Consider the following 144179-nt stretch of genomic DNA (forward strand, 5'->3'; position numbering starts at 1 on the left):
TGCGTGGTTGACCCAACCCCAGAGAATGGCAGCATCATGCATTATGTCTTGCTTGTGAAGCCCTTGTGAGTAACCCCTCCTGGAATTGGCTTCCAGAAATAAACCTAAAAGAGCACTCACTGTCACAGATGAGTGGAGCTGTCAGGGGCACCATGCACCTTCACCCCTGCCCCCACCTTGTCCTGAGAGCCCCAGCTCTGGAGGCCCTGATGGAGCATTCTGTCCTCGGCCTTCTGGTGTGAGTGTGTGAGTGTGTGCGTGTGTGTGTGTGAGAGTGTGTTAGTGTGTATGAACGCACACTTTCTGAGGCTGTTTGCACCCAACTTCTGTACAGGCCTATTTTGCTCCCATCTCTGGAATTTTGGGAGGAGGGAGAAGCAGGGTTCAAGCCTGAGAATGTCCTCTGGATCTGTCTCTTTTTGGAAGATATTCTGAAGAGAAGAGCAGAGGAAAGAGTGAGCATTACATGGAAAATGAAACAATCATATTTGTTATTTACAATAAAGATCCTCTGCCAAAAAACATATCCCGATTTAAGCAGAGAGAGGGAGAGAAGGGGAAAGAGAAGGGTAGAAAGATGAAGAGGAAAGAGTTTTGTTTACTTTTGAAAGCTCCTTAAATCATTATTATAGTCATTTTCCATCATTGACTATGTTCACTATGTAAGTACTACTTTAAGTGACTCTAATACCTCGGTCCGTACATTGTAACTACATTGGCAGATAAAGTTTAATTACAATGTGCATACAAATGATTTCATTTACTGAATTTTCATATTTTAATATTGAATTAATTAATACATTTTTTTAAGCTTTGCTGACCTACCAATCATAGCACTCTCATGCATAGCAACTGCTGCTACATCTTTTGCATTGTTTCCAATGGAAAATCCTGTTAGAGATGAAAGCTTAATGGACTTAGCAACAGTAACTGAGGGCAGCATGTCTTGACAAACATTTTTATAGTGGCCTCCATGCACTGCAGCTTGAAACAGCTGCTATACTTTAAAAGCAGCCAATAAAAGCAAAGACGGTAGGTGCCTGAACTAAATGAAACAATTACTAATTCATTCCGCAGCCGTTGCAAGATTTCTGAATATGAATAGTAAAACAAACTTAAATATAGAATAAAAAACAACAAAACCTTACTAAAATAAGTGTTTATACTCAAGAGCAAAATGAGGTGAGATGATCCTGCAGTATGGCAATTAAAAATGTAAAAAAAAGAAGAAGAATTAGGCAAACTAATATGTAATCTTATGAAAAACTAATAATTAAAGAAAATTTGTTAAAAATTTGTTTTTGAAAAGGTTTAAAGGAAGACGCAAACTCAATAGATTGACTCTATTTGTCTCCAGAATTGAGTTTGATTTTTAAGTACCGTCACCTGACTAACGATATTGATGTTTTTTAAAAAGACATTGATTGTTAAGGATGCCTTAGGTACATGCTGTTACTATATGCAGGATTTTACATTTTATATTTTAGTACCTGAATATGGTAGCATACATGAAATTGTGATGGTCCCCCCCCCCCCCCCTTCCTTTTTGGGTATGACTACATGGAGTTTCTGTTTGCAATGGCAAATATGAGATTCCTGCCTTTCAGTTGTTGTTAAGTATATAGTAATGACGGTTCAGTAAAGTTATCTCACCCAATGCCTGTTTCCTTATGGCTATATTATAATTGCCATTTCCTTCACATTTATTACCAGGGCCAGGTCTGACAGTATTGCGCTAACCAGGCTCTCCATCAGTCAATGTCCTGTATGCAACGGAATAACCAGGTAATCTGTACAGTGACCAGTGACCAGGGACTGAAAATTCTAAACTCTGCATTCTATCATGGTCAGCCCACATAGATGAACAGTGTTGAATTTAAGATTAACTCACTCTTGGCCCTGAACAAAGAGGTTCAACTCTTTTTTCTACCTAATTTAATTCTAATTTTCTTATACATGTCATATTTATGACCTCATTAAAATTTCCACTACACCACTGGTTTGAATTAAAACATGCCAGATTTTTTACCAAATGCCTTATTGAATTTTTTTTTTCTCATTTGTAGTAGGTTGTATTTGATACAAATATAAAAATCAGCATTGTGAAGATTTCAGTTAGACTTTTGACCTCTACATACAGGCTGTAATTGTCAGTCTGTGCAGTGGACCCAAGTGCAGAGAAATGCAGGAGACGGGGAATAAACAAACAGAAAACTTTTAATAAGGAGAACCAAAATAACAAACAGGAGGGAACACAAAGAACTAAACACAAAACATTACACTGTAGGAAAACAAATAGTACAGGAAACCACTAGAGAACAACTAACGAACACTGTAGATACCAGGAATAACAATAGACAGGCGCTAAAAACAGGCTGAGGATACGTGGGAAGACAACAAAAGCTAAGCAAAGACTGAACAAACACAGTAAACCCAAATACAGAGAGCAATCAGGTAAGACTAATGATTAATGACACACAGGTGAGGAAACCTAATCAACCAATAAAACAATAATAGAAAGACTAACAAGGGAACAAGCAAAACAGCCAGAAAAAAGAGAACCAGGTAAGGACAACACTACAAAGAAGGGAGGCCAAGCAGGGGGAAGACGGGCAGGGCTTCGACTGGGGGCTAACAGGTCTCTTGCATCCAGGAACCATGACCGTAATGAAGACAAGAAATCCTTTGTTGTATTTCTACATGAGAACCTCCACATATTATTTCTTACAGAGCTGCCTCAGTCAACAGTTGTCGATGTTATAGTTCTCTTCACTCTTAAAGAATATAAGACGTGTATTTTACTTCAGATGGTAAAGACGTAGCCCATACACAGTCAGATTGAGCCTCCTGCATTGTCAGAACAGCCTCCTGCTGTTCATGGCTACTGTGTTTAAGCATAAAGGGGACATCTGGTTTCTGTGCTTTTGGTTTTTTCTTTGCCTATTTTTTATTTATTTTTTTCCTATATTGTCACATTTTCTATTCAAACATATAGCAAATGTCTTGACAGCCCGATGCACTCTTTCTCCCTGTCTGTCACCTTCTATCTCAAACAACATTTAACAAATGGCACTTAGCACTCCTAAGGAGTTGGCATGTGTTTCTGATGAACTGGCAGGCAATGACAGGCTGCCACAAGGAATAGGTTTGAGGTGGAAATTTGCAATGTCACCAGTGTGCCAATGCCTTGGGTCTTTGTGTATGCCCTATGTCATCTTGACCCGAGAGAGAGCCTTCCTATGCAATAGAGACAGAGATGCAGGCTGGACAAAAAGATTCTAATGACCAGCAGCCCGCAAACGAAGGACACCTGGCATTGCCCCAGCCTGCAGAGAGTGGGTTTAAGTTAGCCAGGTTTCCATGAGGAACCTCTATGTTAGTTCCTTCCCATGCGCACACAAAGGCCACAAGCTGTCTTTCATGATAAATATGCCCCTCCTCACCCACGGAGTACATGGATTTCCACTGCAGTTCTCTTGGTTTGTGGGTGTGGATGGCAAGCCAGTAACTTCATATAACAGTGCAGCTGACCCATAATGACCATTATCTTCATCCACAAGGAATGTTTCTTATCCAGGCAGATGTGTGGAATTTTTCATAAGCATATTCTGAGAAAAGTGCAACTCTGGATCTACTGTTGGCTGTAGAGTGGATATAGAGTTGCTATCAGGGCAGCCAATTTTATTTGTATTTGTCGGTCCACAAAAATGTAACGTTTAGTTTGTCAGTCTCTTGCCTTGCTAACACCCAATGTTATTTATGTTTTTTATGTGTCCCAGTACCTAATGTAATTTAGTCCTTGCAGTGTTACAATTCAATGGAATTTTAACTGTTGACATTTGGATGCTACTGTCCTGTGGCAGGGTAGTATAGGAAAGTCTGTGAAACAGCATTTTCTGTAATGACCTAAATAGTATTTAGGATATTTGTTTTCTGTTGGATGGCTTTTTATTGTATCACATACTTTATCCTCTACAGCACTTTACATAAGCTTAGAAAAAACACATTTTGACAAATTTAGTCAAATCCTTTGAAAATATCTATGTACATATACTTTTCTTAGTTTAGGGAACATACCATTGACTAAGGTGTGCAGGGTGTAAATCCGAGCTGTTAGTTCTAAACTGGGGTAAAAAGCCAGACTGACTTTCAATTAAAATGCTGTTCTTTACATTTGAGTGTATTGTCTGACAAGGCATACTTACAGGCCTTCTGCCTTGTGAAATGAGACACTGCAGGCTGATATCATACTATACCCGTTATTATGAAGCACTCTGGAGAACGCCAAAGTACTGGCTGCAAGCAACCGCATTTCCAGATTATACATTTCTATTACATCAGAGGTGATCAATCTTATCCAGAAAGGGACAGTGTCTTCACACAACCCCTTTTTGGATAAGATTGGACACCCCTGCATTCCGCTGACTCCAGTATTTATACAGTCATGTTAAAATCATTGCTCAAAGATCATCTCACATTCAAATTAGATTTAAATAAACTTAAGCAACTGTTCACACAACCTCTGCCCACATGTTTCATCATATTAGATCACATGGCGATTACTGTACATAAAAATATTACAGCAGGTTCACAAAATGTCTGGAACGTTAAAACGTCTTGGGTTTGTAACTAATGAGAATCTTCCTTATTTTAGTGCTCACACAAATCAGCAGGTGTTTATTTGGGCCTTATCACCCCTTTCTCCAAGTTATTGATCTTTGGTTTGAGGTGCTTGCAAAGGAACCATTGGGTGAACTACTTTATTGTTTGATTGTTTTCTATTTATTGGAAGGTTTCACATTACATCAAGTGTGCAAAAAGGCTACTGTGTATCCTAGTTTCAAATGGCTAATTTATTATTTGTTTAGGGTTTTCCCGTTTTCAGAAGCAATGTCAGTTAATAGACTCCACTATTATTCCCAGTTGATTTTTAATGTGCAATTTTGGTCCTGAGTGTGTGGTTGTAGCTGTATGTGCATAAACCATGCACTGTTTAGCTGTTTAAATCTTTAGCTGTCTAAATCATTATCTGCCATCACCTGATAAATGAATGATTTATGCAATTACCTCCTCTGCGTTGCTATGGTTTACATGACAGCAGCCACAGCGTGGGTAATGTATCCGATGTCAAGGAGTAAATGGCATTGTCAGCCACAAAAGAATTTATCACTATGTATGGAGACATCCTCAATCTATTCATTGTAATCTGACATTCATACTGTTTATATTAAACGCCAAGTCAAACACCTGAGATCTTGTATATTCCACATTATAATGATACAGAAAAATATCTTGACAGAACTTTGTGTCTGTTCATGTCTATATGTTTTTAACAATATAAGCACACTGTATGGTAACATTTTTGCCATCTTCTCCATAATGTTCTGCCAACCTCTCTCTCTCCCTCTCTCTCTCTCTCTCTCTCTCTCTCTCTCTCACTTTCTGTCTCTCACACACACACACACACACAATCCTGTGGACTTGGGCAGGGGCAATGAAGTGTGGGAAGGGCATGGGAGAGGGCAGAGAATTCACTATTATGATAAAACTCACTTTGAAAAAACATGAGGTCCGTGGGGCTTGTTAGAGGCTCCTAGAGGAGGTGTTATTAAGAGGCCATCCCCAAGAGGAGGTGTTATTAAGAGGCCATCCCCAAGAGGAGGTGTTATTAAGAGGCCATCTCCAAGAGGAGGTGTAATTAAGAGGCTATCTCCAGGTGTTATTAAGAGGCCATCTCCAAGAGGAGGTGTTACTAAGAGGCAATCTCCAGGTGTTATTAAGAGGCCATCTCCAAGAGGAGGTGTTATTAAGAGGCTATCTCCAAGAGGAGGTGTTACTAAGAGGCCATCTCCAAGAGGCGATGTTACTGAAGCCATCTCCAAGAGGAGGTGTTATTAAGAGGCTATCTCTGAGAGGAGATGTTATTAAGAGGTTATCTCTGAGAGGAGATGTTATTAAAAGGCTATCCCGAAGAGTAGATGTTACTGAGGCCATCTGCAAGAGGAGATATTATTAAGAGGTCATTTCCAAGAGGAGATGTTATTAAGCAGCCATCACCAAGAGGAGGTGCTATTAAGAGGTTGCCAACAGTGAAAGTGGCTCTGAATAAGAGCATCTGCTAAATGAATGAAATGTAATGTAATGTCCCAGATAGGACATATTACTTAGAGGCTGTATCCGAGAGGTTATGTAAAAGCTGTCTATACAATAGGATAGGTTGATCTGAGGCCATTTGCAATTGAAGAGATTGCTCAGAGGGGAGCTCCACAAGTAGAGAGTGTTCAGTGGTTGTTGCTCACAGGCTATTTAGTTATTCTTCAGGAAGAGAGGCTATTAAAAGTTTTCTACAAGGATGTGAAGTTACAGGGCATTTCCTGGATGAAATATTCAATATAGAATAAAATGTTACTTTATTCATCTCTCTAAGACTAATTTCATTTCTGACCAGGAGATGGATGATGTCACAACATTAATCCAAAATATGCATTCACATTTAAACATTTATTATTCTGAAAAGAAGGTCCTGGGTTCAAATTTGGCCTGGGCCTTTCTGTGAGGAGTTTGCATGTCCTCCCCGTTTCCTCTGGGTATTCTGGTTACCTCTCACAGTCCAAAGACATGCTTTGTTTTGTTTTGTGTAACTGCCAATCATTGTCAAGCAGCATTTCAACTTGGACATTTTGCTGTGGATTTGTTTATTTTTTAATACTCTAAGCAATCAAGATAATGATTCTGTGACCCCCTACTTCTTAGGCTTTAGGGCATCTCCTAGAATTGAGTAGGATACTAATGATTGGAAGTTAAAACATTCAACAACAACTGGTCAAAAAGAGAAAGGAACCACTTGAACTTTATATTCCATAAGCAGGACTGTGTTTAGAATATGAAGGTCTAATTAATCGTGTTTGTAACTGGGGATAAAGGAAGCTAGTTATCTTAATAATTTTGTCTATGCATCCTTGTCTTTACGTCATTTTTATATCCATCATTATATTTATAGATACTTACAGTAGCTTCAAAGATGACTATCTTAATTGATGTCCTTTTTCATTTCCACCATCACCTTGTGCAATGTGTGACAGCGAGTGTTGCTTGCGGGTTTATTTCCGGAATTTGACTCCAGAAGGCATTACTCATGAGGATTACATGTGAAAGACCAACAAGTGCATCAGGGTATATACATGTGCATGCACATGCACACATACTAAGACAGGAACACATGCACACACACATCTAAACTCATTTTTGTTTCTTACTCCACCATAGGACCTACTTTTATTTACTGTATTATCTCTTCTTGGATAAAATTTTGGAAAACTACATTTATATGTAAGTCCCCAACATGATATTGTCACAGTGCTTTACCAACTCCATAGAAGCCTGGTCACTGCCAGTTTTGTAGAAACATTGTGAAAATATGCCAGGTGTTGTTTTATTTCTTTTGAAAACGAGTGTGCTCCTTTATTTCTTCAGCCATATTTTTTATTTAACAATTACAAATGTATTATTAAAATACATTTTCAGTATTACTAAATTAATGACCTTTATCAAAATCACGGGTTGGTCATTATTCCATACATACAATAAAATATCCATTTAATAAAATTTTGGTATCTATGGTTTTTGCGCACATGGTGTCCTGATGCTAATTTTATTGATCCGCACGAGGAAATCTTGACTGGCTCACTGGCCCTTATTGGCTGCTCAGACTGTGAGGTCACGGCCATCCAGAGTGCCTCCTCATTCAATTGAAAGGCAATTTAACCTGGTGGGTGGAGTGTCGTGTCCTCTCTACAATTCGCATCAGCTGCAAGGAGAAGCACTTGTTTTCTGCTTGTTCTTTGATCTCAGTTCTATTTAGCATTGATCACTTAAAGTAACAATTCTAAATGAGTCTACTTCATCTTAATCAAGTCCACATATTTAGTGCTGAGATAACCATAAAGGCCTCAGCCACAAAGAGATTTGAATTGCAAAATGACATCAGGCCAACAGCAGAAGCTTCCATTGTATGCTAAATTGAGGTGCTTTGCGAAGACACAGACCTCGTCCTCTGCAAAATAGTGTTTTACTTTTTCATTAATCTTTCATTTCATATCTTTACGTATTCTAGCTTTCCTCATTTGAAAGTTTCCTTCATTTAAAGTTCTGATGGTTATAAAAACCTTGTTTTTGTTCTTTTCTTGTTGTAAATGTGGGGTAAATGTCTAGTTCTTAATATTTACTACTTTATGTACTTTTGATATTAACTACCTTTTGTATGGGTACAGCCACAGTTTTCTAACTGGGATGTGAAATTGCACCCATATAGTTTCAGTGGTTAGAAAATTACACTGCTTCTATTGAGATTGGTGTGAGCGAGACAGGCATGGGGCTGATGGTTTTCTCCCACTCCAACTTGGTTCCTATTCAAGTTAACCTTGCAATGTGCCAACATAGTTTTACCATCCACTCTTCCTGTGTGGGCGGGGCCTGGGCCTGATTGACACAGTGTCACACCAGCCCCCCTTGAGAGGGTGAAGTCTGCAGGTGATGGATATTGTTTCACACTCTATCCTCCCGTGTGGGCAGGGCTTGGGACTGACGGACGGTTTCACACCATGTGTGCATAAAGACTTTTGTGCACAGATTCCCTTCTGTCCGGCTCTCACGCAGACAGATGGCTCTTCCTCAGCTCCTCAACATCGAATGCCGTACATTCCCGGGAATGCACTCCCTCTCTTTTTAGCATTCCCTCCCAGTTATTAAATCCGGGAAAATGCCAAGCATTTTGGTAATCAAATGATTCTGCTTCTGATCCAACTTCAAACTGCTGTGCTAAATCACATGAAAAGATATTGTGTTTCTCATAGTGAAAGCAATAAAATGGCCAAATGAAAAAATAATATGGCAGTCAATGGTCAATCTGTGACAATAATACAGCAATTGTAGCCAGAGCAGCAATGCAATGATAATATCGAGGCATGGGGCCGGGAGGAAAAATCCCGAAACGTACTGTACAAATGAGCAAATGACAAAAAGTTCTCAGGAGCATTGACTCATTTACAACTGTAATTATGTGGCAATAAAAATCAACGTGTGAATCAAAACACAGTCTTGTGTACAGGGTAGCAAACACGCATAAAGTTGATGAGCTGTTACCTAAGGGTGGACCCAGAATCAAAGGCTTTCTTTTTCATATTTCAGTTTTATTTTACAGTACTATTATATATTTTCGATTGACCAAGACAGTGTGTGCATCAGGAATTTTTTCATGAGCATCATCCAGGTGCTTTTTGGCACACCAGGGATGAGCATTCATGTCATTCTAAGTGAGCAGTGGTTTCGACCTTGCTATTTTGCACAAATCTCATTTTTGCCCAGTGTCATTTTAATGGTAGAGTCATGAATACCAACCTCAGCCAAGGTAAGGCAAGGTAAATGCTCACAGGGTGCCAACCATACAATAATTCAAAAAAAGTGACAACCCTTTATTCTAGTTTTCAATATCAGTGGAAATTAACTTACAAATCATCGCTTTCAGTCTTATCGAACAACGCCACCAGCCCATCTGTTTGAGGGTGGTAAATGCTGAATCGAATAGACTTGACACCTGATGATTTGTTCCTTTAGTGTACGTGACATGAATGATGTTCCTTATTCTATAAGAAGCCTACCATCAATTTCAATCACTTGGTTGGCTATTCCACTGAGTGTTATCTTTTTAATTGCTCAAGAGCAAACTCTGTCACTCTGGAGAGCGATGGAGAGTAACCAGTCTCTGCCCCTGAGCCTGGTGCTTCTGTCTCACCAGGTAATCTGAATACGCCCTTGTTATTGAACCCCTGCTGCTAGTCCAGCTCTAGCCACCTGATAACACCAATGAAACACCAGTCAATTGCATCTCAGGAGTCAAAGGGCACTGGGTGTGACAGTGTGCGAGTTCAGTTGATTAAAAAAAAAATCATCCATAGTTGAACTTCCCAAGCACTGCTCCATAAAGTTGTGTCCAATCATACAAGTGATGCTGAAAGTATACAAACTCTCAAAACATATTCTTATTATTCATGTAACATTCCAGTGTTATTCTTTGCATGCAGAAGGACTGTCTATGTTTATACTGTGAAAATACTAATCAGAGCATGTAGCTGCTGGTACCTAGTAACTAGAGCTTTCTATGCATATACATTGTGTGTGTGTGTGTGTGTGTGTGTATGTGTGTGCGTGTCTGCATATGTGTGTGTGGGTGATACCAGTGATGCTAGACAACTCCCTAGTACACATCACTTGCTTCCAGTATGCTGACAAGTAGTAAAAAGCTGACTATCTAGCTAGCCAAATTAAAGCACATTTCTAATAACTAGAGCTAGCCAAGTTTCCTAGCAAGCTAGCACCACTGTGAATTACCACCTCAGGTGTGCATATATATCTTTACACTGTTCAGCATGTGGTGATCTAGTCCATAATGAAATCGCTGAAGCACTGTAAGCTAAAGTACAGAACATTGTTAGACATTTCAGTATTCTGTACACTTCCAAATGTTTTTTTTTCATAGAATACTGTTGGTCAAAATCGTGAATCAAAGCTTGGAATGTAGTTCAGTAATTTCCCTTGAGAATATGTCAAACATTTTGCTGCTCTAGGTCCCCGCCACACTTCATCCATTTCCATTTTAATATAAGTAGGCAGCATATAGGGCATGTATGTTAGAGCAGAACCAAAAGAGACAGTTGGGAGCGATCTTGGATAATTACAGATCACAGTTTCTTGATTAAATAAGCAGGATGGTCTTCTCTGTAATCACCAAGCCACGAGCATGTTATTTTTAATTGTCGCCCATTACTCTGCCCTGGTAATTATCAGCTTTTTTTCCCCTGAATGTTTTAGCAGCAAGCTGACAGGGGCCAGGAGCTGCTCTCTCCCTCCCACACCACCTGTCTCACAGGCAATAGGCAGCGCCAGTGTGGTGGTGTTAAAACTAGAGCATGCCCTTGCACAAGAGCAATGCCTGTTAAACATCGGTTTACGAAGAGACAGACCTGTGTCATGGACATCAGCTCAGTATGCAGCCAGCCCACCTACACAGCTCTCTGTTTTGCCAACAAAGAATACCCCTCCTCTGTAATTTTGTAGAAAAAAAACAGAAGCAAAATCTCATGTAGAACACTGCAGTATATCTATGTGCTGTGTGTGTGTGTGTATGTATTGTGGCACCGTACTGGGTGTGACGGTGCAGGCGGGGCGGCACAGAAATACACAGACCGGAGGTTTGGGGAAAAATAGCCCAACAGGGCTCTTTAATCAAACCAAATTAAGCACGCAAATCAAAGCCGTACTCAACAACAAAAGGTTCTTCTTTAAATTAAATTAAAGTAAAGTAAAATAACTGAAATTAAAGTAGTGATGACCCGGAGACAGCTTAGGGGATCCCTCTTTGAAGCGCGAAGAGGGATGTGGTCCCGCGTCTCCGCTGGCTCTGCAAAACAAGTGCAAATTTACAAACAGATATTTCGCCGCTCTGTTCTCGCCCGAAAACCCCCTCCGCTCAAGGGAGACAAAGGCCTCCTCTTAAGCTCCCAGCTCGTTTCCCTGGAGTAGCGGCAGCTGTGTGGCCTCATTGACTTCAGGTGTGATGAATGCCAATGAGGGAGTTGGGGAATTTCCCGGTTGCCGCTCTCCAGGGTCCTGTGGCTGGGCTTTGCAGAGTGGTGCTGTCCTGGGTCCTGAACTGCGAGCCTAGTGGTAGGTTTGAGCTGATGACCATCCGGCTGGGAGGGGCACTGCGGGGGCATGCCCCGATCCACGCCACATCCCTCCCCCCTAAGCGAACCGCCACCAGTGCTTGCCGCGGCCGCCCAGAGTGTGTGCAGGCGGGACAGGGCGTCAGCGTTCCCATGGAGCCTTCCGGGACGGTGGACCACCTCAAAGTCGAAGGGCTGGAGTGCCAGGAACCAGCGGGTCACCCTGGCATTGGTGTTCTTCTCCCGGGCCATCCACTGGAGGGGCGCGTGATCTGTAACCAGAGTGAACTTCCGCCCGAGCAGGTAGTACTGGAGTGCGGAGAGGGCCCATTTAATGGCAAGGGCCTCGCGCTCCACAGCAGCATACCGGGATTCACTCGGGCGGAGCTTACGGCTCAGAAATAACACGGGGTGCTCCTCATCGCCGTGTACCTGGGACAGAACCGCGCCCACCCCCGTCTCCGACGCATCCGTTTGGACCAGGAAGGGCCGGTCGAAGTCCGGGGTATGGAGGACCGGGTCCGAGCACAGGGCGGCCTTCAGGTCCTGGAACGCCCTCTCCTGCTCGGGGCCCCACAGCAGTTTCTCTGGTGACCCTTTTCGTGTGAGGTCAGATAAGGGAGCGGCTGTGGAGGAGAAATGAGGGATAAAACGCCTGTAGTACCCGGCCAACCCCAGGAAGGCACGTACCTGGGTCTTGGTGGCGGGCCGGGGCCAGTCCTTCACAGCCTGCACCTTCTTATCTTGGGGCTTGAGCAGGCCCCGACCGATGGTGTAGCCCAGATACTGTGCCTCGTTTTGCGCTATGCAGCACTTGGCGGGATTGGCGGTGAGGCCAGCTTGTCGCAGCGCCCCCAAAACAGCCTGGACATGAATCAGGTGGACAGCCCAGGTGCGGGAGTGGATTACCACATCGTCCAAGTAGGCTGCTGCATAGCGCTGGTGTGCCCGGAGTACGACGTCCATCAAGCGCTGGAACGTTGCTGGTGCCCCATGGAGCCCGAACGGCAGGACCCGATACTGGAACTGGCCCACCGGGCTGGTGAAGGCAGTCTTCTCCTTGGCCGACTGGGTGAGGGGGACCTGCCAATAACCTTTGGTTAGGTCCAGGGTTGTAATAAAGCGAGACTCACCCAGTCGCTCGAGTAACTCATCCGCCCGGGGCATGGGGTACGCGTCAAAGTCGGACACAGCGTTGAGACGTCTGAAGTCGTTACAGAAGCGCAGGGAGCCATCGGGTTTAGGCACGAGGACTATGGGGCTCGACCAAGGGCTGCAGGCCTCCTCAATGACTCCCATTGCTCTCATCCTCTCAATCTCCTCCACGACGGCCGCTTTCCGTGCTTCTGGGATCCTATACGGGCGTATGTTCACCACGGTGCGCTCTGGCGTACGGATATGGTGCTCCGTTAAGGTGGTACGACCTGGGAGAGGGGAGAACACATCACGGTTTTGGTCAACCAGTTCTCTCACCTCTTGGACCTGGCGGGGCTCAGGTCAGCACCATATCGCACAGTCTCCCGGGGCGCAGGGGTTGTTTCTTCGGTGGTGAACATCGCCGCCGTTGCTGCTGCAGGACCCTCTACCCACCTCTTGAGCAGATTCACATGGTACACCTGCTGCGGTTTCCGGCGTCCGGGCTGGTCTACGCGGTAGTTCACTGGTCCCACTCGCTCTTTGACTGTGTAGGGTCCCTGCCAGGTGGCTAGAAACTTATTTTCAGGGGTGGGTACGAGTAGAAGGACACGGTCACCTGGCCGGAACTCTCGGGGTTGGGCGGGCCGGTTATATGTCCGCTGCTGGGCGCGTTGTGCTTCCACCATGTGCTCTCGCACCACTGGCATGACACTTGATATGCGGGAGCGCATCTCCTCTACGTGTTCGACCAGGCTCCGGTGCGGTGATGGCTGTTCCTCCCAGGCTTCTTTGGCGAGGTCCAGGAGTCCTCTCGGCCGCCGCCCATACAGTAGCTCAAAAGGGGAGAAGCCAGTGGAAGCCTGGGGCACCTCCCGAATGGCGAAGAGCACATACGGCAGGACCTGGTCCCAGTCCTTGCCGTCAGCAGCGACGATCTTCCGGAGCATCCGCTTCAACGTCTGGTTGAACCGCTCGACCAGCCCATCCGTTTGCGGGTGATAGACTGACGTACGGAGATGTTTTACTCGCAGCAGGTGACATGTGTCCGCCATTATCTTGGACATGAATGGAGTGCCCTGGTCCGTAAGAATTTCTTTTGGTATGCCGACCCGGCTGACGAGGTGCACCAGCTCGCGAGCAATGGCCTTGGAGGTGGCGACGCGGAGGGGCACGGCTTCCGGATAGCGGGTGGCATAGTCCAGGATGACCAGGATGTAATTGTGTCCTCGGGCTGACTTGGGCAGGGGTCCGACCAGGTCCAGGCCGATCCTCTCGAAGGGGGTCTCTATAATGGGGAGAGGGATTAGAGGGGCGGGTGGTGGCCTTACCGGGGAGGTGCGTTGGCACACCTCGCAACTGCGGCAGTAATCCTCCACCGCTCTGCGCATTCCTGGCCAGTGGAAGCGGTCTGCCACCCGCTCTAGGGTCTTCTGCATGCCCAGGTGAGCTCCCAGGATGTGTGTGTGGGCCAGCTGTAGGACGGTGGCCACGTACTGGCGGGGTAAGACCAACAGCTCCCGGACTTCTCCTCGTCTCGTGGTGTTGTAGTATAGCAGCCCGTGTTGCACCGAGAAGTAATTTGCTTCTAGGGGTCCTTCTCCCCTCTTTACCCCTTCAAGGACCCGCACCTGGCTCCAGCAGTGGCGCAACCGGTCATCCTGGACCTGCGCGGTGCCAAACTGTCCTTTACGCTGTGCCTGGGGAGGGAGATTGGACATCGTTAAGGGGGGTACAAGCTCACCTTCCCCATCAGCTTCTTCTGCCACCTCGCTTACTCCAACCCGTTCTCCCAGCCAGGCAGAATAGGGTTGGCCTGATGGATGGACACGAGGTTTGGCTCGTCGGGGCCATGACCCGGTTCCCTTCCTTCGGGCTCTTCTGCCCCCCCTCTGGACAATTCTGGCAGCCTGGTACAGGGAGTCGAATTGCTCCGCAGCCAAGCAACTCCGTCCATGGGGCAAGCGAGCTGGAATGGGGGCCGGGTCGGTGGGCATGGACACATCTGAGGGCGACTTTCCAGAGGTGGGCAGCAGGGTGGGTATTTTCCCTCGGGCCTGGGCCGAGTCCGGTGGGGTCGGCTTCCGGTCACCTCCAGTCTGGGGACGGAAGAGGGAGCGCTCGGTCGGTCCTGCCTTCAGCATCTCTTGCGTGGCTTCGACTCGCTCCACCAGCTCCACCAGGTCCTCAGGGCTCTGTGGTGAATGCTGTCCGGCCAGCTTCTTTGCCTCATGCGGTAATGCCCGGAGGTACCGATCCATGGCGACCCGGTCGAGGATCTGCTCCACGGACAGGCGTTCAGGTTGGAGCCAACGGGTAACCAGCCTCCGGAGTGACGCCATCTGGCTGCGCGCGTTGACCCCCGGTTGGTAGGCCCAGGTGGTGACCTGTTGTCCAGCGGATGTGGGGGATACACCGGCTCTGGCTAGTATCTCCCTCTTCAGCCTGTGGTAGTCCCGGGCTTCTGCTGCGCCCAGGTCTTGGTATGCTTGTTGGGCCTCGCCGGTGAGGAAGGGAGCAAGGGTGTCTGCCATCTCCCGGGGATCCCATAACTCGCGCTCGGCCACCCGCTCAAAGGTGTGGAGGTAGGCCTCCACGTCGTCGGCTTCAGTCATTTTTGTCAGGACATCCTTAGCCTTCGTCCTGCTACCCGGGAGCGGTACGGCCGATGCGCTGTGGGCCTGGACCACCTCGGTGAGCCGGATGACCTGTTCAGCCATGACCTGGGCAGCATGTTGTTGTCCCAGGTTAGCCTCCACGAGCGCCCGTAAGAGGTCCTCCATGTCGCAGCTAAATTGGGGAACACAAGACTAATGAAAGAGGGGGGGGGGGGAAGAAACAAACAAACCAAAAAAAAAATTTTTTTTTTTTTTTTTTTTTTTTTTTTTTAACTCTACCGCGAGAACGAGTGTAATACTCGAGCTCGGGATAGTTAGCTGCAGTCTGCTATTACTCCGTGCCTATGCCCGCATTCTCCACCACTGTGGCACCGTACTGGGTGTGACGGTGCAGGCGGGGCGGCACAGAAATACACAGACCGGAGGTTTGGGGAAAAATAGCCCAACAGGGCTCTTTAATCAAACCAAATTAAGCACGCAAATCAAAGCCGTACTCAACAACAAAAGGTTCTTCTTTAAATTAAATTAAAGTAAAGTAAAATAACTGAAATTAAAGTAGTGATGACCCGGAGACAGCTTAGGGGATCCCTCTTTGAAGCGCGAAGAGGGATGTGGTCCCGCGTCTCCGCTGGCTCTGCAAAACAAGTGCAAATTTACAAACAGATATTTCGCCGCTCTGTTCTCGCCCGAAAACCCCCTCCGCTCAAGGGAGACAAAGGCCTCCTCTTAAGCTCCCAGCTCGTTTCCCTGGAGTAGCGGCAGCTGTGTGGCCTCATTGACTTCAGGTGTGATGAATGCCAATGAGGGAGTTGGGGAATTTCCCGGTTGCCGCTCTCCAGGGTCCTGTGGCTGGGCTTTGCAGAGTGGTGCTGTCCTGGGTCCTGAACTGCGAGCCTAGTGGTAGGTTTGAGCTGATGACCATCCGGCTGGGAGGGGCACTGCGGGGGCATGCCCCGATCCACGCCACAGTATATATATATATATATATATATATATATATATATACACACTCACTGGCCACTTCATTAGGTACACCTGTTCAACTGCTCATTAACGCGAATATCTAATCAGCCAATCACGTGGCAGTAACTCAATGCATTTAGGCATGTACACATGGTCAAGACGATCTGCTGAAGTTCAAAACAAGCATCAGAATGGGGAAGAAAGGTGATTTAAGTGACTTTGAATGCGGCATGGTTGTTGGTGCCAGACGGGCTGGTTTCAGTATTTCAGAAACCGCTGATCTACTGGGATTTTCATGCACAACCATCTCTAGGGTTTACAGAGAATGGTTCAAAAAAGAGAAAATATCCAGTGAGAGGAAGTTCTCTTGTTGATGGCAGAGGTCAGAGGAGAATGGCTAGACTGGTTCGAGCTGAGAGAAAGGCAACAGTAACTCAAATAACCATTCGTTACAACCGAGGTATGCAGAAGAGCACCTCTGAACACACACCACGTCGAACCTTGAAGCAGATTCCTTGGTCTCTAAAATGTATACAAATACCATTTAATAAAAGGTGAGATTTTCTGCATTCTACAAATATAAAATGGAGTACAGATCTAAATAAAAAAAATTTTAAAGTATTTGTTCCAAACATTATGGAGCTGTGTATTTAGAATACTGTAGGTCCCTTCCCAGTGATGTTGACTCACCATCAGCCGCAAATTATGTCTCATTCTCCCCTACCAATTTATCTTAAGCCTTTTACTTTCTTCAGTTCCGTCTTGTTCACAGGTCATGCTCTACATCAGCGATAGACAGCCAGGGGCACAGAAGGGAACATTCAGTGTGACAGAACGTGGGTTGTGTTGGGGAGCTGAAGGCTTGGCTGCCTCTCCAAAGGAGATGAACACCAAAAGGCCATGTGTGCTTATTTACCTGTATGGTAGATGTGCCCCATTTGGGGCTTTGGACTTCTAAGCCAGTGATTCTCAAACTCGGTCAGCCTCTTCAGTTTTTGTTAGTTTGTTTGTTACATTGTTCATTTTTGTGGCCTTGTGTCAGCACTTGCACCTATTAAGAGCATATCCATCCACCCATTATCTATGCATGCTTATTCCTGGGGGCAATTTAGACTCACCAACCTAATCTGCATGTCGTTGGACTGTTAGAGGAAACCGGAGCACCCAGATGACACCCACACAGACACAGGAAGAACATACAAATCTCACACAGAAAGGCCCTGGCTGGGATTCGAACCAATGACCTTCTTGCTGCCCACTGCACCACTGCGCCACCCCCTATTCATTCACCTCAGTCTTTAAATTGATTAGTTAAAAATGTTTTCCACATCTTATGAAATCATTTTCAATATAGCACAATAAGCACAATGCATATGGGACATTCATTCTTAATGGCTTGCATAGTTATTTCTAATGTAATGAGGGCTTAAGAGGGTAAATAATCCTTTAAAACGTGAAGTTTCCAATTAAAAAGAATGAACAGCTTGTTAAAATTCTGAGATTGCAATTGTGTTTGGAATGAAAATCAGCATACACAGGGGACCCTGGGAGTTTTGAGAACCATCTAAGCAGCTGGTCACAGGTAATGGCAGGTAAATGAGGCTTCACAAACCACAAAATGGTTGGAACTGCAATGCTGTAAAAGGGATACTGTGATTTGAACTAATTGCAGTGTTGCATTGATTGACGGCATATATCTTACCCCATTGAGGGGTGATGAACTATTGCCCAGACATCACTAGTCACAAGTCCATTTCATTATAAATATAGCCACACCAATCTCTGGAGGAGCAGGTGGGAGAGGCTGTACTGTCTTACTAAGCCCATGTGACTGCCCATGGATTCACAGTCATTAAGATGAAAAAACTTGGGGCATCAAGTTAGCTCATTCGGTTAAGGCACCACGCTGTAGTGCATGGATGAGCCCCACAGCCTCAGACTGAATCCAAACTGTGCCAGTGCCGACTGTAACTGGTAGCTCCATAGGGTGACGAAGAATTGGCACTTGCATCGTCCAGGGTATTGGAGGATCAGTCGGTTAGGGGTCTGCGCTTCATCACTCTATAGCAACCCCTACTGGTCAATTGGCCACCTGTGGGCTGCATGTCAGAGTCACATATGAAAGGTTCTCCTCTGATTCCACTTAGCTGAAGTCTACAGTGTGAAAAGAAGCAGGCGGAGGCAACACCTTGCTTTTCTCCCAAATTGGCAGTGGGGTTTGCGTATTGCGTTGGTAGTTAGTTGCCCATTTCGTATTATTGTGGTAATGGGATATGCTCAGCCCCACACTGGGCACCAAATATATTTTGGAAAATTGAAAAGCTTAATATTTCTGATAATTTTCTAATGAGACAAACACCCACTACCCTCTCAACATTGCACATTGAGTGTCAAGCCACTCAAGGGCTTGAGAATAACTACTAACCTGATCGACACAGCAGAACATTCCAGAATGCACTTGAATCCCCCTCTCCCCCTGTCTGTGTGTGTCTGTCTGTGTCTCTGTGTGTGTGGAAGGGCTTATTATGCACCACAACCAATAAACAAATGATTGAAATAATTTGACACATGCAAGGATTTGGCACAATTATGGACATGTGTCATTCTTGTAGCCACATGACAGATGGTGACAGAAAACAGAATGTCTCCACTTTACCTCTGATCCAGTCTGTGTGCTAATACAAAAGAAATTTCCCTTTCATTTAAAAGATTAACATCCTCCAATGGACTTAGGCCTTTGTACCACAGACACATGCAAATTGTAGGTCAGACTTTGTCTCGCATCGAACACAGGAATTGCCCCCACAAAGCTTTCCATTTCGCTCAAACGCGCTCTTTCTCTCCCGGGTCTTGACAGGAGCTATTCTGCCTAAGACGGGATTATTTGAGAGAAAATGACAGGTTTAGACTGTCGTTGAAAGGCAAAAAAAAAAACAACTGAACAAAAGAAGACAAATCATTCTCGCACCAGGGTTGATTTGCTGCATGCTTCCTCTGACAGCCCGGAGTGGATGAATCACTGCATTTCATTGTCAGCCAAGTGCGCAGCCTGCTCATCTTCGTGCAACGACTACGAAACAGGCCCAACTACCTTTCAAAGAGCCCCGGATTGCATTGCTCTTATTGTCTGGAAAAGCATAAATTTTTCTGTTGAATTCACTGGGACAAAGTGTAATGTTAGAGGAGAGGGAGGAAAACACACCACAACATGGCGCTCAGTCTTCCCGCGAGCAGTGGAGGAAAGGCGGGGAGAATAGGCCTTTATGTGCCAGTGCTCAAATCGCCGGGAGCCCACCGTTGCCATGATAACCACTGCAGCGCGGTCGACATGGAGATACAGTATGGCCCCTACTGATTCTTGTCCGTGGCTGGAGAGTTTTTTTTTATTTTTATTTTTTTAAACACTGTAGACAGTTTTGAAATGAGCTGACAAGACTCAACAAATGCATTCGTGAAAGTAATTTTCTCAAAACTGCAAATATATCCATAAAAATATACAAATACATTTTATCAAGCTGAAAATGAATAATCTTTCTTTCAAATTATTGTGAAGACATTTTACATTTGCAGTCATTTACGTTGTGAAAATGTGACCAAACCAAAAGGTCTCTGTGCCTGTGATAATTTTTCCCCAACAAATTTTCAGCCACTTGAGAAAACTATTAAAATATGACAACCGTTGCCCCAGACGCCAGGTCTCTGGCTCGACATTGATATAATCACAGGGCACTTCCATGCGCTACAGGAGGGCAATGGGCAGAGAAAGACTGCTCAGCAGTTTTTAAGGAAGGTGGATAATACGAGAGGAACACCACGGGTGTGTGGCTTTGTCCCAGTCCATTCACATATGCACGCGCTATGATATATTCATAGTCCCGGATGATGACAAAGTTGCGGTGAAGCTGACACCCACCGTATCCTCCTCTTCTGGTTCAAAAACTCTATTGAGAAAAGGCAAAAGGCTGACCCAAGTGAAAAGGCCTGTAACTCCTTTGCAAAGTTGCCCTTTGGTGTTGCAAATTGAGATTTTGCCACCACATGGTCTTAGTCATATACACTCACTTGTCTGCTGATGGGTTTTGACATGATGCACAATAGTGGTTCTCCTGTCATTTGGTGTTTGTTGCTCTTAGAATCCTTTGACATCCTCGCACACATCTTCTCACACGGTCTATTGTTATTTTTTACCACTGTCACCAGTCATGCATTACTGAGGAATGATTCATCAATTAAGAAATGTCTGCCATTGTTTTTGAATACAATTCATTATATTCAACTGGCAACAATGTATGACAACTATTGAGTGAATAATGCGAGATGAATCTTGTATTCACGGATAACATTTGTGTTCAGTTCTGCAAAACCATCATTAGGATTTGCCCTTCGAACACCATAAGTAAAAATGTTAGGTTTTGCAACAAAATTGGAATTTGGCTGTTATGATTATCTAGCAGATGTCATCAATCGTAAATGGGACACAAACATTTTCATCGTAGTCTAGCATGGGTAGATGTCTTGTAGTCAGTCAACAAAAAGTTAACACTCCAAAGTGATGGGAAGGCAGCCATTATAAGGGCTGAATTCACAAATAGCACCAAAATTAATGGTTTGTACTTTGTTAGCTAGGAAAGGGGAGGTCAAAACTCACAAGTTAGTTCCTGTAGTGCAGAAAATACTGTCAGTAGTTCAAAAATGAAAAATTAAAAGAAGCCTAGACTGCAAGTAATAATTATAGCAAACATGAAGATGTCTACAATTTACAAAAAGACACTAACTGAACAAAAGTTTGTTTTATGTTTTTACTGTTTTTAAAATCTTTTTTTATATTTTAGCTTTACAAAATATACTGTATTCTCCCAAACACAATGCTGGACATGGCAAGATAGCATCACATCGTTTTGTGACTGAACACCACCAGACAGCCAGAATGCATACTGTCCTGTAAGTTTTCATTTCAACCCAAACTTGCCGCACAAGATTCTACTAATTAGCACATCAACCAGATCTCTAGCTGTGGAATGAGACATGCTCTGTTAGGGATGGAGTGAAAATCTACACACAATGGTGAAGCTCCAGGAACAGGGACGGGAACCACTGAAGTAGAATCTCCACAAATACCCAGGAGCCTGCAGATCCAGCCACATGAAGGCCCATTCACATGAAGGGCTAGTGGCAAGTGGAGATGGAAGCCAGTGGCATACAGATTTCCATATTCTGTCCTCAGAACGCATAACAGCTGTACAATATTGTCACGCAACCCAATTAAAAGCGAACAGAAAGGCATATGGTGCTAGACGCGGAAAGAATGGAAACTTCCAAAGCCATTCAGCATTCCATTAGGCGGCTCGGCACCAGAACGCTTTCCGCCGCCGCGGAATTAACTCAGGCTGCAATGCGCATTAATCAATTCTTTTTCCATTAGGAAAATCAAAACCTTGGTAATTACCTCGAAGGGGAAATAAGAAACTGATGATTGCTGTGAAATGTCAAACCTGAAAATGAGGAGGGCGGGGCGGAATCGTGCCTCGCGAAAACGGCACCGGTCGCACGCGCAAACGCGCAGCGCCAAACCCGTCCGAGGGCCACCTCCGTCCCCATCAACAGCCTCGTCCTCACAGAGCTGTCGTCTGGGCTGCGTTCCGAAACACAGGCATGCACACTGTACACGTGTGCAATAGGTAATGTGTGATTACCATTTACTTTAGGCAAGCAGCTCAACGAAGAACTTGACTCTCATTTGCAGTGGGGACATGTTTAATCAAAGCGGACAGGGAATGCTGAGGGTAATTCACTGTGGTGCATACTAATGAGAACGCACCACCAAATTCAAACAACAAAAGTGTCTGTTGTGCACTTTCCAAGGTCTTTGAGCTTGTGTACGAATTTTGGATTGGAAATACGAATACGGTATTTTACATTCAAACTTCCTGACGTACATCAAAAGAAGCCACCAATGTTTCCAACAAAACTTGTCAAATATATTGAGAATACAAAATATGGGTTGAATAATATCTGTACAAAAATTAACAGCTTTCTTTATTTATATGATTTGTACAAGTAGCGTTACATAGCAGGAAAATCTGGGAACGGCAAGTACCGGATGAATGACATCACTGCATGTGACGTTTGTGCCTGTCCTCGCTGCGGTGAGATTACACATCTGGAAACTTCTCTGCATATCTACTCTTGAGATTTGGCTCAATGCTTGATGAGTCAACAAGGTTCTTGCTCTTCCAAGCTCTTGGCAATACACTCGCTTTGTTACTGAACACAGGCATAGCCGCACAAGAGTTTCCAGGGTTCCCTGAACACCAGGCCCCAGTTTTCATCTGCGTGGTCGACTGCTTCACAGACGTTATTTAGCAAATTAGAGAGCTATTTCACACACTGGTTTGGCAGACAGAAGAAAATGTACACAAGTGCAAAACACACACGCAACCGTGGTCCAGCCTGAGGAGGGCGGGGGGGGGGGGGGGGGGATCAGAGTATGTCCTTGTCAGCTGTGTGTGCTGAGGGGCGAGGGTGCAGAACAGAGGGCAGGAGTGCACGAGTCTCTGCACTGGGACTGGGGTAATAAATAATGAGGAGCAAGTAAGAGGAGGGAGGTCCTTTTGGAGGGGGGGGGGGGGCGGGTGGTATTTAAGATTTAAGGTCCTGTTACTCAACGGCCATCACAGCCATTGTCCTCCTCACGCTTATTGCCGCTGTGATTTTTGTGCACGTTTGTTCGTGGCTGGTCCGAGATCAGTGTAGGTTCACTTGCGGGGATGTGCAGCAATGTACAGGGCCACCAGGCAGTACAGGACGCCGCCTACAGTAAGGGCCATGGTGCTGCGGTACAGCAGCTTGTCCGGGAGGCCACGCTTCAGGTGCACTGGGACCCCATCTGATTTCTGAGGGGAGAAAGAAGGGTGAGTGAGTGAGTGAAAGAGAGAGAGAGAGAGAGAGAGAGAGAGAAAGAGACAGACAGACAGAGAGAGAGGAGTGTGCAATCTGCAGTGTCAACATAGCTTATTTCACTCAGGCCTACATACCCTGATAAAGCTGTGGTCCTTTCAATGGGGAATATCCAGCACAATAACAAATCCTCACAACAATTATAATGATCCAGACAAATCAACAATTTTGTTCACCAATCGCCTGTAACAGATTGATGAACATGTACACTATACTTTCTAAAAATGTTAATGCCTTTTATAATTTAAGCTGTTTGAAGAAGTAATACAATGTTTAGCATTTATTTCTGCATTTCTGTGACACATATTAAAAATGGGTCACATAAAAATGGATGAACAAGAGGAAAACATGAATCGGCACCCAACTCTGTATGTCTGTATTTTTACAGACATACAGACGAATTCAGACATGTGACAAAACTACTTGTGGATTGAAACATTGTCCGTGTTTCTGCAGATAAAGTTTGTCCCAGGAATAAAAAAAAAGTTTGTGGACACTCATTTCCTTCCAGTATTCCAAAATAGTTTCATATTCCCAAAGATTTGGTACAACCTGCACAGCATATTTCCATCATTTGTTGTTTGGGTTTTCTGGGTGTTCCGCTGCCCTCCTGTTAACTGAATAACTGTATATCCCAGACCCTGGTGAAGTTTTAATGCTCTGGCTGCAAGGCTGGCTCTACCTGGAAAAGCTTCTGCAGGTCTGGGACCTTGTTGGTGCCCATGTACTCCACCACAGAGCCGGACTCAGACACCACTTTGGTAGGGGTGGCAAAGATCATGGGGGCTGGATCTGCAGGGACTGACGGCTTTAAACCCTGCAGAAGCACAAGAGAGGCTCAACTCAACTACCACACAGTCACGTCAGAGCATGCACGCATGCACACAAATGCATAAACACAACTTTAGGGGCATTAGCATTATTTCACAGACACATATTTTTATGCCAACATCCTTCCTTTACAGAAAGTATATTTCCAGAAAGGGTCATGCCAGTTTCCCAATGCTTTCACACAGCCCAGATATGCAATGCTTCATAGTGGAGATTTCCAGCCCATGGGCCATAGAAACAGGGATCCCTGTCCTTGAGCCACCATGACCTCAGCCAGTAGAGACCCTTTCGAACAGTGTGCCAGTGGCAGCCGTGCAGATGGTCACAAGGGGTTCCTCTGGAAGCCAATTTGGTACTGCTAAATTTGCCACAAACAAATTAAAGGGTGTCCAGTGTTTACATCATTACTAACTCAGGATATGAACTTCAGATTAGACAGTCATTAACAAACGGTAATTAAACTTGGGGAAGGCATTCGGCTGGATGCACAAAAACAGGCAGAGAGACAACCAGGATAGAGCTGATTGTTATTGCTTACAACAAGCAATCGTGGCCTACGTGAGACACAAACAAGCATTTTATTCTTATTGTTTTGACATTTTTCACCTTTATTTATCTACCTATTTACATGTTTATTTTAGGTTTAAGCCACTTGCTGCTGTGTGAGGATTAAATGTCCTCACAAAAGCCCTGCCATGAACAAACCTTCCAGAATAATCCATTTTAACATAAACGGCCATTGCGTTTTGCTCCTTCATCCCTTCAGTCGTCCATCTACCCTACAAGCCCAAAAGATATGCGTCAAACTGCCTTGAACAACAAATTGCCTTTAAATGTTGGGAAAGGACGATTTACTGGTACTCGGACTACGGGAAGCACACGTCTTAGCCATAGCAAGTCCAGCAAGAAAGAGAGGTGAGATCAGAGTTCTGTGTGCCACTCACAACCCAAGGACATCATGCAAGGCCAAAACCCAGACGGCAACGAGACTTCCTGCGGAGTTAGTACTCTGCCGTGCTCATTTCTCCTCAAATTAAATGTTATCGATACTGCTGTGTTCGGAGTCGCACAAAAAAAAAAAAACACTTTATAAACAACACGCGTCAAGAACAAGTATCTAACGTTAGCGAGCTAGCTACGAAGTTATTACGCAAGGGTTTTATAGCGAAGAATGAACACATTCAAGAAGCAGTTACTTACATCATTTATAGGTTTATGTTTGTTGCGTAAAGTAACATTTAAAATAAAGGGCTAAACATATGACTTTGTAGCTTACATCCTTGCAGGATGTTTCATAATCTGGCTAGCATAAAGGAAACTTCTGAGTGAAGGTCACGTAATCCATAAAAGAATGGATTCATATGAGCACACAAGACACTCCTCTCCCACTCACCTGTGGACTGTACGCAGTCGACGGTGCGGATCCCGTCAGTCTCTGTGTGAAACCACTTAATTTGTAGTACATTTTATCCTAAATAAATGCTACTACTGTGGTACCGTCACTCCTTCACAGATCTCGCTGCAATCAACGCGCGGCATTAAAAGACCTCTTACAACTCGTCTCGTAGTAGTGACGTATAGGGCAGACTATATATCTGCCTGTTTATAAATGCATTCTTTCTCTTGTAGGTCGACTTATTTCACTAAACTGAACTAAAATGACTTGTAACCCCTTTTTTTACAAGCCATATTTATGTTTTTGCTGAATAGTCATTAAAATCTCAAAATTGCACATAATCATCATTGTCAGCTTCATAAATGCAAGAAAACATAAATGTGGGAATACCTCAAGATACGTATACGTATTCTTATACATTTAAAATATTTCAAATATATACACTATATTGAAATTGGTGGATTGTTTTAATTCTGAAGCTATGGACTTCAGAACTTGTCCAAGGTGTCAGAACTTGGACCCAACATATAAGTCCCTATGCAGCCTCCCTTTTCTTACATTTAAATAGTTCCTTTAGTTACTAAATTACAATATATATGTATTTTTTTCTACTTATTAGACATTGAAAAGATAAAAAACCTGCTTTGGTGTAAAACCTGAATTTCTTAATATAGCAGACAGAAGACTGGCTGGACATGTCAGTTCTGTCCTAATTATTTATGCATTCACTTTTGATTGACAGCCTGGGCCGCTCACTCCCACTGACCTGGTCTCCTGGATCAGCGCTCACTCCACATAACGTCAGTTGTTAGCTAACGTTAGCTAGTCAGGCCCGGATCTAGACTGGGGAGGCAATTAGAAATTTGGGGTGGGCACCTTTTCACACAGTGGGCTATACTACAGTGTTGAGCTGTTTTCCTAGTTTTAATGTACGACTGATGTGTCTGTTCTTAAACATTACCACTCTACATACAGTTGCACTCAAAATTATTTGCACATGAGGAATAGGCTAAGATTTTAATAGAGAAGTATCAGAGGTGTGAGCACTAGCATTTACTTGAACCTCAAAATACTGACTTCTAGGGGTAGAACAATTTCCGACATGGACATTTTCATATTTCAGGTGGACCATGGACAATGAGTCGGAGCCGCAATGTCAAGGCCAAGAGGCGCCACCTCCCACCCCAGTAACCATAGACTGTAGCCCCTACTGTAGCTTAGTCTGCAGTAATCAGGAAGTGACGCAAACTGTACCTCATTGGTTCACAACAAATATTAGAACAGTGCCCAAATGACGCAATAAATCATGAAATCGGCCCATGGACAGTCAAAAGACAAATAAAATATAACATATTGTGACTATTTGTTCTTGTGAGAAAAAATTATTGACTTTGTATTTTGATCGCATTTGAACCGTAGACTTACATGGAAACCGGATATGGAAACACCTATACTGGAGCCAACCGCAGTGGCGCTAGTGAGCAACGTCTCTCAACAAGACCAGGAAGTGAGCTTCAAAAACGAAGTCTGGTTTTGGCTGCTTGGTGCCAACCAGTGGCTCAGTTGTACAGCACTGTACTCTCCGAGAGGCTCTTGTTTTAAGCATGCACTGCATGTACCAAGGGGCCCAGGTGTTACGCTCGATGTAGGCACCGAGGGGCCTGGGGGCCCTAGTGGTCAACTCACACTGTAAGCACCCAGGGGCCTGGGGGCCCTAGTGGTCAGCTCACGCTTTAAGCACCGAGGGGCCTCACATTGTAAGCGGTGCGGGGCCCGGGGGCCCGAGTGGTCAGCTCATGCTTTAAGCGTGGAGGGGCCCAGGGACCCTCACACTGTAGGTGCCGAGGGGCACAGGGGCCCTAGTGGTTAGCTTACGTTTTAAACACCAAGCGGTCTGGGGGCCCTCACATTGTAAGCGCCGAGGGGTCTGGGGGGCAGTAGTGGTGAGCTCACATTTTAAACACCAAGGGGCCTGGGGGCCCTCACATTGTAAGCGCTGAGGGGTCTGGGGAGCCCTAGTGGTTAGCTCATGCTATAAGCACCCAGGGGCCTAGTGGTCTGCTTGCGCTGTGCGCACTGAGGGCCCTGGCGTTCAACTTTCTTCAGAAGTCGTGGGCCACACACCGCAGCCTGAGGCTTGGAGGGCCCCTGGCAGTCCGAGGCCCCGGGGCACTGGCCCCACTGGCCCCACTGGCCCAGTCCATAATCTAGCCATGCTGAGCACTGATATCAACGTTAGCAAACTGTCGAATGTTAAATACTGTTCTAGTGTGCTTGCTAGCTAACAGTAACGCTAGCTAACTAGCTAGCTATTTATTTAGTAAACTAAACCACTACCACAATGTTAGCTGATATTATGAGCTTAAAGCAAGTGTATTGTAGAGGGGTCCTCTCTACAATTGTCGGTTGATCTAACTGGGATTGTGTTTGGTAGTTTGTATGTTATGTTTGATATGTTGTAATACAAGTTTGTGAAATCTTAGCTAATGTTACTTTGTTGTAGTATAGTGGAGTGCAGTGCCACTCAGAGAGGCCAGCAATATCTGTGGGGCCTACATACTCCCAGATATTGCTCCTTCAGTCTTTCAGTTTAGAACCGCAGAGTACTTGGCTGATCTTTGCCTCACATAACCTGAAGATTTACATAGATAAGATTGGCCATTGTGTTAGCAGATGTTGTAATCGGAGGAATTCAAGAAAATATGCACCCACAAACTAAATGTTAATATGTTTACTATCTGCAGAAAATACAAACACCCAGAGCATGAAACACACAATGCCTTGCTTTATTAGACGGCATTACTAAAAATTTGACAAATTACTCCTACTGATGTTGTTGGGAAGAACTCCGCTCCTATCTAATGTGAAAAGTATATGTATATACCATTCATGCCATATGTTTTTTTAAATCATGATTCCAAAATAAATAGATTATTTATTTATGTGTACTTTTCCTCTGTCAGTTGTACAATTCGTTATATTACAGCGTTACAGTCTTTTAAACTTTATCTTCAAAGTAAACATACACCAGCCATTTGTGTGAGTGTGAGCAAAAGCATGCCTGCATGTATAAATGTCACATGTGACATCTGAGGAAGGCAGAGACCTAAAAACGCCTTCATCTTTTTCCGGGAAACTTCTGATAGAGGGCCACCCCAGGCGTAATAAGGTGTTATGCTGTTGAAGGCATTAATTAATGACAAGGGAAGCCTGTAACTTCAGTTAAAATGAAAAGGCTGGTTTGGTTCTGTTCAGTATAAAGTTTTTTTTTTTAAAGGAATAGCTGCAGGTGACAGATTTCATTAGTAAGAGTCGGAGCTCACACCTCCACTGACTAATCTATCAAATGTGTTTCCCAAGAATTTCTTTCTTTCAGTATTCGCAGAAGTAGCTGCTCATTCATGAGCTTGAAACGGAGGCAGGAATCTAAACTCTAAGATTCACCATCGGCCTCAACCCTTTTCATTTATTTTGTTGGATTAGCAAGTGTGCCAATTAATCTCATAGCAAATAATCAAAATCTGAAATCTAAAGCTCACTTTTAATTGTATCATCCTGTGGTGTTCTATATATATATATATATAGAACACTATATAACATATAAACATGTTTTGGGTCATTGTTTTGTTGGAAGGTACACCTACTGCCAAGTCCCAACCTCTCTGCAGAGACAACTAGGTTTTTAGCTCAAACGTCCTGGTAAAATTCCTCTTGCCATTGATCTTAATGAGAGCCCTTGCACCACTGGCAGGAAAACAGTCCCAAATCATAAACTGTCCTCCACTATATTTGATGATAGGTATGAAGTGCTTTTTGAAATTATGTTTTATGGTTGAGTCCCTCACCGTAATCCTCACTGTATATGGATGACATGCACTGTATGTGCCCTCTTCCTGGCAAGTTTCCAATTGTTCCCTAATGGTGCTTAGTGGTGTGTTTAACTGTTCATGTATTTTTTTGTAACCACTACCTGATTTATGTGGGTCAACAACAATCTGACGGTTCTTTGTCTTTCCCCGTGGTGACGGATGACAAATTAATTTTACATGAAGATTTAACTTTGATTGTATTTAAAAGAATCTTTAAGGGTGCCAATCATTTTAACACCTACTGTATGGTTTTAGAAAAACGTATTACTCAATAAACACTTTTTAAAAATAATGAATTGTATTAGAATAAAGTATATAGTTTTCCAATATGTTTGAACACAAAATAGAGCTCATCATCTCTGTTGTGTATTTTATACAGCCTTTTCCCCTCATTTTCATCAAGGGTGCCAATAACTGCATGATACTGCATCTATAGTATTCCTTCAACTTGCTAATAATAACTACTGTAGCCTGTCAGTTATTAGATAACTGAAAGTCAGTGGTGAAAATAAACCTTGGATTTGATTGGTTATATTGTCCAATCTGCAGTCTTCTGAATCCATTCATAAAGCATCAGCATAAAGCGACTTGAACAGAGAGGGTCCATTTTTGTTGTCATTTTAACTACTCTTGGTACCCTGTTTTCTTCCAGTGGTCACAGCCCTACAAGCTTACAGGGACGTATAGGTATGTAGGCTTTATGAATTGAATTTTAGCTAGCTAGGCCTTTAGGTTACATTAGTTATTTACTTGTGGTTCAATTAGTAAATTAGTTTTTAAAAAGAAACTTTATTTTATATTTATACTGTATTTATACTGAGAGTTACATGAGAATGTATTAACAGAGAATAATTTAAAAATCACAAACCACCATAGAGAGCATTCTCCGGTCATCTACTACAGTGGTCTTCCTCGGTCTATCGGGTCTTTTGACATAATTGAGTTCACCAGTTGTTTTTTTCTTGTTAATGATGAACCAAACTGTGGACTTGGGCATGCCCAGGGTTTTTGCAATGTTCCTGATTGATTGATTTTCATTTGTGAGCCTTATGATGGCCAGCTTAATTTGCATCGACACTGCTATCTTCCTCATGTTGCCACACCCGAACAACAATCTCCAAAGGCAATTGCAAAGTCTAGAATCAAGACTAGACATCAACAGCTCTCTTCTGCATTCACTAACGACACAAATGAATACACCTGCCTAACGAAACACATCTGTGAAGCCAATTCAACAAATACTTGTAGTACCTTAAACTGGGGGGACCATGTACAAAAGGTTCTATAATTTCTAAACGGTTCATCCGATATGTATGAAAATACCCTCAAATTAAAGCTGACAGTCTGCACTTCAACCGCATTGTCATTGTATCCTTTCAAACACAAAGTGCTAGAGTACAGAACCAAAATAACAAAAAATGTGTCACTGTCCAATGAATTATGGTGCTCACTGTATGTGCGATTTAGGCCACAACTCAGTTTTGATCATTGTTAAGTTGACAGGAAACAATTATCAACATCCATATTTTTAGAATGCTTTAAAACAAATCCTTAAATCTATGTGCAGCTGAGCATTTCTAAGTATTTTTTTTTTCTCCAAAAGCACAGAAAGTCACAAATAATTATTTACTGTAGGTTTAGAAAGGTCAGAAAGCTGCTTGAAATGAAGAGTAGTAAATTTGTTTGGCTATATAGAAATTGTCTAGAATTTCTGTCTAAACCCAAATTTAACAGGGCTTTAATTGGAAGAAACAACAGATTAAAGTGGACCTCCATTGGAAACTTTACTTTTCAACTGAAATCATCTGAGATTAGTTATGGTAGGCAATTACATCAGTGCATAATGCGTTTACTCAACATTCATGTTTTATGAATTTTTTAAATTCAGTTTATAGTTAATGCTATAACCAGCTGGTAAACCAAACTTTAGCAGCACAGAAAGCCCAGACCGTATTGTTTTTTTTTTTTTTTTTTTTTTTAACCAATTATAATCAACTTTCAACCTCCACTGTCATTCAATAGACAGTTTGTTCATATGGACTAAAAGTAAAGCTAAAAAGCAGGAACAAATGACTTGGGTGTATGACAGAAATTGAGTAGGTAAGGTAAGATTCGGGCTTAATGGGCATTTAGTGAGTGATCACACAGATTATGTTGCTCAGATCACACCATGTTTTTATTGAAATTTGAAACTGTGATAAAAGAAATGTTCTTTTTCAGTCGGCCTCCTAGCCTTGGTGAGCAAATGTTTCTCTTGTATATGACAGCTGAAACTTGGCACACTGCTGTAAAACCAAATTTAGCCTTACTTACAGTGTGAATAGTATCTCAAAACCAAAGCTGTGCTGTTACTGAAATAGGCTGCCGACAGCTGTATCCTGACACAGGAAAATTATGATTAGATTATTTTAAATTATTATTTACAACAATTTTACTTTGTGTATATTCCTCTATAGTGAATTTATTATGCATTCACTATGCATAAAATAAACTCAATAAATGTCTTCCAAATAAAGTTATGGAGACTGTATTCACTTGGTACTTCTCTACATAGAGAAACTCACAGAGAGAATGTGAAGTTCACTTCAAATTATTTATTCCAAGTTTAGTTCAAACAGTAAAACAAGCCAAAATGGTTGAAAGGAACAATGGAAAAATCCCAGAGAACAGAGCAACGAGGAGCTTCACTGATTTTGGGGAAATTGATTAAAAGCACAGTGAGGTTGGATGAAAACCATCTCTAGTCCTGGATCATTGTGATGAAGACCATCACTGATTCCAGATCAGTGTGGTTAAGACCATCACTGATTTGGAATCAGTGCAATGGGGTTCCTAGTGTGACTCGATGAGAACACGGGACCATGGAGACACAGTGCATCTGTGAGGAAGGCCAAATGCGTCGCACCAGCCACTCAACTTGGTTGTGACCGCAAGTCGTGGAGGAGGGGGTGGTACAGCCAACATCGTGAAGGACTGCCGGCTGAGGTTAACACAAAGCAATGGCAACTTTAGAGCCAGATCTAGGGACTTTTACAGTGCTGACAGATATTATCCATCTTTTTATTTATTTTTATTTTATTTAATTTATTTTACCAAGTAATAAATTAATCATGACATGTATTTTTGAAATGCTGGTCATCACATCCAGCATCTGTAAGTGCCACGTTTTCTTGATCTGTTTTGTAACATTGTCTCTTTAAAAAAAAAGTTGAACAGTCCTTTTATTTGAAGAGGTGCAGGGTAATTTTGTGTTACTCCACCCGCACTGTGAGGTGTCAGCTAGCCCACCTTCTCCTCCTTGACTTCCTATCACTCAGTGGAAAGCTATGCTCACGCATTACGTGCCTGTCCTCTCTCTCCCTCTGTCTCTTCTTCCCTCTGGGGAAGGATCAATGATGTTCAGGACAGGGGTGATCTAATCTTATGCAAATATGCATCTTTGATGCATACTACTCAGAAGCCACAGAGAACAGTTGGCCTAGCCTTGATGACTGACAGATTGAGTGCAGACTCAAACAGTCTCGCTTAGAAGGTGCATATTAGGACTGGGACCATGTATAGCAGATGGCGGTACCATTTGCCCGTTTATGAAACACCCCCCACCCCACCACCACCACAGGAAATGGGTATCACAAGCAAACTGTTTCTTGGACAAGTCTGTGAGACTTGATTTATACAGTTTAGTACAATGCAGATGGTTCATCTGTGATTCATCTGAAATGTTTGGTGAAACAAAGTAAACCCAAGTATATATTGTAAAATCCAGCCTCACTCGACCCAACCATTTCCCAGTAATTTACAATGGCCAATGCCCACCTAAAACAATTCACTTTTCATCCATAGTCAGGAGAAACATAAAAATCAATGAAGATTAGATTTTCTCTTTTCACAATTTTACAGCTCCAGGTGCAAGGAAGGGCGGTAAAGAAACAATTTATCTTCAAAAACAAAAACAGATTCTTAACATGGTGCCCTTTTGCGGCACAAGAAACAAAATGACTCCCAGTAATGGTCCTGTATGGCTGCTAGAGAAACATAAGTAAATCAAATGGAGTTCAAATAGTAGATTCTCTGCAACTGGCAACCATCTGTCAAAGAGTTCAGTAAGAAATGTTCTGTAAGGCTTTGAAGGAGGCTCAGTATTTGTTCCCAGTGCTTTTCTCTGTATGGTTCTACTACTCATGTGTCTAGCAGAGGACACTAACTGGCCTGCGATGAAGAAAGGTTCTAATCATTAGTCCTTTTGCCCTTTCTTTGGCCAGTTATGCCCACCCACCCTGTCAACAGGCCCCAGAGGGACTGTCAGTGGTATGTCAAAGAGTTCCAGACTCATCCAAAATACGCAGCGGTCCTAGAATCAAAAGAATTCTGCTGGTTTCTCAAGGCAATGATTTCACAAAGTCTACATCAAATCCATTCAGTTGTCTTATTTGTAGTAAGACAGGCAGTTGGGTAGGAGAGCAACACATAAACATGGCTCCACCTGCCGATGATGGAGGTAACCTGCTGCAAAGGGACAAGAAATCCTGAGCGTACTTTTGGGGTGGGGGGGTTGTTGCTGAGAAATTTTAATCTATAAGTATACTGTATGTCCATGCCAAAGTCCAAATCCTAGCAGTAAATAGAGCAAAGAATTAGTGGAACAGGCAGGATTAGAGAAGTGGAGGTGGAGTAGAGAAGAGGGTATAAGGAGCCAGGGCAGCTGCCTTATTTGTTAGTTGAGGAACTCGGCTGAGAGGCTCCGCGTGCAACGGGCAGAGCGAAACCTTAGCTCATGGTAGCATTGCACAAAGCTGTGGTAGATGAAGGTGATGGGCAGTGCCAGCAGGACGATGCCGCTAACCACGCACACGCCGCCGAGCACCCGGCCGGGCATGGTGATGGGGTACATGTCTCCATAGCCGACGGTCGTCATGGAGATAATAACCCACCAGCAAGCGGCCGGGATGCTGGCGTAGTCCTCATTGCTGGCTTCCAGGTCCAGGCCGTGCTCCAGCAGCTGGGCCAGGGCGCTGAAGATCGCCATGGCAACGCAGACAAAGACCAGTAGCATGACCATCTCGCGGTAGCAGCGCTTCAGCGTCAGGCCCAGCGTCTGCAGGCCCAGGAAGTGGCGGGCCAGCTTGATCAGCCAGAAGATGCGCATCATACGCAGCACGCGCAGGGTGACGCCCGCCCGTTGCAGTTGCGGATTTTCGCCCGTCAACACAGTCATCACCACGGAAACGTAGTAGGGGGTGATGGCCAGCAGGTCGATGATGTTGAGTGGCCGCCGGACAAACTCGCACTTGTCCCTGGACACGATGAAACGGACAATGCACTCCGCCGTGAACCAGCCAATGCACACAGCCTCGATGATCCTGCGAAAGTGCAGCCAGGGTAGGGGGGGGGGGGGGCCGGGGGGGGACAAAATATACTTCACTAAGAGCAGACATGCATCTCTCAACATATGCATCCTCATTAGTCAGAAGCATAGATAGCAAACCACCTGTGCACCATATACACCATATCTTAACTCAACACCTTCTCTTTCAGAGACAATTGCTTGTGTAGTTGGGAAACCATACCTTACTTACAGTACTTATATTGGCCAGCCCTTGGTAGCCATGCATTTACTTCGCCCTGTAAGAGCTAGACTTTTTTCTGGACACTGAAGAGGTCTCTGGACCTTACGGGGTAAAAACAAAGTGGAAACGTGCTTGCAGTTGCTCAATTCATGGGTTTCAGTCATGTGACTTTTTTGTGCCTGCTATTATGGGGAATGAATTAGTGGTCATTGCCCATTGCAAAGGTATGTTAAGTTGTGAGCTGTATCTACTATCTAGTTCTGATTAAACTCTTGACACCACCGAAACATGTTGCTCCAAGCCTGTTGGTCTGGGTCACCATGGCTGTGTTCATTATGAAGGTACAGTAGCTGCCCTGTAATGGAACACAGCCTTTGCTGCTTGCATAAGCAATGTTTAGGTTCACATGTAAAGTAAATCTTTAGTCATTGCTAGTTAGTTAAAAATGTTTTGTTAGCTAGCTAGCTCGCTGAGGTAACTTAATTGCAGAACGTACTGCATGAAAACAGCGGTTTGATTTCCTCTTCAAAATTAATATGCTGTCAGTTATATCTAATAGCACTTAGCAGGTTTCCCATGTCTGCTGGAACCTAGCTCTGGGCTCCCATCAAATCATTCCTGAATGTGCCGTGAGGACTATTTCGGGTAAGTTAGCTAGTTATCTATCAAGAATCACGCGCACCATCTGGGATGATTGTTAGAGGATCTCATTCTGTATTGCTGCAAGCCAGTTTCAAATTTCTCTGGTATATGATGAAAGACTAATTCTGTTCATTCTTTCCTTTTCCAATATTACAATCCTATAGCAGATGGAAGGCACTGATGAATTTTGGTCCCCAAAACTACAGTGGTACATCATGTGAAACCCATGAATACATATTTCAGAGCTTTTGGTTAAGGGTTTGAAATTCTCATGAGCAGTGATGACATGCAAAGTTTCTAGTTGGAGCCACAGCCAACGCATGTCACCTGCATTAAGAAAATAAACATGTATGTACGGGAACTCAAAAGGACTCCCACCTTTTTAAAAATGTTTTTTTTCTTTCCTTTTCTGGGTCAAACTTTCAAACTCTCAAACCCTCCCCGTGGAAACTCCAGAGCTTACTGCGTATATGCCCGTCTGCTGATCATCACAGGGATCAAGCAGCTTGAACGTGACTGATGGGACTGGTGGGTAGGTACGAGACCTCTGGCGCTTTACTGAGCACGTGCAAGGGATGGGGGTAGGATGTGTGATACAAGGCCAGGGTGGAGAGTGGACCGCAAGATGGGCAGCATGAGGAGCTGCAGTCTGCCAAAAAATGCCAGAGAGTCCCAGTGCTGGCACCCCTTAGAGACCTGACAGACTAACCCAGTTAAAAATTAGTGACACACACTTCAACAGCGCACACACCACCAAAGCATATGGTGCGTACAGCCTGAGCTACAGGACAGGCATTAGGTTCACGATTCTAAATGTCTAATTGTATTGTTGATTTGATCAAGAGCAATCAAAGTTTTATACCCCTCGGGTACTTTATTCATTAGTGTTATCAGAATCAGTTGTCAGTGTTATTAGAATTAGTATCAGTTATCGACAGAGAAACAGAATATAACCTTCCATTCTGACTTGCTATGTCAGTCAGGACTGTGTGTGGGTGTGTGTGTGTGCCTGACATAAAGAATCCATGCGTATAATGCATGTAATGGGCACCTGGTCCTGTGTGTTAAGACACACAGACTCAGCGTTTTTTAACCAACATCCCAGACATTTATGGCTTCATGCTGCACCCCATGACCAAAAACAGACCTTTCTGTGATTTTCAGCTTGCCTCTGTCCAGCCACTCACCAGCCCCAAGTCCTTAGGCTGTGCTGTGATTGGCTGAGAGGTGCTAAGACCACTCCTACCTGGACCCTGCACACATATCCTCTCTATGGAATATCATTATACCATCACTGTGCCTACCTGCAGCCAGACCACATGGTATTGATGGGGAAGGAACAGGCAGACACATTCAAACAAACTGCACAGAAATACATCGATAAGATAGACATACACTATTTAATGAGAGTGCAAATCTGCGTGATTTATGAACACTTTTCACGGGTTATAAATTAAAAATGTTGAACATTGTCCCACAAAAAAAGTTATGACATTCTTCAAAAGGATGAAGAACACTTCTTTCAAAGTTTAGAAGAAAACATTTTTGAAACATCTTTGTATTACTCAAAGTGTCATACACGCTTGAATTACAACAGAAAGTGCTGCACTGAAAATGTTGCTTCAAGAGGATTTAGAGCTCTGTTGTTCTTTATTGTATTTCAGTGGCCAACTCTCAATCAACAGCAGCTGCTGAAATCAACGTAAGGCAACTCATCACTAAAGCTACTGTATGTAAGTTGTCCTTGATAAGAGTATCAAGTAGGTCAATAAATAAATAGGCTTGACAGATAACCTGAAAAATGGGTAAACAACTACTGTTTAATGTAATAAATAAACATATTTTGCAGCTGCTAGTATGTTCTTGCAGCTGTTAGTATGCAAAAATGACAACCAAACAAACTGTATTTTTAAAAATCCTGATTCTATTCCCATGAATGTATACATCTATTCATCTACAGTACATATAGACATATTTCACCGAAAACGTTTGAATGATATTATTGCAATATACTAATTTGATTAATTGGTCGACATTAATGCCTCACTTCAGAAACAAAAATAATAACAATGAAAAATATGATGATATAAATGAGATTTCGGGTTTATTGAAGGGGATCTGTGTTCAGCCTGGTTTCATCTATATCATATACGTCACCTGTATTTTGAGTTATGCTTCACAATGCTTCAGAAGTTGTAGTCTTTGTGGGAATAATCGACATATGTATATTCTCCATTATATAAAGAAAACTAAAATCAAGACATTGTATGCATCCAAAGGTGATTCTGTATTGAAAAGCCAGGGGTCCAGGTCGTAGATTGACGCTTATAATAAATCCTCCGATTGCACTTAAGACTCGGAGGACGAAGTGATTTGATTAAATTACAGCGATGATACAGCGATAACAGCGTTATAGTAAGCTATAATGTTTATTGAACAGGCCTTGTAACCTAAAGGTTGCAGGTAGGACTCTGCCGTTGTACCCTTGAAAGGTAGGCTACTTAACCTGAACTTTTTCAGTACATATAAAGCTGTATAAATGGATACTATGAATAAAATACAGAAAAATCTGGGTAAGTCGCTCTGGATAAGAAAGTCTGATAAATGGCTGTAATGTAATGATAGATTCGAAACTAAAAACTATTCGGTTCAGCACCTTGTACAGAAATACAGGCGCAAACGACATTGACCATGAACGCAAAATCATAATGCGTTTGTCATGTAGACTGATTGACCATTAAATGGAAGAATATACCTCGAAAATGCACGTGCATGCGCAGAAAATGCAGGTGCACGAGTTATCGCGTGAAAAGCAAATTAAGTCGACACTGCTCCAGAAAAAAATTAATAAATCAACGTTTCGACCACCACTGGGTCGTTTGATCTCGAGGAAAACCAACGACGAATGCCCAGTGCGGATCAAAATGAGTTTTCTGTGCACTGAGTAAACTTTTTCTGCGAGCAATAATCATAGTATGCTGGCTTTACTTTAAGTTTTCATGTACTTGTACATCCTCTTAAGATCCGGGAATTCCGTTTTGTTCCTCTGAGGCTGGTCTTAATCTCAAGAACCACATATTCTACTATTCTGAAACCCACACTCAATAAAATTAAAAATTAAAAAAAAACATTCATTAAAAGTAAAATAATACTTCGGAAAATCTTTTCGCTGCAGAATGTTTTTGTCACCCAGAACACTTATAAGATAAAATTATACACTTTTGCCAAGTCTCGGGAGGATTTCACCATTTCTAAATCAGGACCATGGGTTTCTTTCCAAAAAGCGTGAAGCCTGACGTTGTTACAGAGGAGCCCCAGAATTAATAACATATTTCATAAATACTATAGACTACTGGTTCCAGTAGACATCCGCCTGGTAGACGATATATCTTCTACATTTCCCGGAATGACTAATTTATCCAGTTCTGGTTATTGATTTCTGTAGGGCTTTGGTGATTTCCCTCTGACTCGGGGGATGATGGTTGCCGAAGCGTGCTTGCATAAAAGGACCACTCGCATATTTGTTCCAGGTCGGCCTAAAGAAATTATTCAGACTTGGGCCTAATTTTCGGTAAATTAAATAATATTTATTATCAATGCATGCATGATATTGTCTCGAACAAGCGGTCTATTCTTTCTTGTGTCGTTGCGCAGGATTGTTAGAACTGTAAACGGATCTGACAGCCCGTGTTTTTTTTTTCAAAACGTTCACCAAAACGCACAACATTAGTGCGGCAAAAAGACTGGCAAAATAAAATAAGTTGCCTAGCCTGTACCATGTCCCCTCGCAGTTAATCATTTGAAGCACTGCGTTTGGAGACGTAGAATTGTCTGTAGAACTGTTTGTGTGCTGAAAAATAAGGACAAAACAGTTGAGACTTTAACAGAAGCACAGGACAAAATAACATTTGACAGCTGACAACTATACATTAGTGATAATTACTTCCACTCCCATGTAAGTGCAGCCGAACATCCCGAACCCTTGGAACGTTGTGTCACTTAAGGAGAATTATTATTAATATCCCAACAAGTACCCTACAACGTTCTCTCTCCTTGTCTCTCAATCCATACACACGCACACACACGCGCGTGCACAGGTACATCACACACACACACACACACACACACACACACACACACACAATTTTATCTCTCGCCGTATATTAATGCATTGTATTGTTTTGCCATTTTTAAATCGGAAGGGAGGGGAACACACAAAAGAGAAACTGATAGAAAGAAAGCAAGATCCCGGAGAAGCTCCAAACTCCCTGTGTACCTGTGCTCCTCGGCGCTGTTGTTCTTGGCAGTGTCCCAGTCCGGCAGTGTACTTGCGCACAGTATCACCATGGACATAATCACAAAAATGACGGAAACAGATGCCAGTATCTGTGCGGCCACAGACGACGTGGGCTCCTCGAAAGTTCTCCGCATTCTCTCCAGCCACTTCGCACTGCCGCTCCCAGTGGCAGTTGGGTTATCCAGATCATCATCGTCTCTCAACTCCTGCTCGGTTTTGATGTCCTCCTCCGAAAAGTAGGTGTAAGTGTCGGACATCCTGTCGTCCAGGCGACGCTGACAGCAAAACTCCAGATGCGAGCTCTCAAGTCCCCAGTAGATCATTTCATTGTAGAACGACAGCTCACACATCTGCGGTACGAACCTCAGCTTGCCCGACTTCACGTACAGCATGATGAACACGAAAGCTTCCGAATGTCTGTCAAAGAAAAATTCGTTTCTCTCCCGGTCGTAATCATCACAGACTTCCAACACCTCTTTCTCTGAAGCACAGCTGTGCAACCGGCTGACCCTCCTCAGAGGGAAATCTTTTATTACATCCCTGGGGAAGGCGTATTTTGTGCCTCCCACGTTCAGGATGCAAATACTATTCCCAAACTTCATTTCGGAGCTGTCATGCGTCCTGGACGCCCCCACTGTGACTTGCGTGATTTACGCAAAACAGAAAGAGAGGGGACTCTTGTACATCGACGACCAAATAACCATACCTCTCCAAGTCCAGTTTCAGGTTACCCATGTGTGTTTCCCAAAATGCCGCGTGAGGAGTAACGCAACATTTACAGATCCAAGAGAGGCACTTACCAATCTATACCAGTCTCAAAGCATTCAAATCAGAGTGGCTTTTCCGTTCATACTGTACGTCTGGGTTGTGGCTCTGCTCACTCTTTGTCCAACTCAGCAAGAGAGGGCAGTTCCCTCCAGTGATGTCACACAGCAACACCCCTCCAGACATCACCGTGTTAAGTAGCTCTGCGCTTATCTTTACGCACCTTGGAGAAGGTAATCGTGTGGCATACTTTACAGCATTTTACCCGTTCCATAATGTCCAAAAATGTCTTGCCCTAAATCGTTATAAGCCTAGCAAGTTATTTTATTTTATGTGTATTAGTGTATAGCCTATACGTATGTAAACAAGGAAGAGCAATCCATTTACATTTAATCATAATAAATGACACGCCCTCGGTACTTCATTTTGAACAAAGAACACATTATTTTACATAATAATAATTTTAACGATTATTATTATTTAATCCCGAACACCTTTATATAATTTATCATATGGTAACTTGAATATGCCTAAAAGTATGCTGCTTTCAGAAAGTTAAACTAAGCACACTACAATTAAATTACGCGCTTCAAGATCTAGCATAACCTAATGGATTATTTGGCATATTTTATAACAGCTGCACGTCTTGAATGGTTTTTAACAAATGTGTAATCACCAATCGATCAAAGCGCACACTTGTAACATAATCAGATATTAAGAGTCACTACAATTCTTTTGAAAATGTTTTGACTATGTTTCACTATGTGTTTGCCTCATGAGGTATCAGAGAGAAAACACGTTTAACTTCGAGACTAGCAACTACGTTTACGGTCCTAAACCTACGCTGACCAAATCCGAGCTCGTTGTTGCTGGGGTGAGAACTTTCTAACTGCTGTAGCCTATGAGCTGCACGTTTGCTGTTCTGCGCAGAAGTCTGGGGGTAAATAGCTGACATATACGTAAATAGACCCTTGCTGAAATCATCTTCCCGTTGATACAATGCACTCATGCAGTTTCCTGAATCACAGATAGGCTATCGGAGAAAGTTCGGACGACATATGTAAAGGAGACTTCAGGCTATTTTAACTTAACAGTATACTGTCCAGCAACCGGACAATAGTCCAAGATTTATGTTCGGTATTTTCACCCGACCATTGATTTTTTTTTTTGATTCTCAGTGGTGAAACTCGCAATTTGCGAAAACTGCAATTTGCAAAAATCACAAAAGACATGATCCATTTCGTATTCGTCCAATAAAAATAACTTCAAAATAATACAAAGCGCCGCTCCCTGGTGGTCTAGTGGTTAGGATTCGGCGCTCTCACCGCCGCGGCCCGGGTTCGATTCCCGGTCAGGGAATTTGTGTTTTCTTCGAAATGCAAAAATAGGACGTTGTGACCTACACGTTTGTTTGCGACCGCTCTGCCCCTTCGCGCAGATCATTCCAAGGAGTCGTACCTACAGATGTAGTCAGTGATCGATAAGAGCACATTTGTTTCTAAAGCACTGCCTCTTCCAGTGACATCTAGAATAATGCTGAAAAATGCTGGTACGAATGAATGAGTGGCAAACATTAGAGAGCAGATGGAAGGTCCCTGATACAGAGCTGGGCACTCACAAAATCGCCCGTGTAATTCCCAAAAACCTTAGACGAACAGCAAATACCCTATGTGCACGTGTGTATGGTGTGACTGGACAGCCTATTTGAAAGTTTACCTTGAAGAATATGACATAACACTCGGTGCAAAAACGACACATCTTTCCAAATCTAACCATTCGTAATAGATGATGTGTGTGTCGCTTACATCACGTAGACAACGTTTTCTCATTAAAAATCCGCTACCGCATAACAAGCAGTATTGCCTGGTAGAATGATAATTTCAAAAAGGTCTGTGTTTGTGTGTGTATGTTGCGTGCGTGTGCTGCGTATGCGTGCTTGTGCGTTCGGACGTGCGCGTAAGTGTGTATTCGTCTTCTCCATCCCCTTTCGTTCCTCCACCCCCACCAGGAAACAACCCTGGTTGATCTGAAGGGTTTTCGCGTGCAAGTTGCTTGCTTTTTATTGTACTCTGAATGCAGGGAGGGGGGCGCATTAAATATCTCCCGCTCAACTCCTGGTTCACCCCCCTCACCAATCAATTTAACGTTGCAGCTAAGTGTATCTTACAGGGATTTGGAACATACATATTTTATCAGACTATTTATTTATTATTATATTTTAGTTTATACTTTGCTTTGTTTTTAACACTCCAAGAGGGCAGAAATGGCGGCCAACATGTACCGGGTCGGAGGTATGTCAGTCCTGATTTTTGAATTGAAAGAGTGCCATTACGAAGCGCAGCGAATAGCTTGCTAACTAGCTATGCATTTGGATACTGCTGTTTCACCGGTCACCGATGTTAATGCAATGGTTTATAATTAATTGTGCGAACGTGTCTTTTGTTGATTTCGGTGTGCAGCGGAATTTAACTGATGATTTGCGATTAAAATGTGCGCTGGGCCTCAAAACTACAGTAGCTAATGTTAACGTGCTGTGGAGCTATCATTCACCGAAACAGCTGGCTAATGGGTAATCCGTTACCTAAACAACAATATTGAGTAGCCTGTTTATTTTTTTTTACGTTGTGTTTTTGGTCATTGTTGATATTATTACATGTACCAGTTGTACCTTGTACAACAATCGTTGCGCCCATTTTGTCACTAATCAAATATTTCTCTCCCAATTTCCATATTCTGGCATCTGTGCCATGGCACGGGTTAGCTGGGTAGCTACAACGCCTGGTACGATTGGCTAGCTAGCAAGCTAACCTGTACCTAAGCGATGGCTGCTTGATGTTTAGTCTCACCGTGGTTAGCTAACTACTAAGCTCTTGGGCCTAGAAATTGCCCGGTATGGATTTTTGATTCACATAATCCGAATGTAGTTTTTTCAGGAACGAGTGCCATTCAGAACACACGCGCTGTTTGCAGGATGCACCAAATTTACATCTTGCCTGTTGAGATGAAACTATCCTAGACTAGTTTTTTTAAGCTGCATTAGCTTGCTGGCATCAAACTAGTCAATCATCTCATATATGGCTTTAAAGTGTGCTGTGATTGAAAACCACACGTAACTGCATACAAATCCAGAAACTCACTCACATGCAATCAATAACCGACAATGTTAGTGATGGCTAACTTTGAAATATTGTAAAAGATACATTTTTTGCGTGCACTTGGCTACCATTTATTCAGGTATGAAGCTAGCTAACACTTAACTGCTAACGTTAGCGTGTTAGCCAGCCGACCGACAAACCATCCTCTTACAGTAAAGTCACGTGACTGGCTCTGTAATTGTCATCGCGTAAATGTACCTCACCTTTGTTAGTTTGAAACTTGAAGAACTGTTCACTTAAATGTCGTTAGCTGTATAAGCTACGCATGGGTTTTGCTACTTGAAGTTAATCAGTTTAATTTACTTGTAAAACAAAAAAATGTTTCTAGCTAATGGATAACAATAACGGAAAATTGCGTGGTGTTCTTATGACCCAAATGTTATATCGCGGTAATATTAGCGATCTAACTATTAATGAGATGTAGTAAATGCTCTATCGGTTGCAAATAAGAATACTTTGTATTACAGAGGATACTTTAATGTATCATCTTCTTACCAGTTTGTCGGAGGTGAGATATCACTACAGAGTTAGAACAAAATTATGTAACGCTAATGTTATTATCAGCTGGTTGTCAGAACGTTACACCTCCCACGAAGTAAGCATATACACCCGATGAAACCTATAACGTTAGCCTCATTAAAATCACAGACAGTTCATCTGTCATCGGAACAAATTTGGCAGAAAAACGTCGAAAGCTAATCCACTATTGTTGTTTGTTTACTTAAATTCTTGTGGAATCTTATGAGCGCCAAAGTATGAGTCGTATTCACTTACTGGTTTTGAAAGAGAACTTGAATGCCATGAATAAGATGATTTAGCTCTGTTCTTAGTTAAGTCACGCAGTGGACTAATGTTTCCGTGTGGAAATATCCTGTGCAAGTTTGGTCATGTAGAGTGGTGCAGCATGGTGTTCCTGTTATTGCCACTGGTTTATGAATCTTTACTTTTATGTGCGAAATGCACAGGCTTGCAAAGGTGTTGTCCCTATAGTACAAGTGTCGTCTCAGTATCAGTTAAGCTTTATCAAGTCTTTCATTTGCTGTGATTAGGCTTCAATTTGGGGACATCTTTACACTCTGTTATATTGCCTACATTTCCAGATCTTCCATATTCTGCTTTTGATAAACAGTTTTTGGTTTTTTAAGTTCCTTGCTGGGTAGCTGAACAGCAGCATTTGCAGTGAATTTGAACCAAAAGTTTCTGGTGCACTACGCAGTAATTGTATCTCTACACCACAATTTTGCTAAAAGTAATACCAACTTAAATACATTAATATTCAGTGAAATATTTGTACTTTCTCTTGGCCACATATAAATAAAGGATAAAGGAAGATGGAACGGTAGATCTTGTTATTTTAAGTTAATGCTGTTGGGTATGATTCTCTGATAACCTGTTTGTGCATGTCTTGTATGGCTTTGCTTGGATGTATTGTGTAACTAATAATGAAAAAAGCAAACGCTTAGTCTAGATCTCTCTCTACCTCTTCTGTTATAGATTATGTCTTCTTCGAGAATTCCTCCAGTAACCCCTATCTCATTCGGCGAATAGAGGAGCTCAATAAGGTACAGTTAACTGGGGATTGGGTTGGGTGGGTGCGGGTTGTTTGAGCAGGGGCGCATAATTTGGCAGGTGGAGGTTGGAGGGAAAGGCCTGGGTTATTATCGATAAGGAGCAGAGGTGTTACGTTAATAGAAACATGATTTTTTTAAATGACCTACAAAAGTTGGACTGTTGTCTCAATTATCATGCTTACAGGGATTGATATGCAAACTTGAATAACCATCAGTCCTTTATCTGAATGCAAACACATTATTAGTAATTAATTTGCTGCTCTAAATTGATAGTTTGTTCAAATAAACTGGTTAACAAATTGGTTGTGATGTGGCAAAATGACTATGAATCTGGATTTGAAATATGACCTGTGTGGATAATGAAGATGAAAGTTTGCTATGTTTAGGCTGTTGAAATGCCCCCCCCCCCCCCCAGTCCTCCACCAGCTTTGGGCTACCATTGTCCATGTTTCATGTCTGTAAGTCTAAGTCATGGAAATTGTCCTTGAAAAGTCCTGGGAAATTATTTCCTAAAATTAGTGGGAATCCTATAATAGCTTGAAGCAAACTTATCAGTATCTGCTCTTAAGCAGAGATTATGACAAATATGATGACCCAACATGCACAGAGAGACTACCTCTTACAAGCAAGACTACACAGAGACTCAGTCGCTGTAGACTGAGTAATGCTCTCTGCTTAATAATAAATTGGAAGTATTTTCAGATTCATATAAAAGTTCTTATATTATATACTGCTCATCTACTTTGATCATGAATGTGGAATCTTCTTTGCAGTTTTCATTTTGCTATAATGTAAAACGGGGACATATTGGCGATTTGGCTTCGGCATTAGTCTATATGGCCAGCCAAATACCGGTTATTAATATTGGCCCCAGAATCGTACCTTTATCATCAGTAATAACACAACCCACAAATGGTGTGTCTCACCCTCTTTTCCTGGGCCCTTTGAAGATGATGTGAGTATAGTTGAAAGATCACTGCACCAGTTGTCAGGATAAGGATATTTTTTTTTACAGAATTTGGGTGTGCCTTACCGTCACTCTGGCCATTTCAAACACCAATTGAAAGCCATCTTTGCGCAAGCATGGGAAATCCAGTAAAATTGCTTTGTGCTTGCCACCAAGGTGCAAAACTCAAAAAATACTCTGAAGTAACCTGAGGCTTGCTTTAAGGATTTTGATTTTAATGAGGCTCAGTGATAAAGCTAGCTGTGATGTTTGGCATATCTTATATGGCAGTAAAAATTTAGACCCAGAAATCTGATCGCAGTCGACAGATGTTGGGTCGCCTCAGCTGTTGTCTCCATGACAACAGACAAGTGAGAGCACACCTATGTCTCTAATAATCATGGTGTTTACCCTTAGCACATAGTTCTATTATTTATATATTTTTTGTCGTCTCATACTGCCTTATCAGAGTACCTTTGGCAGGGATATTTCCATTACTCCATACCTGTTGACATTCCTGCAAATTTAATACGCGTCCATATAAGGGTAAAGGGTGTAGACATTTTGCTGCCTCCCCCGGTCAAGAGGATGGTTAAGGTTGAGAAGAGGTTTTTATTGTGTGAACAGATTAAATGGAACTTCTCTTGCTGGTGCATTTTCAGAAAATCACTCCTTTAGGAGAGATTCATCTCACTCTTCAATTACCTACTCCATTTGATGCCGTCGCTGCTTCCTCCACAGTAATAATTTCTGTTTTTGCTGAAGACCTGAGTTCTTAGACAGTAGAAAGAAAAAAGACTAAGATTTTTAGAAGGACGTGTTCAGAATCTTAATTCACTGGTCTCAGTGAGAGAAAATCATGGCACACCAAGTTAAACAGGAAATTGTTCCTGTTTCTTCCTGTTGGGTTTCAACAGTAGGGCCACTATGTAAACTTTGTGTATTCATTTTTTATTTCTCAATAGGAAGACTTCAGGAATGGGCGGAATTAGGTGTGGAAGGGTTTTTACCATCACCCCTTGCTTTAAGGCACCAGAATATGTTCCACACACACACACCCCTTGCGTCATCTCAGTGTCCCTGTCATTCGGGCATAACCATATCACGATGAAACCAATCTGCTCATCTCCACGATTGGCTGTCCAATCCAACAGTCAATCGGTCTTTAATATAGCCTCCGGGTTTTTGCATTCAAAATGTGTCATAAAAACATGCAGTAAAATTAATTGGAGGAGCTCATGCAGTGTTCCCTGAGGCTCCGGTGAAAGGGGCCTGGATTTGCAGCTTTGCCCTGAACACAGGAGGACTCGAAGTGGAGTAAATGCTTGAGTATTAAAACAGCTGGTTGATCCAGATTTGCTAATTAAATGGGTCAAGAGAGAAATGGTTTGTGCTGTGCATTTTATATTAGCATTCACCTGGTGGGATAGACACATAGAGGCTTGTACACTCAGGTGGTCTGGGGGTGCCCTGTAATATTTTTACTGAAAGTATACTGTGAAAGGTCTTTCCTGGTTACTGTGTGCGGACATTTGTGCTCTCCTTGACCTGCTTCTTCTTGATGACACAAATTCAGTTAAACTCACAAGAGACGTCTTTTACTGGTTTGGCTTGGCCTCCTTGAAGAAATCAATCCCTATGGTCTGGGCAAAGTCCGCTATTCATCTGAAGTATTTATTTATTTATTTATTTATTTATTTATTTGCATTTTTATTGTCTTGTTGCTTTGATTTTGGGAGGCCAGTAGGACAGTTGCGCAAGGCTAGTTGTCATTTTTAATCTGAAAAAAAAAAAAATAATAATAATATTATTTGTATTGTGTAATGCAGTAGGTCTAATTGTAGACATTTGTTTTTTTGTTGTTGTTTGTTTTTGCCCTCCTGACAGGTAATTATGGCAGTTCATTGTATTAAATATACTCTATGAACATTTATTCTCTATCTAGCCATTTGCTGACACAGGTATACTGACACAGGTACATTTAACCTTTTTACCTATTGTTCCAGCACTTAGCTGGAGCGACATAGCTCAGGAGGTAAGACCGATTGTCTGGCAATCGGAGGGTTGCCGGTTCAAACCCCGCCCTGGGCATGTCGAAGTGTCCTTGAGCAAGACACCTAACCCCTAACCCCTAACTGCTCTGGCGAATGAGAGGCATCAATTGTAAAGCGCTTTGGATAAAAGCGCTATATAAATGCAGTCCATTTACCATTTACCATTTTTCATGCTGCAAGTGATAACCACATTATTGGTTTTGCAAGGATTCTTGGCAATTAACTAAGTTAAGATGTATGTTTGCTTACACAGTAATATATTTGGAGGTCAGTTTAACAGATTGTGCCCATCTACACACTGAAGACTCATCTTTTCAGACTGCACCATGACTCTCCTGGACCCTCTTTAGCTACCTTCCTTATGTATCTTTGTCCTTTTGGAGTAATAAAGGGTTATATGTATAACTGTGAAGATTAGCTGTGTAGTGGTATTTACTTTTGTTTGCCATACTAATTGTTGGTTTGCTCAGCTAACTGTACACATTGATTATAAGTGTGCCTTCTTGGAGATGTTGCACTTTTGTATTCCTCAGACACTGATGTTCTCTGCTTCTGCAAGTTGCTCTGGATGAGAGCATCTGCTAAGTGATCGTAATATAATGTAATGTAATGATCTAAAAAGTCCTTGAAGTATTCTCGGCTCTGCAGAATTGTGGAAATCTTTGGAGAAAAGAATATTTTATTGTTTTAAAAATAGTTTCAGTTTCAGGATGTCCTGTTGTCATATGTTGGAGCCTGGGGGCAGTCAGTTGTTGTCAGTGGAGCATCTAACGGTCTTTGTTTCCGTTTCAGACTGCGAGTGGAAACGTGGAAGCCAAGGTGGTGTGCTTCTACAGACGGAGAGATATCTCACACAGCCTCATCCAGCTGGCTGACAAACATGCCAGTGAGTTAGAGTGTCTGTGTGTGTGTGTGTGTGTGTGTGTGTGTGTGTGTTTGTGAAGGCGGAAAGGAGGGAGAACAGTACGTGTATGAAGGATTGTGCAGTTATGCCCGTAGGACCAGGTGTGGGATATACAGTAGCTTGGGTAGGAGCAGGTGGGGTAGGAGCTATACCCATGACTATGAGGGAAATGTGTGTGGGGAAGGGGGATTTTGATTTTGTGTGCGTGTGTGAGATTTTGAACAAGGAAGGATTTGCTGGGTGTGAAGGTGGGGCTAAAGGGCAGGAGAGGAGCCTTTTTTTTTCGCGTGGCCCAGGGTTCGTCTGTCTGTGTCGTTGCTGTAGGAGACCGTGAGCGTCTGCCCCGAAACGTCCCCCTCTCATAACAGCCCATTATGGCTCTAATGGAAATCCATGAAAGCCTGTCATGGCAGTAATTATCTCTGTATTGTAATTGCTGCCCTCTGCTTCCTGTCTTGGTGCTGGCTGGCAGTAATGAGGAATGTCTCAATGAGGCTCTGCCGCAAATGAAGCGAGTAGTGTTAATCGAGGCGATCCGTTTCCTCGCTGGAAGAGCGGCCCTGAACGCAGTCGGCTCCGAGCGAGGCTTCTCCTCGCTCGCGGTTTTAGCGGTTACTCGCTTTGCGGTGTTTCCCCTGTATTTCCGGTGCGGTCTGTGCGAGGTGTGCTACCTGTATGTGCCCACGGCCAGTTTGCTTTGGAACGTGGTTTAAAAGGGATACAACACTCAGGACTATTAACTGTTGCCTGGAGTTAACTATAAGGTTATTATTAATTAACCGTTATTGTTTCGCTGTAATACACCTACTAACGATAATAACATGGTAAATGTATGCCATTTTATTGTGACAAGCAGGATGAAACTAGGATGAAATAAGATTCAAATAATCTTAACATTTGGAACATAAAGAATTATTGCTACACAGACTAATAATTTTTTTTTTTAAAAACCCAAGCAACGATTTCTGTTTGAATTTACTTGTGTTGAGCATGCTTGCTAGAGCGTGGCATCTCATTTTCTACTTTTCATTCAAATTAAGTGCTTTCTCTATGAATCTCACAATGCTACCAACAACTGGAAATATTGTGATCAATGAACAACACAAATTCCAGACCGAAAGACAATTAGCTCAAACAGGAGTAATTATTTTGTTGTGGTTCAAGTCTGGGTCATCGCCTCAGCATATCGGTGTTTTAGCTCTTTTCTGTGTAAAAGCAGAATCCTGCATTAACACCAACACTGAAGACAGCTGTTATTGATAATATTGATAATCAAGCTGTGTTGTTCGTTATCGATAAGCACGTGTCAGTACAGAAATGATCAAGTTGTAGCATAGTTTGCAGGATGGTTAAAAAAACTCTTCGACCCAGATTAGACTGACTTAGGGTACTGGCCTGTTTGGGCAAGTGACAAATCAATCAGCAGGCCTGAACCAATCTTCTTGTGGGCACTCCTTATTGTCGAGCCCTGCTTTCTGACCAAAATGTTTGCACCGATGCTCTAATTTAACCATCAGAATCTCTCTCCTGGTTTAGACGATGTAGCCAAATTCATATTGTGACACACATTTCTACTGGTATACCATTTATACCGCCCACCCCAGCTTGCTGTGTTGCTATCTCTGATATGTGCTGTCTGTGTGTAGCTGTCTCTGATGCGTGCTGTCTGTGTGTAGCTGTCTCTGATGCGTGCTGTCTGTGTGTAGCTGTCTGATGCATGCTGTCTGTGTGTTCCTATCTCTGTGCTGTCTGTGTGTAGCTGTCTCTGATGCATGCTGTCTGTGTTGCTATCTCTGATATGTGCTGTCTGTGTGTAGCTGTCTCTGATGCGTGCTGTCTGTGTAGCTGTCTCTGATGCGTGCTGTCTGTGTATAGCTGTCTCTGATGCGTGCTGTCTGTGTGTAGCTGTCTCTGATGCGTGCTGTCTGTGTGTAGCTGTCTCTGATATGTGCTGTCTGTGTGTAGCTGTCTCTGATGCGTGTTGTCTGTGTGTAGCTGTCTGTGATGCATGCTGTCTCTGATGCGTGCTGTCTGTGTGTAGCTGTCTCTGATGCGTGCTGTCTGTGTGTAGCTGTCTCTGATGCATGCTGTCTGTGTATAGCTGTCTCTGATGCTTGCTGTCTGTGTGTAGCAGTCTCTGGTGCGTGTTGTCTGTGTGTAGCTGTCTCTGATGCATGCTGTCTCTGGTGCGTGTTGTCTGTGTGTAGCTGTCTCTGGTGCGTGCTGTCTGTGTGTAGCTGTCTCTTATGCATGCGGTCTCTGATGCGTGCTGTCTGTGTGTAGCTGTCTCTGATGCATGCTGTCTGTGTGTAGCTGTCTCTGATGCATGCTGTCTGTGTGTAGCTGTCTCTGATGCGTGCTGTCTGTGTGTAGCTGTCTGATGCGTGCTGTCTGTGTGTAGCTGCCTCTGATGCGTGCTGTCTGTGTGTAGCTGTCTCTGATGCGTGCTGTCTGTGTGTAGCTGTCTCTGATGCATGCTGTCTGTGTATAGCTGTCTCTGATGCTTGCTGTCTGTGTGTAGCTGTCTCTGGTGCGTGTTGTCTGTGTGTAGCTGTCTCTGATGCATGCTGTCTCTGGTGCGTGTTGTCTGTGTGTAGCTGTCTCTGGTGCGTGCTGTCTGTGTGTAGCTGTCTCTTATGCATGCGGTCTCTGATGCGTGCTGTTTGTGTGTAGCTGTCTCTGATGCATGCTGTCTGTGTGTAGCTGTCTCTGATGCATGCTGTCTGTGTGTAGCTGTCTCTGATGCATGCTGTCTGTGTGTAGCTGTCTCTGATGCGTGCTGTCTGTGTGTAGCTGTCTCTGATGCGTGCTGTCTGTGTGTAGCTGTCTGATGCGTGCTGTCTGTGTGTAGCTGTCTCTGATGCGTGCTGTCTGTGTGTAGCTGTCTCTGATGCGTGCTGTCTCTGTGTAGCTGTCTCTGATGCATGCTGTCTCTCTGTCCCATGCACAGAGGACCTGGAGGAGGAGAAGGAGAGCCCCAGCGAGCCGGATCTGAGCGATAAACAGAAGCACCAGCTGCGCCACAGAGAACTCTTCCTCTCCCGGCAATACGAGTCGCTGCCGGCAACGCACATCAGGTAATTCACCGCACTTGACCACACACACACACGCACCCACACTCGTTTGCACCGACACATGCACGTACACACACCTGAAGGGGCTCGCAGTCCAGAAGTGCACTTGGTCTCACCACCATCCGAGTCTGTTCATTATACTAGCTTGTGAATCACAGGTGTCGCACCTATTGCTCTCTGGGGTTTAAGTGAAAACAGAGCACTAGAGACATTTGATCTTTCTGGAAGTCCTGGAGCACAAATGGACTGATCTAAAATTAGTGAGGGCCATTCCAGTTCCCTTCAGGGACTCTAATCATTGAGTCAGTTCACCGTAAAAAATTGTTCACCAGTTTGTTCACTTTGTTTAGTCTTTCGTTCGCGACTAACTTAGCGTCCAAGCTAGCTGATGGGCACCGATGTACAAACAAGGCACCCCAGTTTTCAATTTAACTGAGTTGTAGTCCGTTTGTACACATTTAGCCTGTGTTTCAAAGGAAATCTAATTAGCCATGGCTTTATTTAATTTGCTCAAGCCTGACTGATAACAGAACAACAATAGCAACAGCGACAAAAACAATAATAAAAATGAAAAAAATAAAAACTTCAGAAACTTGTAAATAGCATATCCAAGACTTAGATCCTGTTATTACAAATCCTGAATAGTGGAGTGGACTTGCAATAAAATGTATTTCCTACAATAAAAATGTATTGTAAATTGAAAGAAGAATAAAGTTAGTTAATTATTGGTATATAATCGATCGATAAAAAGTTCTACTTCAGCGCATGAGAATTACAAGTTGGCTACTGAGAAAGCAGCGCGTGTCTCATTTGTGAACGACTACACCAGTTCTATCTGTTATTTCGGTCGTCAGTTCGCATATAGGTCGTTCGCACAAGATGTGGCCAGTTTCTTCGGTTCACTTGTTTCTTTCAGCTCTGAACATTCTTTCACTGACTGTGTTCTCGTTCGTTTGCGGGTGTCTTATGTTCCTCGCCAACAAACATTTTTAATAAACACAGTCCGCCCTGCTCAGAAATCTCTTGTGGTCTTATCTCTTTCAGATGGCCTCTCATTGGAAATTTTCAAAGAGATCCCATCTGTTAGCATTTGTGGTTTGATAGTTGGTTTCAGGGTCAAGGCCACCTTTTCATCCTTTTCCCTCCCTCTCTCTCCTTCTTCCTGCCTACTTTCTTCACCCTCCCAGTCTTTTCTGTCCTCCCCTCCATTTCTCGCATCCTATTTTTTCCTCACACCGTTCGTCCTCTTCTCTCTTCCGCTTGCTCACTTGTGCATTTCTCCTTAATTTCCTCTCTCCCATACATATGTATAAGCCTGTCAATCAGAGTTTGGCTCCGCCTGTATTCAGGCTGTAATTCATGTTCTCTGACACTGCCCCCATTGGCCAATCACTGAGGGCACGTTCTCAGTTACAGTGATGAGCTGGTCCGTGGGGCTAGCAGGGTATTCTGTGGGAACTTTGATCTATGGGGGCTGGATACTGGCGATGGTGGTGGGCCACATCTTCCTGTATAAAGACCATTAATGTCTTCCTCTGCATCCCTGTTTACTGAAAGCTTCTATCGTAGCCTCCCTGCCTCCCCTTTATGTTTTTCAAATGTCTGAGCATTAACGTGAAATGAGAAAGGGAAAAAATCCAAAGGGTAGCAGATCACACTCAGGGTTTTGGATCTCGCATGTAGGAGGGAGGGCATGAGAGGGAGGGGGCACACATCTATGGGGTTATTTTAGTGCTTTGAAATGTTTTTCGATGGAAGGTAGGGTTTGTAAGAACAATCCAGTCCTGCGTTCATTTAGAGTTGTGAGTACAGATATTTCTCCCCCTGTTGTCGCTGTAGAATTTGATTTGTTGTTTGGATTGTGCTTCTACACGTGTCCCCCTCCACTACCACCCCCCCGCCCTGATTTCTGTTTAGAGTTGGACTGCGAAGTGGGCAGCCTGTGTCCAGCTGGTGCGCGTGAACACGCCTGCACGTCGGCGGCGGTTGGGGCGAGCCGGGGGCGGCATCCGCGAAAAAGACACGCGTACGCGTCTTAATCGCGCCTGGAGTCGCGTCCCCGCCCCGCAGACCTGTTCCCGGACGCGCTGCGGGCCCTCCTCTCTTCTGTGCGAGCGAGCAGAAGCTCGTCGGCGCTTCCCCCCAAATTTTTGCACGCCGCGCGCCGAGCTCGGTGGAAATGTCGCCCGTCACTCGCCGCTAGGTCGGTCTCTGCCTGTCGGGAGTTTTGAGGCAGATGTGCACCCCTGCGAACGTCACCGTGCGGGGACAGGCAGCACGTTAAGCACGACGTTTCAAATGGTGCTCGCCGCGGGACCCCTCGCCGGCGCCCCCTTCTGGCTCGGCGTCCGTTTCCATGGCAACATCCCTTTCAGCCCGAGAGCCGCATGGAAGAATAAACTGCACCGTTTCCTAGCTCCTGTTCCCCCCCCCCCCCCACTCACGCTCTTATCTCCCCTCATACCCTCCTGTCACTCCTCCATCTGTCTCTTTCCTGCTTGCAAGCAGTGATCGCAGTTTGCTCTTGGTACACAAACGCCGGTGTTGATGTGAAATCTGAGCGATCCCAAGGCATTTCATTACAAACCTTCTCCCAGGAGGAGGGGTATTTGCTCTCTCTTTCTCGCTCTCTTTCTCTCTCTCTCCTTCCCTCCATCCCGCTCCCTGTCAGATTCACATTAAAATTCAAAAATGCATATTTGGCATTAAATACACTTGTAAGTATTGCCAAAGCATACATACAGAAATGTGCTAGAACATGAAACTCTCTGTCTCTCTCGCTCGCTTGCTCACACACACACACACACACACACACACACACACACACACACACACACACACACAGAATGGCGTGTTAAATAATGCTATTTCAGGATGAAATGCTGCCTTTCCCGTTTTAACGTCATAAATGCAGAACTATCTAACCTTTTTAGTTTTGTGTCTTCTCTCACTTGTAGGCGATGATGTGGAGGTTGTTTTGATATGAGGGCAAATATGAGATTCTTGTCTTTGATGTTTCTTGCTGACAATTCGGTTAGGTGTTATGGCAGAAGCTGGTCAATGCAGTTAACTTCAAAATTGAATTTTTTAAAATCTTTCTTTACCTCTGTTGGCTGTAACCTCTCCCTCACTCGGGTACGGGGGGTGGGGGGGGGTGGGGGGGGGGTTCAGGAGCAGGGGCAGGTGTGTGTGTTAGCGGTGCTTCCAGGTGTGGTGCGTCTCTGATGGCTGGTTTTTCTCGGCAGGGGGAAGTGTAGCGTGGCGCTACTGAACGAGACGGAGTCTGTCCTTTCTTACCTGGACAAAGAGGTATGACTGGCCGTGAGTAAGGGGGGGCGCGGGTGGAAGGATCCTAAAGTCAAACGTCGAGCGAAAAGTGCGCTGTTAGCTCGGCGGCTACGAAATTAAACGCGTTCCACAGGCTTGCAGAACACGGCTGCTTCAGGGAACCTTTCTTTTCGAGGACATTTAAAAAAAAAAATTTAAACGTCAAGCTATCAGTTATCAATCCCGTCTCTCTTTCTACCAGGACTCCTTCTTCTACTCGCTGGTGTACGACCCCACACAGAAGACGCTGCTGGCAGACAAGGGCGAGATACGGGTGGGGCCGCGTTTCCAGGCCGACGTCCCGGACATGCTACAGGAAGGTGAGTGTCCTGCACACAACGCCACCCCCCCCCCACCCATTCAGTCCTCCCTTATCCCCAGCTCAGCCAAAATGGTACCACACGCCTCTGACCTCCGATACCGGGAGGTTCGTCCTGCTGAAGTGGTGGGTCTGTGGTGTCGGGATGCACCTCAGCGATCCGGTACTGAATCCCGGCAGCCAGAACCAGCAGGGGATTTAAACCTTCTCTGATCCAGGGACCCCCACCCGGGATCATAAACATCTGGGGGAACGCTGGCATAAGTTTAAAAAGTATTGTGCTTAAAAAGTTTCATATTTTGAAATGTTTTCCCAAATCTATTTTTAGTACTTGCCCATCAAATCTGGCCAGGGACCCCCCTACACTATCTGCAAGGACCCCAGGCGTCTATGGACCCTCTGTTGAAAACCAAGGGTTTTAGGGCCACAACCATCCCCGGGCCACACAATTGAACTGTTTTAAATGTGATTTTGTGATTTATGTTGGAGCCCTTTGGACTCGGAACAACATTCTCGTTCGGGGCCGGCTTTGGCACTGGCAGGCAGCGCGCGTTTGGCTGTAATGTCACCGACGCGTTCCGTCCGTCCTCGGCCCGTCGCGCGAGGTCGGTTACCCCGCGGTGTCTACGCATCGGGGGGTACGCTCCTCAACTGCAGCGACTGCGCTGCACAGCCTGAGGGCCGCAAGTTTATCCCTTTAAGGCCTAAGATCACAAATATGTGATTAGAATGTTCTTAACTGAACGTTCTAATGATGATGTAACAATCACTACTGGTAATCTAAAGCAAGAGTTCTAGAACACCGACTAAGAATAAAAATAAAAAAAACATTCCAAAAAACTCTTCGAAGGGTTAAAAGCCACATCAGCCAGCAACGTATGTGCTTGCGTCTGCTGTCCTGAGGAAGCCATGAAAAATAATTGGACATTCCAAATAGAAAGAATCGAGGAATAATAGGGTTAAAAGATCTGTGTCTGAAAGGGGTTCTGCCGCAGAACCCAAAGTGCTAGTGTGGTTCATTTTGTGCAGTCGGGGTGCTGTGACCCGCTACAGGCTTTTCTCTGAAACTGTAAAAGTTGTTCTGATTCATGGGCATCGGAGCCTCACGATGACATCACTGCATTTACTGACACGCGCAAGGGGGGTTTGAGCATCCCGGCCGCAAAATCGAACCCGATCTCTGCCCGTCAGCTCGTGTGCCTGACCGCCCCGAACCTGGTGCGTCGGCTACACCCCGCCCCTTTTCTTTGACAAAATGCCAACAAAAAAAGAAGAGAAAAGCACAAGGCAAAGTCAAAAGAAGTCCTCTCTTCCTCCCTTAACTTTCTCTCCACTTGTTTCCCCCCCTCCTTTCCTTCCCGTCCCTCCTCTCCGGAAGGCAGTCCAGTGCGAGTGATGATGTGGCACTCGATTTGTTCTGAGCTGTACGTTTCCCTTGGCTTGCAGGTGTGAAAGCACTCTCTCTCTCTCTCTCTCCCTCTCTCTCTCTCTCTCTCTCTCCCCCCCCCCCTCTCTGTCTCTCTCACTCGTTCTCTCTCTTACCCTTCCTCCCTCCCTATGAATAATTCAGTCCGGTGTAATCCAGAATTATCCATTGTGAGGAGATATTTATTTGTCCCGAGAGGGTTACATCAATACCGGGGCGGTGTAGTCCGGCCGGCTGAGCTGCTCCCGTTTCCCCGGGTGATTAGTGTTTGCCCACAGCGCAGTGCGCAGGCTCGGCTTATCGACTCGGCGCGGTTTCGGTAGGGCTCTCCAAATAAAGCCCTCCTTTCCCCTACCCCCCCCCCCCCCCCTTTGAGCTGGAAACCGCTACACCGCCGGTCTTCGCGTGCGCGTCCGCGTGCCTTTCCGCCTCTGCGTCGGCACTTATGTTTTTGTGGAAACCCCGGTTGCGCGCACGTCTCTCTGCGTGTAGCCAGAGTCGCGGAACGAACGGTTTTTTTCTGGGAAATAGCGCCGTGCGATGAAACGCTGGAGACGGGTTGGACGCACCCGTCGCGCTCTCTGTAAACAAGGCTTGGGCGGTGGGTTCATAAATGCGTCCTGCCGCGCGGTTCCCCTTTAGCTGAAAAGCCTTTAGCGCTTCAGCTAAAGGCGTTAGCTTCTGTTGCTCCTCATTACGGGAGAAACATTTGCCTCAGTCTTTGACACGCGGGCCTCAGGGTTGAGCCCTTCTGTCTTCCAAAGGCAGAAAGCGGCCCCCACTGTACAGGCTGGAGGGAGTGGTTTCCAGGTGCCGGTCTGCTGAATAACGTGATTGTAACCGTATTAAAACGTACAGTCATAAAGACGGAAAAGAGATTAGAAAAGAACTTCTCTGAACGCGAGATTCAAGTGCTGTTGATGGAGGAGCAGGCTAGAGCACAACTGCTGTTTGGTCCCATCAGCAGTAGCCGACTGTATCCAGCTAAGCTACTGTAAACATGTCGCTTGGCGAGCTGTGGCAGCAGCTGTGAACGAGGTTGGGGAGCAGAATAGAACCTTGGCCAGAAGAAGAAGTGGGCCGACACTAAGAAACGCGTCGCCTTTGTCGTGCAGTTCAGCCATTCACGTTTTGCTTCTCTTCTATTGGTTTAACGCGATATTTTAATATCTCGGCTCGATTATTATTAATGTGAATGCCAGCCTATGTTTCAGGAGCTGCCTTTTATTGATTATTATTGTAGCGTGTTTGTAGATGTTAATACAACCCACATTCATTACATGTAGGTATCAATGGCATTTTTTGTTGAAATTCACGTATTGCTGTTGGTTTTAAACAACTGAACTGATACATTTACACTCCCGTTCATACACATACTTTTCAAATAATCGTGGCTGTTGAGAGATCGGGAGAACTCTGCCTGCAATGCTGGAATAGTTTGTATGCGTGGTTTGGAGGTTGCGAAGAGGTACGCACATTTTCATGACAATTTCAAGATTCATACATTTCAACGTTGGCGTGGATTTGGGCGCACGCGCAATTAACGATCAAATCTGTGCGCACAACCGCTTTATGCACGAGGCCCCTGGTTTCTGGGTGGAGACTTTGGGCAGAGCCTTAATGTGGGTGGAGCCTGGTGTGGGTGTGGCCTAATGTGGTTGGAGCCTGGTGTGGGTGGTGCTTAATGTGGGTGGAGCCTGATGTGGGTGGGCTAATGGGGATGGGGTCTGGTATGGGTGAAGCCTGATGTGGGTGTGACCTGGTATGGGCGGAGCCTGATGTGGGTGTGACCTGGTGCGGGTGGTGCCTGATGTGGGTGGAGGCTGTTCGCTGCTCCCCGCGCTCCCCGCGATGCTGGCGGATGAGGTGCTGAGGCAGTCGGGATGACAGACTCGCGGGGCAGGCTCGCGGCAGGGGTCTCGGCGCTTCGCTTTTGCAATATTCATGCGTCTCATTAAACGCCTTTGATTTATGACCATTAATAATTCCAGCAGACCAGCTTTAATTGAACAGCCGCGATGTTCCGTGGCTAATATCTTTTCTCTTCTCATAAAAGGCTGAAGGTCTGCCTCGTGCGTGTGTGCGTGCGCGCGTGAGCGCTCCCTCAGCTCTGTGCACGCTAGCGGTGTGTTTGCAGCATACCCGTATAGCCGTATACATGTTCTTTCTACTATCTCGCGCAACTTGAGTGAGCTAGAATTAATTACATCGCCATGCCAACGGAACAGAAGTGGTTGACGGAAGCTGTATTGTATCTACAAAGTGTGCGGTGGCCCTTTTTCTTCTTTGGTTTAACGGGGTCGAGGGCGAAAGCTCAGTGGGCGTTGCTGTTTGTTCCCATTCGTTGGTAACGGAACACTCCGTTGCAGTCTGTGCTGGAGCACCAGCTACGTGTGTCCTGCCTCTGGCCACGCCCCTTAATTAAGGTTCAGCAAATTGGAACACTTTTGGCTTTACGAATGACAGAAGTTGATTTTATAAGCTCTGGTGTGTTGATTTTATAAGCTCTAGAGTCTTGTGTGTGAGTGAGTCGGTGGAGAGTGAGTGAGTCAGTTGAGTAATTTTGTCTGTTGAGAAAATGAGGGAGCATCACTGCAGTGATTTCACGCATGGCTTACACGAGCATGTGCGCTTGTGATGATGAGGATGAAAAATGGAGATGAAGATGGTAGCAGCGTGGGTTTGTGCCAGAGATGATGATGATGAAGACGAGGCATCCACAGAAAGAAGAGGCACAGATCTGCTCAGTTAATATTTCACACCACTCATTAAGCCCTCTCCTCAGTTCTGACACAGCCTGTAAGGAAGCAGCAGGCTTTGCCTGTGTAAGCACACATGCCTGTGTGTGTCTGACTGTGTGCGTGCTGCTGCGTTGTGCATACGGACATCTGCGTGCATGTCTGTCTGTAAATACATGTGCGTGTTAGTCTGCCCGTATGTATACGTGTCTGTTTTTATGTGTATGCATGTCTGCCTTTGTGTGTGTGTGCATGTGCATGTGTGCATTTGTCTGTGTGTTTTGTGTGAGAGTGAGAGTAAGCCACCCCTGCTTGCGCAAGTTTACACGTGCACACACACACACACACACACACACGCACACGTGCAGTTTGTAACAGCACTCGGATGTCCGTATACCCATTTTATCATCGCGTCCAGTCAAAGGTTATCTGCTGTGTGTTTCACAATGGGATTATCACTCAGCCATTCTTACAGAGGGCAACACAGGTGTGATAACAGGAAATGAATCACGCGAGGTGACGCCAGGCTTGGAGCCGGCGGAACGCGGACGATAAGGCAGAAAACGGACAGAAAGATGAAATCGGGACGAAGGACAAAGCATCCCGTCCGCATTGAAGTTAATGAATCGATCCATTCATTTATTCGCTCGTCTATTCTAATCAGGTTTTGGCTGGCTGTTTCTACAGCTGTTGTCTGAAGTGTCAGTGGGGCGGGGCGTGGAGTCTGAGGTGCTGTCCGGTCCAGATAGCGACGGTCTGGGAAGCGAGCGGTTGGAGAGGTGGTCCGTGGGGTCGGGGTCTACATTTGGGAGGTGCTTTCCCAAATGTAGCTCCTTTCTCCTGGTCCACATCTGCCGTAGCTCCCGAACATGGGTCTGGGGCCTCTGGGTTTGAATCCCCAGTGAACCCCTGTCCAAACCGTATAGATCATGGGGCTTTCAAAGCAGGGGCCGCGAGAGACTGACAATTGCCTCACGTCTTTCATAGTGCCTGTCAACATCCGTCATTGCGCAGGGATTCTTTGCTCCAGATAATGACTAGATTTGATAATGACTGCACATGTAGGGCACTGGCTGAGAAACATTGTTGCGATCATTCTTCTCTGTTCTGCTTGTTCGTTTTCAAATCTGGAATGATTTGAGTGAGTGCCCTGTGGTAAAACGAAAAAGACCTGACCAGGAGACCGAAGATGGCCCAGTAGCAAGTACTTCACGTAAGGCCAGAAAAAGCTTCGCAAATACGAGCCTACCTGTATCAAGTTTGGCTTCACCATTAGCAAGAGGAAGGCTGGACATGATGTCCCAAGATTTGTCCTTTGTCTTGAAACCCTATCTAATGAGTGCTTGAAGCCATCAAAACATTTAAAACACTGGCTAAAGGCATCCAAGTGAAGCAGGAAGGTGAATCAAATTTTTCCAAGGAACTGAAGACCAGCTTATCAGGCAGTCAGCTGTATTCAAGCAGCAAGCAACAGTTTTGGTGTATGCTCAAAGTGTGTCCTTTTGACCCCTTAACACATTTCCTGCTCAAAGAAACCTCACACAGTGGGAGGGAACCTTAAGCCGCGTTTCCACCCAAAGTACCCGGAACTACTTTTCAAGGAACTAAAAGGTTCCTTCAGCCCTTGTCTGCGTTTCCACCGCGGTCTAAAGTCCCGCGAAGATTAGGAAAATTAGTCCACTGACGTATGAAAAAGCGACGTTGTCGTTGGTCTATCTGTCGTATGATTTCTTCTGTAATCCCATACTACCACCGAAGTAGCCTACATTATTTTCTAATAACCAGGACAGCCCGGAGGGGTTTACTCCACTTATACAATGGGTTACCAACAATGACTATATATGGTTACTTTAGTATTTATTGATTTTTATCGACTTAATAACCTGAAATGGAAATATTCTTCCGCGGCTGTTTAGGCATATTTTACCGTTGTCAAGCAAAACTCTCGTTGGTAGTTCGACTTTGACCGTTGTTATGCAACAAATAGGATATAACAGGCCAATATTCAGATTGTAACTGTTTTATATGTCATCTCAAACACATTTATTATGTTCTTATGCGAACATTCACTTTCATGTCTTGACATCCGAGGCGACAGAATGCATTCACATTCCACAAATAACTGGCAAGAACAGCAGAAAACATGCACACATCATAAACAATTTGCTGTTGAATTGATTACTTCGACTCTCATCGTCAATTCCATATAGGCTAATCGCAAAATGACAAGAATAAATAGAATGAAAACTCGGACTTGCGTGAAAATTTAAATAAGCAGTGGTACAGCCACCGTTTGCTTTCCTTCAAAGTTACTGCTAGCGGAGCAGCGAAGTGTGCCCTCCAGATGCGAACCATGCACCATAAATTAGTCAATAGTCTTCCTGGTCTTTTTGTGGAATTGAAGAATCGCAGAGTAAAATTATGGCAGTCTGAAAAAGCAAAAGGGACGATTACTAGAATTAACCTGTTATTTTACCCTGACAAAAAGTGCGGAAGGTGATTTCCAGTTTGCTTTTACTGTATCACCAATGTCAATTACGCAGAACTACCGCATACCTCACATAACTGTATCAAACGTTTTGAGTCAATTATAACAGGCTAACAAAGAAAATTCGGAAGAAAATATTCAGCAACCGAATTAAACCGTTTGAATGTTTTGGTACCTAATATGCTGTCCCAGCACGAATGCTTAACATTTTATAAAACAAATACTAAAGCAAGAAAAGAACAGAAGAGCACACGTTATAATTCCAAGACGTTTGCAGGCTATAACCAAAAGTAGGCTACTGCGCCGCATAACATACAAGTTTAAATTCAAGTTATTATGAAAATAAATCGGTTTGCTGCAGCAGATTTTTAACAATGGCGGTTGAAATAAAATACTGCGAGCAGTCGACCAATCAGAAATATTCAGTGCTTGCGCCGCACCCCAAAAGTTCCGGTACTTTTGGAAAGTACTACCCCCCGAGCAGGGACTTACTTGGGGTAAAATAAAGTCCCCGGAACTTAATTTAGACCCTGGTCCTCAAAAGGTTCCTAGTTCCTGGGGAAAGTTCCTGCGGTGGAAACGCGGCTTTAGTCTTCCAGCTGCTAAAGACATCGCTTGTGAATTACGGGGTGATGAAGTGGCTCGGAACGGTAATGCTGAACCACTCTCTGATAACACAGCGGCCAGACGTATTAGTGAGATGGCCCAAGATGTTTGCCTTCCACTTTTGGAGAAGGAGGGGCCCAGACCATATGGAGAAAGCACCGATATAGGTAATGCTACACTTGTTTATATTCAGTTTATTGGTGATAAGAACATTGTAGAGAAAAAAATTGTTTTGCACTTGAAAGCAGAGCCACTGGGAAAGACATTTTGTGAGTTTATTATATATATATATATATATATATATATTTATTTATATATATTGAAACAAATGGCATTGATTGGTCGTGGCGTGTGGGTGTATGTTCTGACACGGCCACTTCAATGACCAGAAAACGTAGCGGAGTCACGGCACTTACCAGGCAGAACGCCCCCAACGCAGTTGGCGTGCATCGTACGCCACATCGGGAGGCACTCGTGGCGAAGCGGATTGATGATGAACTTTCTGAAGCTCTATAGGATGTTATTAATATAGCGTATTTCATCAAAGCCTGCCCTCTCAATCGCCGGCCGTTCGCTCCGCTGTGCGGCGAGATGGGCGCCGGTTTCGAGGGCTTGCTCCTCCACTCTAATGCACGCCAGCTCTCGAGAGGGGCAATCGCCATCTGTGTATACGAGCCAGGAGAGGAGGTCACCGCATTCCTGTGGTCTGAAAAACACCAGCATGCAAGAGGCTGCTCGGAGACATAAACCTGCATATATGTCGGACATTTTCCAATGTCTATACGCTCTGACTCGAAGCCTGCAGGGAAGTGGCACGTACACATTAAATGTCCAGGACAAAGTGTGTGCCTTCATGCAAAAAAAAAAATCACCCCGTGGACAAGCAAATTCACAGGTAGAGTGACAGAGATGTTCCCTCACCTTCAGCCACACCTGGTGTCCAGTCGTGTAGGGTCAGACAACATCTCACCCTGGTGATTTCACACCCCACACACCTGGAGGATTTATTTTAAAGAGTATTACCCTGACCTGGCTGATGGACACCATAGCTGGATCAGAGACCCTTTTGGTCCTGGAGGTGGGACCAGCCTGGACATTGAGTCCCAAGAAGAACTGATTGATATGTCAAATAGGGGGGAACTGAAAGTCAAATTTTCATCTGTCACACTCCCTGAGTACTGGATATATGTGAAGGATGAATTGCCCTCCCTCTTTGATAAAGCTATTGAATGTCTACTTCCATTTGCCACAACACACCTTTGTGAAGCAGGATTCTCTGCTCTCCAAGTACTTTAAAGAAAACACGGAGCACCACTGCAAGTAGACACACACATACACTCCTCCTCTCTCATAAACATGTTTATAGATGTTTATTGATGTAAATACAGTATTTTCTACTTTGTTATTGAAATGTATCTTGCAAAACGTAATTGGATAAAATGAAAGTAAGTACAAGAATACTTCGAGTAGGTGTAATATTTCGTTTTATTGAAATGTATCTTGAGGGCTGCTAATATGGAATACTATGAAAACTGATGTGGAAAAAAAGTAACTGGATAAAAGGAAAGTAATGTAAATAGGGAATGGAAGTGGTATTGACTTGGGATTAGTTTACTTAAGTGTTTGCTGATACAGAGTAGTTGGTGGCAATTGACTGGAGAAAAACAATGCATAAAATTAAGCAAGGTAAAAGGAAATGAAACAGGATCTCGGTAGATGAATAAATTTCAGTATAGTCCAAGATTGTGCTGTGCTTCACAAAGTATGTGGATGGACAGTAGTCTGCTTTCTTGGACGGGGCCATGGCAAGGTGACCGCATATTTCAGGGGTCCTTGGCATGGAGAGGTTTGGGAACCCCTGGGACAGACGACGCGTGTAGCACGATTTGCATTTCACTATTCATATTTCGTTTCATGTCACTCCACTGATTTGCTCCAGGAAGGATTTTTTTTTTTTTTTAAGTCTCTGCATTTTGTAGTTCATAATTAATGACACTTGAATACAATACCAATACACACGTGCGCACTCATATAGATATATTTATAAATGTGAATAAACATGTACATGTCCCCTTTGGTCCCAGGAACTGAAGCAGTGGGGCAATATTGTTAACAATGATTATTATGGCGATCGTTACTGCGGTAACGATGGAAGGGTGGGTGGATTACTGATTGCTCCCCTCGCATTCTCATGCCTCCACTTCTGAATGATTTAATTCCCTCTGTCGCCACGGTTACGCACCGCTCTCCGGGCTGGTTCGTTTATTCGCGTCCATTAATTTTGCTCAGTAGCCGTCACGCGGAGTCCCTGTCACGGGCGGACTGACAGCCACTGCGAGAGACGCCCATTAGAAGTTAAATTAAACTGTAAATAATCAATGAGCCGCGTTTCCCTCCAGTGCCACAGAGGTGCATTCTGGGAGATTTGGGTTGGAAAAGGGATTCATCACTTTCTTTTTTCCCCCTCCTCCTCCGCGCTTGCCAGCCCCGCTCCCTCGTTCCTCCTCACCGTCGTTCCGCCCACGCTCTTAATTTTGCTTTTCCTCCCCCTCGTCTCGTTCGCCGTCCCCGGAAAGTGCTTTCCCTCCCCGCTCTCAACATGGACATGGACATGGTCACATTCACGCACTCGCACAGCACAGAAAGTTAGCACGGGAGAGGCCAGAACAGTTACCAGCCCTGCCAGAATCGGGTGGCGACCTGGGAAGCCGAATTCACTGCTTTCGTTAGTCCCGCAGGGGACAGCTTCAAATTCCGTTCATGTTTCTTAGCAACATGCTTGGCTGTTTAATGTGGCGCACATAGGGCTGGGCGATATATAGCAACGATGACTATCAATTGCAGTAACAATCATCGCCACCATCTGGTGTATTGCCGATGTTTTTGCCTTTTATAATAATTATACCTCGTGGTAATAAACATCCAAACATCAGAGGCCGAGTGAAATGCTTTAGGGGAAAAAATGTTACTATTGTTATTCATTTGGTGTTGATAAGGCAGCCAATCGGTAGGAAGGCCTTACAGCTTCCATGTGACTGACAAAAACACATCACAGGATCACATGGAAGCTGCTGATTGGCTGTCTTATCAACAAACTACAGGTAAGTTTTTTTTGTTTGTTTTTTTTTCCAAGAGAAAAAGACAAAAAGAAAGGCAGTACAGTTAGATGTACTGTTACTAGTCAAAGAGCGGCGAATGGTTCTTTCCTTGTTCTCTCTTCCTTTCTCATACTTTTCTTCCTCTGACGCCAACCTTTCTGTCCTCCTCTCAGTTTGTTTGTGCCCTTCCTCTGATTGCAGTGTTCAAATTGTTTGTCCTTTGTGTGTCCTCTGTGATTTGGTTATCGTGCCACGAGTTTTCTCCCCGCATGCTTTCCTTTACCGTAGCAGAGAGCTGGCCTCTCGTCTCAGCGTGGGAAATGAAGAAATAATAAGGACAAGATGCCGCATACAGGGCTTCATCAGCGAGTGTAATCAGTATTTCCATTCCTGTTTTTGCATACAGGTCAACCAGATGACCGGGACCAGTCCAAACTGGAGGTGAAGATGTGGGACCCCGAGTGCCCGCTCACAAACAAACAGATCGACCAGTTCCTGGTTGTTGCACGGTATGACCTTTGACCTTCCCCCCCCCCCCCCCCCCCCCCATTTGTCTTTTCCCTGGGACATCCACACCTGGAGTAACAGGGAGCGGGTTTAAGCTTGTTTTTCCCATATCGAGCCGCGTCAGGATGGGACCCATTGTCCGTAAAGTTGGTCAATAGATCGATCAATCAACCATTCAGCCCGTTCCAGAAACTGCTCCTACAAATCGGCAAGTCCGTCAATAAATCCCGCGCACGGCTTCAGTTTGTTTGCCGTCTCACTTATTGCGGAGGCAGCTTTTATCTCGGCTTAAAACAAAAGACGCGGCGTCGATGCGTTACGGCGTAATCGAAGTCTAATAATATCGGCCGCTGCGTGAGGACAATGGGTACGGGACCGCAGCGGTGTTGCGGGCGGCGCGAACGCGACGCTCGTTTCCTGCCTGTCGGCTCCCAGTCCGGGACAGAACGACTGAACCTGCAGTGGAGTACGGCGTCACAAGCCCAGCTCGTGGTCTCGGAGCTCGTACGTTTGCGTACACGTTGCATGTCATCAGTACGTGCTGCCGAAAATGAATTCCGACTTCACCCAATCCAGTTTTTAAGGCACTTTCACGTCGGCGCAGACCGGCACCGCGGTCGGGTGTCGTATCCGGGCCGTGTACTCGCCGACCCGCACGTAGCCCTGCAGGGTGACGCGTAATTTGTCTTGGCGACGCGCGGAGCGGGAGGGATCTGTGAGCGAGTGATTTTCAAGCTTTTTCACCTGCGGGAATAGGGGGTTAGAATAATATTGAATAGACTAATTACGCTATAAAACGGCTTCCTCTGGTTTTAAATTCCTCATAAAAGCAGCCAAGGGACTTTATTAGGTACGTATGCGTTTTTTTGAATGATGGCGGTGATGGTGATGGTGACAGCGGCTTTCCTGCCCTTTTGCTTCCCGCAGCGCGGTGGGGACGTTCGCCCGGGCGCTGGACTGCAGCAGCTCCGTCAGACAGCCCAGCTTGCACATGAGCGCGGCGGCGGCCTCCAGAGACATCACACTGGTGAGGGACCACGAGGCTCTGCTGGAGAGCCAGGTCAAGGACCGTAGGGCTCCGGAGAACGGGGCCGCGGCTCGGGGGGGTAGAGCCGTGGCTTGAGAGGCGGAGCCTAGTATCTTGGGGGTGGAGCTACTGCTTAGGGGGCGGGGCCTCGTTCGCAAGGAGGAGCTGCTGGACGGTGGTGGGGGTCAGAGCTGTGACTTGGGTGCAGGCAAGGGGTTGAGCCAGGCATCCTAGAGCCGATTGAGAGCTCAAGACTCTTGAGCATCACCCTCTGTGTGTGTGTGTGTGTGTGTGTGTATATAATATTTACCACTGTGTGGAAAGGTGAAAGCCTGTGGCAAATTGATGTCAGCCGTGCAGGTCAGCTGGGATGGCAGCGCTGCCAGCATGCTTGGTGTGGTGTAATGACCCGTGAAACGAAGGAGGGCAGTGAAACGCAGGTGCATCCTGTCCATGCACATGGATTACATGCGCTGACACGGAATCCCCTCTAGGGGCACCAGTGTAATGAAAAGTGCTCGTGATACTTATATTACTTATCAAACAAATGTTCCTGTCTTGAGCTACATGCAGCAAAGGGAATACCAATATCAAAACTAAAATTGACTACAAGTCAGTTGAAATAATCTGTTATTGTAAAAAAATAATAAAGCTGAGAACCTTCAGGCGTATCTGTCACACAGTGACACATAGAATTTGGGTAGCAGAATCTGCTACAGTCATTTGTACCTAATAGGATGTTTTTTTTTTTCTTTTTTTTTTGTTAATTGTTTATCAATCTGCTCTTAAATCCACAGCCTCAGCTCCCACCCTTAATTAGCTCCAGAGCACTGAATTGTTAATAATCGAGAGAATCAGCTGGACTGCAAGGAAATTCTGTCCTCCTCACTTGAGCGGCAAATAGAAAGATCTCCGAGGTGCATCTTGGCCCATAATTAAATGAGAAACTTGGCCAAAATTTTAATTCAAAAAATAAATAGAGGGTTTTTGAATGGCAGTCTCCCTTCCTTTCACTTGACAGATTGTACATATGTGCTTGCATTTGTGTATTTGTAAGTGTGCGGTCGTTTGTTGATGTGAACTGCAGGGCTACAATCATATAACTGTGTCGTATTCTAGTTCCGTCCCACTACAAGTCGCTGAGCCGAAACTGTTCTTTCTCCTGGGCCGCCTGGTACAACTGAAACCCAGTTATCCAGTTACCCCGTTATCCAAGTCCACAGCAGAAAGCTACTCGTGGGTGCGATTTCTCTAAAGTGGAAAGAGGTCCTGCATTGATAAACGGAAATGGGCAGGAGAAGGCTGTACATGGCGCCTTGTAATCAGTGAGCACTGCGGAGGGAAACTTGCTGTTGAGAACTGTTACATTGATTAAAAGCCAGTCTCTACAGCCAGCCAGTGAATTGAATTGCAACGTGCATTTGGACAGGCCGGTACTTGACGCATGCACACAAACGTTCAGCCCCTTCACAGCCATATTTCTCTCTCTCTCTCTCTCTCTGGAGTTAGGCCCAGCTGGAAACGATGTCAGTCGAGGAGTATTGTCCCCCTTACTGCAGATAAATCGTGACTGTCACTCCATGGAAACGTGTAACCGCAAAAGAGAGAGGGAGATTAAATAATGTATTGGCGGAACATTCACGCGTCAGTTTCGTTTGCAGTTTTCATTATGATTTGAGGTGCCTCCCTTTGGCAGTGAGCTATTTGTCGGTCTGAGTTTGGACCGCGCACGCACACACACACACACCCATCTGCTCACCCGCCCTCTTTTCTCACAGTTCCACGCTATGGACACCCTGCACCGGCACGGCTACGACCTGTCCAGCGCCATCGGCGTGCTCGTACCGCAGGGCGGCCCGGTCCTCTGCCGGGACGAGATGGAGGAGTGGAGCTCATCCGAGGCCAACCTGTTCGAGGAGGCCCTGGAGAAGTACGGCAAGGACTTCAACGACATTCGGCAAGACTTTGTGAGTGGGCCCGCCCCCTGAGGACCGCGGTCCCGATTACATCACTGGAGGGAGAGGGAGGGACAGGCAGATGGGCTTCCGAGAGGGAGGGCTGGAGCAAGATGGAGTGTGAGACTGAGGGAGGAAGGGAGGAAGGGAGGGGGAGGGAGAGTGAGAGAGTCCAAGAACAGAAATGGCAGCAGGAGAGTCTGGGGAGTCGGGCGTGAGAAGCTAAGAAGGGCGAGATGTTCCTGTCCTGCTGTAGAGCCGACCCCTTCTCTGGCCACACACCAGAGTGTGAGAGGGCTATGCAACTTACACTCACACGCACAAATGTCGCTGAACACACACTGTACATCGCACACTACCGCAGTCGTCTTATTGAGGCCGACCCTGGGCTCCCCTGCCCCGGGCATTCTGGGTAATTGAGTTAGACTGATCGATTTGAGGCTCAATCGCAGACATGCCAGTCTGTTGCCATTAATATTTGCAGGTCCGTCTTTCGCATACAGATCACTTGGAGAAGGTCTGTGATGTTCCACTGTGTGACAGGTCATTATTTTCCTTCTGGGCAAGATGTAAGAATCTGTGCTTCATTTAAAAACAAAAGAAAAAGTCTTTATTTTATTTTATTTACACAGATGGGGATTCTTTTAGAAAAATAATAGCATACACTTGTGGTGAAGCATATTTTACTGCAGATTCTGATATCCAAACAAAACCTGTACTAACCAGAACTAGAAATGCTTTAACATTGAAAGCTATGTGCATACTAACTTTGAAGCTGAAACTGATGTATTCCAGGTGGGAAACTTCTCTGAATTTCAGTGGAAGGCATATCATGTACAGTGGCTAATTTTATTTCCACACGTTATCCTGTGACCCACCTCGACTCCTCAGTTAACCATGAATGACTGAATCCTGACCGCTGTGGAGAAGCTGTGGTCTGTATTGACCTGACTACCCTTCTTGACCTGCCTTCTTCTCATCTGTTTCAGCTGCCATGGAAATCGTTGACCAGCATCATCGAGTACTACTATATGTGGAAGACCACCGACAGATACGTACAACAGGTGAGCTTGGTTTGCTTGTAGCACAGAGTGCTGCTATGCAATGTTACCGTATTTTCCATAGTCTTTATAATGATGAATCGGCTAGGAATGCTACTTGGTAGCCTACAGTGGCCATGACCATAATACTCAACACGCGCTCTTCAGATTGGGCTGGACAATAAATTTTTGTAAAGGTTCCCCGACTTGAATAGCCTTGCAGCAGGTTACAACTCCTAAAACGGGGGTCCGGGGTGCTCGAGTTTAAAATTCCCAAGGGAGTAGGAAGTTAAAAGAACTTGAAAATATTTTAATGGGTGCCATTTGGGACAGTGTAAATATGAAACACGGTCCTCAAAATGTGAGCTTCCTGAACTCCCTTTGGACCCCCGCGTATTCAGGGTTAAAATGTTAAAGTTTAAAATTCAGTTTTCTGGTCCTGCCATTATTTTTTTGAGATCATGCATTTGTGTTTTCTTTTGCTTTGAATGCAGGGTTGGGTCATTGTCTGCCATTGTGTCAAGTCAACTCCCACGCACAGTTAGGTTATTGGATTTCAAAATCGGGTGTCCACACTTACATTTACGAATGTAGGGGGATTTTTCCTGTAAAGCAGTTAATTGCTTTGGTCTACATAAACGGTTCCTTTCACAACTCAGTTTTCTTCTCATCAAATTGTGGAAAAAGCAGCACACACTGGGGACCCCGAGACTGGGGTTACATAGCCCTGCTTCAGTGCCATTAACTGTGCAGTGGTGTCAGACAGGACAGTGCCAAGTATGAGTTTAATGTCAAAAATGTGATTTACACTGCAGCAGTGTTTGGCCAGGACAACGAAAACCCTGAATAACACTGTTGCAGTGTCAGGGCAGGACATGTGAAAACTGGGTTTATGTGGCCCTACTGTTCCAGTGTTGTAACAGTACATATGAACTGTCCCTCACGCTCATGATTTTTCACTGTCAGAAACGGCTGAAGGCTGCAGAGGCAGAGAGCAAGTTGAAACAAGTTTACATCCCGACATAGTAAGTGATATTCGCATAAATACCGCATTTCACATCATCCAGCCTCCCCTCTTTTCTTGGCAGTAATACCAATCTCTCTCACGTGGTCTCTCTGTCTGATTGGCAGTAACAAGCCCAACCCCAACCAGATCGCCGTCAGCAACGGCAAGATGGCGGCGGCTGTGAACGGGGCGTCCGGGCCCGGCGGGTATCAGACGGCGGGCGTCGGGCGAGCGTGCGAAAGCTGCTTCTGTGAGTACTGTCGAACGATCCAAACGTTTCTGACGCCTGTCGGCTCCAGTCCTCCATGGGACCTTCACTCCGTCCTCGAGAAAATATTTTAAGCAGAGTTGCTCCCTCGCACGTCAGTCGTTGTTTGAGGAACAGTGTCGGGGGGGTGGGGGGGGCTTGGTCGAAGAAGCTCTCACCGCAGAAACGCAGGTCGGTTGCGGTTACATCACAGCTTCGAGCTGAAGCCTTGGCGAGCATGACCGGTTCTGTCCTATCAAGAGTTGGGCAGCTAAGCAACTGCCAGGTCTCCTTTGGATCTATATTAGGTCCTCCTGATGACGCACCAGCAAGACCAGTCGGTCGGAGCAGTCAACTTTTCCTCAGCTTTCTTCAGTCGGCTCAATTTGTCTTCTGTGGTGCTCTGAAATCTATAGGATCTCAAGTAGACATGGCTCCCAGGCTGAGGGTGTTGGAATAGTATGCATTTCACGCATCTGCAGTGATGTGCTGCTTCAATGCAGCATCATGATGACTGAAAGGGCAGGCAGTTAGGAGCTCAAAATCGGGGATAAAAAAGGGGAAAATATTGTCCGCTCAGAATTATAACCAGGTTATAAACAGTTATATGAAATATTGACCTGCATGAAATATTGATTCATGTGAAAAAAAATGTATCTTGGGCAGTTCTTTAGGGCAGGGGTAGCCGGTAGGTAATGCTGTCACTGTTGACCATTATTTATGAAGTCATTAGTGTGTATAGACTGATCAATCGAGAAATTTTGTCTTAATCATTGTGATTGTTAACACAGTGCCTTTGTCTGGGCTATCCTTTAGAGACCAAACCACGTCTAATCACTAATCACTCAGAGGCTCTCAGTTGAAAGAATTAAGGTGGCAGGACAAACATTGACACTCAATACAATAGAACGGTCTCTTTGTAAGACAGAAATGATGAGGTAACATCATGCCATTTGTCCTCAATGCTTTGTTCTTGAGGGGGAGGGACAGTGGGACTCAGGCTTGGAGGATCGGTATTGTGAAAGTGAAATAGATGGATTGTTGTTTTTTTTATTTTATTTTTATTTTTTAAGTGTGGTTCCAACGTTGCTGAAGAGGCTAGCGTAGCATAATGGTTCCAAAACGTTCTGTATCCATGACTCAGTACATTTTCAGTGACCTATCCCGTATAAAACATTTAGCCTGATACTCGCTCAAATGTTAAATGAACACGCATATACAAAAAGAGGCAATTGGTGTCTTATGCACCATGGCATTGAGTGTGTCTGCATGAGGAGTTCTGCAGGAGGGATGACACAACTGTTCCATGACCGCCAGTTCACTCAGTTCACTCATGCTTAGCTGATGGGACGTCGAAAAATGTCTCGGGTGTTGTCCCTGAATATCCCATGAAAAATCGCCGCTGCTCGCAAATCAGGTGCAAGGTGACTGTCTTGGTCAGTCAAGCTGAACAGTAACTAAATGCTCAACGCCCCGCTTTCAAAGTCACCGAGGCCTCCTCTTGGAGCTATGCTAGCCATACTGGTAGGCAAAGTAGTCTGACCCTATGCATGCTGGGATGTCCTTTGGTTAATAAGTGGATGAGTCGGGATGGATGTGTAGCGGCCTCTGCATTGCCTACTTGTCCCTCATTCACTTTACCATTTTTTTGAGTCCTGTATTTCAAAGTAGTGGTTCTTGTATTTGACTGGTGTGAACAGGGTGGCAGTCTGGTATAATGGGTAAGGAACTGGTCTTGTAACCTAAAGGTCACAGGTTCGATTCCCTTGAGCAAGGTACTTAACCTGCATTGCTTCAGTATATATACAGCTGTATAAGTGGATGTAATGTAAATGCTATGTGAAAGTTCTGTAAGTCGCTCTGGATAATGTGAATGCCTGTAATGTGAACTTTCATGCAGTGTTTCATTGTTATTTATTTTTGTATGTCCTTTCATGCTTAACCTGTTTATCACTTCTGTGGATTGAGGTGCGTTGGTGCTGGTTTAGGGTTTCTGTATGTCATGTGATCGCTGTCAGCTGACTCTGTTCCACCCCCCCTCCCCCCCCAGCCATTCAGTCCCCGCAGTGGTACTCGTGGGGCCCCCCCAACATGCAGTGTCGCCTGTGCGTGTCCTGCTGGACGTACTGGAAGAAGTACGGGGGGCTGAAGATGCCGAGCCGAGCCGAGGGGGAAGAGAAGACGTCCCCCAGCCCGTCCCCTAACGTAAGCCACGCCCCCCAGCCCGTCCCCTAACATAAACCACGCCCCCCAGCCCGTCCCCTAACATAAGCCACGCCCCCCAGCCCGTCCCCTAACGTAAGCCACGCCCCCACACCGCTTCATCAGCGACGGTAACGAGCCAGAACCCGCACAGTTCCCACTGGTTCGCCAGTGCCGGGGGTTACCGAAGGCCAGAGCCAAGCGTCTCGGTGCTATTGCCGTGTGCGGGTTTCAGGAGACTGCCCCCACGCTAGCCGAGAAGCTCCGTTCCCCCTCGTCAAATTACCCCCGAGCGGCGGGGAGGAAGCAGTCCAGCGGCATCCCGCTGACTGCAAGAGCTTGGTAACAGCGTGCGGCACCGTCCCTCATGCAGCCCCGCGCAGCACCCCCTCCGCGTTCTCATCACAACTTCGGAACTTTCCACGTTGGCATGACAACAGGACTTTTAGCGCTCTCAGTTAATTTTCTGAAGACTTGAAAATTTTCCAAGTAGTTATAATAACCATAATCATGATAGTGCTAAGTTACATAATTACCCCCCCCACCCCCCACCCCCCACCACCAACAACCTGTGCATTACCCTGGTTCCCACCCCCACAGACAAACACCCTCATCCGTTCCGTGTATACCATCCTGCTCTTATCGTGACCGCTCTCGTCCTACCCCTCCGCCCCCCCCCCGCCTCCCCCCCCCCCCCCCCCCAGGAGCCCCGGCCGCGCGGGCACGGAGCCCGCCAGTCCTCTCACATGGTCCCGGTGCGGAACAGCGGCAGCCCCAAGTCCTCCATGAAGACGAAGCAGGCCTTCCTCCTGCAGGCCACGCGCCTCACCAAGCTGGCCCGTCACATGTGCCGTGACCTCATCAGGCTGCGCCAGGCGGCCCGCCGGCCCTTTGTGCCCATTAACTGTGGCGCCATAAAGGCGGAGTGTAAGAGCTCTTTAAATTCCTAATTTCAGTTAACGCCCCCATCTCTCACCCCCCCCCCCCCCCCCCCCATGTCCATGTCTCTTATTGTTTTTATTTTTATTATTATTATTGTTATTATTATTATTATAATTATTATATTTTTTTGTATTTTTGTCCCGTTTCCAATAAAGAATGCCTGCTCCCCCATTGTTCTGTTTCAATCACCTTTTTTATTATTTCCGTTCAGTCACAACTTTCTCGCATCGAATCAAAATTCTTTCATCCGGAAATCCCAAATTTCTTTTATTTTTGCTTTCCCCCCCCCCCCCCCCCCCCCCCTCACTGTTTTAAAACCATGTGTGTATTTATTTGTTTATTTGTTTTAATGTGACACTTACTTGTATTTAATTTGGTATACGATATTTACACCACACTAGCATGCACGCGCGGACACAATCCAAGAAATGGGTACAAAGGCTTTTTATTTATTTATTTATTTATTTATTTATTTATTTATTTATTTATTTAGTACTTTTTATTTGTAGCGATGCGCCTTAGAAAGTTAGGACTTAAAGTGGAGCTCCTAGCGTGAGCCTTGTATTTAGAAGATTACTCTGTACATAGATAAAGCGAAGTATTTTACTTACTGAAAGCTTTATTTTGCACATCAGAAATCCTAGAACACATATCCTACTGCGCTGGTATGTGTACACTTATGGTTTTTGCTGGAATGTTTGCACGCTGGTAGTGGAGCATATTGCCCTGAAACACACATCTGGGTGTGTGTGTAGCTGTTAGGAGGTCCTGTGTGTATGTACATTTGTATGTCTGGGATGTGGTGAGGGTGGGGCTTGTTTAAGTGGTGGAGGGTTGTGTGTCTGTGTGGTGGGGTGTTCATCTGGTTCATCTGGGTGTGTCGGTGTGTGCGCATGCGGTGGTGAAAGGGGGAATTATGTTTGTGTGTTAGGGGGCTAGGCAGTGGGTCATTTGTGTATTGAGGGCGGGGGGGGGGGGGCACTGTGGTGTTTGGGGAATGCAATCAGGATTGGGGGTGCAGTGCAGTGTGGCTTGCAATTTTGTGTGATTTTTTCTTCCCTGTACACACAAATGCGAGCTTTTCAACAGCTGTAATTCCATACCCACCTCTGAGATAATGATAGCAATTTCTCCTGGGAATGTTTAAACGATACTGCAGTTCTGTGGACAGATGTTAATCCCTGTGCCTTTTCCCCCTTTAGCTTTTGCAAACATAAAACCCCAAAAAATACACTTGTGCAAACACATGAAACGTGCAAACAGATGTCACTGCAGCTGTCTGGGAGGGGGCATGGTGTACTTTCTGATTGGGTAACTGATCAGTCTGAACCGGGCTCAAAGTCGTACCTCTCAGTGGGTGATTGGTCAGTGAGATCTGCCTTTTGTGCTGGTCATTCTTGTAAACTGGGCAGCCTTCTTCGGAGACATTGGCTCCCAACCAAGGCAAGGAAAGCGAGAAAAGAATCAGTTAGGCAGGAAGCAGGTGGGCGCAGTTTTTCAGCTAGGTTTGTAACCAAGATTCCATACCTAAACTTGAAGCCAAAGAAACCAACCTGTACATTTTCAAATGCTTATCAGTTTAAAATACATTGTAAAAATTATAAAATGTCAGATTGCGAGTCCTCTAAGGTTGGGCAGTTGAGACTGGAATATCTGCGTGAACAATAATGGCTGTGCTGTGGTGGCGGCAGCACCAGAGACGTGCCACACAAGTTTCCTTTGGTCTTGTCTGGCTTATTGGTCTCTGAATTAGCCGGAAGCAGGAATAATCTTTGTTCCAGCTCTCCGCATCGTAAATGGCAAAATTCTGCCAGGAAATTGACAAGCTCCCTCGCCAATCCAATTGGTGGTTTTAGCTTCGATCTGAAATGCGCAACCAACAACCAGTATGTCGCTGTATCTATTCAGGAACCAGACTCAAAACCCAAAGATTTCGGGTTCATGTCAGCGCGCTGCTACCTTGTACTTTGTGCTGAACCTGAATTGCTTTCCGTAAAATATACAGATATGCAGATGGCAACACGTGCAAAAAGATAATGAATTTTTAATTACTCTGGGTAAACATCTGCTCAGCAAATTAAGAAAATGTAGAAATGGGTCATTGGTTATCCCACCAGCTATGATTGGATGAGCCTGTCAAGGGCACTCATGATCATCTGGGATCTCGGGAAAGGGGGGCATGGTGCTGCAGTGGGAGTGTTTGTCTATTTATGATGTAATCCGGCCAGTGCATATATCTTGGCCCCTTCACCAAACTGGATCTGTTCCTCAGGGATGATCTTGAAACCAGGGAAGGGCAAACAGCTTTACTTTTAAGTCACAATGACATCCACAAAATCCATTGAACGCATTTTTTGTTTGAATTCAGATTGCAGTCTCACTGTCCGGTTATTAACATTCATTTTTGTTATTTTCACACTCTGTCCTCTCTTGCCATACATCCATCACCACATGCCCCCACCCACAGTCTCCCATTGGCAGCGGTCTCTCCATGTCACTCTGTCAGTGTCCAGGTGGCATGTCTTTTCTGTTGGCTTCTGTTTCTTCGTGTGACTGTCCTGTGGCCAAAAAATAAATTACATTCATTAAATAAATAAAACTTAAGGCTGAAAGCATTCCCTCTGACTTGTCATCATTTTGTGTGTCTATGTTTGTTGGTTGACATTTGAATGTCTGGGTCAGGCAGAGTTCAGGAGGGGGTGGGGTCAAACAAGGCTCCTCCTCTGTCTCTCACATGAACTCTCCTGTCCAATCCCATCACCTCTTTGGATGACCCGGCGGGGCACGAACTACGCTTACCCCCTCCCTTTCCATTTGTGTCACCACGCTGCTGTGCAGAAGTCCTGCATTTTCAGCCATCCACATGATTTCATTGGCACTGGAACATCCCTGGGGAACAGCTGCTTTGACATAAGAACCGCCCAAGGAAACATAAAAATCATGGACTTAGTTGTAATTCACAGGTAGACATTGGCACTGGGTTGGAGACCAGTATAGTTGCCCAATAGTGTTACATCGTACAGTTTAGTAACAAAGGGAGAGCATAGTAATGCTGCAATGTGTTCCACTTTCACTTAACTTCCTAGAGGGGGGTGGATTATTGCACACAAATCAAAGGTAGCAAATGCTCTGATAGCAAGTAGTGTTAGATTTGTGGGATTGAAGCATTGTCATCTTGCCTCCATTGCCCCAGTGAGGCCTTATATGTCTGGCATGTTCCCCTGGTAAGAGGTTCAGGTTTGATGTATGATTAACCGATCGCCAAACCGGTTGCTTGTGATCACACACCCCTATAACCTTTACACACTCTTACATGCCTGATAGAGAAATACTCATCTGAGCACAGTGGCATGATTCACCTTATCACTTAATGCCTCTACCACTACCCTCCTCACCAATTACAACTAATATCTGCCTCTTATTTCAAGTCCTGATTTTCCCAGTCCCGACATTACCCACCAGTATACAGTCATGCTTGTATATACGCCCCTCAAGGCCTACATGTCCCCCCCCCCCACCAAATATCGTGATTTAGGGGCGGGACATTCCAGTCCTGGAAGGCTGGTCTGTATTCAGGTTTTTGTTTCCACCAGTTACCCTGGCTGAATGAGCCAATTGGCTGTATACATCAACATTGGTTCGCATGTAGATTCGATCACAGTAGGACGTTTCATATAGACACAATAACAGTCTTCAGCTGTCAGTGCGCTTATCTAGAAATGTAGCTGGAGTACATGTTAGGGCTAATTAAGTAATTGAGACCAGAAACTGGCATGATACAGCTCTCATTGCCCACCTCTGTCCTGATACCTATTGCTCTTCACCAATCCAGATTGTCCATACCTTGTTTCTGCCCCACCTATTGCCAGCCCTTTATGCAATTTGAGAGAATTATGATTTCAAGAGGAGACATGACTCTCACTGTAGATGTGTCTTAACGCAGGGGTGCACAAACCTTTTCAGTGATGATCAAAAATATCAATTCATACTTTTCGCAACCCAAATTGGAAATGTCATTTTCATTACCAAAAATTAATTGATAATTAATTGTTGAACTGCTGACAACGGCCATGTTTTTAATACCTAAAACCTAAATGAAATGACAAAAGTTTACTGAAATTAGCAATAATCATAGAAAGCATTGTCAAATTAACAGAATTTAAGGCTTTATCAATGAAGCATAGTATGGGTAAAGTGCGCAAAGCTGCCAGACAGAAAACCGTAGGATATAACATTTTTTCTTCTCATTATAACGTTACAGTTATCGCCAGTGAGTCTCTCTTTAATGGGACATAATCACTTAGCCATTTCCCAGTGGGAAACTTTAAACACATTTCTAATGATGATATTTCTAAACATTGCTAATAATTCAATACTTACATATTTTGTTTGAAGTCAAAAGCACAAAAAGACCGAATCGCCATGATTAGATAAACTATCTTACGTTGTATAAGCAATAAACAGGTTAATTGATAGAATAGGCGTGGAGTGCAGAAGAATGACGCACCAGTCAACATTAAAGCAGGCATACTTGATCATATGAAATTCACTGTCAAATGCAAACAATAAAAATGCGTTTTCATTTTTCGACAGTCTATGGTTTTAACTAGTTTTATTTTTTCGATTTAGCATTTATTTGTAGAAATAAATTATGCCTACTTAATACTAACACCTTTTTCCTTACAGGCTTAATTACAATGCACTGTTGCTGTAAACTACACCGACCAAGATAATCCCCCATGAGCTAAATTTGAATGGCCGACCCATAGTTTACGCACTGCTGGCCTAAACAAGAACTAGCTAGCCAAGCAAGAGCGTCAAAAACAATTATTTTAAGCAGTTTAGCAAGAGTGCAGAAGGAATTACGTGGGTCACATTTCTCCATTGAAAACAATGAGTTCCGGCTAGAGCGCTGAACGCTGCGGGAATGCCATGTTTTGGTTTAAATCCGGGGTAACTAAAATGATTTCACGACCCAATAGATACGTCCCGCGAACCAAATTTAGGTCACGACCCACAGTTTGTGCACCGTTGTCTTCAGGTAAAACATGACATTTTGGCAGTAATTAAATTGAATGAATTTGGTGCAGGCCAGTGACATCAAACGTCAAATGATTTATTTTTCGCCAGAGAGTGACGTTTTCTGAAATTGCTCCATGATTAATATTTTCTTTACAGCAGCATCAGCCCCTACACCCCACCATCCCCCCAGCCAAACTAATATCTTCGCCATTGTCATTATCCAGGGGGTTACAGTTATACACCCCACTTATTCTGTGAGCCGTTTCCACAGATTGAGTTTTATTGCAGCAACTGAGGTAAAAGACCCTTCCTCAGGTAGCACTAAAGCACAGGAACAGCATCACCCTGCTGTTTCAGTTTTTAATGTGTGACTGTCATACTCATTCAGCTACACCTTATGAATCCAGGACTTCATATTATTTTTTTCAATACTTTAAAAAAATTATTAAATATAGTCTCTTGTCCAAACTAAAGAACATTTTATTGCTACCCCTAAATAAATATCTTTAAGAATTCCCCTGCCCCATCCTATGATTTTTTCCAGCATATGATTTACCAAGGTGCTTTGGGGGGGGGGGGGGGGGGGGGGGGACCATGAATAACCTATGGATGCTCTCGATCAATTAAACACCTCTTCCTGCTGATTCATGGCAATGGTAGAGAACAGAAACAGAAATCACTGAGTTAAAATGCATGTCTCTACACAGAGCTCAAAACAAGTGCCTTCTTGTATGAATATCCTTGATACATATTTTTAAACAGACAGAATTATGTATGTCCCTTCAATCTACAAAGAAATTTGGCAGGGAAAATGCTACACTGCAGTATTTCATTTTTCATTCTTTTTTTCTTTCTTTTGAACCAGTTGTACGGGGAGTTAAAAAAAGGTGATGAGAATTCAGAGGGTGACTAACACAAACTCGAAATTCCACACCCTCAAAAAGTGCTTCTTACAAGCCTCAGTGCTTGACATTTGGGAAGTGGTGGATAAGGACATAAAAATTCAATAGCAATTGCCCATGGTAATGAAGCTTTAAACAGATAATTCACTTTCTGGAGTTTTTACTTTTTTTGTGTGTGATCCAATGATGAATGTTTTTGATACTTACATAAGTTTCTTATGACTTGCAGACTTTACAATGGTGGTTTTCAGGGCCATCAGGGTTTGTGGTCTAATGGAAGAAAACACACGTCAAGTAATTCCAAAGTAGCTTGCACAGCGACACATTCATTCTATTGCTTTAATATATAACTGTAAACAAAGAAGCTCTTCACTTCCCAGAACCCATGTATTAAGGTTGGTACTGGAAGCTATGCTTCCTTGAGCATAGTTTGCCTGGCCATAGGAATTACTTCCACTCTAAAATGAGATTAAACATACTCTTTTGAAGAATGTTTGGTTAATATGCACACATACTGCGTAACCTCTGTCACTGTGTAAGCTACTTCGTAATTACTTAATATTCTCTTTTTTTTGCTTTAAACAACAAACCCCTGAATACCCTGATACCCTAGTGGGCACAAGCCTGAATATAGATCGACTCTAGACCTCTAGCAGGGTGGAAATCTAAGCTGTCAGATGTTTTGACACAAACCAATGGGCTTAGCTCAATTTAGCCCCAGTGTAGCTCAGGTTTTACCCAGATAGAGCTTGCCGATGTCCTAGCTGGCTAGAAAACTTTAAAATTTAGCCGGTTTCTGACCAAACGTCTGGACTGTATACATGTCTTGACTTTTGGAAACTTGTGCTAAATTTGGGCTACATTGAGCTAACCCAGTCCTTTTCTGTCAAAACGTCTCTGAACCTAGATTGACACCCCTCTAGATGTCTAGATTCTGTCTATATTCAGGTTTGTGCTCACTCGGAAGTGTCATTTTAAAGCTAGAAAGTTGTTAGAAATGAATGTAAGTATCTAAAATATCCATCATCACACACAATTTCTCTTTTAATTTAACAAATCAAGGAATTTTATAAGTATGAAAGTATAAAAGTCATGTGACAAACTGAAATAGGTGTGCTTGGACTCAGGGTCATGTGTCCCCACTGTGTCATGTACAACCAAGTCCTGTTTGGGAAGGTCTGCTCGATTTAATCTGCTTCATTTAACCTCTCTCTGCAAGATTAGTTTTGCCTTTAGTGGGTCATCAGAAACAATTTGCAGTGTTAATTAAATAAATTGTACCTATTTAAAGAGTTATGGGGATAATATGTACTCTACCAGAGTACAATGTATTCTATCAGAGCTGATTTTAGCATGTGTATATGCATGTATTTATGACCCCAGATGTTTGAGGTTATTATTTGTCTGCAGACATGAGCCGAGCACCGGAGAGACACGAGGGCTTGAGAACACGGGTTCGAACTTCACAGAAAAGCACCCTGTCTAGTGTCCTGCAGTACCTTGGTGAGCAACACACACATATAAACATGCTGGTTATTTAAATAATAGCTATCAGATCTAATATTGCCGAGATTGGAATTCTTCCCTTGGAATTCAAAGCTAATCAATTAAAGCCATAGTGCATTAGAATACATCTGTATTTTGGCATCAAAAAAAAAAAAAAGAACAAAGACCTCAGTGCTGGACACTCAAACTGCAAACCAAAACATTATGCTTAGTGGTTGAAGTTTGGTATGAAGCATTACACCTATAGTGACACCTATTGTAATAAGTTATCTTGTTATCTTTTTCTAACATGGTATGTGTTTTTATCAGAGTCACGCCCAGCTCCTCACACCCCTCAGACCCCACGTACCCCTGGTCTGCAAGCTCCGCCCCCCCGAAGCCTGCTCTCGTCCCTGCCCAGCCATGGGCCGCTCGGTATGCTGGGAAAACGCAGCTATCAGCACCACAGCAGGGGAGAGACAGCAGAGAGACGAGGGGGAGCGCTCGGACAAGGTGATCCACCAATCACACACAGATGCGGAAACACGCATTTCAGTTCTTTACCTGAGACCACATGGCAACAAAGTAATCTGAATTGTTTTAATTTCAGGGATGTCTTCCACCTGATTCATACACTAACATTCACATGTACACATGCATCGACAAGGAAAGTCGCACGCACATTTTAACAATTGTTAAAGACAACATAACAGTTGGGTCTATAGTCTTGATGACCTCAAAAGACTATAGACCAGGGCTGCCCAACCCCATTCCTGGAGATCTGCTGTCCAGTAGGTTTTCACTCCAACACAAACAAAGCAAATCAAATTCAACAGCTAGAGCTCTCACTGAGCAGCAAACTAGTAAAATAAGGTGTGCCATATTTGGGTTGTCATGAAAACTCGCAGGACAGTTGATCTCCAGGAACAGGGTTGGGCAGCCCTGCTATGATCTGTATAAAAAACAGAGCGATCAGGCTGATTTGTTGCAAAATTTTACTGCATCGGCATAAGATCTTCTTCCTTCCCTACATTACAAATGGCCACATAGGGCAGAGAATGCGATTATACAAGCGCAGCGTGTAATGTAGCTGGGGTGATAAAATCTGCATCTCTCTCCATGCTAGTTGCTATGGGCACACGGACTGAAGAGGCCACCATGTCTGAGTCTGGACTGTCATACTGACAGGCCTTGCACTAATTCGAGAGTGATTTGGCGATGAGACCCAATTACTGCTCCTCTCTACCCCCACCGACCACTCAATCCTCACAGTCTGTCTAAAAATGGGAGCAATTAATTCAATCCACATGTGCGCTTATCAGATTATCACTTAATGGAAAAAAAAAAATCTAGATTTAAATATAATTAAAATAACTGGAATTCCTTGTTACTTGGAGAAAAAAAGTGTTTTGTAATTTACACTTGCCAACCCCAGGGCCCTCTGTTATACAGCTGATAATTAACCCAAGTTGATTTCCACTGATTTCCATGACAAGTTGCTTGTTCGCTGGAAATGGCACAAATGAACACATGTCTTCCATCCTGAATGCCTCAGTTTGAAGGTGCACTGTTTGTTCAGAGGCCCCTGATATACTGGTGCAGAGTAGGTTCTCTTATTGCTTTGATCAGGCAGAGACAGGGCATCCTTGTGCGTTCAATATGCTCTTCTTTATCTCAATCTCTTATTGTTTTCTGTGCAGACCACACAGGTCACATGGGAGCCCCTATCCTGGTGAGTACAACCCCGCCCCCCTGTCTCTGTTCACAGTGTGTCTGGCACTAATTGGGCTGTAACATTTTTTTTTTGTGTCTCTCAAGTTACTGTTATGCCACCTGCAGCCACACGTGCTCTGTGAGCCAATGATTAGGTAACACACTACACGCCATACTTACAACAGGAGTAAGCTGCTGCCTTTTGGAGGAGGGGCTTATTTCTATGACACATTACACCTGTTAGGCTGTGGCCACGTTGCGTGTCATTGTCAGGAATGAATGTTGTGGTTACACAATGAAGCCTGGTCAACTTTAACCCAGCCTTCCCACTCTGAAGCCCAAAAATAGAAGGAATAGATGGAACCTCAAACAAAGTTTAAATGGAAATGAACTAGACCAGGTTAAAACCTAGTATATGGCTGGACCTAACACACGTGATCCGGCCGACCAATGGTGTAACTTAATAACTCGGCCGACCAATGGTGTAACTTCAGCACTCAGTCAAAGACATTCGCGTTTGTAGGGCTGGCCCCGCTGTTGGGGTCCAGCCAAAAAATAGTCCAAATGTACAATGATACGAGAATGATTTTCAGCCGACTGCTTTGAAAAATAAACAATCTTTATTCATGATTTCTCTGTCGGAAAGGTGGAGAGCCTACCTGAGTTTATAGGCTGAACCCTGTGGATAGGTGGGCCCTGACCGGTGGTGTCCTCCATGAATATTAGAAATAAAAACATTCATTTTTGGATTGGAAATGAAGGGGTGGCACAGTGGTGTAGCGAGTAGTGCTGACACCTCACAGCAAGGAGCTGCAGCTGTCCGTTTTATGAGTAATATACACTCATGTCTACCCTCCCTCCTCCCGACATAAACTTGCTTCTATCCCTCTCCCCTGCATAACCCCACTTCCCAGCACAATGGCCAGAGCAGTGGCAGCAGCAGCCTCCGTAATAACAGCACCATGCTCCGCAAGAGCCGCCCCAATTGCGTTGACGCCCCCGATGACAGCTTCTTCCTTGTTTCCCGGGAGACCAGGTAGGTGCATCCAAGGTAAAGATGAGAGCTGTGTTCCCTCACCACCTGCTCTCATCTCAATATTGCCCACCGCAGGTCACCTCCACATCCCTATGCCTACAGGCATACATATGCCTTCATCTGCCTTCTAACTGTGCGGTGGCTCGCCATGGCAACAGGTCATGTGACAGAACCCATCAAAAATCCCCTGAACACAGCTGCTCATTATCTCCCTAAACACAAAAGCAGCACAACATAAAAACTGTACCAACCAGAACACCCTGCAAAGGAGGGGAGGGGGGGTTTAGGGGTGTGGGGACAAATTTTGATTGGCACCGGATATAATTATCAGTTTACAAGGCATGAAAGGTCTAATGGCATGTCTTTCTTATGGTTTTAGCTGCTTAATTGGCAGAGACAGTTACTGATTAGTTAATGATAGGACCATAGTTAATAGGTAATTACCAGATTGGTCACGCCCCTTTGAGAGTCATGGTTTAATGTCGGCCAAAGTAGGCCATATTGGACCTAGCCTGGTGCACAGAATCTAGTCATATTATTAGTGAGCTAGAAATTATTACTGATTCTGGAAATGGTCCTGTCAATAATTAGGCTGCCTGGCAACCAGACCTTATTGGACCATGGCAGCAGATCCCTTAGGCTGCCTTCCAAGGAGGGGTCTCCGTAGATAGGAAAGAGTTAAGTAAAAGTTAGTTGTGAGCCCGATAGAGCAGGAGATTCCAGGTTTTAGACAGATAGCACAGAGTGTGAAACAGATAACAGGCGTTAGGTGTTAGACAGATATAGTAGATGGTTTCAGGTGTCAGACGGGTAGCTGTAGGTGCTCCGACTTAGCGTGGCACGCACAGTCGCGGCTAACACATCCGCGTGCGGGAGATGAGCAATGACCCTGCAAGCATGAGCGGGAGAGGAGGCAGGAGCCGGGGGCTAGGAAGAATGGCTTTCCATTAGCGGCTCGTCCAAATGAGCCCTGGCTCCAGGGCCCATCAGCGCCTGCGAGGGCTGACGCCGGGCTAAATTTAGCGCCGCGGTCTGAGCAATGAGGCTTCTGCCGGCCCGAGACAAACGAGCCTCGTTCGGGAGCGACTGCAGCAGCAGGTGCGGTTCATGTTCCTCGCCTCCGCACATGAGGTCGTTCGCAGCAATTAAAGGTGACCGGTGGGCGACCAAATGCGCTCTTGTGTGTCATGTGATCTGTAAAATGAGGCCATTGGTGAGATGACAACTTCTGTACAGATTTTTTATGATCAAGTTTCCTTTTTTGGTATTATATCAGTAATTAATTGCGATACAGAAGGAAAGTGATAAATCAAAGCATACATATATCCCCGCTTTCCCATCCAATCCTCACCTCTAGGACCTCCTCAGCCCCTTTCGCACCCACGAGCTGCCCAAGTGTAACAGCAGCCCAAACACTTATTTTCAGTGGTTTATCACCCTTGCCTCCCTTCTCTCTCATAAGTCCACAGAATTGTATTTGATATACAGCTCTTAGCTTGAGAATTGTCTGAACAGTCCCAGTATACGATGAATGGAAAAATAAAAACATTAACCCTGAAAAAGAAAAAAAAAATCAAGTCTGGAGCCACATTATTCTGAAAAACCAACTGTCCCATATCACCATGACTGTCTGGGCAGTCCTGGCTTATGACTGAAGATCTACCTCCTCATTTGTCCTGAATGCCTTACAGCGGGTTTAGTGATAGTATGGTACATTTATGTGATTTTATTTTGAGAGGATGCATGGTGAGTTGTTTGTTCTCGGGGCCAGATGAGGCCAGAAGAGATTGACCCTTCGAAAGCAGAGAACCCCTGAATGTCAATATTGAGCCCTGAGATGAGGGCATTAGAATGGAAAACAACATTTTTTAAATAAGTAATCGGTCCAGATATTCAGCCAATTAAAAGCTGAGTTAATCAGATTGAAAATTACTCATGAAATCATTAGACCAAATCTAAAATTTACACTTCCTGTTGATGTGAAAATATAGAAATCAGATTGTAACTTTAGATGATCCTTAACAATCCAATTACCATTGTTGTCTTAGAGGGGGGTACAAGGAATAGGTTAAATAATATGTTAACAGATATATTCAACCATAACTAAGGGACTACAAAGAAAAGAGAGACATGTGCATGTGTATAATACAGGCTAGTTTGTCTTGTGTCACACGTAGTGCTTAAAGTGGGCCAGAATGGACCAGTACGCGGACTTCTCCATTTTACTCTATTAATATTAATATCAAAACTTTTTCTAGCATCCTGCAACTTCTCATAAACACTATGTACGCATCACCCCTGAGATTGTCTTTATGTCATTCCTACAACAGTCACTGTATTGTAGTCCATAACGATTAATCCAAGTGAGCCACCCATTGACATGTCATACAAATGGACTGCATTTCCAAGATTGCATCTTTTTACCTTACTTAGTTCCAGATGTAGGTTTTGGAGTCGTGTGCGCAGCCACCACTACCATTTCCCTCTTTCCCGCTCCAATGCTACTGCTTTCTTACCCCAACTGTATTTCTGTAAATGGTGGCAGCTGCAGTGGAACCTATCTTTTCAGCAAGTTAGTACTGGCACTTTTTTCCACTTCAAGCCCTGGTCACAATTGATATTCCCATCACTCTGTGATATGCGAGGTCTTGGATACAGGTTTCTGCCTGTCTTGCTGAGTGCAGGTACATAGTCCAGCTCAGTGCTTTGCTCCTTTCTTCAGCCTTGATTCTGAGCCTGCAGATGTGGTTGTGAAAGAGACAAACAGACAAACAGACAAACACACACACACGCACGCACACACATACACACAGATACACACACAAACAAACTCATATTGATTGGGTGTAATATTCCAGCAAATTCCATATTTAGAATGCAGATCATTTAGTCCTTATTTGGACTAATATCTACTCTAAAGAGCAGCTTGTCTGTAAATGACTTTGTCTGGCTCATGTACTGTGCAGAGACGTGCGACGCAAGGCAGTTTGTCCATCTCTCAGATTACTTTCATTATGTTTCGTTCCCACATGGAATCGTTTTTACATCATCAGACTCCCCTCTATTGCATTAGAGAACATCATGTTCTCAAGCACTTAAGAAAGAGCTCTGTTTGTCTGTTGACTCCTCATGCTGAGCCTACGAACGTAAAAATCAATGTTCACTGTGCTGAACCGTTGTCATTGATGTAGTTCTAATTTGAATCAAGTCTCGTTTGAATCAAGTTTCCTTATGCCTCAAAATGCACGGTATCCAACAGTGCCCACAATTTTCTTCGCTTTCAAGGAAGGTTGGACGCATCTCTCTCAATGTCCTCTCCTCTCCCCCAACAGGAATGTACAGGAGCCACCGTCTAACTGCACCCTCCTCTCCCTTTGCAGGAAGGTCCGCAGGCTGCTCTCTCGTTCCCAGCTTAGGAGGGCCTGCAGGCAGCCGTGCGAGCAGATCGGCCTGAGGAGGTCTCTTCCAGCGCCTTCACACGGATCACTCCCCGCTGCGCTCCACCCCGGCCTAAGGGCCCGGGGCCCCATTGTCATTCATGACTGAACTCTGCCCCCTGCTTTATCATCCCACAAAGAACTGCCACTCCAATCCAAGCTCCTATGGCACCACTATCCTGCTCACACAGGTCCTTGCCAAACCCCGCCACCTCTCCTGTACTGTGAAAAGTACCAGCTCTCCTTCACTCTGAATCCAGTAGTCCATTGTCGCATGTTGATGACATCACTGACGAGAAGGGAGAAACCACAATTCCTTGTTTTTTTGGTGCTGAGCCTGCTGGTGTCACCAGCCCCCTTGTGGTGAAAATGGACACAGCTATTCTGAAATGTTAATAAGGTGTACAGTATGTTGAAAAGACTCTTTGTGTGTGTGTGTGTGTGTGTGTGTGTGTGTGTGTCTGAATGAGTGAATTGAGAAATGAGTAATGCAAAATTCTTTTGTTTTTACCATGCGTCTCTTGTGAGTGCTAAATGATGGTGAATATGTTTGATGCTATTTAAGGTGTATTAAAAAAAATAATAAACCTGACTCAGTTGGTTTTATATTTCAGGCATGTCTAGATGGATCCACTAAGGTATGCACGCAGATATAGAATTACTAGATTTACCCCAGCTTTTAAAAGTAATGAATGAATGTATGCTAGCACTGAACGTCTGTTTTTATTGAGACTGAATTAATTCTTTTGTCAGCTGTACTGTAATCAATTCTGTATTTGGAATTCTGTATATGGCAGCATTTGCAATGAGACTTGAGATTCTAGGTTCCAATCTCTCTGTGCTTGTAGATTAGCCATTGATTTTGAAACAACAGAACTACGTTCAACAAGGCGAATATTCACAAACATTTGCCAACATATTTAAAGTTTTTCCTGTCAGTTTATTTTTGCCAGTAATGTTCACCGATGTTAGCTAACAATCTGAAAAAAAGTGTGGCAAACAAATAGCTGTAGGAGCAAAGTTTCTGCATTTGCACATCTAGCTGGGGAAAACATCAAGATATTGTCAATTATCATGTAACTGTCAAACTTAAATCACAATGTCAGTTCTTCAGATAAATAGCAAATTAATTGTCAAATTCTGTTTTGGTTTTTCAAGCTAGCTATCGATCATACTTCAAGGTAACACTTTAAAGCTAGTTAGTCACAATAACATTAATGTTAGCTAGCTATATTTGCTTGGTAGCTCGCTATTCATCCATGTACTATGTGATTACTAGTCATATTATCTAGCTATTAATAACCTCAACTTCTGAAATAAATTACCTAACTAGCCATATTTATGCATATATTATCTGTCTATAAAGTATTGTAATACTGCAGAAGCCATGGCAAAATTGACACTGATTATTCACATCCATTTTCATTTAAAATGTATTAGTGGCAAACTAAATGGGATGTTTATTTAAAAAAAAAATTTAAGGACCACCATTAGCAACCAACATTGTTTACCGCAAAAGTAAGCCTTGTTGAACGTAGCTCAAGAGTCCATTGCTATAATATGTATCCTTTCAGTAGATAATTCTGGGTAGAGCAGTGTGATGTTGATATAATCCTGTAGCCAATCTAGTAATTCTGCATCTTTTCCCTTTAGCTCCTCCCCCCAGGCCAGTCTCCCTGAGTGAGACCTGTAGTGGTCAGGTCTGGATGATGCAGACCAAGGAATCTGCTGACTGCCTGCACTCCCTCAGGGATGTCTCTGTGATGTGGATATGACCCCATTTTTGATAGAATACCTTTTCAGAGTGGCCACATGGGGCTCTACATCAAATCTGGTTGCTAGTTATCGTCCAGAAAATATTCTGGAAAATTTTCATTCCCTACTTCCCTGTGCTTCAATGAAATGAGGAATCGCCCACTCAGCTTGGTTCAAACCATTCCAACAGCACCTGTTTTTTGTATGTATTTTCATGTTGTATTTTTCTGATAGTCAAAAATGTGCCATGAAATATACTGAATAAAACATGCAGTTGTAGATTCTGGTATGCATTGTTACTTGTCACTACAATGGAGCTATATTGGGATGGCATGTATGCCATCCCCGTCAAGTTACGCCTTGGCAGGGCCGAATTCGGTACTTTTCAGATTGCCTACAGACATTTAACTACATCAGCCGATAAAAACATCAGATACTACTTCACTAGTAGCTCACTGGGTAGTGTGTTTGCTTATGGGAACCTTGGATGACTGACACTGGCTTCCTTGCTAGCTAATATAATTGCCAAAAAATATGTACAGATTTTGCAACTTTGTGGGAAACTTATTTATATCTCTAAAATCCCAAAAAATACACCAAAACTATACCGTTTTGCTTGCGCCATTTTGAGTTAGCCACCTTCCTAACGAGTCAACAAACTGAGTGCATAACGTTAGTACAGACAGCTCTAAATTCAAGCACCGAAATTTGCACTGTGATTCGTATGGAAACTGGTGCAAGACAATGACTTATTCATGGAAGGTATATCCATTTTCTTAAAGTGAGAACGATCAAATTCACCACTGTGCTGTTTCTACTGTTAACAACTTCTTAACTAAGCTAGTGTAGCGACCTGGCAATGCCACATTTCTAAATTAATGTTAGCTAGCCCTATACAGTAGATCCTCTGAACATACAAATAATTAGTAGTTCTGTCGTGTACACAATACACCATAAAAAACACTTCTATTTAAAAATATGACAAATATTTTCATTTATTTTTCATTCATGGTAAAGAAAAAAATGACTGAATCCACGCCTATGTGTTTCTATCAGATAGAATGTGTGTGTTTTAGCATGTATTTATGTGCGCGCATGTCTGAAGAAAAAACTTTTACAACATACAAAAATGTTATTATCTTCAGATGGTAAGATTCAAAAACACAGGACCAAGTTACTTGCAATAATTTAGGAAACATTGGGTAGCATTGCTTTGGAATACAGCTTGTTTAATATGTGTGAGCTAAAATAGCCAATATTGTTTCTTGTAACTTGGCCTTCTTTTGATATCAATACTGTTAAATGCAGGCTTAGGTTTAGGAAATTTTAATCACAGTAATGACTTATAGACAGTGCTTTGTATGTGAGTAACTTGCAATTTTTGTACATTGAAAATGTGACAAAAATATACTGTTCACAAAGGAAAGCAAATGAACAAGGGTTGAGAACAAAACAAGCCAACAAATTATCTGAAGATGGAGATTTTGTTTATTTGGAGTGATGTTAAAGTAATAATCTCGAAGATTTTCATTTAAATAAATGTCTGTTAAGTCACTATCTATTGCCTAATGAGGTAACATACAATGGTGATGGAGCCTATGGCCTACTGATGAAAGCCCTTGCATTTGCAGTATTACCAAGCATTATGAACTGGGTGTCTGTGGCGATATTCCCGGGAAAAATCACAAGCAGCGCACAGTTAGTGACGCGTTTTCCATCACCCATCAGTGGTTGGTCCGCCAGAGAGGGTAGGCGGAGCTAACGCAACAGGCTCGCTCTTTAACTCACTTGTGTGTGAGCGGCGTACTGTTTTTTTACGGCCTCTGTTAGCATTGCGACTGCGAGTAAACGGTTACTATGGCCGAACAAACAAAGAAAAGATCAATGACTACAGACGATGAAACTTCAAAAACAAGTGCAAATCCAAAGAAACAGAAACAAATTTGAAGTTCAGATGAAGGCAAACAGTCAAAAAAGCAAACCAACCGTCAGCGAGGAAAAACCAGAGTTACCATCGGCGTTGCCATGCCAAGGTGAAGAGCATTGAAAGAAGAAAAGGGACTGAGGGGAGTTACAGATGTGGCTCTCTCTCTCGGACTGATAGGTATCGCTAACATTTATAAATATGAAATTTCATATTACATTTGATGACAATGTAACGTTACTAAATTACACAGCCCTCTTTTGTTACGTAACAATTTCATTTTTTGTTGTTGCTATTGTTGTTGTTCTTAAGAGGGACACCACTTCCTTATTTTTTAAGTTAAGGTCTCTGAAAACAGGGGGTGTGTCCCATTACTCACCTCTTTCCCTCCACTCCCCCACTACCACTTCCATGTGGAAGTTTGTGGAGGTTAGGAGGGGAGTAGTGGAAAGAAAAGAACAAGGAGGCATGAAGAAAATTGGGACAGCTTATCTGCTTTTCCATAGCCAATCACCAATCTTACACGTGGGCAGCCCTTCTAAATCTGGAAGTACAAGTAATTGCTCCAGTAGCCTACAAAATTGAATTTGATATTGCTGTTTGCACCAAGACACTAATATGTAATTGGAAACATTAGATCAGAGTAAACATCTCATAGTATAAAAACATAACAATTGACTGTAATTCCAGAATCCCAATGTGCCCGATATCTGAACATACACAGGGCTAATTCACCTAGCTATAGTGTGACAGCCTACATTGCCGGCACATTCCATCTCACATAGACTAATTCAGAAACATTTGTGTACTAGTGAAACAGATGTCACTTCATATTATGTGTTATTGTTTCCCAATATTCAGTCTTCACACTGAAAAACAATTATTTTCCACTGTAACATCTGAAATCCAATTTGTCGGTAATAAATACGACCTTTGGAGATGGTTGGTTGAATAAATTAATTCATGCGTATTCACACATTAATGGGAGCTGCCATGCTTATTTATGTTTAGAGTCATGCTTATCTAACATTTCATGTAGAAGCAGATTAATAAACCTGCTTGCCTGTCTTAAATTGACATGCTTATTCATGTTAAAAATTATGCTTGCTTATCTAACATTTACGTATAAGCAAATAAATAAACCTTCTTGCCTGTCTTAAATTACTGAATTTGTCTGTAGGATATGAGCCACAGAAACTAACATTTTATTATCCATAGTTGCCAATCCTTTTTGGTAGGACACTATGTGTGATAACCTACTGAACCACAAACAAATAATACATATATTGCGTAATTGGGGAAAATGCAATTTCTCTGCCATCTCCGCTTTCAAGGGTTTGGATTGTGTCAGATTCTGTGGGATGGTCTTTCTATCCCAGTGGGCATGAGCATGATGATGTCACCTAAAAATGTAAAGAGACTTCTTCGGCAGCATACATCGATGTATCCTTCGCTGGAGGAGGCGTAGAGTTGAGTTTGAAGCTGCGTCACTCATCTCCTCCAATATCGAGATACTGGAGAGAGAGGACAAAGATTGGTTTGTGGGACATGGAGGAGAGGAGGTGGTAGTGGAGGAATGCAGGATACATTATTTGAGTATTGGAACACACCCAGAGTCTGTGGTTGTCCAGATGGAACATACCTCTAAGCTGTTGGAAGGTGGGGAGATTTTCATGAAGGTGGTTGATTCTCTCGCCTGTCACTGGCTGCACTGCCCCTATGTCCCAGGTTCAACCTGAAGAAGCCCACTGCATTGATGGAGGTCCTCAGGCCATCGCGGTAGGTGGAGCTGGAGAAGCAGTAGATGAGTGGGCCTAGGGCACTGTTCAGGTAGGTGAACCCGAGGGACAAGCTGAAGAGCTGGGCGAGCAGCAGGTAGGCCTCGCAGTCCTGGGGCCAGAGCCAGCTGACGATGAGGCTGGTGAGGTAAATGGCCACGCCTGGGAGGAAGCAGAGGGTGAACACGGCCACGATGAGCAGCACCACCCGCACCGCCCGCCGCACCTGCCGCCCCTGCAGCCCCCGGTCCAGCCCACGCAGCCGCAGGGTGCAGACGATGCGTGTGGCACAGAAGACCAGCAGGAGGAAAGGCAGGAAGAACTCGACCAAGTACATGACGTAGTGCAGCCACATCCCCGCCGACAGCGCCCAGCCGGAGCTGAAGCTGCGGCACAGGGTCTGGTTGCCATGGTTCCACAGGAGGCGGTTCGACAGGAGCGGGACGCGCACCAGAACCACAGCCGCCCACACCGCCCCAGCCACCAGGCCTGCCTGCCGGGCCGTCATCCGATTGGCTGGGTGGTGCGGGTGGACCACCTTGAAGTAACGGTCAACTGCCACGATGGTCATGAAGCTGATACTTGCCGAGCGGTTGACTGTTAGAATGAACAGGTTGATGCGGCACAGGGAGTCACCGAAGACCCAGTTCTCCCCGCGCAGCAGAGTGTCGATGCGAAGGGGCAGCCCGGCTAGCAGCAGGAAATCGGCCATCATCAGGTTCACCAAGTAGACGGTGTTGGACCTCCAGGCCTGCAGGTGGCAGCAGAAGATCCACAGTGCCATGACGTTCCCCGGCAGCCCCAGCAGGAACTCCACTATCATGACAGGAGGCAGCACGGTGGCCACCATGTCCTGTGGGGCCAGACAGGACCTGTTGTCCATAGTCTGAGAAAAGTCACTCTTCTGGCCACTGATCACCCTGGCTTCTTTTTCCAATTGAATCAGAGTCTCTGAGGAAAGGTGTCTCAAAGTCCTCACACAGACATATTCTGCATCCTATTACTTTATTTTCTCATTTTAGAAGATGTTCTGCTTCAGAAAAAAGAAAAAAAAACGTGAATATGTGAATGCCCAGAACATTCATAAATAAATTGGAGCACAAAAAAATGTTTGTTTTTTTTAAATTTATTTTCTTTGTGCAAGAGATGTGTGCTGGTAGCTGAGAGGTCTGCATTTACAAAGAACTCTTTAAAGAAAAGCTGCAGGGACTGACATGTCCATGATTTACATTACATTACATTACATTACAGGCATTCGGCAGACGCTCTTATTCAGAGCGATGTACAACAAAGTGTATAACCTTAACCAGGGACAAGTGTGTTGAACACCCTAGAGGGAAGTACAGTTCCAAGTACAGGGAACGGTTGCGTAGTTTAACTTGAACCCTGTAGGTTAATCTGATCAACACAAACAAAAGCAGCATTTATTGTTGTTTAATTGTTTGGGGATTGTTTGTGTTATGGGAAATGATCAGGAATGTTCTGGAAAAACATCTGAGCACAGCACTTAAAAAAGCAATGTTCCTTTGCTAATGAGAGAATGCTGATGAGCATAACCTATAGAAAGCACATTAATTTCCACCTTGTCACAGAGTGAAAATATGTGTGTACTGTTGGTTATATTGAATCATGTGTCAAGTTTCAGGGTCTTCTCTTGCCTTATTGTTTCACAGCGTAATTTATAAACACTGAATATGAATAATGAGCTCGGTAAGACAGACATAAATAGACCACACAGAAGCAGAACTTCCTGTCTATATTAAAAACAAGATTCCATCATTTATTCTCCTGCCACGACTCTGTGATTAGGGGCTGGATGAAGAATAAAGAGTCATATACAGTATGTTGTCAGTTTACACTGGTAAAACAGTTAAAGGACAGTAATATTCAAAAGTTCAAACTACATTGTAAAAAACTAATTCATTTACACAAACATCATGACATAATTTATAATAATTCCCCATCAGTGCCACCCATAATCATACACATAAAGATAACCAAAAAAGACAATTTAGTTATATTACATTTGTAGAAATTTGAAAACTGGTTTTAGTGACTATTTAGTGCACAGGTGTCCAATCTTATCCGAAACGGGCCAGTGTGAGTGCAGGTTTTTGTTATAGCCCAGGGCTATAATGCCTGATTTAACTAATGAACTAATAATGGTCTTAAGTTAAGACCTTGAAAATCAGAATCAGGTGTCTTTAGGATGGGGCTAGAACAAAAACCCCAGACACATACCAGTACTCACATCAGCCCCTTCTGAATAAGATTAGACACCCTATAGTGAATACAGGTGATTAGATGTGCACTATATTCAAAGTTAATTTAAATACTAATACAAGATACTAATACCTCTGTCTATAAATGTAAATCTACATGAATCCACATTGTCTAGCATTTTTCTGATACTTCCTGAACAACAGTTGTAATCGTGAATATGATGGCACTGGCCACACAAGAAGTTTCTACACAGAAAACAAATACACTAAATAGTCATTCAAGTTTTAATTTCACTACAGTTGTTCCAGAGGGACCGTGGTGTGGCTGCAATTCATTGGCCCTAATTTAAGTTTTATCATGGGGGCTCGGACGGACCTGGATGCACTTACCGTAAGGCACAGAAAAATGGCTTTGACGCGAGGGTAGCTGGATCAATGTCGCCCGACTGCTCTGGTGCTCATGGGTCTCTGTGAATTGGGAGAGGTCACTTTCCCAGTCCTCACTGCTACACACTGCCACCAGCTCTGGTTGGGGGACGCGAATGCTCCCTTGCATCCACTTACTGTGGGGAGGGGCTGAGATCATCACCAGGCTGAGTATGATGGGCCATTCTCAAGACCTCCTGCTCTATCTTCAGTCAACAGTCTCTCCATAACTAATAGTAAGGCCCTTTCCTTCAGAAACACAGTTTGGCATGTTCAGCAATCACAAAAATTAAAACTTGCCATACTTGTTTGCAAATAAGAAAAAGAGAGACACTCACACTCAGTCATTATATATCCATATCCACTTTCTTTTGTTTACTAATTTTTTAAAATTCTCTCCCAATTACGACAGACCTTCTCCACATTTCAGGGTTGTGTGGAAAAGCAGAGAGTAGTAACAGAGTAGTAACAGAGAGAGATAATGTATAAATGGTTTTACAGAAAGTTTAATGTTGCAGAAATGAGATGCACCACATTTGCCTGTAGACCTTATTTTCACACTTTCTGGGTGACAAGTCTGTGAGTCTACTTTATTAGGGAAAAAATGCAGAAAATGGTAAATTAGTGTCTTTTTTACCAAGACAAAATAAATAAGTAAATTGGCTGAAAACCCAAAGAGACAATCACATTTTTAACCCTCTGGGCTAGTGGCCAATGACCTTAATAAACAGCTGTTCCAAATATCACAGAATATGAGCAGCCTGCCTGGCCCAGTCAAAGTTCATCACCTTCGGAAGTTGAATTGTATACTCAATGAGGCCCTAACCTGTCAAGCTACCAGTAACGCACTGCATTAACACTGGATTGCATTGTCCAATTCCAGTTTGATAATTTTGTGATTAGACACTGTAACACACCTGCAGTGCAGTTGTAAAACAAATTAAAATTAAGAAGAATTGATTACCCGTGGATGTGGTGGAGGTTTGAAGTCATTGCAACCAATCAGATACGCTCCTTTCAGTCCCTTCAATTCCACTGCATTAAGGCTGTAGCCAACAGTTTTGTCATATCGGAGTTCTGTCTGGGAGTCACCACATGAATATTTATGGAACCAAAAAAAGTCTCCTCAGGAAAATGAAGTAGCCAAAATAGCCTGCGAACTAAAGGAGGAAGATGGGGTGCATGTAGTTTAATATTTATCACTTGATTTCCCACTCTTTCTCTGCTTAACCAATCATTTAAATGCTTTGTTCAAAATAACAAATAAAACAATTTAACTAGATACAAAAACATACGAGGGAAAACATACAAAATAATTCTAGACATTACCTTTGATTATAAACTGCTTGCTGCTTCATGTCTTGCTCAAAACCGTCCTGAGGTTCAGTGTAGTAGCTTTCAATGACTGGCAGTGATGTGCATCCAGTCTCTTTTACGGACAACTATTCCACTGTGCTGCTATCTTGCATACACTCAGCCATGCTTGAGATATGGAAAAATGCTTGGAAATATTGAATTGTGTTATTATTACTCATAATATGAAGTTAAGTTTTGAAGTTGCCCTATACAGTTAGTTCATCATAAAGAAAAATAAAGTTGTACTCAAGTACAACTTGAGAAAAAGGAAAATAATATAGAGTGTGGGCCGTAAGTATTTTCACAGTAACATCATTTTTTATTGTTTTGGTTCTGTAATCCAGAGCATTAGATTTGAAATGAAACAATGCTATCGAGCTTAAAGTGCAGTGTGCTTTAATTTGAGGGTAATTATATCAACATGTACATCTGTGTCTAAAGGTGATCCGTGTAGGAATTACAGCTCGACATACTTCCATTTCAGGGGACCAAAAGAAATTGAGGATCAAAAGGCTGTATTGTGAAGTGTACATAAAAATCTTATCTGCTCTGATCCAACCAAGTGCCTCAAAACTCATTATATGGCACTTCACCTTGCAGCAGGACTGGGAACATGCTGCTAAAGCAACTAAGGAGTTTTTCAGAGCAAAAAGTGGAATACAAAAGGCTATAATTCCTACATGAGTCACCCAATATGGATCTAAATACCCTATAATTATAAGTGGCAGTCTGCATTTTAGGATGCATATTAATTGCTTCATCTAAAATACAATGTGCTGGAGTACAGAGACAAACAAAATTGTATCATTGTACACATGTTTAAGGACCTTACTGTATGTAATACACACTGCAGCATAACTGTATTGATGCTGAAGTGTGTCCCCCCCCCCAAAAAAAAAAAAAAAAAAAAATATATATATATATATATATATATATATATATATAAATATATAATTTTTTTTTTTATTAATAAAAATAAAATAAAATTAAATAAATAAATCTGTGGTTAATCAGAGCTTAATCAGAGCTGAATTGGGACTGACTTTGGCAATGTGTTTTATCCAATTATTTTGATCACTGATGAGTTCATTAGAAATGTGATAAATTGTAATAAGTAATTGCTCATTTATATTATACTTTCTGTCAGATGACAAAGCTCAACAGACTGCTCACTGTTTCACGACTTGGGTGAGAATTGTTTTAGGCCAATAATGTTGATACTTCTGTGACTCTTTATCGGAAAATAAATTCTCATTTGTAAAAACTGATTTTTCAAAAGAATAAACAAATGAACACAACATAATTAAAGTAATTGGGATTATTTTATCAGAGAGGATTTTAAACACAGTAACAAGCCTACTATTCCATTATTAGTTTTATTTTTTCGTGTAGGGGCTACAAAATCCATTATTAATCTACCATTTAAGAAAAGAAAATAAAATGAAAAGAAAAAAGATATTCTTGAGCGAAGCCGGGAAAAGCCTCAGCCTCGTGAGCGAGGAGCGGAATTTCGTGTGGCTCACTCAACTTCGCATACTCTGGTCCATCAGCCCGATACTGACTCCTAGTGGGAGGAACTTATTTGCTTTGCTTAGGCTATGTTTCGCAACGTCGGTGAGAAGCTTTATGTCTATGGACGTCTCGCGTCTCCGTGACTTGTTGGTGGACAAGATGTAACATGTTAAACCCTCCCAGCAACACTGTAATGTTGATTCAGATCAAGATTTCCTGATATGTTGCTGCAAAAATGGTATTTATGCTTTTATAGCACTGACAGAGCTTGCAATACACTGTAGAGGTTTCAGCGAGTGACCGACCAGGCGGATCTATAGCTATAACTAACTATAAACAACTATCTATAAACTAAACTATAAACAAATTAGCTGACCAGCCAGCCGCCGCTACAGAACCATACAATACAATCTATATCCAATGTCGCCTATTAAGGTGGTGACAGGATGTGTATAAATGCTAGCTCTGAAATGTGGCAAGGGGCATCTGGCAACCTCGACGTTAGGCGCAAAGTTGAACCAGTATTTATTTTATTTGTGTTTCCATAATGTAGCCTATTGCGAACCATCCTTTAACGCGGGTGATTCGTCGAATGACAATAGTTTCTGAAGAGGGCGCTTTAGAAGAATGTTCTAAACATTTGGAGTGGCTTTGTTTTCGACTTGCTTACGAGTTTATATGATTAGCCAAATAAAAAATAGAGAATGATCTATTGCATTCGTATGTCGTTTATAACCGCTGTTGCGTGGCATTACGCTCGAAGCTCCAGTGGCGCAATCGGTTAGCGCGCGGTACTTATACAGCAGTACAAAGCAGAGCAATGCCGAGGTTGTGAGTTCGAGCCTCACCTGGAGCACAGTCTTTTTAGTGACGTGTAAAGAGTAAGGTGTGTGTACCGTGGCCAATAATGAAATGCGTTACGGCACTAAATATAGTCCACGAAAGCACCAAAATGCGCCAAATGCTCCACTCAGTAGAAAATGGCCTGGGAAAACTTTGCAGGTGGTAACTGTGGAATGACCCAAACCCAAATAATCACAGGTAAAACAAAATCAGAGTAAGAATTCATAATCAGCAAAAATTCGGCTTAAGTGCAGAAGAGAACTGTCATGAGATAAGTTCCAATATTACTCTCCAGGTGGTGCTGTAGATAAAATATTTATATGTCCAAAAATCTCTACCTCCACTTAGGAAAAAACATTGTCCAGTGTATGCGTACATGTTGTCTGAGTCCATACTAGCTCCAATAAAATGTAAAAAGAATTATTTGACTTTTCTTCCTGATATTGACTTTAGTTGACATTAACATTAAGTAAGGTGTATATAACCTTATTAACAGGAATTTCTAATGGTTTAAAGATTCAAATGTATATTTTTTCACCAGTTAGGCTATAGACCAGAGGTAATCAACCCTGTTCCTGGAAATCTACCATCCTGTAGGTTTTCATTTCAACTGTAATTTGTCATACCTGAGTCTACTAATTAGCAACTCAACAAGATATCTAGCTGTTGAATGAAGTGTGCTTTGCTAGGGTTGGAGTAAAAACCTACAGGATGGTAGATCTCCAGGAACAAGGTTTGTTACCACTGCTATAGACTAAGGTGAAATACCTGTCTGAAACACATTGACCCTTGAGTTAACAATAAAGCCTCTTATCCCTTTTGAAATAAATCTAAGATGTAAAAGCTTTGTTGTAAACTGGCTCTCAAGACAGCAACATTAACTAATTAAATAAATAAATAAATAACCAAACCATTCTCATGGAAAACAGTAACAGATACTTAACGTTGAAGACAATGACATTGACATGCTCAGTTTATTACTTAGACAGCAGAATAATGTAACTGTACTTTTAACCAATTATCTTCTTGTCAAATGACAGCATATTTATTATTTCTTTTATTTATTTTTTTGCCAAAAAAACCGATGTAAATGTGACTGTGAATCGCTGACATAAAAATACGAGTGTATACAGCTGCTTTGCTCCCTTTGCATAGTGCAATAATAATTTTGAGTTATACCCTTCAACTATTATCAACAACTTAAGAATTAAAATAATTGTGTGGAGCTATTTTGGGGGTGTGTGCCGACTGCCGCAGTCCTTGTACCGCCAGTGTGAGAAGCAAATGAGCATTCGGAGGAGCATGTGGCTTAAGTATTGCCCCTTCAATTTAGGGCCTAAATACAGTCATTAAAGCCACAAAAGAATATATCCATAAGTGCGTAACATTTGCACTATGGTGAGTTATGAAAAATGCAATGAATCCCATCAATAATGGATTACAATGAAAACAATTGGTCTATTCTAATGTCACTTTCCAAGAACGTTACAAAGCTCCGAACAACCTTCCTTCCCAATTTTTTGTATGTCTCGTGTTATTGTGTATATCAGTTCCTGTTACATGTTATAGCTTTACATTATATTGAAACGTGACTTGAAATGCAAAAAGACGTATACATTAACATACAGTTGTTTTAAATATGTTAAAATAAAGTTGATACCAAAGTTTAGAAGGCCTCTTTTGTGCTGTTATTGTTCAACAGTGAAAATGTGCAATGCAAAGAACTTGCCACTTGGTGCCAGTATTATCTAGGTTTTCACTGGAAGTTCAGTGGCCTAGATTCCATTGTACCTAGAATTCTATAATAATGAAAGATAATAATGCCTTGATTTATCTGCATATGTCCAAGAAGAACGCAGACCTTGTACATTCCCAAAAAGGTTCAACACCATTTTTCAGCCAAGTTACTGAACATAATATACATGTCCATGTCCAAATAGGCTGTGTTTACATTAGTACGTTCATACAATATGTGGTTGGCTGTATATGGAAGTATTTTCAGTGTGTGGCTACAAGGCAGCTCCCTTCCTAAGCCACACATCATTGTATGTAGGTGCAACAATAGGTTTTTTTTTTTTACTTTGTCCATGTTGTAGGAGGGTGTGGTTATTACCCTGAAACCAGTAATGCTCAGGGGGAGGTTGCTATAAGGTTAATAATGAAACCTAAGAGTGTCTGGTGATTATGCAAACAATTATTAATAAACTATTATTATTGTTAGATATAGATTGTGAAATCCCATGTCCAATGTCGAACTAATTTGGTGGTGTCGAGCAATCCATCCCCTCTTTGCTCTGTTACTCACTTTATCACTCTGCTAAGCACAGCAGAATGTGACATGCCCTTCAGATTGTTGGTACTGAGGCGCTAGTGTAGCCTACCCAGCACTGGGTTGCTGTGTGTGGGTCTGGCCCGCCTGTTTTCAACTGGCTTCACCTTCCACTCAAAAATAGGTCGCAAAGTGTTCCATCTAAGTGGACTAAGTCAGGGTGCGGCCTGAAATCCTGGCTTGCCTGGGCCGTATTTTGGCTTTGGGCTGTTTCCCGTCTGAAATACGCGATGAGGTAACTGTGAAAACCACCAGCTCGGCAGTAATCAACAGTGATTAAGACCGATTAAGGTCCTCTTTGACATGAGCCCAAATAAATTATAATTATGGCCACCTACAAGCCGTTTGTCTTTTTTTTTTTTTGCCATAGCAGAAAGGGCAATTCCACAATTAAATGAGCGGTTCACTGGCCTGGCACGGTTCCAGTGTGTCTTGCGGTTGCCTTCACAGGAATCCACGGTTATCAGTCCCTGTTGCGCTGTTCCCCGCTGTTGAAATGCAGCATTTGCAGAGGAGCTTGCACAGTTGAACAACAGTTCAGATGCACCAGGATGCCACAGCATGTAATAAACTGCTGCAAAGAGCTTGCAGGTCCTGGATAATCTCTGGCAATTAATCCTATATTTCTACTGTATGTCATCCCTTTGTTATCCGATCAAAGTGCTTGATTAGTGCAAGGTTATTGGCTGTTTGATTCCAGCTAGTAAAATAATATTATAAATATCTTAGGGTGTGGAAGTTATGAAAATGTGTTCTTGTGGTTTAGTTTGTCACAAATACATCTTTAAAATGTTTTATTGCTGGTTATGTCCCAAAAGCCAACCCAAGTTGTAATAACTGGGGACTAACACAAACAAATGCCACAAACCAGAAATTGAGTCAGCGTCTACGTAACAATAACAAAAAAGAGTTTATTACGAACATAAGAAAAAAAAGAACACATTACCATATGTAGGTTTATGGGATAATTCAGGCAGAAAAAAGGCCAGAGCTTGGCTACTCCTTATCCAAAACAGAACTCAATTTTAAACCTCCCTATCGGGGCAAAACAAAAGGAGCGAGTCTTCCAGCGAGTACTCATCATACTCTGGCTTAAATATCTAAAAACAACAAAGAAAAGAAACTGCCTCAAAACCTGTAACCTACAACAGTAAAACACTCTAACAAAAAACAAAAAACAAAATACGGTGAAACATGGTAGCTTCAAATTTTAAAAACACAAGGAGGCAAAAGGGAATCTTATAAAAAGTATCTAGAACTCCTGAGTCTTCAAGCTTTTATTCATTTGGGCTGTCAGGTGGACACAGGTGCGCATCATCAGCTATCATGTCCTCAACCAGCTCCACCTGCAGGACCCAGACACAGGCAGGAAGAACAAGAGGACATAACTTGGGGAAGAAAGTGTAAGTGTGATCTGGACATACTAACAATGTAGCTGGAAAGGTATGGCTTGAGAGGTAGTTAAAAGAGAACTATGAAGAACATTTACACAACCTTATTTTTCACACAACCTATTGTAATAATGCTTTGTGCTCGCTGGATTGTTTCATCAGATGTCTCTGAATTTTCATTTTACCATTAAAAAACGATTTCCCTTTACACTATTAGCCACTATATTAGTATATCGGTGTACTATAAGCCTACCATGCACCATGCTATGGCTCTCATTGCTCAAGAAGAGACATGATTCAGCATCACTAGTAGGAAATAGGGTGTGCTAATCCAAAAAAGGATATTGTGATGCTAATCTGAAAAAAATATATTGCGCATTGATATCATCTTCAAACCAGAGCTTGAGTGGAATAATAATAAAAATAAAAAAAAGAATTGAAAGAATGGATTGACTGCATTTATTTTCAGGCAACGGCAACGATGTTGCAGAGATGTTAACAAGCTCTGATGAAGCTCTCAACTGAAATTTAAAATAGTGAAATGTGACACTGAGGTTTGTGCCTTTTTAAAAATAAAGTGAGTGTTATCTTTATTATTGAAGCCCTGTTTATAAGATGAGAACAACTTCTCATTCAGGATATTTCTTTCTTTTTATATGTGCCATTCAGAAAGTGTTGGTAGGCTTGTAGAGATTACTCTTTCAAATGAAGTTAGTTGCCATTGGCATGTTAGCCATAGCTCCATATTTTAGTAGGAATGTGGCACAGACAGGATTAGACCTGTCTTTATGGTGCATCCTGGGTAAAACATGTTCTGACTGCACACTTGAGATGCACCATTGAAGGCTGCTCAAACCCAAACGAGAGAGTGCTTACCTTGGTCTTAGTTTGTGACCAAGGTGCACTGGCCTTCCAAAAATCTTAAGTCTACAAAAGTGCAAGGAAGCCCACACTCATTATCTTGCACTGAATCAGGAATGTTGCTCAAGACTTATCCTCAATATCTTCCCGCGATTATGAATGTTTGCGTGTGCACAGGTGAGTATGTGTGCATTTGTGTGTTTGAGTTTTTCACGTGTGAAGGTGTGTGTACATTTGTGTGCTTGTGTGTGGCCCCCTTGTGTGTATTTGAGCGTGCCTGTACGTTTCTGTGCGCTTGCATGTCTGTTCCTAATTGGCCTCATTCAAATGTTCTGTTCCAAATGGCACTGATGAAAGCTGGCTGCTGAATAGTCTGCTTTTGGGACACACCATAATTGATCAATAAATTATTTTTGCTTAGACACAGTGTCTCCTCTGGCATTTACAATTGATTTCAATAAAAGCAAATAAAAAAAAGAACAATATTAAATTTAGTAGCTACTTAGCTGTACTAATGTAACAAGTATTCAGACTACCAGGCTGTTCCCTACTGGCCCTGTTTTAAGAAAACAAATGAGCTAATCTCTGTGTAATAAAATCTGCAGCACTCCCATGGTCTTGAGGTGCTATCAATTATCTGGGCCTGTGGACTTACATTGGGAATTGAATGCTTTGTTCTTTGAATCACAAGTTAATTGTCCATTAATTCTCAATTTAATCAATAGTAATTAAATGAGCTGATGAGAAGAGTATGTTTGACAGCCAGAGGTCTCTGTGAATTGAAGGAATTATTTTTTATATTTTTTATTATACTAACCTCCTTCTTCGCATATGACCTTGAGGCAGGCAGTTAAGAAAGGGAAGTGATGTCGTCCATTTCTACAGGAGAACTCAACCCAGGAGTGAAAGGGGTTTGATCCTTTTTTTGCCTGTTGCTATGTGAAATGGAGTAAGAGTACCATCACTTTATTTTCCCATTATGTTATGCTCAATGAAAATGTTCAAAAGGTGCAAGTTGGTCTCAATTGGCACAAACCATGCAGAAGGGAGGCGGGCAACCTGTGTGTGGTGAATAAAGCACTGTGGTCTGGTTAATGCTCTGGGCATGATACATAATGTATGGACAGGGCGCCAAACAGAGGAACAATAAAAAACAGTTAGTGGCTGGAGCTACCAGCACTCAGCTCTGTGTGCAGTGACACGTTCCAGTGAATCTGGTCTTTCTCTGGCTGCAGTCTCCTCACTGTATGTGTGTACCATGTGTTGTACCCCTGCTCAGCGGCATTTGAGGAGGACTGCTGTCACAGAGGTTTAGCCGGGCTGCAGCTGTTGGTCCCTTGGGGAACTAGTGCCCCAAAACAGTGCATAAAACAGACTAAGAATCTTATGAGAAATGGTGGAGCAAACTTGTATCAATTCTGAGATGGAATTCAGTTTAACTTTCCGTTCACATTTAACAGTGCTCTGGTTTGTGTGCTTTTTAAGTATTTAAGCTTATTGTTATCATGTTGTTTATTTTCTTATTATATTTAAAACCCCAGTTCTTCTGGGGAATGCTGTGGAACTTTCTGGCAGGGCCAGCTCATCACACTGCCCAGTCTGTCAGCACCGAGTGAGGTTTGGTCTGCATATGTCACAAGAACAATAAGAATATGTTCAATGGACCACATGTATCACAGAAAATTAAAAATATGTTCAATGATAAGAACAGCCCATTCAAACTGTGAGAACATTTTGACAAGAACAGGTCATTCAGCCCGCAATGACTTGATTGTTTTGTCTAACATTTGCCCATGACTTAAAATCTTGCCTTGAATTCACCCATCACAAGATTGATACCCTACAAAAAAGACAATGATGCACTCCAAACCTCACCTTTGAAATGGAAAATGTAATTAAAGAAAACAATGACAAAAAACCATCCTGGACATAGAAACCAGAAGTATGTGCGACAACTAAATTTTTTCTGGGATTCTCGAAAGTGCACCTGTTAAACCCAGAATCCATACTACGCAAAAGACTACTAGACTAGAAACTCCCGCTAGACACAGTAACTAAAATGACTTTCCACCACATCCACCAAACAGGCGCACAATGTATCCAGAGACCCCCGCCCTATCATTGTGATATTTTGATATTATCAAGAGAAAAAACTGATTAAAAGCATGGCGAGGGAACTAATAGGTACCAAGTTTGTTCTCAATGACCAGTTGCCAAGGAAATAAGCGAGCAACACAGAGTACTATACCCCAGCTTAGAACAACAAAGGGAAAAGGGCAAGCACGCTTCTCTTGTGGTAGATAAGCTGTACATAAACGGGCAGCTCTTCTGCTATGAAGCAACCACACCCTGGGTCTTCTGAGTTTTACTGTAAGACCAACAATGGCTTAAAACTAATTTAAACCTCAATGTGAGAACATCAATCTTTTGCTCTCTTCCGCTTTTTTGAATCAGCTTTCATTCTCATGCACGAACACATCGCCCACTCTCTCTCCTCCTTCTCTTTTCTCTCTCCTTCTTTCTCTGCTTATGTATGGTCCTTCATTTATGTTTAATGTTCATTTATTTATGATAGGTGTTTGTGACTGTGAGACTGTGTGTGTGTCTACATGTACATTCATCTTTGCACCAAGCATGGGGAGCTGACTTTTCAGTATCTATGGGTAAAAGGGGAAACAGTTTTAATGCAATATATTGGATGTTCTGTGACACATCTTTAATGTCACTTATAAAGTTTGTTGGCTTGAACTTTAGGAGAATTGACTCACTGGAAAAAAAAAAAAAAACCTTGGTCACCTCTGCAGGATGTGGGCAGATGTATGTATTTTGCGAGAGACACGTCTCACAGCTTCTGATTACCTAAAATTTTAATCTAAATGGACAATCCAAATTTTCTCTGCATCGCAGAACTCGAATAAGGTTTTTTTTTTTAAACTGATCAATAAAAACATTCCATATCATAACAAAATAATAGTAGTGGATCCAGAAGGACGATATGTCATCATCAATGTAACTTGGAAATGACGAAATAACCATTGCAAACATTTATGGACCAAACGATGACAACCCAAACCACTTTGGTTTGGCAACCCAAAACTAATGGATTTCTTGGAATCTACCGTGATTCTGGGAGGTGACTTCAACACAGTTATTAATCCAGACCTCAACTAATATTGGAAACAATCACAGGCCCTGGCACTCCTCAGATAGTTTGAGGAACTTGGAACTTTTCATTTTTTACATTGAAGAAGTTTGGTTTTGGAGAGTCATTCATTCAATGGGTTCCAATCCTGTGTAACTCACCCACAACATGATGGTCTTACCTCCCAATGTCTCCACCGCGGCACCAGACAAGGATGTCCACTCTCTCCCGCATTATTCACCAAATTTATAGAGCCCCTTTACTGCTGCCATCTGCCAAAACAATGGCAATGTCAGAATAAAGACCATATACTGCATATACATCCCATAAAATAAGTTGATGATATAATATAATAAAAACATTTTCAGAAGTATCAGGCTGCTCTGCCAACTGGAAAAGCAAAGATCTTGGGGGCTTTGCAGCCCCAAATTTCAGACAATATAACCTGGTAAATCACCTTCAAAATATAGTAAAATGGCTACTCCCCAATCAGCAATAAAACCCCTGGCTGGAAATGAAATGATAAGAAATTTCAATAGCTGGTTTACCTTTCCTCACTCAGTCACTAAAAAAATATACTGCATCAAGAACCTGCTAATCTCAACGACTCTTGACAGCTTGGTGGAAAGTCAATACAATCACTGGTTTCACTCCATCGCCAAACAAATTCACTCCAATATGGCCCAACCCAGACTTCCAAATCCAAAAGAAATCTTTAATTTTAATTCATGGAAGCTACAAGGAATAACTCAGCTTGAACACATATTTGAAAACAACTCAATAATATCATTCCCAACACTAACCCAGAAATATGATATTGGTAGTGAGAATTTTCTACAAAGCCTTCAACTTAAAAACTCACTGAAATCAAAGATAAATTAATCAAACAGCAGCTTGCAACCACCACTGCTAGCAGAAAAACACATGCACATTGCCAAATCAAAGAACTCTTTATCCAAATTATATAAACTATCATCCAAAACAGATACCACACTCTCTATTGACAGCACAATGGGAAAAACAAGATGGAAAAATACATTCGCCCATATCTAAAATGTTAATGATTATTGTTATCATAGCAATTCAGCTGAATATCTTTTTGTTTATGTAAATTTTTGGTCCCTCATTTGGCTGGGTTTGGCCTCGTCTCTTGAAACACCAGGTTCCCAACCAGCTTGTTGTTTGTCAGTTGGAGGACAGGATCACTGGAGGAGCCGACTCTGCCTTTCTCAAATTTTACAGATCACAGGACATCTTGCTTGGCTATTACACCTTTATGTCTATCTCCAGGTGGATATAGTAAGAGAATACTGTGTGTGTTTGTGTGTGTGTGTGTGTGTGTGTGTGTGTGTGCCTGTGTGCATGCTTATGTTCGTGCATGCTTGTATGTGTGTATGTGTGTGTGAACGTGTGTCTGGTTTAGATGGGCTCGGACAATAACATCACAAAATGATTTCAGTCTCCTGAGAGAGAGGAGAGATATGTTATTGTCTGAGTGTTCTTATGATTCTGACTGACAGCATTTGAACTACCTCACCAATTCAGCGGTGTTATGCAAGCAAATGGAAACTGAGCAGTAGCCACAGAAAATGTGAAATTGGGCTTTGGTTGGGAGTTGCCTGCTGCATCTTGCTGCAGTCATCACGGGAGAGCGGTAAGTGTTGGTCACTTCTTCCAAGGGACTGTGCTAATGGAAACATTTGCGTAAGAGCTGCATAACTGTGCTGATAAAATGGCTGTTTTACATGCTTAACTGACAAAAGACTTTTTTTTAATTATAGACCTGAGGTGGGGTTGGGTATTGTGGTGTCCAGGGCTGGGAAGGCTAATATTGAGGGTACACCATCAGAGTTATCTTAATAGGATTTAATTAATTAATTGACTCCTTTTTATCAGTATTGTTGCTTGTATGCCAGCCTGCATGTGATCCCCTAGGATTGACCATTCCCTGTTAAGATAGTTCACTTCTCAATGCATCCTACCTCCACTGATATAAGGATGACACTGACCAATTAAAGCCCAGGAGGCAGTTTTGAGGGAATATAAAAAAGTCCAGTGCCATGTTTTACCAGGATAATGTGATTACATTGGGAACTCCTAAAACCAACCAACCGAAAACAAACACATGACGGTGCTGACCGCTGATGGTATGACTCACCAGTAAAGTGATCTATGACGTCACAGTTGAGTAGCAGGCACTCAATCTGGCTCCACTGGGCTGAGGCCATGAGACTGTCCCTCAGCAGGCCCCACCCTCTGAGGAGAATCATGGGTTTGGCCGTGCCGGGATTTGCCCCTTGGCCATGTTCCCAATACCTTCTCAGCTCCTCCTCATGAATCCATTGCCCCCAAAGAAAACCTGCAGGGCTCCAGTACCGCACCTGGTTTGGAAAGCCTGGTTTCTCCCTGCCCTTTTACCTTTTCACCCAGAAAACTGTGACCTGTATGCAGTGCACTGGAAAAACACCACAAACAAAAGTGCCCATTCCAACAAAGAAACACATTACGTTATTTGATTGATTGTTATTTAAGCCTGGGGTTTTTTATGGGAGTGATAAAGAGTGAAATAGACTACAGGGTCGGTAGAGTGGGGTTGTGGTGGGTCACGAGGTGTAAAATCATTTTATACCCCTTCCACAAACAATAACTGACTAAGATAAAAGCTCTGGTTAGTGTGAATTAAAGTGTTTTGGAAAATATTTAATAACTATCCAATTTATAGTTTCCATATGTGGAAATATATTCAGCTGTATTTCAATAATGGGTCATAGAAAATGTGTTCATTAATTCTGTGGGTATTAGGCTGGACCCATGACGTAGCCCTTCATCGTAATCGTGGCCCAACAATTTGTCCCAGTCTACATCCCTGGTGAAAATTCCAGTTTGGTTCTGGCCTGGTTTTGGGCTGGTACAGCTGGTTTGAATCTGGTTCAGCTGTTTTGAAGCTGCTTTGGAGATGGTCAAGCTGGCAACAATATGGTTGAGATAGCAACCACGCTGGCAAGACCATGTCCATGTTGATACGGACAACAGATCTTCCCCAAATTCCAGATGGTATCCAGCTGGAGCAGAAGCTGGTTCCAGCTAGATTCCACCTTTGGCTGGTAGCTGGAATTTCCACCAGGGGTGGGCTTTGGCTTTTCACAAATGGACAGAATGTCCCTCCATGTGTCCTGTGGCCCAAGACTGTAATTGTCAGTTTTACGGACAGAGCCTGCGAAACCTGTATGAACTTTTAGCATAGATTAGTGCCCCCTGGGTACCCTTCTCCATCTGCAAAGTATCTCTTCTGTCCATCTCCCCCTGCTTTGCTCTATGCTGCTGGCCGAACATCTCAACGTGAATCTTTGTCCAAATGCCACACTGCTTAAACCTCTCCACCAGCTCTCCCAGAAAGTCACAGCCATGGCAGTTTTGAAACATAAGTCCTAATTGCAGTTGGAGGTGACTGTATCGTGTGTGCAGGGAAAGAAGAACCAGTACCACAGTGGTCAGAAAAAATTGAGAAAAAGGTGATACATCTTGAGTCCATCTAACTTCACTTTAATCCATGAGAAGTATGCTACACTGGGGTATGCTGCAGACTCATTGTAGGTTGAAAGAGATAGTGATTGATTTTACAGGCTAACCAGACTGCAGGTGATTAATGTCTGGTACACCACCCAGGGTGCAGTTAAACTGTCCAACCACCAGCTAGCATTTTTCCCTCCAGAAATTCCTGGAAAGTCTGGGTAAATGTTCTCAGAAGTTTCCTGGACATGCTTTGAGCACTATTTTGAAATCCCATGAAGCAGAAGCAGTCTTAGAATATCATCATCACATAAACATATTTTTATATTTGTCCTCGTCAATTAAGTCAGCAAGCATGTTAATATATTATTTATTTAAATTCAAAGACAACAAAAGGTTTAGGCTCAAAAGTATATGAAATATTTGTGTTTATGTGTGTACTTATACATGTTTGTATGTGTGTACAAATATGTATGCGTGTTTGTAGGTGTGAATAAAAAAAATCTACTCTTAATTTGGATCAGTGAGCTACTGACTGCAAGTGATATCTTGGGCAATTTTTGGTTTAATGAAGCCTCACTCACTTCTTGCTATTTTGCCTTACTGAGGTATTTTTTATTTAGTGAGTTTATTCTTAATTTATGTAAATATATGTCAACTTGTCATGAGATGTCAACTGAAGGACTATCTTTGATATCTGTTAGAATATAGGGTCTTTAGCCTGTTGCTGTACATGTATGAACACAGACACCTCTTTAAGTGAATCAGTACTCTGAATTCCATTAATATTCCTCTTAACTTTGACCAAAAAATACATTAAAGTTCTAGTTCACCACATGTCCAGTAATGGGCCAGTCTGTGGGTGGGAAAGCACACTACTGCATTTATTGCCCTTAAACTTGAGGGAAAACTATTTATTGAATCATGGCCAGTGTGTGCTCAAATGCAGGAAATCAGGGTGAGATTGAAAAAAGGCATTATTCAAAGTAGCGTTTTCAAACACTTTCTCTCTCCACACACAGACACACGCATGCACACATATGTATGCGCACATACACACACACACACACACATGCACTCACCCACAGGACCTCTGACCTCCCATCACAGCTGCCCATACATACGCCTCTCCTGTGATTCCTCTGTGATTTGCAATCATTCATACACAAGCATACGTGACAATGTGCACTTGCGTCATTTGGTTGTACAGTGTGGTTTCCTGGATCTGATCAAACATCTGTAGAGGCTCCTGTTTCTAATTTCCAGCTCTTGCTCACCTGGTTATGGGGAATAGAATGGACTTCTGAATTTCTTTCAGAAAGAATCTTTTAGCGAGGCTAAATTTGCATGCATCTAACAATGAAATATATTTGCTATTAAAGGGTGAAATCAAAACCAACTGAAAGCAGCATGTTTGAAATGTGCACTCTCATAATAATCTTATTACAGTTATGTATCTATGTGGCAGGCTGGAACTCCTGCTGGTACTGCTGGGCTGGCTCAGACTCTCTGGTACGAGTGATGAGGCCTAGGCAAGTGCGATGGTCCTGGTGGAATTACATTGGGAGGGAACTGGAATGCCTTGATTCTGCTCTGTTGTTCTCATATAATATGTTACGTCCCCAGCCTCTGCTTGCCTGGGTAGTACAGGTGGAGATAATACCTAATTGCTTAATTGCTTGATTGCCTCCACCTGCCTGTGGCCCAATATAAGCCCTGCAGTATGAAGCTGGGGAGATCTTCTTTGGGGTTTCTTTTGTGTGGTTTGTATTTGATAGGTTTTTGTGAAGACTCTTTTATTTTGTGAACTTTGCGGGTTTTTGTTTGTTTTAGTTTGTGGTTTAGATTAATAAATGTCTGAGATCAGTTTTTGGATACATTTGGACTTTGTTTGTTGCGGCCCTTCAAGTCGGCCGTAACATAATACATATAATTGTTCTCATATAATCACACATATAATACATGGTCATGTACATGTTTGCAGTGCCACACATATCACTCATTAATGCTGAAGTACTAATGTGTGTTGGGTGCTCTTGCTTGAAGGCCATGCCTGTTGTTGTTGTTGTTGTTGTTGTTGTTGTTGTTGTTGTTGTTGTTGTTGTTGTTGTTGTTGTTGTTGTTGTTGTTGTTGTTGTTGTTGTTGTTGTTGTTGTTGTTGTTGTTGTTGTTGTTGTTGTTGTTGTTGTTGTTGTTGTTGTTGTTGTTGTTGTTGTTGTTGTTGTTGTTGTTGTTGTTGTTGTTGTTGTTGTTGTTGTTGTTGTTGTTGTTGTTGTTGTTGTTGTTGTTGTTGTTGTTGTTGTTGTTGTTGTTGTTGTTGTTGTTGTTGTTGTTGTTGTTGACCCCTATTGAGCATAGCAGTGCCTACACAGGGACCAGGATTACCAGAGCGTGATCATCTAATCTTACTTCATACCTGTCCAACAGGCCTGGAGGGAAAAGTTCTTTATCCGATGGATGATGTCACCTGAAAACCTAGATTGCTTTGATCCATTAGAGCAGGGTCCTGTATCACAATGCAGGATTACTGAGTGAGCTGGATAACTGTAAAACCCAGAAGAGCCCTTTTTACCTCAGGACACATCTCTCAGTGCTTCAGCAGCAGTGTACTGTGACTCATCAAGCGCTCAGGGCCGAGGGACCGACCTTCTGATGAACCCAGGGACCCAACCCCCATTCTTGTAGTCTTTTTGTTTGGGATAGTTACTCTACTCTAGGATAAACTGAGAAGAGTTTTCCTTTTGCATATTTTAAGTTTAAGCTTCTAAAGATGACCACTCATTCCACACACAACTGTGCTCAAGAATTTTTTTTTTGATGATGACTTGGTTTTGCCGATCTTAAAGCACAATACCCCTGTACTCATTGATTAAAAATAAAAAAATGACAGATTTTTCTGTTTTAAGTGAGAACCCCTGTGTGTTGCAGGAAGTGTGTTGCCGCACAGACTACAGTGAGCGGACAAGCCCTGAAAATTGGCAGAGCTAAATTGTGACTCGGATTTATGTTTGTTGTTGTGCAACATTGCACAACGTCATGACATCACACAGATTAATTCTGATATTGCTTGCCTCATCCTTTAGTGTGATGGTCCAATAAATGGCAATACCCAAATTAGCATGCATAATGGCCTTTCACAGATATTCACCACCGTGAAGGCCAGAGAATGTAACACCTTTGTAAAAGCATGTGCATGATGCCCTTACGCATTTTATTTCTGTTTGTCACAAAAAGAGAGCAAATGGGAGAGAGAGACAGAACAATACAGAAAAAGGGAACCTATCATGCCTCCTCATGCAGGTTGTTGTTTAGCTCTTTGACGTGTGGTGTGGGTTTCCCTAATTTGAAAACCACAATTTTCTTGCTTGGGCCAAAAAGCATTATTGCCAATATCACACCTTCCAACGTCCGCTCTATTACTCAATAACTCGGCCTTTTGCTGAAGACCTCATTATAATGGACTGAAAATAAAATGAATAAAGTCTGTTTTGATTGCTGGAATCATCATTATCAGTAGCAGAAGACCATAAAGTGATAGAGGCTCTATGTGCTGTAGGAGAGGAGTAGAGAATCACTTCAGTCATTAAATATTCCAGTTCATAATGGCTCTCTGGTGCTCTGGTCAACTATCCGGCTATATAATCATCCCCAAGTTAATTATCTTAATAGCAATGCACACTGACAGTTTATTTAGCAAACGCTTTTGGCCAGAGTGACTTATTGAAGTGAATTCTGTCATAACTGTCTCCCTGTCAACATCACAAAAGGCACTTTATTAAAGCAAATCATTATTATTATTATTGTATTTGTGGAAATGTGTACAAAAATAATTGAGCTCAGAGGGTTATTTTTCAACTGAGAAAAATGTGGAGTGTGTGTATGTGTGTGTGTGTGTGTGTTTGCATGTGTGCTTGCGTATGTGTGTGTGTGCGTGCGTGTGTGTGTGTGTGCATGTGTGCTTGCGTCTGTGTGTGTGTGTGTGTGTGCACGCGCGCATGTGTGTGAATAGGGGGGGATTGATTGGGTGATAAAGTGGTGCTCCAGATCACTCAATTTACTGGCCTTTGCATCCCTGGGCAACAGTCAGAAACATGAGTTATGCCTGTCCCTGAGCTGTTTAAACCCTTAACCCAGCCAGTCACCCATACTGAGACAGGACACGCCGTTCACTCGGAAACCACATTTCATTAAGGCTGTCAGGCTAACAGGGCTCCCTTTACACTGACCATTAGTGCTCAGCTCGCAGCAGCTCTGAAGGTGTTTAAACAGCACGTACACACACACAGACACACATACACACACACACGGGCACCTGACCACAGACTTTATAACTAATGCCATTGGGGTTGCTCGGCAGGAAAGACCATTCAACGCATTAATTTAGGATAGGAGAGTTATGCCAGAAAACCCACACCCAGGAAGACACGGGGGAATGAAGACAAGAACAAATATTTCTTGGGCTTCCAAACAGCTGTGCATCAACTAACACAGGCCCTGACCCACTGGACAGGGAAGAAAGGATCCTCTTCAAAAATAGAGAAAACAAAAAAGGCCGAAAACAGAGGCCAAATTCATCACTGTCCCAAAAGGGGGAAAGAAGAGGATGGAGAGGTAAAGGAGAAGTGGGAGAGTGCTGGTCCTCTCCACATGGGTGCAGTTTGTTACACACACACACTCACCTGTACAGCACACTCATCTACAAGCCACTCCCCCACACCCAACCCAGCCAGGTGTGTCACCTGCCAACAACTCCCAGCACTAACTGGCACAAACACTGCCCACAGTTCGCCCGCTCCTGATGTAGCATGTGTGTGTGGGGGGTGGGTGGGGAGGGCATGTCTGTGTGCATGCACATGTATATATACTGTATGTACCTATGATTGTCTGTTTGCATGTATGTGTGCCTGCATGTCCATGCGTTTGTGTGCATTTATGTGTGTGTGTGTGCGTGAGTGAGAAAGAGAGAGAGAGAGAGAGAGAGACTGAGAGAGAGCAGGAGAAGGAGAGAAAGAGAGGGGGAAGGTCAGTGGTGTGTATATGTTTGGATAGGTCATGAGTATGTGTATTTCTATATGGAGAACTTGTGTGTGTGTTTGGGGGTTGGGGGGGGAAAGGTTAAGATGACCTGTTTCCTGATTTATGGGAGAACGCTAAGATCTGGTTATTTATATTAAGGCCTGTGTTATGTTATTACGTCTCTTTCTGTGGACGCTGCAAATTAGATTGGTGTTGAATCTCACAGCGGCATCTGGAACACATTTGCGTAATGGCTAACAGATTAAGCGGATGACAAACGGACTGGAATGCGTGATTAAAACGTTGGCAGCCCTCTTAATTCTGTTAAGCCCACGACTTGGAGAAAAGCGCTCTGATTGGATGAGAGGACTCCCTGCGCTCTTTGGCTCGCTCAGGCCCTTCTAGACCTTTCCACAAGGCACACGGCACATTTTCTCTTCACTGCGTACTAACGTCTGGGGCGTTCTCACCGCATATCACGTTTCACATCTTTCATTTATCACATCATACAAATGTATATTTTAATATTGTTAAGCCCAAAATGAATCTCTTAGTGGCTGCCCTGGAGGTAATATTTGGGGGAGAGGGATTCTGGACTTGCTCTGTGTTCAGCAACCAAAATTTGTTTTTTTATTGTACTGCATGTGAGAATTCATGCTTTCACTATGCTTTCTGTTTTTGTTATAAGGTATTGTTAGCATTTTTATTCGTGAAATTTGCCATTAGCAAGCACATAGTTCATGAGCTTACAACATGGTTTTAATGACTTTAATGGAGGTCAGAGGGAAACAACGCTGCTTGGGTCAGTCACCTGACAGTGAGAGTCTTGTTTAGTCCCCTCCCTCTTCCTTCTTCTTTCCTAGTCTTCCTCTTTCTCGTCCTCCTCTCCTTCCCCCTTTATGATTCTACTTGGTAATCCTTCCTCTCCTTAGCTCTTACTCTTTCTCTCTGTCCATTGCTCTACCTCTTCTACCGATTCCCTGTTCTTTGTTTTTGCTCTCTTTCTCATCTATTGTTTATTAATGCTCCAAGCACAAGGCTCTAGCATGCATCAGTCTCTCTCGGGTGTGTTTGGGGGTGGGGGGGTGGGGGGGGGGGTCTGGGGCTGGGGTTGTGTGGGCAGTTTTGAGTCTTGACAGACTGAAATAGAAACATGTGTGACCTAAACTCAAAGCAGTACATTTTCCAGGAACTGCTGAACGACTGATTTATGACTGAAATCAGGTGCATTGCAAATTCAGGCCCAGATTGACTCCCAGAGTACTGTTTCATCACAACATAGGAGATTTTCATTCGGTGAGACAATTTACAATTTCCTTTTCATTTCTCACAGGACTCAGAAACAATTGTGTGTTGGCTGATAAGTTATGTGGAAGTATGCAGTGAGTGTATGTCTGTTGTATGTGTGTACGTGCGTACATACATCCAATTGAGCGTGCATGTATGAGCGTGTGCAGGTCAGTCTGTGTGTATCTTCTGCATGCGTGTGCACTCACTTTTTATTTGTGTGCTTATTTGTGTGTGCGTGTGTGGTATTGTAACATTCCACTGAGAGAGTGAGAGAGACAGTATGGTGCCATGCGTCCGCAATGTGTTTGCTGTTTGTTTTCTGAGGCCCGTTCACATAATTAGCTATTGTTGATTTTGGAGTGGTTTTGGCGAGGCAGTCAGTGAGACTGAGCACGGCCCTAGGAGCTGAGCTACACTTTAGCATGTAGGCTAGGCTGGACCTGGGCCAGGAGACTAGAACTGGCCTCAACCTGTACTACAGTGAAACCCAGCCATATTGTTCCTACCTTCCAGTTACTTCCCAAACTACACTGATTCTATGGCTCTGGCTGGAACATACTCTGCTGGTGTGTGTGTGTGTGTGTGTGTGTGCCACCCACATCCCTCTCCCTCATTTTGTGAAAACTATTTTTTCCATCTGTCTGAAAAAAAAACAACTGTGATGATGGTAGAGACTGATTTGATTTATATTGGAGGCGGAGCCTGACTTTGTGGTCTTTTTAGATGAGGCCTCTTCTCCTGTTTTATGCTTTGGGAGATTTCATTGACATTAGAGCTTGCCTTCTGCAAAGTCAGGACACAAAGAAAAAGGATAGCAATCTAATCTCAGTCTAATTAGCAAGCCATATATTCTTTAGTGCTCACTAAAATGCTCAGTTGTTCCTTTGCATGCCATGTCAACCAAATATCAACATATCATAAAACACAGCAACTATATCCCCACACCCACCTTTCATTATTGCAAATCAGACATTACTTTGCTGCAGCCTTCCGAAGAAGGGCTTCAGCAGATCCCATCTCAACTAACAACTTACTGTACTACTGCCAAACATAGTCAGACATAGGCCCAAGCACATACTGTATATAGAGGCCAATTGGGGTTCCAGAAAAGACTCTTGTTCCAGTAAAACACATGACGCACTCTGGTGCATCCTGCATATTACCAGGCTTTGGCACGAGAGCCAATATAGGCAATCAGGATTTAGAAGGAAAAAAAAGAGACAAATAATGAATTACATCCAACTGGAAAATTCAGAAGTGAAGTACGTCAGGAAAGAAAATGTCAACATCTAAGCGTTCTGACTAACAGCACTGTAAACAGTAACTTATTTGACCTTGCTTTCAGTGATTGCGCAGTTGCAGTAACAAAATAATGAATTGAATTATTCTTAATTATCCGCACTGGAAGGGCTTGACAGACGATTTGGTATCTACTCCCTAATGAATGACTCAGGACCTGTGATGCATTGAACACTCCCAGAACAAGTCACTACAGAGCTGATCTTGTGAGATGTGCAGAAGGGGCATTTATAGAATAGTAACAAAATATCATTGTATAATTGTACAGAGCTTGGTAGGAAACAGACGTGTGTTCTAAGATGAAAGTTTTGTCACCGCACAACTGCCTTGGTATGGTGACCGGTGGCTGAACTGTTATTCTTCTCGGTACATTAGCATTGTTAGTGGTAATGGTAACACCTCACAGTCAGTTTCCATGAAGTAATGATAAGGAATGCCATTGTTAACAAACAAATATGATACAGACATTTTAGAAACTGTATTTACAACACATGATTATGTTAAGTATGTCTTATTACTGTATGAATTAATAATACAAAGCATTAAAACACTGAACTCAGCCATTAGAAAAAGATATGTAAGATGTTTGTTCATAGTTAGTAATGTGGTTCTGTGAGCTCACAAGAACCAATTCCTGAATAAGAATGAAAAAATAATTAACAAGTCAGTACTTAACTGACTAAAGCAGCCTAAAGCCTATTAGCAGCCTAAAGTTGTTTTTAATGGATTGACACTGCTGAAGGCCTTAGTATGTATTCACAATAGTTGTTCATATCAACTTAGCCACCAACAATGCATTAACAAAGAATCACAATATGTATTTCATGTATGGGATGCCTTATTGTGAAGTTATTTGTCTGTTTTTTTTTTTTTTTTTTTTTTTAAATAAGGCAATATTAAGATACACAGATCATTAATGTATTAAAGTTCAGCCTGTGTCTGTCTGTGCAGAATCACACCCATGCTTTATGTTGGTACGTTCAATGAGTTGTGACAGTATGTTTTATAATAATTATATAGGCCTCATAAATTGGTAAATTATGTTTGTGGAGTGTTACTTGACATAATGCATGTAACATAACCCCTGAAACTTTATAAGCTTGCTAGCAAGTGAACTAGGTAGGCAGCATTGGAAACATAATATATGGATGACTGAAGCGAAAATCTTATATTATCTTCTCAGAACTGCATAACCTATAACCTGCGGCGTTTCTGGGACAATTTTATGTAGCAGGCTAGTTAGTCATCACCGTGTAGCTGCTGGTTGTTAAAGCAGGATTACACATTTGCATACACTTAAAGATGAACCCCAATATCAATGATATCCCCTTGAAATAACCAATAAAGTGCTTATAACAACCATAAATCACTGCTACATAAACTGTAATTTTACTAAACTACTAGCAAGACAGCAGAAAGTTTGTGAAAACCTTTAGATATCAGGCTACAGTAGCATGCTAATATTTCTAATCTGTAATTATTATTTCTTGCCCAAAGAAGAATTAAACTGAGCAATTTCTGCATTTAAAGTAGTAATATTGAGTAATACAGAACAATATGAAGTAATATGGAGTAAAAATATGGTGATAAAAAAGTCTTGCAATGGTGCCGAACAGTTTTATAGCAGCAATGTCCATTTTCTTGATCTGTGATGTGAACTTTAACCTTTTCTGCCCCAAAACTCTCTTATCTTCAGTTCAGATCTCTTGGCCTCATTAGATTTGAATTTCTTGTATGGCCAGACACACAGTGCTTGATATGTGACTCCTGCATGCATATGCCTGCATGTGAAAATCATGTGTTCCACTGAATGAGCACACCAGAATACAAAATGGAGGGAAAGAGAGGGCGACAGAGAGAGATGAGCAGTACCGTCTCTGACATGCCAAACCGTGGAGCCGTTTATGTGCTCGCTGTTTTTGCTGTTCGGGGGATAAGAGTGAAAACAGACGTGCTTTTTCTCCCTACGGCAGGTTATGCCCTGGGATTACATGGGAATGCTAACACAGTCCAGCTGCTCCTCCCATCCCTGCAATCCTGCTGTTCCCACCAGCTCCAGGGCTGCACTCCCCATCCCAGTGTCTCTGAGTGCTTTTTAAAATAACTTCTTAAATAAATAAACTTTAAACCAAAGCTTTTAAATATAATTTCAGTTCAAATTAGAGTAGCCTGCTGGGTTTCCAAATAGGAAGTGCGAGTGCTTGGAAAACAAACTCTTATGAATTTATTTGCTGGACAAAACGGTCTTATACAACGATGCTTTGCTTATATAATAACTATGTGCACACATGTGCACACACAATTATGCTATAAATTTATCAGATGATCATACGCAGGGGAATATGTGGGGGAAATTACTCTTGTGCAAATCAATCATTTTACTTAGGCAGATTTTATAGGCAGATATCTACAAATGCAAAATATATGTCCCTTTAAGGCATTGTTAAAAAAGTTATTTAAAGTCCAATTCGGTAAGTACTGTTCGTCAAGACCTGATAGAGAGGCGAATTTCTTCCTCCTGAAAAAACAAACAGGCGAAAACAAAATGACTAAAAACAAAGAAACAAGGAGAGGGCTGAAGCGACGCTCTGAAGGAAAGCATCATGTATTCGGAACGCGGTGTGACCTGCGACCCCACAGACCGCAGAAATCAGGACGGATTTTCGCGCAGCGCGGCAGGCAGAGGGCCCGCGGCCTTGTCAGGACTCCGGAGGTCACGCGAGTCCAGGGCTTGTTTGTGTTCTTTTCCGAATGTCCCAACATCACTCTCGCTCCTCTATTCTCAGCGGAGCGTTCCCGCAAAGCGGGATTCACTGCTCCCCCGTAATTAAAGTATGAAATCAGCGCGAGCTAAGTCGGCGTTGAACGCAACGACGGCCGGCGGCGGCAATCGCAGCGCGTAATGGGTCTGTGGCTTTGTGGAGATGCTTCAGCCGTTAGTCAGGGAGCTGCTTGCCAGCAACGTAGGAACACGTCAGAAAGACAGAAGACGAAAAACAAGGCGATCGTCTTTTCGTGTATGCACAAGCTACTGTTTGCCTCATCCATCCTGTGAAACCAACTCATAATGAAATATTTGCTGTACCTGGTCCTGGTTTGTGGCAGGGGGAGGTGTCTGTTCCTTACTCTACACCAACTGAGTCACTTTCATGCTCAGGGGTTGTAGGTCTTTTTTTTCTTGAGGTTGGGAAGAGGTGAGTTTGAAGGGGGATCCTTGGCTAGAAGGCTAAAGCATCTCTAACAGTGTGCCCATCCAGCCAAACCTTCACTAGCGATCAAAATGCCATCTCTGATCATTTAATTTAATTTGATAATTTTGAGAATCCAGGATTGTTTTCATCATCACACAGAAAACCATGGAAACACCCTTGTAACAAAATTCATAAAACCACAGCAAACTCATGTGACCATCTGAAGCGTTTTAATGCGAAATAGTGGAGAATTTATTATCCTCTCTCCTTTAATTGCATCAATTGACATTTGCTATTTGCTCAAGAGAGCTTGTGTTTAGTTTTTGTTGCTTAGCAATGTCACCCCCCTTCCTGCCTGGCAAACAAACAAGGGCTTTTATCCTGCTGAAGTTTTTCACAGTGACAAACTGGCAAGGTGACTGGCTATTTTATTGTGATTGGTGAGTGATTTTACAGTGATTAGTCATTACAGTTTCACAGAGTGCATCTTCACTACTTCACAGTGACTGTCTGGTAGATGTACACCCACAGGAGGTTAATGTGCCAGACTTATGAATTGGATGTATATTGCAGAATTTCAGTAAACATTACATTACATTACGGGCATTCAGCAGACGCTCTTATCCAGAGCGACTTACACAACTTTTACATAGCATTTTTACATTGTATCCATTTTTATACAGCTGGATATATACTGAAGCAATTTTGGTTAAGTACCTTGCTCAAGGGTACAACGGCAGTGTCCTACCCGGGAATCGAACCTGCGACCGTTCGGTTACAAGCCCAGTTCCTTACCCACTGTGCTACACTCCATCCTAAAAGACTGTGCTCCAGGTGAGGCTCGAACTCACAACCTCGGCATTGCTCTGCTTTGTACTGCTGTATAAGTACCGTGCGCTAACCGATTGCGCCACTGGAGCTTCTAGAGCTAAACAAACTGGAGCTAAACAAACTGGAGCTAAACAAATGTTTACAAAGAAACTAAAAGTTTTTTAAAAAGTTTTACTACTACTACTACTACTACTCCTACTACTACTACTACTACTAATAATAATAATAATAATAATAATAATAATAATAATAATAATACTATCTTAATATCTGTGTGAAAAATAATAAGCATTTTTCACACAGGGCCCATAAAGCACATTTAATATTATATATAAAAATTTAAAAAATTAATTTTACCTTTTACTTTTATGCATAAAACTGGCAGTCACTTTGGTGTACAGCACAGAGAATATTGCAGTCAAAAAACCAGAGTTTTTTGAGCTTCAGTTTCCCACAATGCACCACTTGGTCCCACCACATCCAACTCAGCTAATAATTGTATGTGTTGTTATCCATATGGTTTGTGATACTCTCTGATCTCCAGACTTGATCCCAATGTAATGACAACATTTTTGGAACAGTGCAAAATGTGGGGTTACCAGAAAAACATACTCACGCTCATGTTTACAGACAGCTACTGCCATGCTTGTGCATGCTCCAGGGAGCCAGCTGTGGCACTGTGGCTGTGGTCGGTGGAGGGTTGGGTGGGACGGTGTGGATGAAATGAGGCATCCTGACTAGGTAAATGGTGGTATACCCTGTGCAGCACATACATGATATGCATCAGCTGGTTTTCAGGCCTTTTGGCAGTAAGCTGCACACCCAAGTTCAGACGGGTCTTGGCTGTAAATGCAAGCAGCTTAGCTCGGTCATAGATGGCAAAGGAAAGGTAGGATATATTTGAAAACATATTTAAAATGGGAAAAACTATGACAGCCCATTTATTGCATGAGTGGATGTACTAGTTTCACCTAAAATATGACAGTAGATAAAATGTCACCAGAAATTATTGATGATGCAGAACCATTCCATACACTTTAGCCCTCTCTTATAACGCCCTTTGGGACGATTTCTTTTTTTCTTCTAAATAATGCTTCAGTACATTGAATAGATCCTATTATAAATATTGTTTTCATTTTTAGAGGACTCAAGAGTGAAAATAAAGGACACAACGTTAAAAATAATGTTTTTTTTTATGGAAACCATAAAAAAAAACGTTCCTCTTGGTTAAATTGGAAGGCCTTAATAGAGGTAAAAATGTGTTTCTGGCATCACTTCTGGCATTGATTGCAGACTGTGGAGGGGGGTCCTTAGAGCTTAGAGTGCTATTGCAGACCCCTACGGAACCTTCATATATCCCCAGTTGAACACCCAGGGTGTGGAGAAAGCGAATTATCCATAAATAATTATTTCTGACATGTTTATATCTGTGTTGCAAAACAACATTTAGGCTGAGGTTCTCACAAGCACACATGCCTGTGCATACTTACACAAACCCACATGTATAAGGGTTGTTACATTTCCAATTCGGTGAACTTTAGGTGAAGTATAGACGTCAGGAGTTGGCAATAGTATCACGCCTCATGTAAACAGAAATAATGACAGAAGGAGCCTGGTACCTGACCGTAAGGTAACCTTGTTAACTTGAGAACACTGTCAGTGTGCTCTGAGTGTTCCATTAACATGCATGGATGTAGGTTATAAGCTAATACCAGTAACATCTCTTTCACTTTCTCTCTCAGATTCCATTGTCCTCAAAAGATATGACTGTGAATGGTTTTATGAAAAGTTCTATTAAGCGAGACCCTCCCAAGTAAGCCACAAGAATTAAAATACGACAAATAACATGTAAAACCTTCACAAGTTGTTAATGCTAGTGTGAATTACTTTAAATAGAAACCAACAGTTGTAATAATACTGACACACATTTAATATTGTTTAGAGATGCAGTATTTAGTGCCTCAATAGAATTTTTCCACTGTGGTTCTCCGGTTTTGGCAACCACCAGTGTACTTGGCTGCCAATGGTACCACCTGTCCCTCTCTGAATGAGACTGGCAGTTTAATAGTATCTGGGGAGGGTTGTTTAAATATTATAAGGAAATATGTCTTTTAAAGTTTATAATTAATCTTAAACGTGTAGGTGAAAATACATATCCTCCTCCATCGTCCTCAAAGCCCCTCCAGCCTGCACGCCCCATCCCCCATTTTGCTTCTTGACACCTCTCTGGGTTTACGTTGAATCTTCTCATGTTCCAACAAGATGGATGCCTTTCAGCAATCTTGCTTGACAGCTGAGTACGGAGGCAAGCCTGTGGGCGCTCGGATGATTGCACGGTTTGGGCAATCGCTGACTTCTGAAACAAACACAGACTCGGTTTTCCTCCCAAACCCCCAGTACCAACCCCCACCCCAGCCACATATCCCTGTGATTGCATGGCTGTTCTATGGTTTGTCTTAGTTAGGCCAAGGCAAAGTCACACCAATAGCTTTGAAAGAGATTAATGGGATCTTAAAGGAGGGGCAGGGAAAAACTGTGTAAGACAGTGTCTGCATTTCTTTTATACATGTTTTGGAGGGTCATGGACACAGGACGGCTTCTCTTCTTGGGAGTACCCTCTCCTCTCCTCTTCTCTCCCTTCTGCTGACCACACTTTGTAAATTAAACAACTTTGCAGAAGTCTCAAAAGGGCAGCTTAGGACAGACAGGAGAAGAGACGGATCAAGGAGTGCCATAGCTCCTGCCCACCCAGCATGGACCAGTGACAAATGATGAAACGAGGGTCAGTAATTGTACAGAGAGTGTAAATATGGCATCATTCAGAGCTGCTGACACATCACACTCCCACACTTCTCACCTTGTGGCCTGGTGCTTCTCTTGACCTTTTGACCTTGACCTGTGATTGACATGCCACTGGTGGTCAATTAAGGTTACAAGTCTCTAAAGTAGGGGAGTCCAATCTTATTCAAAAAGGGCCAGAGTTTTGGTTTTAGCCCAGTACTAATTTATTTACTAATAAAATACAATTGTCAAAGTAAACGTTCCCATCCTCTTGCAGAAGCCTAGGCTTAGCTCCCTGTGGCCTAAGAGGGTATTGAGTTCAAAAAGGCTGAACTCAACATTGTTTGCGTGTCTCTTCTTGTCCCAACATGCAGAATATCTAAATGTCTGGGGATATAGATGGAGTGGATGCCTTATTGGGGGGGAGGGGGGTGGTGGAATTCTTGACAGATGCTATTCTTTCTTCATGAACACCCTGGGAACAGTTAAATTTGACAAACTGTCCAAGGAAACCAAATGCCAAAACTTCCCTGTATTTGGATTTCTGTTAAATAAAGTAAAAGTTGAAAACTACATCAAGTGAGCACTGCTATGCAGTTTTTCATTTTGTAATTGGCTCAAATGTAGTTTTGTGCATTAAAGACTTCTGTTCCATGTTGTCAAGAGCCAAAAGTAACTGCAAAATAAATCTAACTGCACAATATTCCAACTGCAGAACAATTTCCCCTTTACTTGAGAAAAGGATGTTTAATGTCGTTCGAATCTTTGTTCCCCTTCAATTTGTTTCAGTATGTAACAGAAATCTAAAGAATATTTAATCATCTGGACAAAAAAACTTGATTGCATTTGTTGCTCATTGATTGAGTCTTTGAGTTTGCTTGTGAAACATTCATAACACAGTGTTCATGAGTTTAAATTTAGGACTCAGGAGAGGAAATGCTGAGGGCTTGATTGGAATAGACTGTGTTACAAGGCTTGTGTTTCAAATTTCCCTTTGTGTATTGTGATAAACAAGCAAATGAATGAAATGTGTAGTCAATTATTGCAGTGCATGAGTTTTCATGCAATGTTGTGTGGAGCACACGGTGTGGTGCGGGGTGGTGTGGTTCCCTATTAATAGTTCAGCACAAACATATGTTAAACTGAAATGAAATGATCTCACAAAAGTTTGGCATACCTCTCTTGGACAGAGTTGTGTAAGTTTTCCTTTGAGTGCACTGTGATTTATGGCTCAGCAAAGAATTTGAAGTTTGGCGTAGCTTGACTGCCCCCCCCCCCCTCCCCTCCATCCTCCCCCAACTCCCCCGCCCCGCACCCCCACCAGTCCTGACACCCAACTTATCTCCCTCTGGGCTACAGCCAGCTGGTGACATCACAGTGCACATCTCCATAAACGTCAAGCTCTTTTCCCTGCAACGAGTCTCAGATGTCTAATCTCTTCCAGACGCAGAGAGCAAATCCTTAAATCCAAAGGGTAGTTAGAAAAAAATGGGGGCACAGGAGAAATGGAAGTGTACATCTGTATATGATCCATGCAACTCTCTGCTGGGGAGAGAGAAAGAACTTTTTTATCCCTCTCGAAGTCTGGCTTCTTTCATATTTTTAACTGAATTTAGACAGAAGAAAAGAAGAGAGTGTTACAGACACCAACAATAAAATTCAGTGTTAAATCAACTCTTACAGAGCACATTTAACTCTAATAAAGTACATGCAGTCCCTACTGGACTCATAAACATCATTAGAGTTTAATAAACCCTGGACATGTGTAGAGAAGGGCTCACAGGGCAGAAATGCCATGGTGGGAGACTGAGCCTCCGACCACATGTAGGGATTCATGGAGGGATTCATGGAGGGATTCATGGCAGGATTCATGGAGGGACTCGTATATGGCTTGTGAGTCAGCCGTCCAGCAGGCTGTGCCACGCTTCTAACCCCCCGATGACGGATTTGACCAGAAACCCAACAGAGACTTCCAGGGAAAGTGAACCTGCGCAGTAAAATGGTCAGCGTTAAATCAACACACAGCAATTATATGAGTTCGCTATGGCCAGAGTGGACTCATATAAACTCTGTTAGAGTTGGACATTTTACTCTTTGGACGATTAAAGCGCAGGTTTCTCTCCGTGAAGAAGTCAGGTTTCTTTACCACAGTCTCGCATCACATGCAGTACAGTACAGTATTTGCTTAGCCGTCCAGCCAGAGCCTGAATTCCCCACATTGCCACTGCCTGGTCCCGCACTGAAGCAGGCTGGGAGCTTGACTTTAGGCTAATAACTTAAAATTGTAGAAACGTCTTTACATTCCTTTCTTGTTGTTGTTGTGAATAACAATATATTGAATTTTCCTCCAGGGGCAACAATTACAACATGAAATATATTACATAATGATAACCCCCACCCCCCTCAAATGAACCTACTGTGAGCTCCATGATGTTTGCGTCAAAGACGTGTTTTTTCTTGATTTGGCTCTGTACTCCACTATTTGTTATCAAACAATTAAAGTGTGGTTAAAGTGCAGAGTAAAGTCTCAACTTCTATTAAAGGGTATTTTTTATATGCATTCTGGTTTTACCATGTAGAAAATGCAACACTTCTTAATTTTTATACCTCCCTGAACCCCATTTTATGGCACCATAATGTTTGGGACAAATGGTTTCATGAGTGTTTCAGTTTATTCAGGGGTGGTAAATTTCTTACTTAGTGTAGCTATAGAAGAGCTTTCTCTTGAGTCTTGATTCTAGGCATTTGATTGCATTTGGAGTCTGGTATTGGCGTTTGCCAACATTGTCCCAAATGTTATGGAACTCACTGTAAACTGAATACTTAATACTGCACATAAACAGAAATATTATTTTGCGATAAGTCATATGAGTGTTGTTCCTTGCTGGATAGACTGTTGGGACCATCAGTGAATGTGGGTGGTCATATGGGCAACCTGCTCTTGACTTGCTGTGCCTTGCACAGGAACTTAAACGGTCAACTTGAAATGCTGAACGGCACGCAGCAGAGTGGGGCTGTCTGTTCTTAGCTTCCAAGCTCTCTTTCCGTGCTCTGCTGAAATGTAGATAGTGCCGTTTCAGCACAGGCACTTACATTAGAACATGACACCGCCTCTCACCACTAATCCATTGATCCCTCTCCCATTCTAGTTGATTGATTATTGCTGATTGGGTTAAAATGCCCAATTGCCAAGACCGTGCCCACATCAAAGCGTTCCTCTGCGTAATCTGCTGGGCTGCATGTGGGATTAATGAACTCTTTTGGGCTGTTATTACCAAGGATAGAGAGAAAAAAGTAAAAGAAAAAAAGAAAGGGATTACGAGGGAGGGTTGACCACGACGTGACACTGCAATCATGTGATTGCGCCTGCCGTCTTTGTCCTTGTGCATGGCAGAAAAATCTGCATTGTAAAATTATATGTATGTTTTATATAAATAAACATGGCTCATTGCCTTGCCTCACGCAATTTTAAATAATATGATATACTCACGCATACATGATTTATGGAACTTTTTTCTGTTGAACATAACCCAGGTTCAGTATCCAACCAAAGCAGGGTGTTGAAACTTGCTGCTCAGCCTCGTCAGGATGGATTGTTGGTGAAAGTTCTGTGACTGAGTTGTGTTCCATCGATAGAGCAGTTTATCCCCTAAAGCTGCTTCACTCCCAAGTGTAAGGTCCTACCTCCCGGCCAACTATACCTGGGTCTGCCAAAAGTTTTATTACCTTTCCGTAGGCGTTTCCTTCATGATTTGACAAAGTGCAACCACTTTTCATTCTCAGGTCTTTAGTCTTGTTTCTGTCTTGTTCCAGTTTGTTATAGAATGTAGCTGTTTTTGTGAAGTCCAACTTTGGCACTTCGCAGTGTGGTAACTGGGAGGATAAACATGGTTATTTCTCCCGCTCATATTCCACTATGATATCATTACTGGATACTTCTGAGGTGGGCATCAGCTATAACATCATGTGAAGCCTGTCATGTGTGAATGATTATGTGTGCTTAAGCATAGCATTTGTGAACCTTCAAACAGTAAAGTCCATTCCTGTGCATAAATCTCAGTGGAAAGGCAACGCTCCTCTCATTGTTACCATGCAAAGTAAACTTCACGTCAAAAAAATCCTGAAACCGCAAAGAAACAGAGCTGAAAGTGTTGCTAATATCAAACACATGTTCCACTCTGCCCCTCATCACTGCAGAGCAGGGGATATGGAAAGGGAGAGAAGGCATGCTGTTGCTCTTAAAATGGCAGACTTTGCGGCCTATGACCAAAAAAATCCCTGAAAGAGACATGAGGGCCGTGGTCGATTCACAAACAGTTCTTAATTCAGGGGTCAATTCTAATTCCGCTTCTTCGTTGTGTGGGGAATATATCATTAATTGGGCTCATAAGAATCTTTAAGTAATGGAATTGGAAGTTTCACTCTTTTAGAATTAGTACTGAAATGGAAGAATCAAGTCCTTAGAGTTCTCCTGTTTTCAGAGCTTGTGAGTCTTTCCTCTTGTGATCCTTTGCTCTTGTACACAAAATGTAGTTTAATGCTCATTAGAGTAGCTGACAAGTCGTCAGCTACCCTAATGACTATATCTCTCCTGGGACTATACTTTCCCCGCATAGGAAATCTCTGTACTTTGTTCCCTGATCTGTGTGCTTGTTAATCGCTCTGGATAAGAGTGTCTGTTAAATGGCTGTAATATAATGAGAGACATAAAGGCTGCATGCTGTAAAATAATGCTTCACATATCCACCCCTTTTGATGATCCAACAACATGTGCGGATCAAGGTATTCACTTTTCTCTTAGAATTTTGTGTGATGAGTCACCTTTTTTCAATACTGTGCACAAAGTACTGTTAAGGTTTGCTGTACTAAAGTAGGCCTATTACAATTGATGACGTTTTCAATAAATGCATGATTAAAACATTTTTCAGCCATGCGATTTTCTGCTTGGCTGTCAGTGTCAGGTATGTGAGATCTTGACATCACCGAGGCCCACAGAATATTTATTTTTCTTTCATAATGTCTTTCTCGTGATGCAAATTTATCTCGGACTCATGATCAAATGGAAATTCCCGCTCGACCTCTTTTCAGCTATAGCTGTTTGTTCAGCGTTGCCAAAGCAACATTATCAAAAAATGGGCAAGCAGCTGATGCCATAAACTTAAAAAAAAAAAAGTTATATACAAAACGGCTTTCAGAAATGAACAATGAAATGACGCAGCAGTTTTCACATGACGTCAATCCCCTCAAGCCTCCCTCAGGTCAATGGAAATGACAGCGGTGGTGACAGGAAGTACAATTTGTTTCACCTTCGTTCGGACGATTTTATGCTTATTTTCCCACATCTGGTTTGAGGAATCTGGACGCCTGCCCCCTTATCGATCCCTGCATCCTTCTGAATGGAATGTGTTTTAAAGGGAGATAAAAAAAGTGTTTTATCATGAAAAAGGACGGCAGTGCTCCCACAGTCTGATCCCACGGCGAAGGAGACGCACTGATTCTGATTTAATGTGCTCAAGCGATTAGTCAGTACAAAACGTGCTCTCGCCATTCATGCGCCACCAAACCACCCAGGGCCAGCTGCAGGCATAGGCGGTACAGGCAGTTGGCAGCTGCTTGGGGAACCATTGGGTGGGGGGGGGGGCAAAGAAAAGGGGAAATATGGGAAAATGGGGCGCAATCGCTACTTACCCAACCAACCCAACAGCCGGTCCTGGAGCCACCCTTGAGGAGAATGCAGCTGCGACGTTACATATGCATCAGCAGAATACAGTGCCTTGCCTGTGTGAGTGAATGCTCATACGACACAAATGAAGGGGATGAGAGTATCCTTGATGCCACCACATCTCAGTCAACAGTCTATGGACTCTGTGTAACACGTTGAGAGCTTTGCAAATAGCGAACGAGAACACTGGGATCTAACAATCTATGACTGGGCGACAACTAAATTTGGCACTCTACTGTGAGTTTTTTTTTAATTTTTTTAATTGGGAGTAATTGTACTGCATACATCACCTCCCTATTAGGAGTTGGTGAAAATGTAAAGCCTGTTAAAAATATTCATGGCTCACAGGCGCTTGCAATGAGCACTTATGGCAACTCGTAGGCGACTGCCACACATCGTGGTTTACGTGCTAAGCTCACTGAGATTTCCATACACATGTGCCAACATGAGGACTTTTACAACAGCAAAATCAAGGATAAAATCAAGATGTGCCTGCTTGGTATTACACAACAGATTCCAATCATGTAAGGGAAAAACATTAAACTGATGCAATCTTATATGACAGCAAACTGGCTTTGTTTTTGAGATATTCTTGGATAGACAAAATGTCTGTTTATGAGACACCGGGCTATTTTTTATTGCTCTGAATAACTTTCAAGGAATAAAATAATGGGGGTCAGGGAGCTATAAACGTGGAATAAGACGGAGTAGGAAACACAACCGAGAAAGAGATAGAAACAGAGAAAGAGACAGACAATCAAGACCTGCTCTTTTTTTCCATTTCTAATGCCGACAATGTAAACACCATATCCGAGTGCCATGTGTTGATAAACCGAAAATACAGAACAGAGCAAAATAATCAGTTAAACCATGAAGACAAATCCAATGTTCGTGACAAAGGACAGAAAAGTTTAATTACATAGTCGGAGTTGGGACACAAGCTTGTCAAAAAAATGTGTAACGATACAATGAAGTAGTAGGCCTACCATGAAGTTTTGTGTGGTGGAAAAGGTACATTTATGTTGTTACATACTAGGAGTGAGGTGTTGGCCCCTACAGTGATTGGATCCACGAGAATTATTATTCAGACATACCTGGGAATTCAACTGGGCTGAGCTATCTGGTGATAAGAGACAGTACACTCTAAAAACCAAATAAAATGAGTTAATCTTAACAAGTATTTTAGTCTTATATTTAGACTTAAAATCTTATTTCTATTACTTTTTTTGCTAAATGAGACAAAGTTACAGTTTCAGGTGAGGCAGTTTTACTGATGTCAAGATTACCAGTGGAGTAATACAATTTCACTTGTGAAGCAAAAAGTAACTTTGACTTTTAAGTCTCATTACAGGACTAAAACGCTTGTTAAGACTTTTTGCTGGGTACACCTCACCTTTGCATTCTCAGACCTATTGCTGTGTTTCTTCTACATACTAAAAATGGCATTCCCAAAAGAATAATAGAAGGGCATTTGTTTAACTTATGGTCAGACAGCAATTATACATGAGTAAGCTTGTGAACCCTGACCTGTGCCCTTTTGTGTATTCATATTTTAGTCAGAACATCTACCTGAAAATCTACCTGAAAGAAAAACATTTCCTGTTCACATCCAGGTAACGATACCCTGATTTTTCACCTTCATTTAACATATCCTGTTTCCATGCCTTGCGGATGGAAGTTCTTCCACTGATTTTGCATTTCATTTTAATGACACCATCTAGCTTTTTTAGACCTGGTTTTTTAAACTGTGTGAGGAAACAGGAACATCCAGAAATGGACCTTCAGAACCCAGACTGAGCCGGGTACCTACAGAACAGACTGAACTATTCTGTATTGGCATCGGATGGATAGTGAAAGTAATGCTGGCATGAGCAGATCTTGGGAAAGTGGAACAGGGTCAGGGATTGTGTGGCTCGGTGGTCATGCCGTTGGGTGTTTTATAGAAACAGTGGGATAACTTTCCCTCTCTCTGGCGAGAGTAATGATGGGGGAGAGACGATTCTCGCCTCGCTCCATTTACGCTCGAACCCAGCTCAAAGGAAGAACGCATGCTGGCTGTCTCTCGCCTCTACTTCACGGGGCCTTGGGTTAATCACTGTTTCCTTTAGACGCCCGATCTCACGCATTTGATTTGAGCTGTTCAAGCAGAACAGGCAGTCGATGGACCTAAAAGTGTTCCGCTTGAAAAAAAGAGGAGAAAGAAGAAGAGAAAAAAGGGAACCAAGGTCCTCCGGGTTTCACCATGAGCCGTGAAATGGCGGTGTTGTGTTTGGTAAGCCGTGGCATGCTTCATCTCAAACAAAAACAAAACAAGGACAAGAGGAAAAGCAATCATGTGGCTCATGGGCAGGGGTGAGCCAATCAGCTGGCAGCATTCCTCCATATCGGATATTATGTGTTCTATGATTGCTGTATTAGAATGGTAAAGAGGTATCATGGTGGGAGACAGACCCTCCATTTTGGGGCGCACATACTATGTTATGTATACTATGTGAATAAACTAAATCTATGACTGATTTTCATGATTACTCATTAATTTTAAAAGTTAGTATTTTGAACTCATACCTGAAAAATTATTAATTTGTTGTGGTCAATACAATGTTAGAATGACATAGTTGAGTATCACATCTGCTCATTGACCACTGTAATGCATGTAGCCTGTCACTCAGTTAGATCTTGGGTTTGTCTTTTGCTCTAATTATTGCTGCACTCTATGGTTGTGTGTAAACATTATGAAATCTAGCATAATGCTAACAAAGTAATCACAGTCGTGAGGCTAATCTTCCTCAATGTCATGGAATTTACATTCATACATTTGAAAATCTTTGATAGAGAACTTTAATATGACCTACATCCAACCATTAAATAAAAACATAGCTGGAGGCAAGACATCAAAAGAACTTATAATTGCAATTGCAACCACAGTATTACTGAAATTGACATCAGAATTATGTTGCTGCCAAGATCTAGCTCCAATGTTGGTTTCTTTATGTCGAAAATACTTTACCTCACACCCTTCAAATGACAAAAACTGTTTTGTTGGGTTTGGTCACATTTTAATGCGCATGAAATGTCCAACCAACGCAAAGTGCCTGCTGGGTTGGCATGTGATGAATCTTAACAAACAATTTGCATTTTGATGGGTTTCATCTTGCAGTTTATTTATTTGGCTTCACATACAGTACTCTGGGTTATGTTTTATGCCGTATTCTGCTGGTTTGATTTTCTCAGAAACACAGGGGTGACAAGCACAGTCGCCACTCTCTTTAGGCTAGGTTCTCGTTCTGACTTTCAGGTCTTGCGCTGGAGTTGTCCAGAGTTGGTCCAGTGAGCGGTGGCATTGGCGGAGCTCCCAGACACTTTAAGATTTGGAGGAATTCAGACCTTTGCTCAAAGAAGGCCTTCCATAACAGCAAGGAGCTGGAGGAGGAAGTGTAAGAATTTCAGATTTGGATTGGAGAGATCATAGTGAGTATTGTCTTCAAGATATCTATTGCCTTGGGAATGCCGGTTCTTGCTCGGGGGGGCCTGAGTTCAACAGATGGTTCTGGCCAGGAATGGCTCCGTGTACAACCAGAGAGGCCTAGGTTCTATAGAGCAATCTTGTGTTCCTCAAGGTCGAATGAGATTTTGAAAGGTGGTGGCAGTTCTACTTCTGGAGGGTTTATAAGTACAAATAAAGATAAAAGTACAAAAAGGAAAGAGAGGGATACTGTAGGGAGGAAAAATAAGGATCGGACAGAGAGACGGGAGCGAGGGAGAGATAGGGAAAGCTTGAGTGAGGAAATGAGCTGGAGAGGCTGGGGGTGGGCAAAGGATAATAAGAGAAGTGGTCTGAAGAAGCAGAGGGAGAGCTGAAGAGAAATGGAGGAGCAGAGAGAGAGAGAGATAGAGAGAGAGGGGAAGCAAAGGACGGGGGTGGAGGGAAATGATTTAATTAGGAACAGCAGACTTTTTTTGTTGGAATGTTGGGATTTCTGCAGGGGATTCCCCTTGCCACCAAGGATACACCATGTCAGTGAGCCAATTCTTAAATTCACCTGTGAACAAAATTATCAATTTGTCAGAAAATTTCACTGGGACTGACCAACATTGAGCCACACAGTCATGAGCCACAGGGTGATGAGCTTCCTCATGTCAAGTCACATTTCTCACACCCCGTACTGATACTGTACATCCCACACACCCTGCATCCTAACATCTCATGCATCCCCAACCCTTATTTTTAGAAGATTATTACTCTAGGTGATCAAATTTCTTTGCTAAATATGAAAAATGAAAATTAGAGAGAGACTCTTGTAAAGCCAGTATACTGAAATTGGAAGCTGGTCTGAGCCATGGTGAACAGCCTTCAGGACTTTCAGGTGAGTAGAAGGATGTAAATAATATGACAAAGAACTGAAAAAATGTTTATTCCTGTCTAGACTGTTTTACACCTGTATAAACTGTACTCTATATCCTGTGTGTGTCTGTATGCGGGTTTGTATACAGTGTTTACAAGTTGACATTATGTATGTTCAGTGTGTATGTGTTCGTGTATTTACAAGAAGTTTATATATGCACGTGTGTGTGTTTGTGCATGCGTGTGCATGCGCATGCATGTGTGTGTGTGCGTACGTGTGTGATGTGTGTGCGTGTGCACATGTGTAAATGTGCATGTGTGTGTGCATGTGAGAAATGCATTCCCATCTTTGATTACTGTCTGCGTCTGTGACCCAGTGCTTTTTGTCGTGTGAAGTTTGGCAACTCAAGGGATTTTGTTCCCTCATTAACAGAACCTCCTGATCCAACACCCATAAGCTCTTTAGAGTAAGCTCACCGAATGTTTGAAGTGAGATGACCTTTTTCCCAACATGACACATTTAAAAAACATTCCTGAAGCTTATTTTAACATTGATATGGTTTCTCTCTCTCTCTTTCGCTGTCTCTCTCTCTCTCTCTCTCTGATCAAATATTTAGTTTTCAGAACAATGGTCTTCTGTGAAATCCTTATGATTAACCCTTCGATTGCTGAAGCCACAGTGAACGGAGGGAAGAGGGACTTACACTACAGTACAGTATGCCAAAAACAAATTTGTTCTTATACTTTTCCCATAATTCACATGATTCGCTGTGTGTCTGGAGAATCTGAAGGAGGTTCAAAGCCGGCTATCACATGAGGCAGTTCAGCAGGGTCTTGGCTGTGTTAAAAAAATTCTCCCCCTCACAAAAAAGCCAATAAAGTCTGTAGCTTAGAAATTAAATTCTTTTTTTTTTTTTGGAACTAGTTTTTAACCTAGATTTGTACTAGGCAATTGAATTTGTTAACCTCTCTAATTTGCCTCAATATCCTCATTTAACTTAAGAGAGCACGGAGGGCCACACTCATTTATTTCTTTTCATTCTGCTGTCCACCATCTTGCATTCTACAGCCACTGTTTTGGAGGAAAATACTTAATGCATCAGGTGGCTGGTGGTGCCTGATCCATCAGAGGAGCTGCTCTTAAAGATGTGTGGGCAGTTGTGCCAACTGAAACCCTATTTGCCTGAAATCCAGTTTGTTTCTGGGAGATGCTAAAGCCAGTTATGTGTAACCCTATATAGGTGCCGGCCACAGCCACTTGTGACATACTTAATTGAGTTATAGAATGAAGTTAGCTATCAAGCTGCAGTATATTCCAAAGCAGTGCTGCCCGTATTGCCCTGAATTTGTTCAAGAAAGTTGGCCCTGTTTTTCTTCATTTTTTCTTCATCTCAAGAGGATGTGGTCTTTATGTGTGTGATCAAACTGCGCAATATCACCTCATGATAGCAAAACCTCACGGTGCCGAATGTGTGATAGAGTGCTTATGGCAATGCATAGAAATGTTTCTATTATTATACACTACTTGTTATTAACTCCAAAATCTGTGGCATAAAGCAGATACAGTGTGTTTGTGCTATATGAAAAGATAAACCATATACATTTTCCATATCTCCAAAGTGCTGTATATTCATGAAGGGTCAGCATTATATTTGTGAAAAATAACATTATTATAAATAACAGACCACATAGTGTCAAAAAGTCTGTAAATACATGTGGTACTAACAGCATAAATCGTCATAAAAACATTTCAGTAATTGTTACTAGGATACTGGAAGAAAAGATATCAGTCTAACAATAGAAATGTGTTATAAATGGGTTGCCCTCACACAGAATACAGTTTGAAACTAAGAAGTATGTGTTATCATTCAAATTTACGGTATATAAGATACGTGCTTGTTGTATATTCATATTAGTATGGTCCATCCATCCATTATCTATACCCGCTTATGCTGGGCAGGGTCGTGGGGGTGCTGGAGCCTATCCCAGCATGCATTGGGCGAGAGGCAGGATTAAACCCTGGACAGACCACCAATTTATTGCAGGGCATATTAGTATAGTATGCAACATTTCAGAGCTTCTAAGTTTGTAATGTGAAGTATCAAATAAGTGTCATAGGTAGGATCTGTGTACGAATAATATTATTTTCAAGCACTCACTTTGCGTCTTCAAGGTGACACAAGATGAGATGGCAAAATAAAGAGACACAGGGTCGTGTTACTTGGAACAAATGTGGAAAAATGTGGGTAGTACTGCATTGAGCTACGGCTTGTTTCATTTCTTTCTATCATATTGGTGAAAGCTTAGCTGGAATAACTTCGATATCAATAGTTCAGTGCATCGACAGATTTTTTGAAATGTTTTTTTCTTTTTTTTTACAGATAAACAGAAACTGTATTGTTGTATCAGTTACATACAGTATAATTTAATTGCACAATATTAAATAATCTAATGTGCTGAGTATTGTCGGCAATCATCTGATATTGTTGGTGATTGTTCAATCTAGTAAATCAGCCAGCATCGGCATTATGGGTATAGGGTGGGAGGTTTTACTGCAGGAAATAAAAGTCAACATTATTCATCTTGTTGTTCAAACATAACATATATGCTTTGTGTGTGTAAGGGATATTTCTTTGCAATTTTATTAGATATAAGATTTGGCTGAGAAATTAAAGCACAATTAGAGCAATGGTGGGCGGCTGGCTGTTTTTGGGGTGGGGGAACCAGTGTTGTGTGAGGAAAATACGTGAGGTTCTGTTTGGAGAAAGAGCACCCATCCCTGGCCCTCTGATGGGGGCCATGTTAAGACGGGGAAAGAATTGGGGGTGGAAGGATGCTGCCATGTTGGGTATTAGAGGTTTTTATGGCCCTATTGATGATTTAAGGATTATCCAAACCAATGTTGTTTGAGAGTCCCTGATGCGGACAATGTCCTCCATGGCATTAAGTTCATTTGGCAGAGCTTTGTTTTCGCAACCAAGGGTATTATTAGGAGACGGGGAATCAGGCTGTCTGCCGTTTCCCGAGGCAGAGACAGAGGGGAAGTAGAGTTCAGCAGGAAATTACAGGAATTCCAGCAAAAAAACAAGCAGAAATTGGACAATTCTTCCCCTTCTTCTTCCTTTATTTGGCTCACACCATCATCGTCGCTATCTGCACATCAGCACAAGGCTTGCAGCAACTGGTGTATGGCACATGCACTGAGAGTGACTTGGAAGGGCTTGTAAACAATCCTGTGTGTGTGTGTGTGTGACAAAGAGTAAGAGAGAGAGAGAGAGAGAGAGAGAGAGAGAGCGATGCAGAGAGAGAGAGATAGAGAGACACACAGAGAGACAGAGAGACACAGAGAGACTGAGAGAAAGAGAGAGAGAATGAGAGAGAGAGAGAGAGAGAGTAAGAGAGAGATAGAGAGAGACAGAGAGAGAGAGTAAGAGAGAGATAAAGAGAGAGATATGTGAAGCACAAGTGCATGTGAATGCAACGGTTAGTCTCTCTGACTGGAGATAGCTGCGGATGCCGCAGGGCATGTTTTGCTCCCTGAGGGTAAATGACAGATAAGATGGGAGATAGAATGCTTTCCACCGCTCGTTCCCCTGGATGTGCATTAAAGCATGACTCCCCTCTCAGGGGAGTGTGGCGTCCATGTAAGACGAGATGTTTATATTAAGAGTTCACGTTAATGTTGAACTGCGATCATGCCGGGTCTCAGACAGCTCTGCAGAGAGCACGGCAGGGTATGTCATCAGCTGTGTTTATTAAATAGCTCAGAATGATGGGGTAAAGGAATAAATATACAACCAACTACACAAACAACCGCCACTCTGCTGTGCGTGTGGGTGTGTGTGTGTCGTGGTGTGTGTCACACTGTGTGTGTGTGTGTATCGCTGTATGTGTGTGTGTGTGTGTGTGCGTATGTCGCTCTGTGTGTGTGTGTGTGTTTTTGTCCTTTGTGTTTCTTGTGTTCCACACTTTGTCCAGAGTGATTGATATGACATTATGATGTGCAGTGTTTAACAGTTATGTCATTGACTACAAGTTCGTACCTAAAAAATATTCTATTGTTCTTGGCAAATATACAGCCACCCCCAAAATTATTGGCAGTCTAGACAACCTTGTTCTCACTGTTATAGTCATCATCTTTCAGCACGAAAATGATCCCAAACATACTTAAAAACAAACAAATAAATGGTCCTTATGGATTCTATATAGATAAATGTTCACCAATCCCATCAAAAACAGATAACGACAGCAGCTTAATCTAGTCAAAAGGAGGGTCCAAAAAGGTCGGACAATAAATTTGACACCTATATTATTGGAAAATAATATTGTTCTTTTAAAAAAAAAACATTCTTTGAGGAGTTTTATTAGAATGCAAGAATATACATTCACTGGCCACTTCATTAGGTACTTGCTAGTACCGGGTGTGGTCTTCTGCTGCTGTAGCCCATTTGCTTCAATGTGTTCGATGTGTTGTGTGATGCTCTTCTGCATACCTCGGGTGTAACGAGTGGTTATTTGAGTTACTGTTGCCTTTCTCTCAGCTCGAACCAGTCTGGCCATTCTCCTCTGACCTCTGCCATCAACAAGGTATTTTCGCCCTGAGCACTGCCGCTCACTGGATATTTTCTCTTTTTTGGATCATTCTCTGTAAACCCTAGAGATGGTTGTGCATGAAAATCCCAGTAGATCAGAAGTTTCTGAAATACTCAAACCAGCCCGTCTGGCATCAACAACCATGCCACGTTTAAAGTCACTTAAATCACCTTTCTTTCCCATTCTGATGCTTGGTTTGAACTATAGCAGATCGTCTTGATCATGTCTACATGCCTAAATGTATTGAGTTGCTGCCACGTGATTGGCTTAGATGATTAGATATTTGCGTTAACAAGCAGTTGAACAGTTGTACCTAATGAAGTGGCCGGTGAGTGTAGTTTAACCATATTTGTAGCACAGCATACAGCTCATTATCTGTTTTTTCAATGTTATACAGTCATTTTGTTCATATTTATCAAAGCTGACAATACTTTTGGTGGTGACCGTACATGTTACGTGTTTCACCATTGTGGTTACTAAGAACTCTGATGCCATTTGGCAGAGTGTTTCTGGTTATCTTGCGATCAGCGCAAATTCTCAGAGTCAAATATGCTTCACATCAATCAAGACATTCTCTTGCAGAGTTCAGCAGCCCATCTGGGAGAAATCTAATGCGGCTCTGAAATTATGCCAAGATGTCTCATGTAACTGGCGATCGCCATCGCCGTATGAGAGCGGCGTTAACATTCCCGCATTGTTTCTATTAATTGTAACACCGAACGGCTGAAAGACGTACGTTTCCAACAGCCATCAAGTTGAAATAACAATCACACCAAAATGCTCCTTGCGAGTGCTCGCATTATATAAGTGCATTATATAGTAAATTGAAATGTATCGATGCCGCCAAAGCGCTTGCCAAAAAGCGCACTCTGAAGCAAGGATGTCCCGTCTCCAAGTTTGGCAGTGTTTATGGTTCCGTCTCACTAACGGCAGTCATTCGTTTTTTTTTCCCCCCCCTCCGGGCATTTTGCCGACGGCCTTGCTGCACAAACACATCCCTCAACTTCAGGCATCCGCCCGCCCGCTGCGCCTGGCCTACGTGAGTCCCATCCAATGGCACCGGCGCAAGCACGCTCACGCGGGCGAATGCGTGCGTGCCCACACACGCGCGCTCGCTCGAACGCGGGCACGCGTGCGGGCGCGCACCGCCACGCGCACGTGCACGCTCGCAGATACGAACACGGCTGTGCCCATAAACAAATCTGTACATATGCACATGCACTCCCACACGCACACAGACATGCGCACACACACATGCACAAACACACAGACCTACACACTGACACACACACACACACACCCAGACCTACACACTGACACACACACACACACACCCAGACCTACACACTGACATGCTGACACACCACACGCATAACCACACACACAGACAAACACATTCAGACCTAGAGCACACACTGACACACACATAAACACACATTCATATTCGGAGTGGGACCTGTCAGACGAACTGGAGTGGGTAGGCTTCATGCTAATGGAGGTGGGGGGTTCACATGCAGGGAGATGGATGGTGTGCCTATACCAGAGGGAATACTTATCCTGGCCAGAGGTGTGCGTCTGATCATGGTTTTCTTGTACGTTGCATGAAAGCAGTGAGTGAGCACGTTGAAATGAATTGCATTGCATGTGTTTCCCCACAGGAATGGTGCAGGGTACAGATGTTCTTGGCTCTGATCCTGAGAACACCAGCTCCACACCTACTGTGTGAATAATCACAGGGTTTTGGCTCAATGATGAGGCACATTCTAACAACCCTGATAACAGCGGTTTGTGTGCGTTGGGAGTATTGCTTAATCTGACCGGTTCCTTACTTGAAATGAAATAAACATGCACTTACGCACCCATAAACTACACACACACATATACCCAAACACCCACACCCACACACACACACACACACCCAAACACCCACACACACTCACACAATTTACCGTGCACACAACAATTGTACTAGGTCAGCTGAATAGCATCCGTTTCCGTGCATTCAGTTAGCATATGCTCAAGACCATTATACCTTACAGTTCTACACATAAAAAGGGTATAGATTCTAATTTTTTCACGACTTGTAGGAAAAGAATATACCCAGAGCAGACTTAACACAGAGCTGAATGCACTCTCAACTGTAGGCCAAAAAAAGAGCATGGAAAACTACAAGGCACACAATCGTATAGTGTGTCACTGTAGAGGATGCCCTAGAACAAAACAAGCGCTAAAACAATAAAAGTGATAAAACAATAAACTCAGGCTCTAGCTGCTCCAGGGTAAAACAGCAATACCTTGGCTGGCATTCAACCCAACAACCTCTGGACAAAACTTCAGGACTTTCTGGACATTTAGAGACTGCGTATGGGGAGGGCTTGGAAGGTAAGAAAATCATGTGATGAGCTAATATTTAACTTATGCGTGTCATCTAACGGTCACCCCAGGAAAAACAAGGACAGAAAAACATATGCTGCTAATAATACTGTTTTTAGCTTTCTCTCTGGCAGTTGTGATATCCATCACAGCACAGCGCTGTAAATGCATAATACTCAGTGTGACCACTAGGGGGAGCTCATGGGAAGCAAAAGCCAGAAGGAACTGTATCGTCAAATAACATCCTGTTGCAGTTCAGAGGTTATGGAGAGCACTAATTCTGAAGCTGGAAATATACTCAAGCACCATAACAATCAGCACTGATACAACACACTATATCACAAAACAATGAAACAAAACACAATATACTACTATACAACACACTATAATGCACAAAGCATGACATTCAACAGAGCACAACAAAATGCAAGAGAATACCGCTTTTTAATTCTCAGGGGGAAGTCAGCCTCTCAAAAGCAGCTCACATGACAAACTTTACAATAAGAAACGGTGGTAAAAGCGGAAACAAGGAAAACACAGAAATAGATACAGCCCACTTACACACCACATGTTGTTGAAATATCTAGTGAGATTATAAAAAATCTGTACAACAGCCATTCATCTTCCTGGCCTGTCACAGGAAGGGCCAGATGCAGGATCATGTTGACATATGAAAGCCATTAAAAACAAACAACCGAACTTCCAA

At 43.1% G+C, this 144179-nt stretch overlaps 4 protein-coding genes and 3 non-coding genes across 11 annotated transcripts; 3 read left to right on the forward strand and 4 right to left on the reverse strand.

Moving 5' to 3' along the window:
• Window positions 1-22432: 22432 nt before the first annotated feature.
• LOC118217192 (cytochrome c oxidase subunit 7A-related protein, mitochondrial) lies at window positions 22433-25776 on the reverse strand. The gene is made up of 3 exons (XM_035399022.1): window positions 25617-25776; window positions 24075-24209; window positions 22433-23328 (listed from the first exon to the last, which is right to left on the reverse strand). Exons 1-3 carry the CDS (start codon window positions 25686-25688, stop codon window positions 23191-23193), a joined length of 345 nt encoding a protein of 114 aa, XP_035254913.1. The 5' UTR covers window positions 25689-25776; the 3' UTR covers window positions 22433-23190.
• Window positions 25777-32556: 6780 nt separating this feature from the next.
• LOC118220942 (potassium voltage-gated channel subfamily G member 3-like) lies at window positions 32557-44737 on the reverse strand. Of its 3 annotated transcripts, none has more exons than XM_035405425.1 (3): window positions 44689-44737; window positions 39974-40411; window positions 32557-34848 (listed from the first exon to the last, which is right to left on the reverse strand). In XM_035405425.1, the coding sequence occupies exons 2-3, from the start codon at window positions 40384-40386 to the stop codon at window positions 34203-34205; spliced, it is 1059 nt and encodes a 352-aa protein (XP_035261316.1). In that variant the 5' UTR covers window positions 40387-40411; window positions 44689-44737; the 3' UTR covers window positions 32557-34202. The 3 variants fall into 3 exon arrangements, with proteins under 3 accessions (XP_035261316.1, XP_035261315.1, XP_035261314.1); XM_035405424.1 differs by lacking the exon at window positions 44689-44737 and adding an exon at window positions 40795-41150; XM_035405423.1 differs by lacking the exon at window positions 44689-44737 and having other exon boundaries at window positions 39974-41146.
• trnae-cuc lies at window positions 42047-42118 on the forward strand. Its single transcript has one exon. It is a non-coding gene; the product is annotated as a tRNA-Glu (tRNA).
• LOC118220941 (metastasis-associated protein MTA3-like) lies at window positions 42633-91022 on the forward strand. Of its 3 annotated transcripts, XR_004764034.1 has the most exons (20): window positions 43105-43328; window positions 45409-45476; window positions 49278-49371; window positions 52340-52466; window positions 55709-55772; window positions 55993-56110; window positions 66872-66974; window positions 67900-67999; window positions 69778-69966; window positions 70944-71018; window positions 71961-72019; window positions 72126-72250; window positions 74298-74452; window positions 75154-75376; window positions 82726-82818; window positions 83131-83313; window positions 84501-84532; window positions 85428-85549; window positions 88930-89624; window positions 90640-91022. XR_004764034.1 is itself a non-coding variant. In XM_035405422.1 (19 exons), exons 1-19 carry the CDS (start codon window positions 43023-43025, stop codon window positions 89093-89095), a joined length of 2124 nt encoding a protein of 707 aa, XP_035261313.1. In that variant the 5' UTR covers window positions 42633-43022; the 3' UTR covers window positions 89096-91022. The 3 variants fall into 3 exon arrangements, 2 of the variants coding, with proteins under 2 accessions (XP_035261313.1, XP_035261312.1); XM_035405422.1 differs by lacking the exon at window positions 43105-43328 and adding an exon at window positions 42633-43050 and having other exon boundaries at window positions 88930-91022; XM_035405421.1 differs by having other exon boundaries at window positions 88930-91022.
• A 3314-nt stretch (window positions 91023-94336) lies between these two features.
• LOC118216706 (hydroxycarboxylic acid receptor 2-like) lies at window positions 94337-95326 on the reverse strand. The gene has a single exon (XM_035398121.1). It carries the CDS (start codon window positions 95324-95326, stop codon window positions 94337-94339), a length of 990 nt encoding a protein of 329 aa, XP_035254012.1.
• A 5395-nt stretch (window positions 95327-100721) lies between these two features.
• Window positions 100722-100815, forward strand: trnai-uau. Its single transcript has 2 exons — window positions 100722-100759; window positions 100780-100815. It is a non-coding gene; the product is annotated as a tRNA-Ile (tRNA).
• A 22842-nt stretch (window positions 100816-123657) lies between these two features.
• trnai-uau lies at window positions 123658-123751 on the reverse strand. Its single transcript has 2 exons — window positions 123714-123751; window positions 123658-123693 (listed from the first exon to the last, which is right to left on the reverse strand). It is a non-coding gene; the product is annotated as a tRNA-Ile (tRNA).
• Between the last annotated feature and the right edge of the window lie 20428 nt (window positions 123752-144179).

The sequence above is a fragment of the Anguilla anguilla genome, chromosome 2 (genome assembly GCF_013347855.1).
Source record: "Anguilla anguilla isolate fAngAng1 chromosome 2, fAngAng1.pri, whole genome shotgun sequence".
NCBI classification, from domain to species: Eukaryota; Metazoa; Chordata; class Actinopteri; order Anguilliformes; family Anguillidae; genus Anguilla; species Anguilla anguilla.

Bases quoted from the DNA above. Each gene is read 5' to 3' on its own strand.
- LOC118217192 (XM_035399022.1), bottom strand. From the start codon at position 25,688: ATGTACTACAAATTAAGTGGTTTCACACAGAGACTGACGGGATCCGCA. The intron at 24,210-25,616 runs GTGAGTGGGAGA...GTGCTTCTGCAG, and splicing joins CGACTGCGTACAGTCCACAG to GGTTTAAAGCCGTCAGTCCC. The intron at 23,329-24,074 runs GTAGAGCCAGCC...TTCTCCCCTCAG, and splicing joins ACCTGCAGAAGCTTTTCCAG to AAATCAGATGGGGTCCCAGT.
- LOC118220941 (XM_035405421.1), top strand. From the start codon at position 43,280: ATGTTAACGTGCTGTGGAGCTATCATTCACCGAAACAGCTGGCTAATG. The intron at 69,967-70,943 runs GTGAGTGGGCCC...CATCTGTTTCAG, and splicing joins ACGACATTCGGCAAGACTTT to CTGCCATGGAAATCGTTGAC. The intron at 83,314-84,500 runs GTGATCCACCAA...TTTTCTGTGCAG, and splicing joins AGGGGGAGCGCTCGGACAAG to ACCACACAGGTCACATGGGA.
- LOC118216706 (XM_035398121.1), bottom strand. From the start codon at position 95,326: ATGGACAACAGGTCCTGTCTGGCCCCACAGGACATGGTGGCCACCGTG.
- LOC118220942 (XM_035405423.1), bottom strand. From the start codon at position 40,596: ATGAAGTTTGGGAATAGTATTTGCATCCTGAACGTGGGAGGCACAAAA. The intron at 34,849-39,973 runs GTACACAGGGAG...GCACTTTCGCAG, and splicing joins AACAGCGCCGAGGAGCACAG to GATCATCGAGGCTGTGTGCA.